The sequence below is a fragment of the Neophocaena asiaeorientalis genome, unplaced genomic scaffold (assembly GCF_003031525.2).
Source record: "Neophocaena asiaeorientalis asiaeorientalis breed wild unplaced genomic scaffold, Neophocaena_asiaeorientalis_V1.1 scaffold91, whole genome shotgun sequence".
In the NCBI taxonomy this organism is placed as follows: domain Eukaryota; kingdom Metazoa; phylum Chordata; class Mammalia; order Artiodactyla; family Phocoenidae; genus Neophocaena; species Neophocaena asiaeorientalis.
In genome coordinates, this window is record NW_020173198.1 from 4430907 (window position 1) to 4575085 (window position 144179).

Sequence of the window (144179 nt, forward strand, 5' to 3'; positions counted from 1 at the left end):
TATATATATATATATATATATATATAAAATTGAATATTATTCAGCCATAAAAAAGAATGAAATATTGCCATTTGTAGGAACATGGATGCATGTAGAGTTTATCATACTGAGTGAAGTAAGTCAGACAGAGAAAGACAAATATTATATGATATCACTTATGTGATAAGTAGAATCTAAAAAAACAGTACAAATGAACTTATTTACAAAACAGAAACAGACTCACAGACATAGAAAACAAATTTACGGTTACCAAAGTGGAAATGGTGGGAAGGAATAAATTAGGAGTATGGGATTAACAGATACATACCACCAAATATAAAATAGACAAACAACAGGGTATATTGTATAGCACTGGGATCTATATTCAATATCTTATAATAACCTATAATGGAAAAGAATCTGAAAAATATACAAATATATAATAATCAGTTATATATATATATATATATATATATAAAACTGAATCACTTTGCATGAAACTAATACAATATTGTAAATCAACTACAGTTCAATTTAAAAAAATCATGAGTGAATATACGTAGGAAAGCTGAGATTCAGAGAGGTTAAGCAACGTACCCAAAGTCACAGAGAGTTATGAATGGAATTGATTGGAATCCATGACTGTCCAATTTAAGTAAAGCCATCAATCATGCAGAAATTGCTCATTCATACTGCTAAACTAGACTCACAGACAGCTAACCACTTATTTCACTTCAGCAATAACAGGTCATGTAAGAGTATGTGAGGTCAAGAGTATATACTTTTCTCTAAACAAATGTGAAATATCCAGAGGTTAAGAAAATTTCCTCGTTTTGATTATCTTTTGTGTGGTAGGCCTTTTTATCTTTTGAGGAAGAATATAAGGATGAAAAAGCATTCCCAGGTTTTTTTTCAGCCTAATTGAAATATTCTCTACATCAAATATGTTCAATGTAGTAGAAACTACAGATGTTATTGCTTTAATTTTATAACCCAATTATTCTTTTATTTCTAGTTGTCTTCAGGATAAATGAACTCTTATCAGCTATTCAAATAGGTAATTATCATAAAGCTAAATACCATACAAGCTCATAATCCATGTTAATTTATAGACTAAACTGGAGTAAAATCATGCTCTGGAGTTACAGGAAAGGAATTCCAGATTTTTATTATTTCTCAACATTTTATCCCAGAACACCCAAATGAAATTTAACAAGGAGATGATTTCTTTTTGTGAAGAAAAGGATCTAGAATTGTTTGTTTGTTTCACTGTAGCAAAATGAATGCTAAACTTGAGGCAAAAGATAATGAATTTGGATACAAGATCTATAAGGTCAAGTCATGTGGATTAATCTCCAAAATTTACAAGCAGCTCATGCAGCTCAAAAGAACATAATTGTATTCATCTGCATCCCCTCAGGGCAGGGCCATGGTTAAGGGGATGAAAGTGAGACACTCACATCAGTGCAAAATTTAAGGGCGTCCCCCAAAACTCAGTAATGAAGACAAATATTATTTTAATGCAACTTTTTTTAAAAAAATCAAAATTAGTGCAAAAAATCCACAATGAACAAATACCAAATCTTTCAGCAAAGATAGGATTAGTACTCAGAGAGGTCATTATTAGTCAGAATAGGCTTATTTATGTTGCAGTTTTTTTTTTAAAGCATAATTCCCAGATCTCAGAGGCTAATGAAAAAAAATGTTGAGTTATTGTTTCTATTACAAATCTGGTGAAGGTCCACATGGGCTTTTCTGCCCATAGTTACACAGGGACTCATGCCAGGCAGGCAGTCTCTATAATCGCTGCAACAGAAAAAGAGAGATCTGGAGGGCCATTATATGAGTCAGTTTAGGTTCGGTAATGCTGCAGTAACAAGTGGCCGTGAAATCTCAATGGCTTCCAGCAACAAAGATTGAATTCTGGCTCACAACATGTCCTTCATGAATCAGCTGCTGCACATATTTTTCACTCCAGGTCCAAGGCTGAGGAAGCAACACTTATCTAGGACATACCACTCTCATGGCAGAGGGAAGAGATAGAAGGGAAGAATTCTAAGGTGACTATAAAACTCCTGCTCACAATGGCACACCTCACTTCTCAAATTTCATGGCCAAGGAAAGTTATATGGTCTATCAGGTATCAATAGAGCGGAGAAGTATAATCCTCTCCCAGAGGAAGAAAGAGAAAATATTGTGAATATAATGCTATGTTGCACAGTCCACCATTCTTTTCATGGATATTCACCTCTCTTCCTTCTACATATACACACACTCCTTAAAGGAGTCTACCTGAAAGTCCCATTCAATCATGGCATTAGGCACAAAGCGCAAGATCTCTACATCTTGATCCCTAAACTTATGAACTAAAAAGAAAAGTTTTTTGCTCTACATACTATCATGAGAAAGGGTAGAATAACATCATTAATTACCTATTGCTGCATTATACATCAGAGACAAATAATAATAGTCCCTGTTATACCCTAACTGAATCCCAAATTCAAATGCTTATGAGCATAATAAATTTGTTTTTGTTTTATTCGTATAAGTTTTGAAGTGGTTTGTAATAGAACAATAAATGATCAGATCATAAATTGGTACTTAGAATGGGGTGTTGTCATTAAAAAAAAAACAAAACACTAAGATATGTGATATTGTCTTTTGGACTGAGTTGTAGACAAGAACTCAAAGAGCCTCAAGGAGTCTTAGTGAACTTGACTCCTTGAAGTCAAGTAAAGACCTTGTTATTAGAGATTGGAGTGAAGAGGATATATATCCTTCTTAATGGTGAAAAGTTTGGAAACACTGTTGCCTGAGGTAATGTGGAAAACAGATTCCCAGGAAGAATGTTAAAGCTGCCAGTTGATTTTGTTTACCTACATATAAAAAACTATAAATGGAAAGAGATAAACTCTTTAGTTTTCAATTTCAATAATAATTTAGAGGTAATATAAGGGAGTCAGAACCTGTAGGTTCAACAAAACTATTTCTCTTTCCCAGTCTCTCAGGGCAGCAAAAAGATCTCAATACAGGAAATGGCCTCAAGGTAAAGATCATCTCAAGCATGAGACGAAGATCTTTTGTTAATACTAAAGAAATATTTATGGGCATGACTTGCAGACTCTCAACTAGACAAAAAGGCTTCTAAACATCTTTAAGGTGTTGTTTCACAGCACTCTGACTCTAACATGAAGTCAGAGACAGCCTGCCACGAAGAGATCTGTGAGTGTTGTTTTTGTCTAATGGAGTGAAGCCTAGTACTATTTATAGGAAACTCACATAATATTTAAGATAATTAAATTTGTGGAAGCACTGGCAACTTATAAAAGGGATGGAAATAGCATAAAATTATGAGTCTCCAACTTTCTACAGGAAGAAGGCTGAGACGGGTACTCAGCTGCATACCTGATTGATTTCCTATGGAATGGAATGTTCTTAGACTGTATAACCAAGGGCCATGGAAAATGATTACTGGGCAGTAAAACTGGGGCCTAAATCAAGGAACCAACAACATATTCCTGGCTGTATTTCAGAATTGCTTTAGACTAACAACTGCTGTGTGCACCCTATTTCCCCCTTTTTAGTGTCTGTTTTGTCTTTTTATTGCATGTTAGGTGTATTTAGGAGATAATAACTTAGTTTTTTAATTCAAAGTTCTTCAGGTCAAGAGGAGTCATACTCAAGAGACCAAACCCAAAGAGCCTCATCTATACCAGGACCTGATTTAGATGATAATATCCTGGAATTTGAATCAATGCCATGAAGGGGTGAGACTTGGGTAGTCTTAGAAGAGAATGCATGTGTTTTTCATGTGAGAGGAATGCATCTGTGGCCAGAGAGAAAGATGAAAGATAACCACAAATTCTCTGACACCCACCCACATCCATTTCCTCCTCTTTTAAATATAAGCTTGTCTGTGAATTCTTTGATCACCAGAATATAGAAGTGACACTGTACTATATGTAATAAATTTATGGATTCAGCTAAGGAGATTCCCAGGAAGAATGTTGAAACTGCCTGTTGATTTTGTTTAGCTACATATAATAAAGTGCAAATGGAAAGAAATGAGCTTAAAAATGTACTCTTTAGTTTTGATTTCAATAACAATTTGGAGGGAATATAAAGGAGCCAGGACCCACAGGTTCAAAAACAAAACTATTTCTCATTCTGACTCTCAAGACAGCAGAAAGATCTCAATACAAGAAATGGCCTCCGGGTAAAGACCATCTCAAGGATGAAACTGAGATCCTAGGCAGAGCCTAGTTCAGAGCCTAAACTTTAAGAGGACCTGCAGTCTTTGCCTTGGTCTCTTGCAATTATGGTTGAGTTATGCTTTAGAAGGAAAAGATGCCAATATCTTAGTGATTTGTTCCTTACTCCTATTTCAAGTTCGCTGTGAGTTGAATGCAATTCTGGCCCACATCTTCTTCATTATAGGTCACAGGATGAATAAAGTGCCTCTACCTGGACCAAAACAATTTCATGGCAGAGGGAAACAATAAAATGGAGTAACCATATATTGGCTCTTGCAGCTTCTCCTTGGACATGTCACATCTCACATCTGCTCACAGCCTGTTGACAAAAAGCAATCACATGGCTCAAACCAAACTGCAAGAAAGCTTGGAAATGTGAAGGAGTTCACAAATATTTGGTAAACGTCTTTGTCATAGAGGGAATATTATCAAATTATAGAAATCCCTCTTGCTCTGAGGGCTACTTAAATGGTCAGTAGTGTTTTGTGTCTCAAGTCAGAAGATTCAACACAAGTCAACACCAAACTTCCTGTCTTTCTGAAGCATGGGATCCCAGTAGGATTTTAATCTAATTCTGAAAAATTTTTAAAAATATGGCCAGAGCTGCACTCTGAAAATTGTAGAGTAGTTCAAACTGCTTAAGCTAGTATCTTCCATGGAAATCTTGCGGAAGAAAATTAATGACTGTGCTGAAATCAAAATGTTTCCTGGAAGTCCCCTAGGAGTGCTTTTTTAGGTTGGAAGTAGGGAGACTAGTTAGGAGGCTGTTACAGTAAATGTAGGCCAAAAATAATGAGCTCTTGGCCAATGTAAGGAAGTTGGAGGTGGAACAGGGGATACATCCAAAGATATTATAGAGATAGAATAAAAGAATTTCAGGAACAAATGGTTGTGGGTGGGAAATCCAAAAAGTCAGAAACTAGGGTGCATCAAATATTTGAAAAATAAAAAATTAAAGTCCCAAAGTAAAATATGGATGAAAATTATTGCCTTTCATTTCATAAACAGGAAATCCAGGAAAAAATTAAAAGTTGAGAAATTTGACTACAGAAGCTTTAAAAATGCCTGCACTCTTCCAATACATGTACACACAAGATCAAAGGAAAACAAAGTACAAAGTGGGGAAAAAATGTTGCAACTCAGATAATAGAGTGCATGTTCTAATATGTAAAGATTGCTTACAAATCAATGATAAAATATAAACTCCCAAATCAAAAATGGCCAAAAGGCATGAAGAGGCAACTCACAAAATAAGAAATACAAATCACTGATAAATATGTGATGTTCATTTTCATTGGTGATCAAATAAATTCAAAGTTTAAAATGTAACATGAATTTTTCCACCAGATTGTAAATATTGAAATTATTTACAAAATCTAATGGTGATAATAATTTTGGGGACGAAACATTTCACAATCACTCTTAAAGAAAGTGCAAACTAATATATTTTTTTTGGAGGGAAATATGACAATATGTAAATAATTTTGAATGAAAATATCTTTTGACCATCAATGTAACTTAAAGACTTTAAGGGGAGAAGATAATTGTGCAAGTATTTTTTAAAAGTATGTTCATTGAGGGAATGAACCTATTGGAAAACTTAATATCCATTAGTAAAAAGAACTTGTTAAGTAAATTGTGGTATGTTTATCAAAGTAAAATACAGCCCTTGTAGATTTACATTTATCGACCTGGAAAGTTGGCTAAATTATATTGTTTAATAAAACACAAAGCTACAGCATTGTATTGTGTGATCATAAATTATAAAATTATATGTTTACAATCAAACCAGCTTATTCAAATAGAGTTTTCCATAGGGTGTTAGGGAATCCCACAGCCTCTAAGAACAGAATTGCAACCAGAGTCAGCAACACATATTGTTATAACTCTCTCTCTCAGTCTCTCTACCATCCTTCTCTGTGTCAACTGAAAACAAAAACAAAACAAAAGTGAGAGTTGTGAGTTGAGTTTTATTTGGAGCAAAATGAGGACTAGAGCCCAGGAGACAGTATTTCAGATATCTCTGAGAAACTGCTCCGAAGAGGTAGGGGGGAAGGTCAGTGTATATGTGATTTTGGTGAAGGTGGGTACATGCAGTCAAACACACATTTTTGCAGAAGGCTGCTGCCAGTCTCGTAAAGGTTACTACTAGTCACAAGGAGCAGATGTCACCATTAATGATTTTAGTGCTTATATAGACATGAGGAGATGCAAGAATTGGGCTCATAAGATGTTCTCCAGATAATATTTATCTGAAGACCTGTTCTGCCAGTTTTTCCCAGAGCATAGAGAGCCTCATCCCTGATCTCCACCCTGAACTCCTTTCAGGGGGATATTGAAGGTCAGCACTGCAGGAGCTCATGATTTAATCCTTGTAGAGGTAGATGGCAAGCGACAATTTTTAGTTGGCATCTACATATAGGTGTTGTTCTTAAGTCACAGTCTACCCTCCCCTTTCAGTTTCCACTTCATATGGCAGAAACGGGTCACCAATATCATATCCTAAATGTGCATTTCTTTTTAAAAAAAAATAAATAAATTTATTTATTTATTTATGGCTGCGTTGGGTCTTTGTTGCTGCGCGTGGGCTTTCTCTAGTTGCGGCAAGCGGGGTCTACTCTTTGTTGCGGTGAGCGGGCTTCTCATTGAGGTGGCTTCTCTTGTTGCAGAGCACGGGCTCTAGGCGCGCGGGCTTCAGTAGTTGTGGCACATAGGCTCAGTAGTTGTGGCTCACAGGCCCTAGAGCACAGGCTCAGTAGTTGTGGCTCATGGGCTTAGTTGCTCTGCGGCATGTGGGATCTTCCTGGACCAGGGCTCGAACCCGTGTCCCCTGAATTGGCAGGCAGGTTCTTAACCACTGTGCCACCAGGGAAGCCCTAAATGTGCATTTCTTTAATTCAACCAAGCAGCCAAACTAGACTGGGACAGTCTGGCCTCAACTCCAAGTCCTCAGGGATCTACTCTGATTGACTCAATCCAGGAAACGCTGGTTTAAGCAACTGTTAACTGGATAACAATGTCATATTTCATAAAACTGTTCTCCCTGTGGTAACCAAGAGTGAGACTGAGGTGGTGTTGCCTCTTTCACCCAACCTGGGTTATAGTCTAATAAGTGGGTTTTGGAGGTAAAATAAAAACCGTCCATCTTTCCTGGGCTTCTCCCTAACATCCCCCAATCTAGCACAATCAGTACTACTACCACTTTTCTAATGTTCACATTGTATTTATAATATAGTAAAGAATCTATTACCTACCATTCAGCAAGGTATATTTGATCTTAATTTGCTTCAGAAAAGATTTTCCTATAAGAAACTCACTACTGGGCCAACTAACTGTGGACAAGTGTTGAGTTTTTCTAACTGAATACAAAATAACTGTTCCTCTGGTAATCATGGTTGGAGGAGCTGCCTCCAAAATTGAAAACAACTCCAAAACATCAAGGAAGAGAGAATTGTTTAGACACAATTTTGAATCTACTTCAGAGAGAAAGAGAGATTGGGATGAGAAAGGATGGCCATCTAATATTAACCTTAGTTTTATCTTGGGGTAATTTTATCCAATCAACTTTGTACTATTCTGCGTTGCTTTAATGTTTCAATAATTACGTGTCAATTTTAAAATCAGAAAAATAATTTCATAATGATAAAAATTTCCAGAGGATTGGGATTGGGCTAAGAGAACTAAAAGGAAATACCTGGGGTGGGGGTGGGGGGCTGGGGAGGAGGAAAGAGTCAATTAAGAAAGCTAAGAAAAGATTTTCAATAAAGAAGTAGTCAGTTTCAAATGCTATAGAGAGGTCAACTGAAAAAAAGGATAAATAGTTTCCCATTACATTTAGCAATTAGGAATTCTTTGGTCACCTTGGAAAGTCTTAGTTCAGTGACTGGGGAAGGGGTCAAAATATGGCAGCTGAGGAGTTACTGAGAAGAGAGGAAGGCTTGATAACAAATTTGAGCAGTGGATGACTGTTAAGTAGTATACATAGTTAGGCGCTGCCTCTGGGTGAAAGGTATGAAGAAGATAATAGACCCTAGATGGTCCTTGACCAATGGAATGAGCACTTGGAGTTTGGGTCTATAAGTCAGACCTCAATTTGTAGAAAAGATAAAAATTTGGGGAATTAAGATGATATTTCTGAGGAGAGTAAATTTCAGTTTAAGTGCAGCCGAACAGAGTCCACGAGTAATTTTCTCCTTCAAGTAACATACTTAGAAAAAGTCAGAGTCCCAAGGAAGCCAATGTCTGCCCCTCTCCACTGAGTTCCAGACTTACACAGAACAAATACATTGGATGTCTACAGGTATTTCGCAATGAACATATCAAAATGAACTCATTATCTTAAGAAAGTACTCACCTTCTTGCATTCTGATATTGGATTAATAGCCTCACCATCCACCTAATTTTCAAAGTTAGAAATTTCATGGTAATCTTCAATTTCTTCCACACCTAGATGGCCACCAAATGTCCTTGATTTCAATTACTAAATTGCTATCAAATTTTGTCTTATTTTCTGCCCTCTGCCATCTCTGGATATTAGTTCTGGGTCTCATCTTTTCTTATGTGACCAATAAAATGTTTTCACAGTTGGTCTGCAACGTCGACCTTTTCATTTCATTCTCCGTGTGTGTACCCAGAGTCATTCTTACAAAAACCTAAGATCACTTAAGATCTGTTAATTTCTATTCATCACCATTTGAACTACTTTACAAACATTATCACCACTCTTTCTTACACACCTTATACTCTAACTCCATGCAACTACCTTAGTAAGGTTGTGGCTGGGTCCTAGGATATAAAAGTCTATCTTCTTGGAATTCTTTCACCTTCTCTTTACCTGGAAAACTACTTCTCATTAAATGGAGAGTAAGAATGTCATTTATTCTGTGAAGCTTTGAGCTTCTCAGGGGAAAACATGGTGTCTTTTTTTATATTTGCATCACTCATGACTTGCATAGTACCTGGAAACCAGTAAGAGATAAAAAATTGAATGTTTTTGCTCCACTTTGAGCCCTTGAAGCACAGTCAAAACAGCAACCACTGAATAAGCTTCAGCCAGCTCATTTAAAAAGTCACGAACAGGAGACAATGTTTCTCTTAACTCCTAACCCCTTTCCTTTTAAAACCATTTGATCATTAAGTTAGGTATCACTTAAATAAGAGGGTATTTTACAGGCACTCCACCAGGGGTGGAACACAACGACAAACAATATACATTTCTTGCTCTAGAGGAACTTAGAATCTAGTGTGATTCTCAACTGTTTGTGCTTACTCTCATTTCTTTGCTTCTGAACTCCTTGCTAAATATAGCAACTTACTAACAAATGCCTCACCTTATATTTTGGACATTAATCTACAGGATGGCATTTGGCTTCTCGACCTCCTCTGGTTTGGGAATATTCTATAATCTCTAAGAACTTTCTATTTTAATCCTGGGACGCTATGGGAACACAAATGCAGCTCTAACCCTTGACTGGTGTTGAGGAGGGAGAAAAATGGTTTCTCCCTAACCATCTTAGGTTCTCTGGCTGGGACCATATAAATTAGACTGGGAAAAGGCAGATCAACAAGAGAAAAAGAAAAGAGGTTTACTAGCATGTTCATTGTTGGGAGCACCCAGTGATGAATAACACGAAAGGGTGGCTGGAATTTGGGCTTATATACTGTTTTAAGCTAAACAAGGAAAAGGGGTTTGGGGCTTCTGAGAGGAAGAGGAAAGAGATGAGAAGGTGATCAGGGAAAGCATGGTAAACAAGGCTTGTTTGGTAAACCTTACCTTGGATACGGGCTACCACAGGTGGCTTCTTCTCCTTCTCTATCCTGCTCCTCCCATTCTCTTATCAGATTTTCCTAGCATTCCTTCTTAATGAATCACTTCCACCTAAATCCTGGTCTCAGGTACTGCTTCTGTGGAGCCCAGCCTAAGACATCCTGCAAAGTCATCCATGATATCGTCCTTGTCTCATTCTCCAACTTCACCTCTTGCCAACAAATGCTGCGTCCTAAATGCAGCAGCAACATTAGAATGATGCTTGAGATTATCTGTACATGGCATGTGATCTTTCTATGCCCTTCCTCAGAGTCTTAGTCATCTTTTAATCGCTCTCACTTGCTACCATTAGATATTTGTTGAATGAATGAATGAATGAGTGCGTACATCTTAAAGTACTCTCTGTCCTTCATTGGCTATTGCAGGATAGGTAGAGGAAAGGACATGAGGCTTTGTTCTGTCACTTTGGGCAAGTTGGAGAATTTCACCATGCCCTCCAAACTCTGGGAAAGGAAAATAAGAAAATCTATTCATTCAACAAATATTTATTAAAAGTTTATTGTGTGCCTGTACTTTCCTGAGCACTGGAGAGGTAACAGTGAAACAAAGAGACTAAAAGTTACCTTCAGAGGTTTACATTCTAGAGGAGGAAATAGTAACAGCTAAAAAGAATTGGGGGTTACCATGTCCCAGGCACTGTCATATGGCTATAGATACAGATAGATAGATGATAGATAGGTAGATATCTGTATCTATATATCTCACTTCATTTAATTCTTACACAACACTTAAAGAATCTAACTTTCTTGAATTCTGACACATTAGGTAATTCTCATTATTATTTTCCTTTTGCATATAAGAAGAATAATACACAGAGAGTAAATAATAGACCTGGAGTTCAATCCCAAGTAGTAGTACTAAAGAAAATACTATGTATGACACAGTAAAAACTGTAAGGCAGACTTTTTTCAGGGGACTACTGCAATGAGGGTTTGTAGAGGGGAGAGAGATGGGGCTTAATTCTGAATACAACAAAGATAAGTAGATTTATAGCCAAGGATCAGGGCAGGAGTCAGTGGATGAAAAATTATTAAAAAGGAACTTCAGGGCTAGGGAAATTTTGGCTAAACTGACTTCATAGGATTTTTGCTGAAGGCAGGCCAGAGTGATAAGATATGAAGAGTTGAGGATGAGGAATGTGATCAGATATCAAGGGTGGGGGATTTTTTTCACTAAATTGACCCAGCAGGATTCTTGCTAAAACTGGGCTAAATGGGCCCAGGACAGAGCCCAAGGGCAAGGTCCAATCAGAAAGAGGACTCAGAAATAGCTTGACATGAGTTAGGTCAAAGGGAGAGTCTTTCAGAAGCATTTCAGAACCCATTATTCTTGTCTACTCTGCTCAGGGAGTGTAAGTGAAACTGAGAAGGACCCTGTGGGGCTCCTGGGCACGGGAGCCTTTCTGTTTAGCCTCCATGACCTTCCCTGAGTTCCAAAGGGCAGGTCCAAACAGTTGCTAATCAGAGGAGGAGGAGCAGTCAAGAAACAACAGTGCAGCCTCGGGGCAGGTCCTGGTTCACCTCAAGGGATACACAATATCTTTGAGCTCTTTACAGAACTAAAACCCCCAACAAGTGGAAGATGTCAGCATTCTTCATTCCAGAGAAGACCACCTGAGGCCAGATTAAAGAAACCAGAGAAGCTCATCAAGAGATCACCTGAGACCAGATTAAAGGAGTACAGGCCCTGCACACACCCTAATCCTATCAACAACCCCACCCTTGAACCATTGCTATAAAACTCCTCACCAACCTCCCCTGGGTTGGGACAAACAGTTTTTCAGGACAGGAGCCCGCTGTGTCTCCACTTTGCCTGGCAAAGCAATAAAGCTATTCTTTTCTTCTTCACCCCAAACTCTGTCTCTGAGATTCAATTTGGTCCCAGTGCACAGAGGCTGAGCTTTTGGCATCAGAAGAGCATGAAAAATGCCTTGACGTGGCAATACTAGTTGCAAACCTGTCTGCCTATCTGGTTTCCCTTGTCCTACAACGTGTCTCCTTCAAAATTCTGAAAACGGAAAATAATGAAACTCTGCTGATATCTAGTTTACCTAGATTAAAACTGCCACTTTGAGCAGGAATCACCCAAGAGGCAATGCAGTGAAGAGGTTGAAGTGAGAGTCAGGACTCAGGCTGAGCCAGAACCTGTACTGTAGTGGGGTCCATGTCCTCATCTCTATGATACCATGCTGAGAAATGTGGTTCTAAGGTTCTTTCCTCTAGTCCCTTGATAGCAACCTTAATGGTCTAGCTCTTAAGATCCCATCACCTTTACAGCATGTAATCTTGCATTATTTTTATCAGCCTACATACCTCATCTCCCCTGCTTGACAATAAGCCCTGTGTACAATGAATGCTCCCTTACACACCATGATATGCCATATAAACCATGCCATCCTGGGCATGTCTTACCATAGGGAATGAGTCTCTATATCCAGGGAATTCCCTTGCAAAGGCTCCTTCAAGACCACAGAGGGAATGAATAAAAGAGTCAAGATTTAGATGCAGGCCTACCCCATCCCAAGGCTGGTACTTTCAATACACACCCAGTGACTCAGGAAAGAGCAATTGCTTAAATAGAATTCTTCTGGCTCAGTGTATCATTCCTGAAAGCCTACTTCAAATATTTCTCCATCAGCCACACACACACACTCACTCACAAGTTCAACACATTTACTTTTCAGAACACCCCAGACGGTATATCTCACATTGTTATCTATCCTCCTGTGAGCAAACTAGGTTCCTGACCCAGATTCTCAGCTTGAAAACACCATGGGGATATACTACAGAGAAGTTAAAAAACAACAACAACAACAAGATTTTACCAATATTGATACTTTTTCTTTAGACTCATGGGAATTCATTGCATTGTTCCTAGCATGCCTTTATGTTTTAAACTACTAAATAATTATTTTTTTAAAAAAAGAACAGGGAGGCATTTTTCCCCACGGATATCAGTTTCATTGAGGATTCATGTAGTTTCAACTTCCCAGTGATACCCTAGTTCCCACAAGTCTATAAGAGTTGGGGTCCCAGCAGGAAATATAACATGCTCAGAAGGGGTAAATGAGGAGAATTTACAGAAGCAACCACGTAGAAAATAGTGGGCAGAGATAAGGGAAATTAATGAGGGTGATGTGGCACCTTAAGACTAGTATTAGTGGAGTTTGGGTCTCTGGAGCACAAGCCACTCATTCTCCTTACTTGGCCCCCACAATAAACCCTTCTATGCTATTTAAAAAAAAAAAAGACTAGTATTAGCAAGAAGCCATTAGCACCTTGAGTGTGAAAGAGTAAGTGGGGGAGTGTGTAGGGAGACCTAGTGAGCCATGGAGAGACCTCCAGAGAGAAGCCCAACCTCTAACCATCTGTAGCCTGAGCAGGGTGGGGAGGGGTAGATAACTCTCTCATTCCACCTTCCCATCTCTTGCTGGTGCTTCCCATTGGCCTTACACAACCAGGAGGCTAGGTGATGCAGATTCCAGGGCACAGGGCAGGGTGAAGATTGGAGAGAGATCTGGAGAGGCAAAGTGAGACTCTAGCTCAGAAGCCAACCTCTTTTGCCTGGTGCCCAGCTCTTCAGAAGTCAGATGTCAGAAAAGGGACAGTCGAGGCTGAATGCAGAGTATGATATGTCTGCTATTCTGGGTGTGAACAAGCATCCATTTGTTTAAAATAGGAAATCTCCTCTTCAGTAACTAATGGTTGGATGGATACATTAGCTATGCTTTCCATAAAGGGGAAAAGTCAATCAACAAGGTATAGAAGAGAAAGAAGTGAATCAAATGCTATAATTAGGAAGCATAACCGAAACAGTTGTGCATTTAACATCTGAAAATTCAAATATGTTGCTGGGGTGGCCAAAGGGGAAAAGAGAACTTAAGTAATGTAGGAAATTCTGTCCACCACACACTGCATAAGCTAGATTTCATTGTGGAATACTGAATTAAAGTCCTCCGAAAAATCTAGTAACTTAGTAACTTTTGTTTCTGTATATAAAAAATCTTAAATGCTTAATAATGCCCTTAGAAGGTCACAAATAAGTAGCCCTTGATCATACAAAGAAATAAAAATCTAACTAATTATTTGCCATTCAGTCATAAGAACCAAGGGTAGGACTTTAATATTGGATGGGTTTGAACTCCTCTAGAACACTCTTGGGGTTAACTAGTGAACTCTGATCTCAAAACCAGCATAGATTATGTTGTGCTATAGTAACAGATATCCCCCAAACTTCAGGGGCTTAAACAAATAAGGGTTTATTTCGCTTTTTCCAGCTTTATTGAGGTATAACTGACTAATAAAAGGTATATATATTTAAGGGGCGTAACATGATGATTTAATATACGTATACATTGTGAAATGATTACTATAATCATAGTCAAGTTAAGTAACACATCCATCACCTCACATAATTACCTTGTTTTTGTTTGTTAAGAACACTTAAGATCTACTCTCTTAGCAAATTTCAAGTATACAATACAGTACTGTTAACTATAGTCACCATGCTGTACATTATACACTCAGAAGTTACGTGTCTTGTAACTGAAAGTTTGTAGCTTTGACCAACATCTCCTTATTTTCCCCCTCCCCCAGCCCCTGGCAACCACCGTTCTACTCTCTGGTTCTATGAGTTCAACTTTTTTAGACTCCACATATAAGTGAGATCATACAGTATTTGTTTTCTGTGTCTGGTTTATTACACTGAATATAATGTCTTCCAGGTTCATCCATGTTGTTGCAAATGGCAGCATTTCCTTCTTTTCTCTGACTGGGTAATATTCCACTGTATAAGTATACCACATTTTCTTTTTCTATTCATCCATCAGTGGACATTTAGGGCTTATTTCTCACTCAGCCAGCTGGGGGCTCTTCTCTCTGTCATCTTGTCTTCTCTCTTCTCTCTAGGACCCAGGATGATGGAGCTCCCACAATACCAAACATGTCAGGCTGTGGTTATAGAAAGGAGGGTCTCACAATGTTAATCAAATGTTTGCACTAAGAGTGACATATGACTCTACAACTCATATCTCACTGGCCAGAATTAGTCACATGGCTCCACTCAGTGGGGCTAAGAATAGCAGTTGTCATGCATCCAGAAGGTGGAGAGCCAGAAATATTTGATGTTTAGAATTAATGGCTATCATATCAATATAATGCCCTTTCCTGTATCCTGAGAATGGCAGTTGGGACCTGGGATTCTGAACAGAGTGGAAAGTTGGGATCTTCAGACTACGTGGTCACAGAGAGAATTAAGCAGTTAAGTCACTGAACCTGTGCCCATGTCATCAGGACAGTATCTTTTAGAAGACTGAAAATGTGGCCGGTGGTGTCACTTGCCAGTGTTTCAGTGCTTTAGAGACACAGTTAACATTTTTTTTTACCATGAAACCCCATAGAAATGTATGTGACATATATACACGTATCTATATACTTCATACATGTACTACTATGCTAACACATTATGTACATTACTAAACGCAGAAAGACGTTTAAAGGATGAGAAAAACAAATATATGCTCTATTATGTTTCCCACCAAATACATCATCTCACACCCTCCCTGGGATATTTGGACCCCACTTTGGAGACCCTCTCCTTTACAGAAGTGAGATGTTTAAGCCGCATTCTTAAGGGTGGGAGACTAACAAGACTAATTTTATGTATATGTTTACATAAAATTATCTGTAATCCCAGCTATAACCTCAAAGTTATAACTGTTAATATCTTGGTACATTTCCTCTTTCTCTGTATAGCTACCCAGATATGGAAGTTTTTTTGTTGTTTGTTTGTTTGTTTTGCAGTACGCGGGCCTCTCACTGTTGTGGCCTCTCCCGTTGCGGAGCACAGGCTCCGGACGCGCAGGCTCAGTGGCCATGGCTCACGGGCCCAGCCGCTCCGCGGCATGTGGGATCTTCCCGGACCGGGGCGCGAACCCGTGTCCCCTGCATCGGCAGGCGGACTCTCAACCACTGCGCCACCTGGGAAGCCCGGGAAGTATTTTTAAAACAGAAATTATAATGAACAAACTGCTTTGTAATCTCCTTTCCTCACGAACACACTGTGAACAATATACTGCATATTCTTCTACATCATTTTTATCACTTTTTTCACTTTGTTTTAGCAGTAATATATGTTCATTGTGGAATCATATTAAATGTGTATAAGCAAAGAGAAAAAAAATTACCCATTTTCCGTTATCCAGACATAACCATTTTTAATACTTTGCTGTTGTGGGGATTTTTTGTCCGGTTTCTTTTCAATACACTCAGAGTCTTCCATTAATGGGATCACATTATGCGTCCTTTTCTGTACACTGTTTTATCATTTTGTATTTATTGTATATACTCTTTCGTGAAATGAAATACTCTCCTACAACACAACTGGAAGGACTCTGCATGGCAATGTTTCCAAAACTGATGTTCTCTCAACATTATTCTAAAAGATTCTAACAGGTACATTGAGGAAAATAAATGTTCGGAAAATACTGCCTATTTGAATTGTTATAATACACAATTAAAGTCTCTGAAAATCCTACAGCTAAAGAAGAATATTTAACTTTGTTTAACATGGTGTTTCTAAAATTTATTCAAGCATGACTCACTTTTTTGAGGCACTTCAAATAACATCCTTCAGAGCAGTGCCGATTACTCTGTAATTATATTCCAGTTCTGCTTTCTTAAACTTACAGGTTGTCACAATTATTAACCACAAATACCTGCATTGTAATGAATATTCTTGTTCCTATATCTCATGCCCTTCATGTATTTTAATATACGTTTAATAAAGCAGAATTGTCAATTCAAAGCTATGGAGATTTTGGAAGCATCTCTTCCGACAAATCACTTTCCGGAAATGCTGAACTTATTTATACTCCCATTGTAAGGACATAAGAATACCCATTTCCGGGCTTCCCTGGTGGCGCAGTGGTTGAGAGTCCACCTGACGATGCAGGGGACACGGATTCGTGCCCCGGTCCGGGAGGATCCCACATGCCGTGCAGGCAGCTAGGCCCGTGAGCCATGGCCGCTGAGCCTGCACGTCTGGAGCCTGTGCTCCGCAACGGGAGAGGCCACAGCAGTGATAGGCCCGCGTAATGCAAAAAAAAGAATACCCATTTCCATTCAACCATGTCAGCACTGGACATTATCACTAAAAAAGTAAGTAAATACATACATAATTGGTCTTCCTATTTCCAAAGCAATTAATGTTTATTGTAGAAAAATTTTTTTAATTAATATAAGAAAAGAGAGAGTGAAATCACCTATAATCCCACAACTCAAATATAATCACTATCAACATGGGAGGCAATATATAACTATGGGTGTTTTGTTTTAAACAAACCTATAATTATGCAAACTCTATATCATGCTATTTTACAGTTAACATTATGTCTATAAAATGTTATTTCATTGTTTAAATTTGTAGTTGTTTTAATATCAGCAAAGCTGAGTGGTTTTTCATATGTTTATTATCTCTTGGTTTCTTTTAGATAATGGTTTTTTAAAATTAATTAATTAATTAATTTAGGGCTGCATCGGGTCTTCATTGCTGCACGTGGGCTTTCTCTAGTTGCAGCGAGCGGGGTCTACTCTTCGTTGTGGTGAGTGGGCTTCTCATTGCAGTGGCTTCTCTTGTTGCAGAGCGTGGGCTCTAGGCACGCAGGCTTCAGTAATTGTGGCACGTGGGCTCAGTAGTTGTGGCTCACAGGCTCTAGAGCGCAGGCTCAGTAGTTGTGGTGCATGGGCTTAGTTGCTCCATGGCATGTGGGATCTTCCTGGACCAGGGCTTGAATCCATGTCCCGTGGATTGGCAGGCAGATTCTTAACCATTGCACCACCGGGGAAGTCCACAGATAATTGTTTATTCACATCTTATGCTCATATTTCTGTTAAAGTCTTTGTGTTTTTCTTATTGTTTTTGGGTTGCTGCTTATATATATATTTAGTAACTACTATTTTTCATGTATGTTGTAAATATTTTCCCCACATTACTGTTTAGTTTTCAATTTTACATATGTAGCTTTTTCACAAGGAAATTTCTGGTTATTATGAAGTTAAATCTATAAAAGTTCTTTTCTTTAGACATTGGTCATGTAAAGATTGGAAATCCCTTCAGTTCTTCAAGAAAGTATTATTTTCAGAAAATCTGAATAGACCCATCACTACTACAGAGATTAAAACAGTAATCAAAAGGTTTCCTCCCCAGAAAAGTTCAGAGCCAGATGGCTTCACGGGTGAATTCTACCAAACATTCAAAGACGATTTAATACTTATCTTTTGCAAACTATTCCAAAAATTTGAAGAAAAGGGAACACTTCCTAATTCATTTTATAAGGCCAACATCACACTGATGCCAAAACCAGACAAAGACAAGTACAAAAAAAAAAAAATTACAGGCCAATATCTCTGATGAACACAGATGAAAAATCCTCAGCAAAGTATTAGCAAACCAAATTCAATGGTATATCAAAATGATACACCATACACCATGATCAAGTTACTCCAGGGATGCAAGGATGATTAAACATCTGGAAATCTATCAATGTGATATACCACATTAACATAGGAAAAAAATATGGTCATCTCAATAGATGCAGAAAAAGCATTTGACAAAATTCAACACCCATTTATGATTAAAAAACTCTCAATAAAATGGGTATAGAAGGGACGTACCTCAATATAATAAAGGCCATATATGAAAACCCACAGCTAACATCACACTCAATGGTGAAAAATTGAAAGCTATCTTCCTAAGATCAGGAACAAGACAAGTATGCCCACTCTCACCACTCCTATTCCACAAAGTATTGGAAGTCCTAGCCAGAGCAATTAGACAAGAAAAAGAAATAAAAGACATCCAAACAGGAAAGGACGAAGTAAAACTGTCACTAATTGCAGATGATATGATTTCATCTGTAGAAAACTCCAAAGACTGCACCAAAAAAACCTATTAGAAATAATAAATGAATACAATAAAGTTGCAGGGTACAAAATCAATATACAAAAATCTGTTGCATTTCTATACACTACCAACAATGAGCTAGCAGAAAGAAATTAAGAAAACAATCCATTTACAATCACAAAAAAAGAATAAAATACCTAGGAATAAATTTAACCAAGGAGATGAAAGACCTGTACACTGAAAGCTATAAGACATTGTTGAAAGAAACTGAAGAAGACACAAATAAATGGAAAGATATTCTGAGCTCATTGATTGTAAGAATCAACATTATCAGAATGTTCTTATTAACTAAAGCAATCTACAGGTTCAGTGCAATCCCTATCAAAATCCCAAGGGCATTTTTCATAGAAATAGAACAGAAAGTTCTAAAATGTATATGGAACCACAAAAGATCCTGAATAACCAAAACAATCCTGAGGAAAAAGAACAAAGTTGGAGTATCACACTCCCTGGTTTCAAACTATACTACAAAGCCATAGTAATCAAAATATGATGGTATTGGCAGGAAAACAGACATATAGATCAACGGAACAGAACTGAGAGCCCAGAAATTAACCCACACATATATGGACAATTAATTTACTACAAAGGAACAAAGAACACACCATGGAGAAAAATTAGTCTCTTCCATAAATGGTGTTGGGAAACCTGAACAGCCACGTGCAAAAAAAAAAAAAAAAAGGGTAGCCAGACCACTATCTCACACCTTTAATGGATTAAAGACTTGAATGTAAGACCTGAAACCATAAAGCTCCTACAAGAAAGCACAGGCAGTATGCTCTTTGACATTGGTTTTAGCAATACCTTTCTATATATGTATCCTCAGGCAAGGGAAATGAAAGTAAACAAATGGGATTACATCAAACTAAAAAACTTCTTCACAGCAAAGGAAACCATCAACAAAACAAAAATATAACCTACTGAATAAGAAAAGATATTTGCAAATGATATATCTGATTAAAAGTTAATATCCAAAATATATAAAGAACACATACAACTCAACAACAAAAAAACAAACAACCTGACTAAAAAATGGGCAGAGAAGCTGAACAGATATTTTTCCAAAGAAGACATACAGGTGGGCAACATGCCCATGAAAAGATGTTCAACACCACTAATTATAGGAACATGCAAATTGAAACCACAGCAAGCTATCACCTCACACCTATCAGAATGGCTATTATCAAAGAGACAAGAAATAATAAGTGTTGACAAGGATGTGGAGAAAAGCGTACCCTCCTACACTGTTGGTGGGAATGTAAACTGGCACAGCCACTATGGAACACGGTATGGAGATTCCTCGAAAAATTAAGAAGAGAGCTACCATATGACCCAGCTATCCTACTTCTGAGTATTTATCCAAAGGATACAAAACTACTCATCCAAAGAGAAATCTGTACCCTCACATTCATCAAGACATTATTCACAATTGCCAAGATACGGGAAAACCTCAACAACATGTGAATGGATAAAGAGGATGCCATATATATATATATATATATGCATATATATATACATGTGTATATATATATACATATATATATACATATACACACACACACACACACATATATATATATACACAATGAAATACTACTCAGCCATAAGAAAGATGAAATCTTGCCATTTGTGACAATATGGATGGACCTTGAGGGTATTATGCTAAGTGAAATAAGTCAGATAAAGACAAATACCGCATGATTCCACTCATATAAGAAATATAAAAAATCTAATAAACAAACAAACAAAATCAAAATATATGAACAAACCAAACACGTAGATACATAGAACAGAGTAGTGGTTACCAGATGGGAAGGGGTTGGGGGGAGGGAGAAATGGGTAAAGGGGATCAACTACATGGTTACGTACAGAAAACAAATTTTTAGTGGCGAGCATGTTGTACCATATACAGAAGTAGAAATACAATGATGTACACATGTAACTTATATTACTTATATATAACTTATAAATCAGTGTAACAGAAATTAATTAATTAATAAAAGTTACCAACTAAAAAAAGATTATATTATTTTCTTCCAGTATTGATGGTTTTACACCTTTGATCCAGCAGGTGCGCCAGATCCAGGAAGACGGGTTTTATGCATCCTTTAATTTATATTCAAACCTTGCCCACATGATTTAAGTTATCATGCTGTGCACAAACATCTCTCAAATTCCAGCCCAGTTCTTTACCTTTTGTGGTCACCAGAATGTTAAAAGTATACTATGTCTTCCTCCTTACCATCTTTGCAAATCTAAATATCCTGCTGACTGTGGCATGTTCTTTTTGCCAGCAAGTTCTGTCCATTTAACTCTATTGATTCAAACTATTTTACTTCTAATAATGAAAGAGTAGGTACAAAATATTCTCAAGTACATATACCCATTTAAAAAATCTCTCATCAAATATCTTTTCATCTTCCTGTTATTCAGTCTAATACATTTCCTTACTCTTGAAACAGATTTGTGCTGATCGATATTACCCATCAAACGGCCTCCAATATAATAAAGACAGCGCTTGTACGAAACTTTCAGCAGGGGAAACGGTGAGATCAGCTTTAAGCTTTAATGAATTTGACTACATAAAAATTACAAACTTCTGCTAGCAAAAAAAAAAAAACAATTAAAATAAATATTTAATATCACTAATAATCAAAAAAGTTTGCACTAAAATAATAATGAGAAACATTTTTCACCTATAACATTAGGAAAGATTAAAGAATGATAACCGCCTGTGTTTGCAAGGGCACAATCAAATATGAGGTTGCCACAGTGGTTGGGAATATAAAAGCTTATACCAAATTTCTGGAAGCCAAGCTGGCAGTACCCATCAAGAGTTTTTAAAGGTCATTTGCCTTAGTATTTCTATTTCTAGAAAACTGACCTCAAGAAATGATCACACATATGCAAAGCAATTTTTGCACAAGGGTGTTCATTGCTAAATCATTTGTGATATCAACAACTTTAGTGCACAGTTTGGAGTTGGTTAATTACATTTTGATGCATCCACATTCTGGAATACTATGTAGCTATTAAAAATCATGTTGCAAAAGAAAAATTAATGACATGGAAAAGTGTGCAATACACTGCTGGGTTAGCAATGGTGGTGTGAGAGCAGTGGAAGCGAGGAGCTGATGCCAGGAAAGGCACAAAGTGATAGATGCCTTTCATGAGCTTGCCTGGGCCAGTTCAGAGGTAGGCTGGAGGGAACAGTATGATATGAGGAAATGGTTTGGGAGTCTGGAACTATAGGGGTGAGTTGGCTATGGTCAGTGTCCGCATAAAAGGGACAGGGACAGAGAGAAGCAAGGGAAACTTCAGTGATCTTTTTCTTAAATTCTCCATCAACTTCTGAAAAGTCTTCCTATGGTCTGGACATTTTTCACATTATAAGCATCTCCTCCTCAAGCTAGAAGCCTCCAGAACTAACCCTCCCAGACTCCCTTCCAACCATGGCACAGTGATGTGACCTGGGATCTGCCAATCATACAAGCCCCTGTGGGATTTTAGTTTGGATGAGAGCAATCTGAGGGACAGATACTGCCTGGAAGTCATCTTCTGATGAGAATATCTAGGGATGCTTTGAAGAATAGGAGACAGCCTCATGATGTGGATGAACTTCATTCCTAGCTGTGTACTCTCCAACCTTGACTCAAGCCTTTTGAAGATTCTGTGAAGGAGCTACCCGATATCCTATTTTAAAAATTCCTTTTCACTAGCTGAAGTGAGTTCAGTTGTTTGTAATCAAGCACAACTAACTCAGACCCTACTATTGTTGCAGTGCCCACTATGTGCTCAGTGTATTAAATACATGTATCTCATTTAGTCCTCTTCTACCATCCCAGCTCCTCAGTCAGTAAGTGGCAAAGCGGAGAATGTATCCCCAGATCTGCAAGAACCTCAAACCCATTCTCTAGCCGTGAGCAAGATTTCACTCCTCTGTAACCCTCTGTGTTCTAACTATAGAATGAGCAGTTTGGGATAGAAAGATCTCTGAATTTACTTCCATTTAAAGTAAGTATCAATAGATAGTTCTTTGTCCTGGAGGATTTTGCCCCATTGCTACAGGGAATTCAAGAAATCCCTGTTGGGTGTCTGACGTGGTGGCCATCTTTCCACCATCCTAAGAAGAAGCTGGTGAAATGAGATTAATCCAGAGCCTGCCAGTGACCCAGGGGCTTGAACCTCAAGGCCCATCAGTATTGCCCAGCACTGGATACGCTCTGGAGTTACTCTCGATAGCCGTAAACTCACATTCCCAGGAGACTGTTTCCCACCCTGACAGCCCTCAGGTCACCAGAAGCACTGCCCTCATAAACACTTTTCCAGATAGGCTTCCAAGGGCTTTGACAGAGAAGCTGAAGCAGTGGATTCCAATGAACAAAGTATAGGACTAGCACTGGGGAAACTGGCTGTTTTCCCAGCCATGTTACTAGCCGGTGGCCCTATACAAGCCATGGGACAGTTCTCATCCTGTTTCCTCCCCTGAAAAATTAAGGACTGTGGTCCAGACAAAATGAGATAATGCTAGTAGAAGTTCTTTGAAAAATGAAAAGCAATGTACAAATGTGAGGGGCTATTATTAATTTAGAGAGGAATCGAAGAATCTAAAACTGTCTTGCATTTGAATAGTGCTTCTTATTTTGCAACACGCTTTTCTCATTTTGTCCTCATAGCCACCATATGAGAAAGTAGGGCAGTTATTATTATCTCCATTTTACAGATGAGGAAACAGAAGGAAAAGTGGCAGTGCCAGCGCTGGAGGCCAGGCATCCTGATTTCCAAACCCAGATTCATTCTTGCATATTTGCAGGTAATTTTCTCCTATCCACCATGCAGGTGACACAGAATAGACATTAGAGTACACCGGTCAGTAATGGGGTTGGAAAATTGTCAGCAAGATCTGAACCAACAGAAGAATGTTTGGCCTACATTACTCATTTTGGACTAACAAGTGAGCTTTCTATGAAAAAATGTAGATTTCTGGGGTTTCTCCATTGCAAAGGAGGACAGGTTAAAAACCAGAATTAGACAAATATTAAATGCTGAAAGAGACTCAGCATACCTTTTATAGAATGTGCACCCCACGCCTGTCATCTTCTTTCTTCCATCCTAGAACTCAAGAGTCAGCATCAACAGTGTGACCTCCACAGTCTGTACCAGCATTAGGCTGTCCCTGGAGCCATCCCACAGAAAATTAATGTCTAAGTAGGAAGCTCAGGTTGCAGACTCACAGGCAAGTTTGATTTTATTATCACCACTGGAACAATTATGAAGAGGACATTTCAGGTGCTTTGGGTTTTACAGAGCACTTCTGCACCCACTGGAGTTTCCAAATAAGCCTGTACGGTAGATTGATTCCATTCTTAGAAGTGACTTAACCAAAGAACATGCAGCTAAGGAAGTTTTATAATTTGAGTTGTGAGCAAACCCAATTGTCCTCTTATGTAACTGTGGTCATTGGATTCTTGTCCAGCATACTCCCTTGAGGGTTGGCCATTTGATTGGCTTAACCTCACAAATGTGTATAACAGTTCCAAGCCTGAAGAGGCACCATGTGTTTCCATTGTCCTCTTTCACTCATGTGACCTACTCCAAGAAGAGTGTGCCCTAAGAAGTGGCTAATCCAAAAAGAATGAGGAGACACATGGAGGGGCCCTGAACCCAACGTGAAAGCTGATGCTCACAGCATGGAGTCCAACACAGCAAAGTCAAAGAGCAGCCAAGCCATGGATGAATCAGCATGAAATAAATGCTGGGGGTTCAAGGCTTCCACACTATTGGATAGTTTGTAATGCAAAATATTGCTGCAATGGTTGACTGGCACAGTTGCCTTTACTAGAAGAAGTGATTATAAATTATAGGGTCCATGAGGATTAAAAAAAGGATTCTTGATTCTTCATGGGCGGCAGGTAAGAACTTCTTTCTCTACACATAAAGCAAGAAGAGTTCCATTTCTTTATCTTAAAGCAAACTCATTACAGCTCCAAGTTTACAAGTGCTAAAGTGATGACATGACCAATATCACTCAGTCCTAGACTCCCTCCCCACTATATGGTCTCATATAAAATTCCTAAGCATATGTATCACCAGCCAAGTGGAGGAGAGGCCAAGGAGGTCCCCAGTTTTGCCCTTGCTCTTTCACTGCTCTGGAACCCCACCGACATCATTACTGTTGCAGCCAAGTTCAGAAATCACAGTGGTGAAATGGAAGACTTCACTTTTTACTGATTGGTGTCATCCAAGATTTGACTGGGTCAGGCTAAATGGAAAGTCCTTAGATGCTATTGAGTCTGACCGTAAGAAGAGTTGGATGATCTATATAGTTTAAAAAATTTACAGTGAGTCTCAATGATCTCAGAAATACAAAGACATCTCTAGGTTTCTCCATTCATTCAAGACTTCTTTGATGTCTCTCAAAAATGCTTATATTTGTGCTTGGTTAGGTCCTGCACGTTTCTTATTAAGTGTATTACTAGGTTACTTACAGAGGTTCCTCATTGCCAAGGATAAATGCCAAGTTCCTTTGCGCGCCTAGAAATGGTCTTCATTTTCTGACACCTACCTACCTTAGTAGGCTAATTTCTCACTCTTCCTGGTGGCCACGTTATGTTTCATTCATGGCGAATGACATGAATATGCTATCCCATTTCCTTGCTTTATGCTTTTATAGATACCTTCCTCTTTGCTTAGGATATTCATCTGGCATCACCTGCTTATACTTTAAGGTCTACTTCTAAAAGCACCTGCTCTTTAGTAAGGCAAGGACTCAGGTGAGGCAAGACATGTACCCAGGATACAAAATTTAGAGGCACTCAAGGTCATGTCAGTGCCTCCTTAAATTCTGTGCCGTCTATCATTGTTCATTTTAACAGCCCTCACAATCCTAAACTCACACTTCACTCTGGCCAACATAGTACCAATCATCCTTTTAGTATTTGCAGCCTGTGAAGCAGCTATCGGACTGGCCCTACTAGTTATAATCTCCAATACATATGGTACCGACTACGTACAAAACCTTAACCTCCTTCAATGCTAAAATTTATTATCCCTACCATTATACTAATACCTTTAACTTGATTATCAAAAAGTAACTTTATTTGAATCAATACCACAACTCACAGCTTATTAATCAGCTTTACAAGCCTACTCCTACTCAACCAATTTAACGACAATAGCGTCAAGTACTCCTTGACATTTTTCTCTGACTCCCTTTCTACACCACTCTTAATATTAACAATGTGACTTCTCCCACTGATACTAATAGCAAGCCAATCACATCTCCTAAAAGAACCACTTACCCGAAAACAACTCTACATTACAATACTAATTATACTACAAACCCTTTTAATCATAACCTTCACTGCTATAGAATTAATCATGTTTTACATCACATTTGAAGCTACACTAATTCCTACCCTCATCATCATCACCCGTTGAGGCAACCAAACAGAACGACTCAACGCAGGACTCTATTTCTTATTCTACACACTCATAGGATCCCTCCCCCTACTAGTAGCACTAACATATTTACAAAATACACTAGGTTCTCTTAACTTCCTATTATTACAATACTGAGCCCAACCACTACCTACTTCCTGGTCTAACACTCTCATATGACTAGCTTGCATAATAGCTTTCCTAGTAAAAATACCTCTATACGGTCTACATCTCTGATTACCGAAAGCACATGGAGAAGCCCCCATTGCAGGTTCAATAGTACTTGCAGCCGTATTATTAAAACTCGGAGGCTATGGCATACTACGAATCACATCAATCCTCACCCCCGTAACAGAACATATAGCCTACCCCTTCCTTGTACTATCCCTATGAGGAATAATTATAACCAGCTCTATTTGTTTACGCCAAACAGACCTAAAGTCATTAATCGCATACTCCTCAGTTAGCCACATAGCACTCGTCATCGCAGCCGTCCTCGTCCAAACTCCTTGAAGCTACATAGGAGCCACCGCTCTAATAATTGCCCACGGTCTTACATCCTCTATATTATTCTGTCTAGCAAATTCAAATTACGAACGAATTCATAGCCGAACCATAATCCTAGCACGAGGCCTACAAATCTTTCTCCCACTAATAGCCACCTGATGACTACTAGCATGCCTAGCAAACCTCGCCCTACTCCCTACCATCAACCTGATTGGAGAACTACTCGTAATCATATCAACCTTCTCATGATCAAACCTCACCATCATCCTCATGGGAACAAACATCGTAATCACAGCCCTCTACTCCTTATATATATTAATCATAACACGACGCGGCAAGTATACCCACCATATTAGCAACCTTACCCCTTCTTTTACACGAGAACACACCTTAATAGCCCTACACATCATCCCTCTACTACTCCTGTCACTAAACCCTAAAATCATTCTAGGCCCCCTTTATTGTAAGTATAGTTTAAAAAGAACATTAGTCCGTGAAGCTAAAAACAGAAGACAAAACTTCTTACTTACCGAAAAAGTACTGCAAGAACTGCTAATTCATGCCCCCCACACCTAATAATGTGGCTTTTTCAAACTTTTAAAGGATAGTAGTTATCCATTGGTCTTAGGAACCAAAAACTTGGTGCAACTCCAAATAAAAGTAATGAACTTATTCACCTCCTCCACCTTACTCACACTACTTATATTGGTCACCCCCGTTATAGCATCTGGTACAAATCTCTACAAAAACAACAAATACCAACATTATGTAAAAAATATAACCCTATCTGCCTTCATTACCAGCCTAATCCCCATAACAATGTTCATCCACACAAATCAAGAAATACTCACCTCAAACTGACACTGAATCACCACCCAGACCCTGAAACGAACCCTCACCTCAAACTGACACTGAATCACCACCCAGACCCTGAAACGAACCCTCACCTCAAACTGACACTGAATTACCACCCATACCCTGAAACGAACCCTCAGCTTTAAACTGACACTGAATCACCACCCATACCCTTAAACGAACCCTCAGCTTTAAACTGACACTGAATTACCACCCATACCCTTAAACGAACCCTCAGCTTTAAACTGACACTGAATTACCACCCATACCCTTAAACGAACCCTCAGCTTTAAACTGACACTGAATTACCACCCATACCCTTAAACGAACCCTCAGCTTTAAACTGACACTGAATTACCACCCATACCCTTAAACGAACCCTCAGCTTTAAACTGACACTGAATTACCACCCATACCCTTAAACGAACCCTCAGCTTTAAAATAGACTACTTCTCACTTATATTTATACCCGTAGCATTTCATTACATGGTCAATCATAGAGTTTTCAATCTGATATATGCACTCTGATCCTAACATCAACCAATGCTTCAAATATTTACTTATTTTCCTCATTACCATACTCATCCTAGTCACAGCTAACAACCTCTTCCAATTATTTATCGGATGGGAAGGGGTGGGAATCATATCTTTCTTATTAATTGGCTGATGATTCGGACGGACAGACACCAATACAGCCGCCCTTCAAGCAATCCTATATAACCGTATCGGGGATATCGGATTCCTCCTATCTATAGCCTGATTCCTATCTAACATGAACTCATGAGACCTACAACAAATCTTTATACTCAACCAAAACCCCTCCAACCTCCCCCTCATAGGACTTACACTAGCCGCAGCTGGAAAATCAGCCCAATTTGGATTACACCCCTGACTACCCTCAGCAATAGAAGGTCCCACTCCAGTCTCAGCCCTACTCCACTCAAGCACAACAGTCGGAGCAGGGATCTTCCTACTTACCTGTTTCTACCCTCTAGTAGAGAATAATAAACTCATTCAAACAATAATACTTTCTCTAGGCGCCCTTACCACTCTATTTACAGCTATTTGCGCCCTAACCCAAAATGATATTAAAAAAACTATTGCTTTCTCCACCTCCAGTCAACTCGGTCTAATAATAGTAACCATGGGCCTCAACCAACCTCACCTAGCATTCCTGCATATCTGCACACACGCCTTCTTTAAAGCTATATTATTTCTATGCTCCGGCTCCATCATCCACAATCTAAATAACAAACAAGACATTCGAAAAATAGGAGGACTATACAAAATCCTTCCCTTTACTACAACCGCCCTTATCACTGGCTGCTTCGCACTAACAGGAATACCATTCCTCACAGGATTCTACTCTAAAGACCTCATCATCGAAGCCGCCACTTCGTCTTATACCAACGCCTGAGCCCTACTACTAACACTAATCGCCACCTCCCTAACAGCTATTTACAGCACTCGCATTATTTTCTTTACTCTACTAGAACAACCTCGCTTCTCTCCTCTTATAAGCATTAATGAAACTAACCCCATGCTGATTAATCCTATCAAACGCCTACTGATCGGGAGCATCTTCGCCAGATTCATCCTCTCTAACGATATACCCCCAATAACTACCCCTTTAATAACTACACCTTTACACCTGAAACTAACAGCCCTTATAGTAACAATCTTAGGCTTCATTCTCGCATTCGAAATTAATACCTATTCAAAAAACCTAAAATACCCACACCCATCAAATTCCACCAACTTCTCCACCCTGCTAGGTTACTTCCCCACTATCATACATCGCCTACCCCCTCACTTGGTCTTAACAATAAGCCAAAAACTCGCAACTTCCCTACTAGATCTAACCTGAACAGAAACTATCCTGACAAAATCTATAGCCTCTATTCAACTAAAGGCCTCCCTACTAACTTCAAACCAGAAAGGTCTCATCAAATTATACTTCTTATCCTTCCTCATCACCATAATCCTTACCATACTATTATTTAATTACCCCAAGTAATCTCCATAATAACTACAACACCAATAAATAACGATCACCCAGTAACAATAACCAATCAGGTACCATAACTATATAAAGCAGCAATCCCTATAGCTTCCTCACTAAAAAACCCGGAATCTCCCGTATCATAAATAACTCAATCCCCTAATCCATTAAACTCAAACACAAAACTCACTTTTTCACCTCCTAAAACATACAGCACCACTAAAAACTCTACCATCAAACCTAAAAGAAACCCCCCTAACACAACTTTGTTAGAAACCCAAACTTCAGGATACTGCTCAGTAGCTATAGCTGTTGTATAACCAAATACAACTAATATTCCCCCTAAATAAATCAAAAATACTATTAAACCTAAAAACGAACCCCCAAAACTAAAAACAATTCCACACCCTATAGCACCACCCACAATCAACCCTAAACCCCCATAAATAGGTGAAGGCTTCGAAGAAACCCCTACAAGACTAATTACAAAAATAACGCTTATAATAAAAACAACATAGATTGTCATTATTCTCACATGGACTCCAACCACGACCAATGACATGAAAAATCATCGTTGTAATTCAACTACAAGAACCTTAATGACCAACATCCGAAAAACACACCCACTAATAAAAATTCTCAACAACGCATTTATCGACCTTCCCACCCCATCCAACATTTCCTCGTGATGGAACTTTGGCTCCCTACTAGGTCTCTGCCTAATCATACAAATCTTAACAGGCTTGTTCCTAGCAATACATTACACACCGGACACCTCAACTGCTTTTTCATCAGTCGCACATATCTGTTGAGACGTTAACTACGGCTGAATCATCCGATACCTACACGCAAATGGAGCCTCTATATTCTTCATTGGCCTCTACATCCACATCGGACGTGGCCTATACTACGGTTCCTACATGTTCCAAGAAACATGAAATGTCGGCGTACTTCTGCTACTAATAGTTATAGCTACCACATTTGTAGGCTATGTCTTACCCTGAGGACAAATATTCTGAGGTGCAACCGTTATCACTGACCTCCTATCAGCAATCCCTTACATCGGCAACACCTTAGTGGAATGAATCTGAGGTGGATTCTCCGTAGACAAGGCAACACTAACACGTTTCTTCGCCTTCCACTTTATCCTCCCATTTGTCATCACAGCATTAGTAGCTGTCCACTTGTTATTCCTCCACAAAACGGGATCCAACAATCCCACAGGAATCCCATCTAATATAGATATAATCCCATTCCACCCTTACTACACAATCAAAGATATCTTAGGCGCTCTACTATTAATCCTGACCTTACTGGCACTAACCCTATTCACGCCCCACCTCTTAGGAGACCCTGATAACTACACCCCAGCAAACCCACTAAGCACCCCAGCACACATCAAGCCAGAATGATATTTCCTGTTTGCATACGCAATCCTACGATCAATTCCTAATAAACTAGGAGGAGTACTAGCACTACTACCTTCCATCCTCATCTTAGTATTTATTCCAATGCTTCAAACATCCAAACAACGAAGTATAATATTCTGACCCTTTAGCCAACTCTTATTTTGAACTTTAATTGCAGACCTCCTAACCCTAACATGAATCGGAGGCCAACCTGTAGAACACCCATATATTATTGTTGGCCAATTAGCATCTATTTTATATTTTCTCCTGATCCTAGTGCTAATGCCAACAGTCAGCCTTATTGAGAATAAACTCCTAAAATGAAGAGTCTTTGTAGTATAATAAAATACCTCGGTCTTGTAAACCGGAAAAGGAGAATCTCACTCCTCCCTAAGACTCAAGGAAGAAACATTTAAACCTCACCACCAACACCCAAAGCTGGAATTCTTCATAAACTACTCCTTGAAAAAGTTTATTGTATGATCACTAAAACACTACAGTACTATGTCAGTATTAAAAACAACCTGTTTCAAAACATTTTACTGTAAATATTACATATACATATATACATACATGTTAATATCTTAGTCTCTCCTTATAAATATCCATATGTACATGCTATGTATTATCGTGCATTCATTTATTTTCCATATGGCATGTTAAAGCCCGTATTAAATCTTATTAATCTTACAAATTACATAATAGGTATGCTCTTACATATTATATGTCCCCTAACAATTTTATCTCCATTATATCCTATGGCCGCTCCATTAGATCACGAGCTTAATCACCATGCCGCGTGAAACCAGCAACCCGCTTGGCAGGGATCCCTCTTCTCGCACCGGGCCCATATCCCGTGGGGGTAGCTAACGGTGATCTTTATAAGACATCTGGTTCTTACTTCAGGACCATTTTAACTTAAAATCGCCCACTCGTTCCTCTTAAGACATCTCGATGGACTAATGACTAATCAGCCCATGCTCACACATAACTGAGATTTCATACATTTGGTATTTTTTATTTTTGCGGGGAGGCCTGCACCGACTCAGCTATGGCCTTCAAAGGCCCTGTCACAGTCAGGTAAATTGTAGCTGGACCTGTGTGTATTTTTGATTGGACTAGCACAACCAACATGTGCAGTTAAATTAATGGTCACAGGACATACTACTCCACTATTCCCCCCGGACTCAAAAAACCCTATCTCGTAGAGGTCCAAACCCCCCTTACCCCCCACGAAACTGATCGTCTGCTATCCTACGTCTGCTATCCTACTCACCCTGCTCTTTGATGTCTTCCCTATTACACTCCACCCCTTCCCCCAAGAACAGCTCCTTTATGCAAACTCTGTACCTTTCCATGTTACAGCATTTTCCACACAGGACTGCATTTTCTTAGGACAGAGACCATGCCCTCTCATCTTTGTTGCACTAGCACCATGCCTGGTATAGCATATTTGATGAATAATAATAAAATAATAGCCATTATATATGAGCATTTATTTTGTGCCAGGCATGGTTCTATAATAAGTGTTTTAGTTGAGTTGCAACTAAACCCCTCACAAAGCCCTATATAGATATTATTATCCCAATTTTATAGATGAACAGACTAAAAGAAGTTAAATGCTTTGCCACATCACACAATGTGAAGTGGTAATAGCTGGGATTTGAACCCAGGTCCTTCTGATGCCAGACCCTGTATGCATAATAGAAAAAAAATATTGACTCATCACTACATTACACTGAATAAGAATCAAGGAGGAAAAGAGCACTTTGGTTATGTTATTCAAGATCTAAGATAATCACTGCAAAGGGCAGTGAGGCTTGTGAGATGGGGTGACTCTTTGGCAAACTGTCCTCCTGGTGAACAAAGTCCTAAAATGCTGACTTCTTCCCCAATCCCCAAAGGCACCAATATTGGTGGGAGAGATGATCCTAAGTGCTGGTCCCAATCTAGAAATTTAAAAACAAAAATACCGAGTAACGTCTTGGATGGCACTGAGCAAGGGCAATTATTGCCCAGAGGGATTTGAACCCTACTGATAATCCAGCCAGAAAATTCGGCCTCATTGGCACTGGATCCCTTGCCAGTCAGAAGTTATAGAGATACTGTGACTCCTCTGTCAGTGCAAATCCATCAGCCCTGAGTGGTGAGCACTGCAGCCGGTGTGTTGCTGTTTCATGTTCTGCAGTGTTACTTCCCACACCAGACAGCTACCTTGCATTTCTATGTTCTCTGCTAATTACAGTGTGTAACTAAAAAAACAGGTAGCTATTTCCTAGGCAGAAATATATTCTTCACCACTCTACCCATGGGAAATTGACACCAAACTAGGGGTCCCAAACTCAAATGTTTGTAACAAATGAGTGAACTTGGCCTATTAGGGACTAGGGCAAACTATAGCCCACATGCTGTATTGATCATGCGTTTGGTGTGTTTTTTTTCCTGTATTTCTGATGCTTTGACATCTTGGGCCTTGCTGACCCTGGAGACACTGCCCCTCCCTGGGCTAGTCAATTCCCAAAGATAGTAGAGGATTTGCCCAATAGCCTTTCATATGCAAACCAACCAATCCAGAACTCATACCTCCAAACCATCTCCTTTATAAGGCTCTTACAGTCTGAACCACTATTCCCCTGCTCTAATCACCCCAGGACCAGATACTAGACAACTAGGGACAACTCACATGCCCCAGAGCCCACTGAAAGTATTCATAATGGCCAGTCCTATACCTGCTTACCCTGCCTTGCCTCGCCTTTGCCTGCAGATACCATGATAAGGTTCTTGCCCATATTTTCTTCCCACTTCCTCTGCCTCCTGACCAACCTGTGTGCTTCCCCATGTGCCCCTGCCCAGTGGCATGGCAGGGAGTGCCCCCTTACTCCATGCATAGCAAACTATCTTTTCAATGACAGTTGTCTCCTAATCAGTTGGTCTCACCATATCTGAATAATAATAAACCAAACATACATTTTAAAACACATGCCCCAAAGACACCTTCAAGATGGCAGAGGAGTAAGACGTGGAGATCACCTTCCTCCCCACAAATACATCAGAAATACACCTACGTGTGGAACAACTCCTACAGAACACCTGCTGAATGCTGGCAGAACACCTCAGACTTCCCAAAAGGCAAGGAACTCCCCACATCCCTGGGTAGTGCAAAAGAAAAAAGAAAAAACAGAGACAGAAGAATAGGGATGGGACCTGCACCAGTGGAAGGGAGCTGTGAAGGAGGAAAGGTTTCCACACGCTAGGAAGCCCCTTCATTGGTGGAGACTGGGTGGGTGAGCAGGGGGGAAGCTTCAGAGCCATGGAGGAGAGCACAGCAACAGGGGTGCAGAGGGCAAAGCGGAGAGATTCCCGCACAGAGGATCAGGGCCGACCGGCACTCACCAGTCCGAGAGGCTTATCTGCTCACCCGCCGGGGTGGGCGGGTCTGGGAGCTGAGGCTCCGGCTTCGGAGGTCAGACCCCAGGGAGAGGACTGGGGTTGGCTGCGTGAATACAGCCTGAAGGGAGTTAGTGTGCCACAGCTAGCCAGGAGAGAGTCCGGGAAATGTCTGGAACTGCCTAAGAGGCAAGAGACCATTGTTTCGGGGTGCACGAGGAGAGGGGATTCAGAGCACCGCCTAAACAGGCTCCAGCGACGGGCACAAGCCACGGCTATCAGCGCGGACACCAGAGATGGGCATGAAACCTTAAGGCTGCTGCTGCAGCCGCCAAGAAGTCTGTGTGCAAGCACAGGTCACTATGCACACCTCCCCTCTGGGGATCCTGTGCAGCCTGCCACTGCCAGGGTCCCGTGATCCAGGGACAACTTCCCCAAGAGAACACACGGCGCGCCTCAGGCGGGTGCAACGTCACGCTGGCCTCTGCCACCGCAGGCTCGCCCCGTATTCCGTACCCCTCCCTCCCACCAGCCTGAGTGACCCAGAGCCCCTGAAGCAGCTGCTCCTTTAACCCCATCCTGTCTGAGCAAAGAACAGACGCCCTCAGGCGACCTACACGCAGAGGCAGGGCCAAATCCAAAGCTGAACCCCGGGAGCTGTGCGAACAAAGAAGAGAAAGTGAAATCTCTCCCAGCAGCCTCAGGAGCAGCAGATTAAATCTCCACAATCAACTTGATGTACCTGTGTCTGTGGAATACCTGAATAGACAACAAATCATCCCAAAATTGAGGTGGTGGACTTTGGGAGCAACTGTAGACTTGGAGTTTGCTTTTTGCAACTAATTTGTTTCTGGTTTTATGTTTATGTTAGTTTAGTATTTCGAGTTTATTATCACTGATAGATTTGTTTATTGATTTGGTTGCTCTCTTCCTCCTTGTTTTTACATATACATTTTTTCCTTTTTCTCTTTTTGTGAGTGTGTGTGTATGCTTCTTTGTGTAATTCTGTCTGTATAACTTTGCTTTTACCATTTGTCCTAGGTTTCTGTCTGTCCATTTTTGGGGGTATGGGGTTGTTCTTTCTTCTTTTTTTAAATTACTTTTTAATTTTTAATAATAATACTTTATTTTAATAACTTTATTTTATTTTATTTTTTCTTTCTTTCTTTGTTTTTTTCTCCCATTTCTTCTGAGTTGTGTGATTGACAGGGTCTTGGTGCTCCGGCCGGGTGTCAGGCCTGATCCTCGGAGGTGGGAGAGCTGAGTTCAGGATATTGGATAACCAGAGTCCTCCTGGCCCTACATAATATCAGTCAGAGAGAGCTCTCCCACAGACCTCTGTCTCAATGCTAATACCCAGCTCCACTCAACCACCAACAAGCTGCAGCGCTAGATACCCCAAGCCAAACAACTAGCAAGACAGGAACACAACTCCACCCATTAGCAGAGAGTCTGCTTAAAATCATAATAAGCTCACAGATACCCCGCAAAAAAAACACCAGACATGGTCCTGCCCACCAGAAAGACAAGATCCAGCCTCATCCACCAGAACACAGGCACCAGTCCCCTCCACCAGGAAGCCTACACAAGACACTGAACCAACCTTACCCACTGGGGGCAGACACCAAAAACAACAGGAACTATGAACCTGCAGCCTACGAAAAGGAGACCCCAAGCACAGTAAGTTAAGCAAAATGAGAAGACTGAGAAACACACAGCAGATGAAGGAGCAAGGTAAAAACCCACCAGATGAAACAAATGAAGAGGAACAAGGCAATCTCCCTGAAAAAGAATTCAGAGTAATGAGAGTAATGATGACCCAAAATCTTGGAAACAGAATGGAGAAAATACAAGAAACGCTTCATAAGGACCTAGAAGAACTAAAGAGCAAACAAACAGTGATGAACAACACAATAAATGAAATTAAAAATTCTCTAGAAGGAATCAATAGCAGAATAACTGAGGCAAAAGAACGCATAAGTGACTTGGAAGATAAAATAGTGGAAATAACTACCATAGAGCAGAATAAAGAAAAAAGAATGAAAAGAATTAAGGACAGTCTCAGGGACCTCTGGGACAACATTAAACACACCAACATTCGAATTATAAGGGTCTCAGAAGAAGAAGAGAAAAAGAAAGGGATTGAGAAAAATATTTAAAGAGATTATAGTTGAAAACTTCCCTAATATGGGAAAGGAAATAATCAATCAAGTCCAGGAAGCACAGAGAGTCCCATACAGGATAAATCCAAGGAGAAATACACCAAGACAAACGTTAATCAAACCATCAAAACTTAAATACAAAGAAAAACTATTAAAAGCAGCAAGGGAAAAGCAACAAATAACATAGAAGGGAATCCCCATAAGGTTAACAGCTGATTTCTCAGCAGAAACTCTACAAGCCAAAAGTGAGTGGCAGGACATAAAGTGATGAAAAGGAGAAACCTACAACCAAGATTATTCTACCCAGCAAGGATCTCATTCAGATTCGATGGGGAAATCAAAACCTTTACAGACAAGCAAAAGCTAAGAGAATTCAGCACCAGCAAATGAGCTTTACAAAGAATGCTAAAGGAACTTCCCTAGGCAAGAAACACAAGAGAAGGAAAAGACCTACAATAATAAACCCAAAACAATTAAGAAAATGGTAATAGGAACATACATACCTTAAATGTAAATGGATTTAATGCTCCAACCAAAAGACATAGACTGGCTGAAAGGATATGTAAACAAGACCCATAGATATGCTGCCTACAAGAGACCCACTTCAGACCTAGGGACACATACAGACTGAAAGTGAGGGAATGGAAAAAGATATTCCATGCAAATGGATATCAGAAGAAAGCTGGAGTAGCAATTCTCATATCAGACAAAATAGACTTTAAAATAAAGACTATTACAAGAGACAAAGAAGGACACTACATAATGATCAAGGGATCAATCCAAGAAGAAGATATAACAATTGTAAATATTTATGCACCCAACATAGGAGCACCTCAATACATAAGGAAAATGTTAAGAGCCATAAGAGGGGAAATTGACAGTAACACAATAATAGTACAGGACTTTAACGCACCACTTTCACCAATGCACAGATCATCCAAAATGAAAATAAATAAGGAAACACAAGCTTTAAATGACACATTAAACAAGATGGATTTAACTGATATTTATAGGACTTTCCATCCAAAAACAATAGAATACACTTTCATCTCAAATGCTCATGGAACATTCTCCAGGATAGATCATATCTTGGGTCACAATCAAGCTTAGATAAATTTAAGAAAATTGATATCGTATCAAGTATCTTCCGACTACAACGCTATGAGACTAGATATCAATTACAGGAAAAAATCTAAAAACTAAAAACACATGGAGGCTAAACAAGAAACTACAAAATAACCAAGAGATCACTGAAGAAATCAAAGAGGAAATAAAAAAATTACCTAGAAACAAATGACAATGAAAACAGGGTGACCCAAAACCTATGGGATGCAGCAAAAGCAGTTCTAAGAGGGAAGTTTATAGCAATACAATCCTACCTTAAGAAACAAGAAAAATCTCAAATAAACAACCTAACCTTACACCTAAAGCAACTAGAGAAGGAAGAAGGACAACAACAAAAACCCAAAGTTAGCAGAAAGAAAGAAATCATAAAGATCAGATCAGAAATAAATGAAAAAGAAATGAAGGAAACGATAGCAAAGCTCAATAAAGCTAAAAGCTGGTTCTTTGAGAAGATAAACAAAATTGATAAACCATTAGCCAGACTCATCAAGAAAAAAAGGTAGGGCTTCCCTGTGGCGCAGTGGTTGAGAGTCTGCCTGCCGATGCAGGGGACACGGGTTCGTGCCCCGGTCTGGGAAGATCCCACATGCCGCGGAGTGGCTGGGCCCGTGAGCCATGGCCGCTGAGCCTGTGCATCCGGAGCTTGTGTTCCGCAATGGGAGAGGCCGCAACACTGAGAGTCCCGCATACCGAAAAAAAAAAAAAGAAAAAAGGGAGAAGACTCATATCAGAATTAGAAATGAGGGCTTCCCTGGTGGCGCAGTGGTTGAAAGTCCGCCTGCCGATGCAGGGGACACGGGTTCGTGTCCCGGTCCGGGAAGATCGCACATGCCACGGAGCGGCTGGGCCCGTGAACCATGGCCTCTAAAAAAAAAAAAAAAAGAATTAGAAATGAAAAAGGAGAAGTAAAAACTGACACTGTAGAAATCCAAAGGATCATGAAAGATTACTACAAGCAACTATATGCTGATAAAATGGACAGCTTGGAAGAAATGGACAAATTCTTAGAAAAACACAACCTTCTGAGACTGAACCAGGAAGAAATCGAAAATATAAACAGACCAATCACAAGCACTGAAATTGAGACGGTGATTAAAAATCTTCCAACAAACAAAAGCCCAGGACCGGATGGCTTCACAGGCAAACTCTATCAAACATTTAGAGAACAGCATGAGAAAAACCATATGATCATCTCAATAGATGCAGAAAAAGCTTTCAACAAAATTCAACACCCATTTATGATAAATGCTCTCTGGAAAGTAGGCACAGAGGGAACTTACCTCAACATAATAAAGGCCATATATGACAAACCCACAGCCAACATCGTCCTCAGTGGTTGAAAACTGAAACCATTTCCACTAAGATCAGGAACAAGACAAGGTTACCCACTCTCACCACTCTTTTTCAACATAGTTTTGGAAGTTTTAGCCACAGCAACCAGAGAAGAAAAAGAAATAAAAGGAATCCAAATCCGAAAGGAAGAAAAGTGTCCATCAACAGATGAATGGATAAAGAAGATGTGGCACATATATACAATGGAATATTACTCAGCCATAAAAATAATCGAAATTGAGCTATTTGTAGTGAGGTGGCTGGACCTGGAGACTGTCATACAGAGTGAAGTAAGTCAGAAAAAGAAAAACAAATACTGCATGCTAACACATATATATGGAATCTAAAAAAAAAAGGTTCTGAAGAACCTATGAGCAGGACAGGAATAAAGACACAGACATTGAGAATGGACTTGAGGACGGGGGAGGGGGAAGGGTAAGCTGGGACAAAGTGAGAGAGTGGCATGGACATATAGACACTACCAAATGTAAAATAGATAGCTAGTGGGAAGCAGCCACATAGCACAGGGAGATCAGCTTGGTGCTTTGTGACTGCCTAGAGGGGTGGGATAAGGAGAGTGGGAGGGAGACTCAAGAGGAATGGGATATGGGGATATATGTATATGTATAGCTGATTCACTTTGCTATTCAACAGAAACTAACACAACATTGTAAAGAAATTGTACTCCAATCATGATGTTAAAATAAATAAATAAATAAATAAAACACAGTAATGTGACTCTATATTGCCAATGGAATAAGGACAAAAAGATTGACAATAAAAAATATCTTAAATAGTTTTCAGTAATAGCATTATTGGGTGATAATGTTGGTATTGCTATTTCAAGATAACAATAAATTAGATAAGTGAGTATTTACATCAGTGTCACTGAGAACTGAGATTTTGGGCTTGGTTGAAAGGAGATACATACATGAAATTGATGAGGTCATACAAAATCCCCATAGGCCTGATTGTAAATTGGATATAAACTCGTGATATATTTTATCTTTAAAAATACTTTAAAAATATCTTTTAAAATGTCCTAGCTCTGTCCACTGATGAGTTCTAGAAATAATGAGCAACTCGTGTTGCATAAAATGCAAGCATTTTTGCATTTTGGGTGAACAATACAAAGGCTTTCTGAAACTCTTATGAAAGTTTATAGGTTTATAATACTCTCTTTTTTTAGTTATTGTTCTTTTATTTTACATCATTTGTTCATATTCATTATACATTTTCCCTTTTAATCAGCTTTGTTTGTTAGGACCTGGATTTTATCACCAAACATGGTAACTGTTTTTCTTGAGTTCTACATCTTTCCACTTGAATGCTTCTAAAATATGCCTGTCCAATCTTATGCTGGAAGGCTGATAGAAATAGCTCATCTCTTCTCAGTTACTAGGGTTTTGTTTTTTTTTTCTTATGCTTAAAGGATTTTTTCTTCATCCTTCATGTCCAATAATTTCACCAGAATGTATGTTGGTCATTTGGTATCAGTGCTTCCCTATTCATGTTGTGTCCTTCTAATTTTCAAATGCAGATTCTCCTTTATTCAGAAAAGTTTTTTTTCTACAATATTGTTGGTTTTTTGTTTCATATGTTACGTTCTCTTTAGTCAGAGCTGCCAATTATACATATATTGCAGCTTCTTAGCCCTCCAGCCCTTTTTAACTCTTTGTTCTTTTTATTCAATTTTACATACCTTCTCAAACCTATGTTCCTTACTATATTTTCAGGAATGCTAACTCTTCTTGTTGATGTTTCTACCATGACTTTTATTTACTTTATGGTTTTATTTTTCTCCTCCACTTTTTCTTTAAGTTCTTCTAAGTTACTTTTCTTCCTCTCGTCTTAATATGTCTTCTTTGAGCCATTGTATCTGTTACTTGATTTTCTTTAATTTCTTTGACTTCATAGAGAAGTGTTTGTATAAATTTTCCCTGAACTGTTACACAATTTTTCTAAGCTTTATTTCACATTTGCCTTTTATTTTATTTTCTAAATTTTCTTTATCTTTTAATGAAAGTCACTTTTTCTAGAGAAACTGTGAGATAAAGGATGGTTTGGAGGACAGGCTGGGAGAGTGGGCTGGGACAGCTGGCCACTCAGAATTGTGTTCTTTAGCCTCCCTTCCCTTCTATCAACATTTTTTTCCTCCTTTAGGTGGTATCTCTGCATATGGGTGTTGGGGGAGATTGTCCTAATTAGCTTGTAGTGATGTGCTGTATCTTCCAAGTTTCTATCTTATGATTTAATGTTAATTTTTCTTCTGTCTCCTTCTATCTCTCCTCTGCTCTTGTTATTATCATACACCTTCACAGTTCCTAAATCACCCCCCACCACTGTGCGGTATTTGAATGGCCTCATGGATGATTCCATAACCCACCCATACTCCCTGTCTTTGCAGAAAACAATGTCTGACACTTTTCTTTGGAGAAGTCTGCATGCCAACTGAAATTTGTGGAGGTACATCTTCTCTAGCTATACACCCTTGATTTGGCCCAATTTAACTATATTTTGTGGATAGTCTTCATATGTTGTAATTTGGAGCTGCAAATCTTTGCTAGTTTTATTGAATACAAAATTTTATTTATTGCTTTTTCTTTATTTTTTGTTTTCAGTCAGTTTCAGAGAAGAGTTCCAATCCATAAAAGGTTTGGAGAATCAAGACGTATTTTAGAACGATCACTTTGGCTTGAGCAAGAAACACTGTAGAAGATGAGGAAGCAGGAAGGATGTGGGGAGCAGGAGGTTGCTCAAGACTGGAAACGGGAAAACCATGGAGAAAGCTAATGAATTCATACAAAAGAGAGATGATGAGGTCTGCGAAAGGTCATGGGTTGAGAGATAAGAAGTAGGCAGGAAAGATGTAGGGCTTGAGAGTCATCAGCTTACTGATGATAATTTAAGTGATAAAATTGGATGGAAGCCTGGCAAAGTTTTGTAGAAGAGAAGTGAGCTAAGACAGAACTCCTTGGAATCTTACTCCTTGGAGTAAAAAGTGAAAGAGGATCCTATAAAAGAAAATAAGAAGTAGATACTAGAGAAGTAAGTGGAAAATAGAGAAAGCACTATTGCAAAGGCAAAGAGTATTTCCAATCAGGTTGAGAGTTCATATAAGATAAGGTCTCAAAGGTTGACTTTGAATTTAGCCACATGAAAGTCATTGATAGCTCTGGTGAGAGCAGTGGCAGTGGTGGACGTGGAAACCTCATATCAGGGGACTGAGGTGTGAATGGAAGGTTTCAAGGTAGGGTTAGTAAATACAGAAAACTCTTAAAGAAGTTTGCTAGTAAACAGAAAGATAAATATAGAATACAGGGTCAGCTTAAGGGAAACTTCTTACATAAGGACATTAGCACCAGAGCTTTAGGGTACCTCTAGAGCAACAATAATTTCCATTTATACAGAAGTTTAGCTCAAAGGGGCTTTTGCATACATAATCTCATTTCAAATTCACCTCACTGAATCACCTCAATTATGCTGGTGAGGTAAGTAAGGCTGAGAGAGATAACAATGAACTGCCTTCCCAAAAGGCACAAGAAAGAAAACAATTAAAGCATCACTTTACTTCACTCAGTATGACAATCTCTAGGTCCATCCATGTTGCTGAAAATGGCATTATTTCATTCATTTTTATGGCTGAATCGTACAAAGACAAATATCATATGATATCCCTTATATGCAGAATATAAAATAATGGTACAAATGAACTTATTTACAAAACAGAAATAGAGTCACAGATGTAGAAAACAAACATGGTTACCAAGGGGGAAAGGGGGGGGAGGGATAAATTGGGAGATTGGGATGGACATATACACACTACTATATATAAAATAGATAACTAAGGAACTACTGTATAGCACAGGGAACCCTTCTCAATAATCTGTAATGACCTATATGGGAAAAGAATCTAAAAAAGAGTGGATATATTTCTATATATAAATATATGTATATATAAACTATATATGTAATATAAATTATTACATATGTTTATATGTGTGTATATATATACATATGTATATAAAATTCACTTTGCTGTACAGCAGAAACTAATACAACACTGTAAATCAATGATACTCCAATAAAAAATGTTTCTTTTTTTTTTAAAAAAGCATCATTTTGACTACATCTTAGGCACAATCCCACATCTCAAGTCCTGGATCCATCTAAGTTTCAGCATCCTTGCAAGGAGCAAAATAGAGCCAACATTTTACCTGAGCCCAAACCCACCATACAAATCGTTTGATTGAAATCCTTGCTTTCATGTTCAATGGAATAAAAATTGCAGAGTCCAGTTGGCTTCCCATTAACTTCCCCATAATATTTTCTCTGCCCAGGTATTTCCACACAAGGCTGATACTAGTTAATTACCTGAATTAAATATTCCACAGCCTAAAAGATTTCCTGTACGACACAATTTACAAATATTCATTCTGCAGAAGGGAAGGTGCAAGAGAACGTTGGTTTCCAGTGGCTGCCTTCGTAGCAAAGTATTGAGTAGTAAGCCTCTGAGGCAGCCTCAGTGCCCGAGTAAAATGTTTTTGGAGCCTCAAATCCCTTATGTAAAAGCAGTTTCTCCAGTGCACAACCATTTTTGCTGGGCCACTAAATAACTTCTGCCTGCCCATATCAGGGACAGTCTTAAGGTGATATGATGGATGTCAAGTAAATAATCAATCAATACACTGGTTTTGGTCTCCATCTATCAGTTGGGCATTGTGTGGACTAATTAGATGATAAAATGTGATAAATGTGTATTAAACTCAGCCTCTCCCTGGAAGCTCCCAGGGGTCCTTTCCCATATTCTAGCTGACCTTTTAGAGCTCAGCTTCATTGTATGTGAATGCAATTAAATCAATTTGTCAGATATTTGCATTAGTCTGGCTTGTTCAGAATTCAATTATTCAGTGTCACTTTACTGTCCTTCGGAGGCTTGTTCACTGGCTCATTTTCAAGTGCTGGATAAAGGCAGAAAGGGCTAGTCTTGTCAGGATGCAAGCCTGTGAATGCCTTCCCTCAGAGATTGTTCTGAGATCCAACTTTGCCAGATCCCTTCTCCTCCCAGGTCTCAGGAAAGATAATGATTGGGCTCTCAACATAGCTGAACTTTAATTCTGACTCTGCCACTCACTGGAAAGGTGACTTAAGTTATTTAACCTGTGTGAGCCTCAGTTTCCTCATGCACCAAATGGAATCGCTTTACTTTGGGTTTCCTCCAAAGTAGACCCTGAGAGTCGTATTTGAGCGCAAGTAGTTCATTTGAGAGGTGACAGCAGCAAGCACTGTAAAGCAGTGGGGCAATGAGACAGGGATGGGAAGAAGCAAATAGGAGGTACATTAGTGAGCAAGTTATCACTGTGGGCAACTGGTGCTCAGTCCTTCTGGGGACCTCTGGCAGATGGAGCAGAACATTCAGCAGAGTTGTCCCACCCGAGAGGCAAGGAGCTTGGGCATATCTCCACCAACTGCTGTGCTTTATTGATTGAGAGCTGCTCCAGGGTGTTAACTCTCTGGCACTTCAAGCCTCCCTTAAACATCACTGGCCGAGCATCTTCCTGAGAACAGAGAAAGCCCTCAAGCAGAGAGTCAGAGATGTTTTCAGTAAGAAGCCTTGTGGGCACAGGAGTACTGTGGCTCACCAAGGGCATCCACTACAGCGATACGCCACAGTGTGAAGTCAAAAAGTGGTAGTGCATGTCAAGCCCTTAGTTCTAAGACTGACAGAGTAAAGCACTTGATAGTAATAAATCATTTCTGGAAATATGAAAATGTAGGAAAATTGCTTTCTTCAACACAGGTATTGGACTGTGATTCTAAGTGTATGGCAAGGGAAAGCCACTATTCTATATGCCTTCCTGGGAGGAGTAGATGGTGAAATCATGGAAGGCTTTATTGGAGGAGGTGACATTTGAATTGGGTTTTTATGGATGAGTATGTATTGATGGAGTTCAGGACAGGCCGCTTTGACACATGGATTATTTCAAGCTGAAGACAATGAAGACCAAATAGACTCAGGAAGAGCTTTCTTACCGCCCCCTTAACTGCCTAAAAGAACTTAAATAGAGGGCCTGTACCAGGAGACAGCTGATACCAAAGATAATTTTTATATCAAAAAGACTTATCTGCATAGCCTGGCAAATATTTGTTTACCAAACATCTACTCTTTTCATCTTCCTGTGTTTTGCCTTCCTTGCCTTTGAAACGCCAGACCCCTATCCCCTTCTCCTTAGCTCAAGGTGGTATATAAGCCTCAATTACCTGATTGCTGCAGAGCCTTTCATGTCTTTGCGGGGCTCCTGTATAAATGAAATTAAATTTGCTTTTCTCCAGTTCATCTGTCTTATGTCAATTTAATTATCAGACCAGCCAAAGAACCTAGAAGGGAAGAAGGGAAGCTTTTTTCTCTCCAACAGTGTTCACCAGGCATGCACGGGGAGTAAAGATATTCTAAGCAGAAGGAATGGCATATGCAATGCCACAGAGATGTGACAAATTATATGTTTGGTGACCTTCTTATAGTTTAAAATGGCTAAAGTATAGGAAGAGGAGGAGCTTTATGTCATGATGCCAGAATTCAAGTCACAAGAGAAAGTTTAAATTATGCAAGGGCATTATAGTATTATATTATCCTATAAGCAACAGAGAGTCATTGGATCTGTTCAATAAAACCTGTAATAGACTCTTGGGTGACACACAAAGAAACTCATTTATAATAGAAATAAATAGGTTAATGAGCATGGGTTCAAAAGATCTTCTGCACAGGAATGAGAAAAAATGTAATATTTTATGTGAAAAGTACTTCAGGGTTTTCTATGAGCCAGCATGTTACGTGACTTCAAAGGGGAAAAAAAAAACTAATTCAAACTTAGATTGCATTCATAGAAATAATGCAGGATCCAGATAGAATCACACTTGTTCTGCACTATCTGAGAAGCTCAGGAAGTAGCTGTCCGATTTGAAATGACATCTTTTTAAAGACACTTTGGTTACACTGCAGCAAGCCCAGGGAAAAGTGAGCAGAACGTTAGAGCCTAAAAATCACGTGAGATGTAGAATGGCTGAAAGAACAGAGCGGGCTAGCTGCAGAAGGTAGATGCATAGAACATTCGTGAACTGGCTTTTGATGTGAGGAAGAGATTACATTTACTCTGTGCGGTCCCAGAGCCTGAAAATTCAAACCCCAGTGAAATGTATTTCAAGTCAATGGAAATAAACAAAGCCAACCAACACTAGGATGACCAGCCCTGGGTGGGAGAAAGTTCTCTATTCTGAGGAGTGGTCAGTGGTAAATGAGATGAATACATGTGAAAGATGTTTAAAGAAGGTGCTAGTTCTTGGAATGGAACCAACCTCTAAAACCCCTCTCCAACTAAGACTCTATGATTCTGTGGCAGGGGTCCTCTCCAGGTATCCCCTGCAGGAGGCACACAACAAAAGGGGGCATTTTGCAGGGCACACCACAAACATCATTCCCAATTGGTAAAAAACAAAAGACAGTATCTCTGTGTGGTCAGCTGCAAGGCTGGGTTAAGGTGAACAAGAAAAAAATCAGGAGTTTCTTTTGATGTACAAAGTACAGAATAGGCATGGGATACCAGCTATGACCCAGGCACATATAATAACATTACACTACTACTAGTGGTAGCACTAGTAACAATAGTAGTAGTACCAGTAGTCGTAGTATTAGTCGTAGTGCCCAAAACGTACTGAGTGTTTATATGTTCTTATTTAATTCTCACAAAAGATCTCTCAGATTAATCACTTTACTAGATGATTCTTTCACTACGAACAGTATTCTGTGACCTTTGGTGGGGTCATATAAGACTCCTTTTGGAGAAAGAAAAAGAAGTACTTCCCATTTAGGGTTTGGTCTAAAATCAAGTCTTCTCTTTGGACAACAGAAGGCATTTTCTATGAAACATCATAAAACATCCCTCTGGAAACCATAATTCAGGTAATCATAGTTGAATCCCTTCTGCTAACAGATGTGTAGGATTTTAAGCATCACTTTAGATCCTCCTGTTAGAGCATTCTGCTCCCTTAGCTCGGACACTCGTAGTCATCATTCTCCTGAATTGTAATACCAGACGACTGAGCCACTTCGACCTCATGCTTTGCCCATTTGGCTGATCTTCTGGATTAAACCCCACCCCCAAAACTGGATGCATCTAGTGCCAGTCCCAACTCCTCTTTCCCACTGGACCATCTATCTGCAATTCTGATGAATCCGCAGATGCTGCACCTTTCTGCTGAGGATCAGGAAACGTCCCAACACATTCTTTTTACAAAGCTGATCTGCATTTTCACGCAATGACTTCAGCGTTTCCAGGGTAAGCTCCTGTGTGTAGCCTCCACCCATGTATATCTAACTGTTGCCCCAGCATGCTCACTGATTTCTATTTGTTATTCCACAACTGAAGATGAGCCAAAGGCAAGTGTGTCTTCATCAAGGTTCTTTTTGCTATCTCAAACCAAGAAAAGGGAAATGAAAATAATGCAGGAGCATGACTTGGAACTGAAGGCTGGAGAGTACAGCCAAACCTCCCAACAAGGGACTGAAAACGGGAGCTGGAAAGTGGTCAGAAACTCTACAGTCTCTCTCTCTCTCTCTCTCTCCCTCTCTCTTTCCCTCACCCTCATCCTCCTCTCATACCCCTCGTTCCCTACCTTCCTCCTTTTCTCCCTTCCTCACACCCTTTCTGAGGCCAGATGGGCTTTCATCTCTGCTTCCACGTGTCCACTTTATTCCCACTAGCAGACTAGCTTTGGCTGACTTGGAGAGCAAATGGCCAAATGCAGCTGCTCCGCAGCTCCCAAATTTGCATATTCTTGTTTCAAAATGACCAGCAAAAAATAAATCACGTGTCTAAATCCAATTCCAAGTTCTTGGGAGGAAGAATATCACTGGGCCATTGAACATCACTGCTGCATTTAAGACCAGGAGTCCACGCCTGGTTCAATGCAGCCACAGGGCAGGAATACATGTTTCAAAAGCGGCTCCCAGATTCCATCCCTGTGGGGTGGGTGCTGAGGCTCTTCAGGAAGAGGGCATACGGGATGGGATGGGCTTTAGTCCCCTGACTTTATACCTCACAAACAGTCTTGGAAAATTCCCTTCCACTTTGGCTAATACTCTGAGATCTCCTTAATTTATTGGCAAATCTTATTTTAATCTCTTCTACCAGGCATTTCTCTGACTCATGGAGGGAAAACAGACCTGTAAATTAAGTTCCTAATAGCAAATACTTTCCTAATAGTAGATTTTCATGCTAGTAGGATGGATGGAGAAGCAGAGAGGTTAGGAGAATTCACGGAAGAGAGCTCAGGAAAGGTACCATTGTAGTCCTAGAAATTAGGTTGGTTGGTTTACTTTAATTAAAGATTATGGAAGTAAGCTAGTTTCCATCAAGAAAGATTGAGTCAGTCAGGAACCCAGATATATGTGCAAGCCTTAAAAGAGGCAGGATAGAAAAGATACTTTTCAATGAGATATCAAATTCCAATTTCTCAAGTGGGCTAGAGTCTTCAGAAATACAGAATGAGCCTAACATAAAAACTTTAAGTATACCTCTTCCTTCAGACAGGTGAATTTTGAATTTATTAAAAAAAAATTTTTTTTCACAGTGGACAGACGGTGAAATCTTTATTATGTATGTTTGGGAAATGCCCAGGTGTAAGGCTGCTTATTGATGGAAAGGTGAAATAGTGAAGGAGTTAAGAACAGAATTAGACAAATCTAGGTTCCAACCCCACAATTTAGTTGTACTAACTTTTTTGAACCTCAGGTGTCATCATTTATGAAATGGGGATGAATAATAAAATTCTTACCTCGAAAGTAATATTGTAAAGATTGAGATTCTGAGTATAAAGTACATAGCTGGTGTATAGTTAGTGCTTAATGAATGATGCCTTTTAATTCTATTGTTGTCGTTATAGCTATTTATTATTTGGAGGAAACCACTGTGCTGTACAGAAGGACAAAACATAGCCAACAATACTGTGCTTGCTTTGATCTGTGCCTTCTGCAGGCCTTTCTGAACCCCTTTCTCCCCATCCTTACATTTAAATCTCAAGATCTAGGACCTGAAGCCTAATCTCTCATTGCTGCCCCAGTAACTGTCTACAAGACAAATTAACCATATTGGCCCTAAGACTGATCTTTCAGCGACTCTCCAAACTCCTTGCATCGAGATTCTACCTACTTCTCTAAACTCACTTCCTTTCTTCTTCACAGTTTATACTCTAGCAATAATGCAATGTTTAATGGTATCTTGATCACAGTATGTTCTTTCATGATTTTATACCTTCACACATGCCATTCACTACACTTGAGCGATGAGTGGCAACTGACATGGGAATAATCAACCAAGTATCAAAATATACATACAGCTCTAATAATTAAGACAACTTGATATTAGTGAAAAAAAATCAGTAAAATTCAACTGTGTCTCAAACAGATCCATGTATATATAGGAATTCAGTTTGGGTTAAAGATGACACTTTATACTCAATTCCCGGTATTGGGACAATGGCATATGCTCTTTAGAAGAAGAAGTTAAAGTATCATCACACACACACACACACACTATATAAATATAGATCCCAGAAAAATAAAAGTACAGCATGAAAAATAAGGCTATTCAGATACTAGATGAAAATGTAATCGTGGAATCCAGAATGACTTTCTAGGCAAAACATAAAGCCCAAAGCCCATAAGGAAAGATTTACTGTTTTGACTAAATAAAAATTAAAAACTTCTCAAAGTCAAAGGAGAATATAAACAAAATTTTTTTAAAAGACAAGCGAGAGCCTTAGAAAACAACTACAATAAAAATAATTGTAACAGAGAAATCAGAAGAGATAGGGAGCTGGAATATGAAAGGTTCGAACAAATCACTAAGAGACAAACAATCCATGTGAAAAATGGGCAAAGGAGTTAAGAGAAGAAAAGAATACATTCTGTCAAAAATATGTGAATATTTTACCAGTGAAATGCAAATTAAAATTTCAAGGTACCAGTCTTTGCCCATCAAATTGAAAAAATTTTAAAGATTAATAATAACCAGTGTTGGTAAAGGCTATAGAAACAAATCTTCATATACTGTTATCCAGAGGGTAAATTGGCACAATATAATTATAGGGCAATTTGGCAGTCCCTATCAAAATTTGAATTATACACATTCTTTGACCCAGAAATTCCATTTCTGGGAACAATCTTAGAGATATTTTATGACATATGAACAAAGATGTGCATATAAAATGTTGCCTCTAGCTTGGTTTGTAATAGCAAAACAATTAGAATAATTGAAGTGTCCACCACTAGGGGAATATTTAACATAGTCATGGGGATTTCAAATATGAGTTGGCTGTTGTCCTGGCTGTCAGTCTCCTAATTGCTCCTGTTTCCTAGTATCACCTGCCATCCCCTGATATCTGACAGCCACAACCCCAAGTCCAAGCTGGATTCTCGTCCTACTCTACAAATAGGTCCTCATAGGTAAAGTGCTCTGCACAGTATCTGGTACACAGTTAGAGCTCAACCAGTAGTAGCAATATGCTGTGTTATTATTATTTTGTAAACTAAGTAGCCACTGAAAAAGAAGGAAGTACATCTATGAGAACTGAAATGAAAAGACCTTTTGAGACTTTAAAAAAAATCCAAGTGCAAAAAATAAAAAAATGCGTAGACCTCCACTTCTGGCTAAAATGGAATGCCAGGGACCAGATTTATTCTCCTACCTAAAACAACCAAAAAATGGACATAATATATGAAGCAACAGTCTGTAAGACACTGACCACCAAGCAGTGCAGAGCAGTGAACCTAAGAGACATGAAGCAAAAGAGGTAAGAATTTGTGGGATGCCACTAAAGCAGAACTTAGAGTTACTAATATTCTAATATTTTTTCCAATCTTCTCAGGTCATTGACAATATAATACACAAAACTATAATAACGATTATGCTGACTCAAAAAAATGCACAACCTTAGAGTTGAGAATTATGTTTTATTCAGCAGACAAAACTGAAGACTTAAGCCTGGGCATCTCAGACAGCTCTGAGAAACCGCTTCCAAAGAGGTCAGGGAGGAGCCAGTATACTATAGGAATTTTTCAACAAAGACTAGGTAGTCAGAACATCAAAAGACTACTGCTAATTAAGGGAAAACAGATATCTCATTAAGGAATTTAGTGCTTTTCTATGGGAAGATGCAAGAGTCTGGGCTCACTGAAATCATTCCTTTGATATGCACCTCAGCTATCTGGAGCCAATATCCCTGTGCTTTCCCATCCTGAGTCTCCTCAGGGTGCACCATTAGGGGTTGGCTGCAGTGGCTGAGGGCTTGAAGTTGGACATCCTGTTTCTATCCTGAGTTCCCTCAGGGCTCACCATTGGGGCAGTTGTAATGTGATGGCTTGATGGCTGCAACATTCTTTGCTCACTGATATGGCAGGCAATTTTTAAATTCACAATTATAAAGAAAAACAGAAATAATGATTTTAACTAATACGTTGTACAGACTGAATAGGCATTCTCTCGTTTGATCTACATAACCCATGAGGTAGGTACTGTGAGTACAGATTAGGAAAGTGAAACTCTAAGCAGTTAAGTGACTAGCCCAATGCTACACAGCTAGGAAGAGGCAGAGCCAGGATTTGAACCAACTGCCTCTACATAGATCCAAAGGAAAAGTTGCTTTGTGGGGACAGCATAAAGATGGAGAGACAGATTCTGTAAATCAGGCACGCAAGCTGGGGGCAGGTCCAGAAGGGTCAGTTGAGGCCTGTACCCGAAATTTTAGTAGGCATGGATCTAAATAACAAGTAGAACAGCCCTGGAAACAAGAGTGAGTTGATATTGAGCCAATGGTCTTGTGAGATAAAATTTTATTCAACATTTCATGGGCAAAGCTGACCTCAGAGTATGAGCAAAAATAAGCCAACAAGAAGCAACTGGAATTGTTGATTGGATTAGAAGATAGGAGGAAGAGGATAGTAAGAGGCTAGGATGGCAGCACTTGTGGTGAGAAGAGGGTGGTGAAGTGGGATGGCATTGTGATAAAAGCCCAGCATCCTGACAACTAGCCCCATAGTTAATGTAAGCAAGCCCTGAGGAGGCCACCTAGCTGATCTGTAGGTGGAATTGTGAATCATTGTTTGGAAATGGAATGCAAGCCATAGAGATTGACAAGGTCACCAAGAAAGGTCACAAGAACATAAGAATGTCATTTTCCCCATCCCTACGTATACCTGAATTCTATCCATAGATCCCTTGAGGGTCCATGGGTCCCAGCTTACAAACCCTGCTTTAGCTGCATAGTAATGCAGAACCCCTCCAAGGCATTATTTCCAAGATCACACCATTGAAATAAACCTATTCTTGGAGTTCTCTGAGGGCAAAGTGAGGGCATAGGGTCTCATTCATCCTTGGATCACTGGTACCCAACCATTCTCTAGCACATATAGGGGCATAATAAGCGTACCAGATATATATGCATCATTCAAGTTGCTAACGGGATATGAACAGGGTACCAGAACTTGGGCTTTATGCAGGGTATCAGCAACTGGAGACCACTAGAGAAATGTCAAAATCTGCATTATGGGAAAACAGAAAAGGCAGGGGGCAGGGGGAGCTCTAAAGCCTAAATGAATACAGAAAACACAGTCTGAGACGATGGAGGACAGAGTCACTCAGGATAATCCTCCGCTTACCTCTCCTTGAGAAAACTCAGGGCCCCTTCCTCGTGCGCAAGCCTTCATGTGACTTAAACACAAACTTTTCCACCACAACTGGTGTCTGAGGAAGCAGGGGGTCTTTCCCGTTAAAAAGTCCCCATTGGCATCCACTGGGAGATACAACTCTGATTTAATCCTCAGCAAGAGTGACTTGCATTTCCCATCCTGCTGGCAGGAGGTCAGATGTCCCTCCCTCTCCCAGGGCACTCCAACTCAAAGGTCTTGAAAGTGCCTTGTTTGCTCCGAGATGAGATTCCCCCCCACCCCCATGCACTGGAAGCCACAGCTCCTTAAACTTCATGCAAATTACACCTGTCAGTAAAGAGGCTGCATAAAAAGTGTGTTGTTTCCCTTTCCCAGGGAGAAAGTACATTCTTTCCACACTTCAGTGGCCCTGGGCCTAGAAGGCACACTTCTTCATGGTGCCCTCTGTGTGGGGAGCACTGAAGTGGTAATTACATTAGAAAGTGGTTTTTCCATGTATTTGGCTGCAGAAAAATAACACGCTGCTTCTCTTTCCATGTGTCTCATGGAATTATGTAAATAGACCCAAAGCAAACAAGTTTAAATGATTATAAAATGGATTTCTAAGTGATATCTGTTACCAGACAAGAATACTAAAAAACTCTGCTCTTTCTCAGCCACCAATTTGAAAGGATAAAATATTTAGGACTTCCCTGGTGGCGCAGTGGTGGAGAGTCCGCCTGCCGATGCAGGGGACACGGGTTCGTGCCCCGGTCCGGGAAGATCCCACATGCCGCGGAGCGGCTGGGCCCGTGAGCCATGGCCGCTGAGCCTGCGCGTCCGGAGCCTGTGCTCCGCAACGGAAGAGGCCACAACAGTGAGAGGCCCGCGTACCGCAAAAAAAAAAAAAAAAATTTAGTAAAGGATGCTTCTTGGATGGATGATGTTTTCTGCGTGAGGGACTTCTGGGGCTTTGCTGACTTGATCATCAGGGACAAAGTCCTCTCCCAAGGATGTATGAGTGATACCTTCCCAGGGCTCTGACCACCTTTCACAAAACAATTGAAGGAAGAAAGTTGATCTGGAGAATGTGTAAGGGACTCGCCAAATGGAAGAATGGTTCTCAAACTTGAGCACACATAAAATCACTTGGAAGGCTATTAATATAGGATTCCTGATTCAGTGAGTCTGGGTTGGAGCCCAGAAATTTTCAGGTTCCCAGGTGATGTTGATGCTGGTGGTCAATAGCCTGCACCTTAGGTCCCGCCAGCTTAGAGGAAACAAGGGCAGATTGCAGTGCAACATTGGCAAGGCTCTTGCTACACTGCTCTTGAGGATGACCTCTCCCCGACTAATGGGCTTGTGAAAACTGGGGCCCTGCCTCCCTCGACACAGGCTCTCCAATCTGTATATCTTATCTCACCAAACAGTGATTACTCTAAAGGAGGGCTTGTGGCCCATCAGAGCCCACATGGATGCTGGAAAAGGGATACTCTTTCCTTCCTTCCATGATCTTAGGTACTAAGGACTGTGCAATTCTGAAGCTACACATGTCAATTTTATAGCCAATTGGAAAGGGACTAAAGTTGGAAGAATCCAGAAAAAAAGCAAAGGAGAAGGAAGGGAGGGAGAGAAGGACAGGAAAATATCTGAAAGTGTTGTCTAAACCCCTGGATCCAGCCATGCCTGAAAAACTAGTAGACCCAAAGGACTTTGCTGGTGAATCCAGAAACCCCTTTTTTTGGACTTAAACCAGTTTGAGCTGGTGCTTCTATAGCTTTCAAAGGAAAGTTTCCTCACGAATATGGGTTCCTCTCAATGACTATAGAAACATAAACTTGGGGAGTCTGCCAAGGACCCCAACATTGAGTGAAAAGAGGCCATGGATCCTGACTCAGGTGCCTGTAATCACATGAATAACATGACCCTCCAAGTCCAGCCTTGTTCATCCCATCTCATGTAGCACACAAGTCTGCCATGCTCATGCCTCTCAGCCTTTGAGTTTTTAAATGAGTCTCCTTCTATTAGACAAACAATAAATGCTGGAGATGGTGTGGAGAAAATGGAATCCTCTTGCACTGTTGGCAGGAATGTAAATTGATATAGCCACTAGGGAGAACAGTATGGAGGTTCCTTAAAAAACTAAAAATAGAACTACCATATGATCTAGCAATTCCACTACTGGGCATATACCCTGAGGAAAACATAATTCAAAAAGACAAATGTACCCCAATGTTTATTGCAGCACTATTTACAATAGCCAGGACATGGAAGCAACCTAAGTGTCCATTGACAGATGAATGGATAAAGAAGATCTGCTACATATATACAATGGAATATTACTCAGCCATAAAAAAAAATGAAATTGGCTCACTTGTAGAGATGTGGATGAACCTAGAGTCTGCCATACAGAGTGAAGTAAGCCAGAAAGAGAAAAACAAATATCGTATATTAACGCATGTATGTAGAATCTAGAAAAATGGTACAGGTGAATCTAGTTCCAGGGCAGGAATAGAGATGTAGATGTAGAGAACGGATGTGTGGACATAGAGGGGGAAGGGGAGGGTGGGATGAATTGGGAGATTAGGTTTGACATAAATACACTACCATGTGTAAAATAGATAGCTAGTGGGAACCTGTGGTATAGCACAGGGAGCTCAGCTCGGTGCTCTGTAATGACCTAGATGGGTGGGATGGGGGGGGGAAGGGAGGCCCAAGAGGGAGGGGATATAGGTATACATATAGCTGATTCACTTCATTGTACAGCAGAAAGTAACACAACACTGTAAAGCAATTATACTGCAATAAACACACACACACATATGACTCTCCTTTAGGGTGTGGGGAAAAAGGAACTCTCCCATACTGTTAGTGGGAATGTAAATTGGTACAGCCACTATGGAGAACAGTATGGAGGTGCTTTAAAAAACTAAACATAGATCTGCATATGATCTACCATATGATCCTGCAATCCCACTCCTATGCATATATCCAGAGAAAACTATAATTCAAAAAGATACATGCACCCCAATGTTCATAGCAGCACTATTTACAATAGTCAAGACATGGAGCAACCTGAATGTCTATCGAGAGATGAGTAGATAAAGAAGATGTGGTATATATGTACAATGGAATATTACTCAGCCATAAAAAGGATGAAATTTTGTCATTTGCAGCAACATGGATGGACCTAGAGATTATCATACTAAGTGAAGTAAACTAGACAAAGACAAATGTCATATGATATTGCTTATATGTGAAATTTAAAAAGAAAGATACAAATGAAGTTATCTACAAAACAGAAATAGACCCACAGACATAGAAAACAAATTTATGGTTCCCAAAGGCAAAAAGGGGATGGATAATTAGGAGGTTGAGATTAATATATATACACTATTATACATGAAATAGATAACCAACAAGGACCTACTGTATAACACAGGGAACTATACTCAGTATTTTGTAATAACCTATAAGGGAAAAGAACCTAAAAATAAATATATATATGTATATGTACATGTATATGTATGTATGTATACATATATATATTTATATATCTCAATCACTTTGCTGTACACCTGAAAATAAATTATTCTCCGTTAAAAGGGTACCCTTATTTGTCTAGTTGATGATCCCATTTTCTCTCTAGGCCAGTCCTCTAACACAATGCCTTAATTTTTCAGATGATCAGAAGTGAGATTCTAGGGTACCATTGTCCTGTTCTCTGAGGAATATGGCACCTCACCTATCCAGATAGATCTGACTTACCATCTTCTGCAGAAACCAATGTTTTCTATAGTACTCACCTTAGGAGGAATGCACTGAATTACTTTTTAATGCCAGAACATCCTCCCAGATAAAACACTTCTGATTTTACCTGCACCTGCCAACTCTATATCAAATTTCCAACATCAGTATGAGAGTACCATTATGCTTCTGATACCCTAGGTCACTGTTTTTGGAAAAGTTCCACATGCTGCTTGTTATTACTTACATTACATTGCTTATCCTGCTGTGACTCTCCACATAGTAGCCTCTTCTTCTCTGTCTCTCCTACTTGCACTCCTTCTGTGTAATTTCTCTTTGTCTTTCCCCTAAAATACTATTACATCATAATCAGTGTCACTTCCCCTTCTCAAACTCCTTCCATCCTGTCCTGATCTTTCTGCCACAGTCAACTGCTTTATCAGTTATTTTAACCAGATCAACCCCACTCCACCCTTTATAGCCTTGTTCTCAGTCAGGTTCATAATGCACACCCTGTGTATCAATTTTCTTAGCCTTTAAGATACTCCCAGGCCAATGTGTAGTGCTTAAATGTGTGGGCTCTGAAGCCAAACTCCCAGGGGTCAGCACCCAGCTCTACCACTTATTTATCACTTAATTTCTCCGGGTTTCAGTTTCTTCATCTGTACAACAGGTATTATGATAATAATAGTAAATTCTTTGTAGGTTTGTTGTAAGCATGAAATGACAATGTAAACAAAGCATTCAACACAGTTCCAAGCATGTAGGAAGCATTCCATATAAGTATTAGTCACTAGCATTAATATAGGTATGTAAGGACGATCTCACTTTCCTAATCAATTAGGCAGAAAGCATTGCTCAATTATATTTCACACACTGTTGTAATTTTTTTTTTAATTCTAAAAGCATTCGTTTATTCGTTCATTTTTTTTTACATCTTTATTGGAGTATAATTGCTTTACAATTGTGTGTTAGTTTCTGTTTTATAACAAAGTGAATCAGTTATACATATACATATGTTCCCATATCTCTTCCTTCTTGCATCTCCCTCCCTCCCACCCTCCCTATCCCACCACTCTAGGTGGTCACAAAGCACCGAGCTGATCTCCCTGTGCTATGCAGCTGCTTCCTGTAATGTTTAATCTAATACTAGAGGGTTGAGATTTCAACCTGTCCATTCTTTTAACTCGGGTATGTAACCCTATGCCTGATACATTGTAGGTGGTCAATAAATATATTAAATGAATGAATCAATAATAATAACTACCATTTAATGAGAACCTACTCTGTACCAAGCACTTCACATATTTTATGTAATCATTAAAACAACCCAGCGTCACTTTCTCATTTTAAAGATGAAGAAAATTGAGTTTCAGAAAGGTTAATAATTTGCCCAAATACAAAGAACTAACAAAACGGGGGAGCAGTTCCCATTATACCAGCTTTTCCAACCTCTTTTTGACACATGGACTCCTCTCATAAATAAACATACTACTGTAAACACTTAGGGATTTTTAATTATTTCAGCATTTATAAATAAGTGAGTTCTTTTTTTAAAAAAAATTCCATTACAAGACTATATTATTAAATAGTATGCTATAAAGCTCATGCTACAATCTTCATAACATTAAGACAAATTTTGACTTGTCCCCATTTAACATGTGATGTAAAGCTGGCAGATTTACTTTAAATTATTTATGAAAGGAAAAAAATGAGTCGGTTTCAGGACAGAATTTTACTATGTTGCAAGGCATCAACAAAAGACAAACTCCTTTTATGAACTGAGGTTTGGAATTCTAAATTTTATGTTGACTTTTTAAAAACATATAATTGTTGTTCTAAATGATAAGCTACAAGAAAAGGTTTCTGGCTGATGTTTGCAAGCACTTCTCTCCAACTAACACATTGCAGGTGTGGAGAGTCATTATTCTCAATAAATGAAAAGCCAAATTGTATATAATTGTCACTATATTTTCTGTTTATAACTTCAGTTTTGAAGGATATTTTGGTGCACCATATCAGCTGAATATAACTTGCAAACCTGGTGAAGGTCAGTCTGAAGTAAATTTGCGGATTTACTATCGTATCTTTATTCCTGGTTAACTTGCTGCATTTCAATATCACCCTGCTGTATACTCTCTACTGTCAAATAATGGTGTATGCTACATAATCTATTGTTGGAACGCAAAGAGTCAAACTGTCTCAAAGTGACCCCGAAGCTCACCCTGGATTGCTTGGTCAAAGATAACTGGGATGGACCAGGTTCCCCCCTTCTCCTGGTGGGAGGGGTAGCACCATGGGACTAATGGTGTCTTCCCAACCCTGGAAGAAAGTACTATAACTTCACATGGGCCCCAATGACTCCAAGTGCTGAGAGCTGGCATTGCCAGACAAACTCTGGCAGCACCTCATAGTCTGTTAATTCCCCCACTGACATGTCAAAATGGAAAGCAGTAAAGGAATAGATCTCTCTGCTAGAACATAAACTCACATGGCACATCTAGAACTCTCTAGCCCCACACACCTACCTCTCCACAGGCTGAGGAGAGGATGGTGGTCCCTGACTTCTCTTCTCTTGCTGTTTCCTTCCTTTGACAAAACCCATCCCCTTACCTATGCTGAGTGACTGAAATTCATCTTGAACCCTAGAGCCAGTGTTGACAACCGATGAACCTGAAAGGGCATGGTGATGGCTAAGCATAAAAACAGCTCCAGACTGTATAATAGTCAGTCCCTATGTCAGTTAGCAGTATTCAGCTGAGTTGTCGAGTCATGAGCCTACCCTACTGCTCCACCATGCTCCATTCGTGTTCCCTCAATATGAATTTGGAGGCTCCTGTAACTCTTCTATTTTTTTAAAATTAATTTTTATTGGAGATTGGTTGCTTTACAATGTTGTGTTAGCCTCCACTGCATAACAAAATGACTCAGCCATACACATACAGACATCCCCTCCCTTTTGAACTTCCCTCCATTTAGGTTACCACAGTGCATTAGGTAGAGTTCCCTGTGCTATACAGTATATTCCCATCAGCTGTCTATTTTATACATAATGTAACTCTTCTATTTTTAAAGGAAAAATATTTAAAGGATTATTTTATTTAATCATTTTTAAAAATAGAAAATTAAAACAGATACCATTACTGCCTTTAATGAAGTTCAAACATGCTCACCCCAGAACACAAGAGCCACCATCTGGAAGACACTAATCTACAACATGGGCTCATTTAAATCAATGGATGGTGAATCATAGAAAAGACAAAGAGTTATTCTTTTTAACTGGAAACAAAGTATAGTTATTTTGAAAGGAAATTCAAAACCCCTAAGTCAAATTTAGTCCTCATTGATCTTCTGTAAAAGTCTTAAGTGTTTAGAAGACAGGAAGATAGGTCAAGACCTGGAGCTGTTTATATGCCTAAGACTAAGGTTTGGCCCAATTCAATAAGACATGAAACATATATTGACATAAACATTAGAAAGGAGTTAACAAAAATACAATTATTTATTTACATTCCTATAAAGGCTAAAGAGCATTACAATTAATTTTTTTAAATTTGTTTTAGGTTCCACTTGTTTTGAAGACTTTTTTTAGAAAAGCAGTTTTAGGTTTATAGCAAAATCCTTAAGCCCTCTACTCACACACACGCATAGCCTTTCCCATTATCAACATCCCCCAACAAGTGTAGTACATTTTTCACAATTGACAAACATAAATTAATACATAATAATTACACAAAGCCCATCATTTACGTTAGGGTTCATTCTTAGTGTTGTACATTCTGTGGGTTTGGACATATATAATGACAGGTATCTATCATTATAATATCAGAGAGAGTATTTTCACTGCCCCCAAATCCTTTATTCTCTGTCTGTTCATCCTCTCTTTGCTCGCAACCCCTGGCAACCACTGATTTGTTTTACTGTCTTCATAATTTTGCCCTTTCCAGAATATGATATAGATGGAATCGTATAGTACATAGCCTTTTCAGATTGACTTCTTTCATTTAGTAATATGTATTTAAGGTTTTTCTATATCTTTTCATGGCCTGATAGCTCATTTGATTTTATCATTGAATACTGTTTCATTGTCTGAATGTACTATAGTTTATTTATCCATTCACTCACTAAAGTATATCTTGGTTGCTTTCAAAGCTTGGCAATTATGAATAAACCTTCTATAAACATCCGTATGCAGGTTTTTGTGTGGATATACATTTTCAGCTTCTTTGGGTAAGTACCAAGGAGTGCAGTTGCTGGGTCACATGGTAAGAGTATGTTTAGTTTTGTAAGAAACTGCCAAAGTGGCTGCACCATTTTGTTTTCTCACCAGCAATGAATGAGAGTTCCTATTGCTCCATATCCTCACCAAACTTTAGTGTTGTCAGTATTCTGGATTTTGGTTATTTTAATAAGTGTGTAATGGTATTTCATTTTTTTAAATTTGCATTTCCCTGGTGACTTAGGAAATGGAGCATCTTTTCATATGCTTATTTGCCATCTACATGTTAATTATTTTTTAATAAACAAAATGTATGTAATTAATTTTTAAATGAACAAAAAGGACAGATGCAAAGTAAATATATAAAAATAAATCATATTACCACACACCACTAGAAAAATACAAGGAAAAAAGAAATTTGATTCAAAAAGAACTTCAACCAAATAAAAACAAACATATGAATAAATTTTATCCCCTCCAAAAGTGCTACATATAAAACCCTATTCCTAGTTACGCATAAATAAGCCTTACTAAGTGTAGCTATGGATCATATCCCTGGATAAGAAAGCTAAAATATTGTAAAAATATAAATTTCTAACAAATTAATGCATAGAGAAAAATCTAATGATTATCCATACAGTTCTTACAACTACAGGTACTTTCATTATTCTTGTTTTTCAAGAGAAAGAACTGATGCTTAGAGATGTTAAGCAACTGACTAAAGTTAAACAGCCAGTTAGTAAGAGGGACGGATTGAGTCTGACACTAAAGCCCTTAAGAAATCTGCCATATTGCCTTCCAAACCCAAGTAACATCCCAAAGAGTTTTCTCTCTTAGTGAAGAATGTCATAAAAATGTTAAAAGTTAATCTTGGAGAATATTTTAAAAAGAAATCTAGGGCTTCCCTGGTGGCACAGTGGTTGAGGGTCCGCCTGCCGATGCAGGGGACACGGATTCGTGCCCCAGTCCGGGAGGATCCCACATGCCGCGGAGCGGCTGGGCCCGTGAGCCATGGCCGCTGAGCCTGCGCGTCCTGAGCCTGTGCTCCGCAACGGGAGAGGCCACCGTGGTGAGGGGCCCGCGTACCGCAAAAACAAACAAACAAAAGAAATCTAACATAGATCAACAACCAGTTCTACCAGATAATTAAAATATATTACAGGACTACAATAATTAAATAGTATAGTACGAATGGAAGCATGAATCGAAGAGAGGCCCAGTTACTGCCAGGACCTAACTGAGAGTCAGGCGGTAGACCTGCAGCAGGGGGGCTATCCAAGCTGTGGTAGGAGAAAGGCCACCAGAAGAATTCATTATGCAGATGGCCTGGGGAGGGTGGATCAGGCAAAAAACAGTGGACAGAAATAGGTTCAGCAGGAGAATTAAGGTTCTTGCCCCAGTGGATATCTGAAGGTATGGCTGAAGTAGCAGGAGCTAAAGCCAGTGGGAGAGTCAGTGAGTGAGCTGGGTTGAAAGATGAAGATGAATATGCTCTGAGAGCCACAAAAGAATGGGAAAAGGCCAATATGCTTTCATGGAGGCAATACAAGCCAGACAGGGGTGCTCCATGGGGACTCACTTTTATCTCTAGGGCCTGTGACTCTAAAGGGAAACAGCTTAGTTTCCAATAACCACAAGTAATTGAGGTCCATCAAGGCCTATCACAGGATGAAAATGAAGTGTCATGAATGTCTCATATTTAGACTTTTGACTTTCTCTCCAAATGAGGTTAATAGATACAGACACAGAAATAGGCGATGTTGACCTAAAACAAATAGAATGCCAGATATTTCTCTAGCAAAGATGGGTCTATTCGGGATCCACAGAGAATTGCAATTCAGGATCTGCAACTCTGGTGAGCCACATGCAAGTCCCCACACAGCGAGGGAAGGAGAATTCTTATAGATGGGAAAAGGAAGTTGGGAGGGCTATAGTAAACAAAGAATCCATGGCATTTCATTGGCTGAGTCCTTGCCAGGAAAGAAGAGGAGTCTTTCTTCTTCCTATTGGGCTCTGCTATCGTCACAGGGTGTGAGAGCTCCCCATGCTGGTCTCCCGACTTTATTTAATTGAGGTTTCTGTTTATTCATTTTTTACAGTGAATATGATGGAATGAAAAAATGTTTATCTTAGAATTTTAAACTTGTGCTGAATTTCTTCCATGTGCTCCTCTAGATCTTCTTTTCCCTTTTCCATCTCATCTTGACTACAGAAGGCTAAGCTGTATAGACCTCATTACAATTACCCCTGCCCAAGGCTGGGACTAGGGTGAGGGGAGTGAGGAGCTGAGGGTGCAAAATTTATGGAAACCCTCGCTCTCAGGGCTGAGCAAGTGCTCCAGGCCCAACCCTGCACTGGCACAACCCTGAGAGTGAGGGCATCCTTAAATGTTGATCCCTTGATGCCTCATTTGCCTCACCCTCATCCCAGCTTTAGAAGTGAGTTCTGCCAGTGAGGAGTCCTGGAAGAAGTCAGAGAGAGGATGGAAAGTGAGGTCACATCATTTATCACCTGGGTTCTGCCCTCTGAGGTCACCTTAGGCCAGCTGTCGCACTGACAAGTCAGCACTGCAGCCACAGACATTTGCTCTCCACAGCTCTGCCTCCTTCCACATGTTCCTAGGATGGTAGAGGTGGAAAGTCAACTGAAACTAGCCCAGATGTCAGCACTGTCTTTGGTGGTCCCCCTACATCCACACATCTATTAATAATCCCTTTGTAAATAAGCTCTGCTTGAATAATCTTATTCTGAGTATGTCATTTTCCTGTTGAGACTCTAACACATATCCCTCACTCTAGCTCTGCTCTTATAGTGTACTATGAATTGATATTTTATGAACCTTGTAATTATCTTGTGAATAACCCAATGATATTGCATTGTACCTTTTTACATTAAAAGCATTAATTATGTAGGTGGAAATATTTCTTTTTTTTTTGCTGTACGAGGACCTCTAACTGTTGTGGCCTCTCCCGTTGCGGAGCACAGGCTCTAGACGCGCAGGCTCAGCGGCCATGGCTCATGCGCCTAGCTGCTCTGCAGCATGTGGGATCTTCCCGGACCAGGGCACGAACCCATGTCCCCTGCATTGGCAGGCAGACTCTCAACCACTGCACCACCAGGGAAGCCCCGGAAATATTTCTTTTTAAATGCCTCATTTTTTGCATAACTGTCTTGGCCTCAAAAAATAAAAGTTGTCCTGGACTTTCTTAATTCCGACGAGACCCTGATATCCACAAAAAACTTTATCCAACAACAGTGATGCATCATGATTCAGAAAATGGGCTTTGGGGTTAGATGCAAATCCCAGGTCACCTCCTTCCTAGCTGAGCGACCTTGGGCCAGTCACTTTCTCTAGCAGCCATGGAGGCTCCAGCTTGTCCTTCCAAATTTGGATTTTCCCTCTGATAATATTTCCTAAGTATCTGAGCCCAGCTCCTGTATTACACCATAGCCCCAGTTGGGACAGCACCCCACTACTGCCACATGACACTAATTCTTGTCTCTTTAAACTGAAGTTCTCAGTTCCCGGGAAAATCATGCACACTATCAGCTTCCATATCCCTTAGCTTGCCCATTTCCGTGCCAACTGACAGCAAACTGGATACACCTGAGGGGAGCAAAGTTGGCGACTGACTCCATCGGGGCAGGATGTCTGAAACAACAAAATGTGAGTTATTTTTGAAATGTTTCCTTTGCAGGCCCTCCCACTCACTGTAATATCTGGCTGAGATGTGAGTGGCTGATTCCAGCAGGTATCAGTAACAGATGGAGCCAGCTAATTATGTCTCTTACATGTGAGTAGAGATAAAGCCATTAATTGCTAATTGTACACGTCTCCTGTTTCCTCACTGCAGGGAACTGGGGCAGAGGCCACTTCCCAAACCAAACACAAACATGGCCTGTGCCTGTGGCTGAAGAAAAGAGTGGAAAGCAGTTGGAGAACAACCTCCCCAAGATTGCCAGCCCTTCTGTAGGCTGGCAATGAATGAGCAGAGTCTTAAAATGAGAAGATGCCATTTGCAGGTTCCAGCTCCCCATGCCCTGAGCCAATGAGGACCCAAATAATAAAGGTTCAGCTAATGAAAGCTCAGCATGGAGGTGGCAACCGGCTGCTTCCCCACCAGTAAGTGACATCTGGTAATTGTAGCCAGTGTGCTTTGGAGGGAACTTAGCTCCCAAGAACCCATGTAGTACTGAGGTCTCTAGACACCAGCTTGCATGCACCCCGACTGGATGCTGAAAAGTGCTGCCATCTAGAATCTTCCTCCATCTTCTCAGCCTCAAGACCATATCCGGTGGTGGTCACAGGATTTTCGTCTGCCCATCGTCTCAGGGAGTCATCCCTGCCCCATTCTCAGTAGATGTGAGTTGGAGCAGTGGCCGGATCATACATCTCAGTGTGACAGAATACTCCATTCTAGACACAGTGATTGGCCCAGGAACGGTCATGTGACATGAGTTTGGCCAATCAGAGGCACTCCCAAGGCTTCAGCTGAAATTCTTGAGAAGAAATGGTCTCTGGAATTGCTATCCTTGGAGATACTGCAAGCCATTAGTGGCCCCAACTTTTTTTTCACCATGGGTGTAGTATATGCTGTTGATGCCCTGCACCATATTCCCTTGGCCCACTGGAGTTTACCCATGGCGTGATAGGCTGTTTTCAACCTCAAGAATCTGCATCTTTCTTCTTCTCTGCCTGAAGGCTTTTGCTGGCACCCCAGGACCTGTCTCTGCAAACTCGAAGTGTGAAAGAGTTGATACAACCTTCTGCCAATGAGGAACGGAAAATAGATGATAAATGCCCTCATGTCCCTGCCTCTGGTAGGACGATCCTGAGCATACCCCACATGGTCTCTAAGAAAATCCCAGCAGGACTTGCCCACAGTGGTCACCTGCTCACTTGTGCCCCTTTTATTACCTTTTCTCCTGTCCCTGTTTCACCTTCCCCATTTCCTCACTTGTGCTTCCTGAGATCACTTCCTGTGTTAGTTCCGGCCTTGGAGAAGCAGGTGCCAAGATGAGATTAGCAATGCGCAAGCTTTATTGGGAGAAACATTTGTGAAGGCAAAAGGGGAGGAGCTGGAGAAGGTGGGTCTCTACTGCGAAGGAGAGAAGGAAGGAAGGGTAATCAGACAGGAAGTGGCATGGCTACAGCACAACTCCAGGACAAGGTCAGCCAGGCCAAAGGGGGTTTCTCAAGTCAAAGCAACCTGTCAGAGGAGACCCACATCTACCAGGAATGGGCCTGTCTTGGTGACCTCACTGTGCTCAGTCCCTCAATGGGAGCAGCCCGTGGGAAGCATGGCTTTCACATGAATATGATGGTGGATCCATGATGGTGGGCAGTGGGGTCATCAGTCAATTATGCTTCCTGCAGCATAAGATCTGAGTGGTGCATTTTCATGGTCACCACATCTCCCAAATGAATTACCTGCACCAGAGTCAGCTTTTGGTGGTAGGGGAACCCAAACTAGGATGAGAAGAATGCTTGAGAATAAACCATCTATAGAAGAAAACAGAGCCAAAGGCCATAATTTGAGTACGTGAATCCAGCCATTCCTGATGTGAGTGAGATAACACTTTGAATGTTACTGTTAAATACATCATTATATTTTCCTTTTTTTGCTTGTGGTTTTTGCCTTTGTAGCTGATGTTTAAGCTAATTAGTGTTGGGTTCCTGTCAGTTGCAACCAAAAGGATACTGACAGACATGTGGGTATCAATTATGACTAGTGTTGGTCTGAAATTCATTTTGCTTCCCTTGGACTTGGTGAGACAACCATTGTGAAGATTTGCTTCCCCAAGCCTTTTCTATGGCAAGCCTTGACTCGCTCCCTTCTCCCTGCCCAGAACATGATGACAGAGGTAGAACCAAAACCCCTCAGATTTGATATCCACTTCAGCCCCTCTTCTTGCGCTGGGCCTGCCCAGAGCTCCGTGCTTGGGTGCAGTAAATGCTGGTTAAATTGACTGAAATTACTTAAATGTGACTTACCATAAATTGTTACTGACCCTGCACATGTGGGCTACTGGCAAAGCTGCTAATTAATCCAACAATAATTTGGAGGTGATCAAGCTTCATTAACGTGGGTTCTGGCCTCATTTTCAGAAGCATGGTTAGACTGACAACTGTAGCCCAGCAGCTGGAGCAGATACTTCTAGCCAGTGAATTGTGATGCTTCATGGAAACTCCACTCCCTGGGAATTTAGAAGGATCAGTTTGTCCCCCTTTCCAACCAGACTTCTCTAATCACAAAGAAAAAGTCTGTGCCAAGTTTTCTGTTTCTCTCAGCAGCTTGCTCACCTGAGTTCTCCCCACCCAGCCTCTTCTGCAATTTCACAGAAAAAGGGAGGCCTTAAGACCTGTGTTTTCGCTCTTTACCACCAACTGCAGAACCTGAAGGCAAAGGGTCCTGTGCAAAAGACAAATACCCTTTGGACACAAAACTGAATCATTTACAGTTCAAAATAAGTGATCTTTTTCTTTCAAAGATAGAGATGAATCTAAATAAAGAGTATAGGCATTTTAAAACTATTCTTACAACTTTTCTATAAGATTAAAATAAATAAAAATTTTTAAATACTGAAAAAAAGTGAGTTGCTTTAAATTTGTTAAATGGGAATGGTACAAATTTGGAGAGCCATTGCTCTATCTTGTAGAAGGTCCTTATCTGGGCATGTGACTAGTACTTTTCCTTAATTCCTGTCACTGCTAGTGATTTTCTCCTATTTTTTAAATATTTTGTTGGCCATTTCAATTATAAGAGCTATCTTGAACGGCAGTTCTCACAAGGAACAGTGAGTGGAATTTTGTTTCTTATCCAGACTAGAATCTGGGACCCATTCTTATCTGCAGGCACGCGGATCATATGAAGACTTTCATTCTAAGAACTTCTTGATCTGCTCTTGGCTTCCTGCTGCCGCTGAACAGAATGACTTTGTCTCTTTATTTTGAAGTATTTGCCACTAATAGGCCACTTATTAAGGAATAAACATCTTTGCCCAGCAGGACTTATTCTGAGCCTCTGAATGACCAAGCATTTCCTGATGGTTCAAGTTGAAGCTCGGCCAACCTCCCCAAGAATTCTATGACAGTTCACCTCTCAAGTGGCTTTTCTTGTCTCTTCCCCTAAAGTGATTTTACAGAATTTACCGTAATTTTGGAATGTCAGATGTATTATTTGGACTGAAAATCACAAACATATAGGTAGTGAATGCTGTTTTTTCACGAGAACACATTACCTTAGGTGGGCAAAGAGAGGAAGGGTCTTCCTACCTTCCACACATTCATCCATTTGTTGGAACAAACACTTATTAAGTACCTGCACTGTGACAAAAATTGTGCAGGGCACGTAGGATAGAAAGAATTATAATCTCCATCCGTGATTCACATCTACCAGGTCAGAATTTCCTACAAAGGGTTACAGGTGTCCTGAAGTTTAATCCCCTTAGCAATCAGGGCAGCTAGGAAGGTCTTAAGGTGGGATAAGCCTTTCAGCTGGGTCATCTCAAAAGCAAGCAGCCTCATCCATTTATCCCCAAGTACCATACAAATCAGATCATTTTCCATGTGTACCATGACACAGTAAAGATTAAGAAATACTGGAAGAGTAGGAGAATTAGAGAGATAATGACAACTTTCTTTTTTTCCCCAGTTTTATTGAAAAATAATTGACATACATGACAATAAGTTTAAGGCATACAGCACAATGGTTTGATTTACCTATATTGCGAAATGATTATCACAATAAGTTCAGCTAACATCTACCTTCTCATAGAGATACAATAAAAAGAAAAGAAGTAAGGAAAGGAAAAAAAATTTTTTCTCCATTGCTGAGAACTCTTAGTGTTCTTTTAACAACTTTCCCATATCTTACACAGCAGTGTTAGCTAAATTCCTCATGTCGTACATTACATCCTTACTACTTATTTATTTTATTACTCGAAGTTTGTACATTTTGACCACCTTCACCTATTTTTTTCCACTCTTGACCCCCTGTCTCTGGCAACCACCAATCTGTTTGCTGTATATATGAGTTCAGGTTTGTGGAGTTTTTTTTTTTAAGACTCCACATATAAGTGAGATCATATGGTATTTATCTTTCTCTATCTGACTTATTTCACTTAGCATAATACCTTCAAGGTCTATCCATAATGAATAATGAAAACTTTTATGAGTGCTTGCTCTACACTCATTGCTGTTCTAAGTACTTTACACATATTACCTCCTGTTCTCCTTATAACAACCCTATAAGTTATATACTGTTATTCTCATTTTTCAGACAAGGAAGCTGAGACTTGTCTGAAAAGTCTCAGACAAGTTACCAACTCGGGAAAGGTTAAGCAACTTTCCCAAGTTTACACAGCTAATAAATGACAGCCAGGAATCAAAGCCAGACTTTCTGGTTCTAGACTTATGCCCCTTATCACTACACTGTACTGCTTCTCTAAGTTATAATCACAATAGGTGATGGTAAATTTTGTAACTTACACATGCCTAAAATGGGATGGGTACACAGAGGGCCTAACCATCTCCTCCTGGGAGAACTGAAGACTTCACCATAACAGCCTAAATACTGGCTGACAGGATACAACCCCGAACAACATTTACTGGACTTCAAAACAAGACTTTGGAAAACAAAGAATTAAAAGCTTTTTCTCCAATTAAGCATTACTATGACATAATCGTAATGTAAATCACACTAAGTGAAATGTAAATAACAGCAGGACAACAATGCCAGGAGCTACCAAATCAAAATGTCAACACAAGCCTTTCTTGAATAAAAGCTTATAATTGTTGTATTCAAACCGTGTGCTTGTTTCCGTTCTCATGTGGTATGTGTGTGTTGTTGACCTTTGGTGTGAAGTTTTGTCTGCATTTGATTTTTGATTTCTAGGACATGATTTGATTGATTTTGTATTGACCTATTCTCAAGAGCTTATCAGAAATTTTAGTCAGGATTTGGCAAATTGAAAGATTAAGGAAGATTCTGCCTCAGTTTCTTACTGAACTAGTCTACTCTTCACTGCCACTTACAATAATTTCCTAATATGAACAAGTTGCTCATTTGCTTAAAACTCTCCTGTAGTCCCACACCATACACAGGGAAAGTCCAAGCTCAATTCTTTATTCCAATGGGGAAAGAACTAACGTGAGGCCTGGTGCTTTTTCCAGCCTCGTTTGCTGTCATCTCTGCTGAAAAGTCCTAGTCTTCGGCCACAAAGCATTCTCATCCTTCTCCAACATCACAGGCTACATTCTTACAAGTTTCTACAACTTTTTATATGTTATATACTCTGCTCAGTGTCTTTCCCCTACAGATACAGTTGAATAACACCTATCGCCTATTCATACATCAATACAAAGCTCTAAAGATGTCTTTCATGATCCTTGCACTCAAAGCTTTGAGTAAGTTTCTATTAAATATTTCTCTGTGCTTCCTTGCACAGTTTAACTATATGTATCTGTATTTCTATTTCTATTTAGATAGATGATAGGTCTGTATAGACCGAGATCTAGATACATATATATCTCTAGATATAGATAAAAAGATAGATAGATAGGGACAATCTTTAGGACATTGTATCCACATGATTATGAATTCTTCCTGGAAAGAGCCTCCCATAAACCCACCATCTCTTAGCACAGGGATTGATATAGAGAACCCATCAATGATTGCTGAATTAACATTTCTAAGAAAATGCAAACACAACAGGAAGAAAACATTACTCTCAAATTTAAAAAAAAGGGAGGCTTGAGACCTGAGCATTGCAGGGAGGAGGGGAACAAAAACATAAAACTAAGATTGAAGAATTTCCTAAAAGCACAAACAGTGAGCTGTCCAGTTGAAAGAGCTTGTGAAAGGCAGAGAGAGGAAGACTTACTTTACTAACCTTAATGCAAGCCTTGGGCAGAATAAGGAAAATTGCTTGGATGCCAGGGAAAAGATGCAATCTTAGTAACAAAGTGAAAGAAGTTTGGTTTTGAAACAAGGGATCCAGAGTGAAAGAAAAGTTAAAATATTTGTAAGGATAAAAGCATATGTTACATTATACACTAGTCAACAGGCCACGCAGCCTCTGAGGAAATCTCTGGAGTGAGGCTTTTGAAGTTCTCTCTGAAGAGGCAGAGTGTGTACATCTACGGGTTGATATGCAGTCTCTCTCCCCAACAAAACTGAAAACTCTCCTCTATCACGGTACATATTTGTCCTTTCTGTATCCAGCAAAACCTTTTTCTGCTGAGCTTAAAAAAAATAAAAAGAACGAAAAGAAAGAAAGGGAAAAAAAATAGGAAAGAGAAATCCTATTTAACCAGCTTGCAGAGGTTATCTCCTGATAATTGAGCTTGGAACAAGGCAAGCTGCCTTCTCTTTGCCAAGGTCATGGGTGACTCTTGGTGTGATATCAGGCAAGGGGCAGGAGTGCAATGCAGGGTAAGTGGCTTTCCTGAATCATGGCTGCTTCAGAGCCATTTTAAAGAGAATGCTTTCCTTGTGGAATGCTTAATAATCTTCCGAACCAAGAGGATGACAGCTAAGATTACAAACTCAAAAAAGAATCCAAGAAAAACCAGCCTGCTCCAGCCCTGGTGATTCTGTAGCCATTAATCGCAGAGATACCACCTGGGGACGGCTAGTGCTTGACACAACTAAAAGAGAAAACCAGGCCCTAGAGTCCTTTACTGGAGGGATGGATGCATATAAATGAGGCAGATCTGTGGTAAAACTGCGGAAGAATCGCTCAATGATCTGGTACCTTCCATGCTGCCAACTCCTCTCCCCCAGCCCCCCATTCACAGGTGGGTTATCATGAAAAGAAGGAATATAATGTTCTTTCAATGTTTACAAAAGCCCTAGGGACTTTTATATATTTTATTTCATTTCATTCTCACAATAACCCTGTCAGATAGGCATGGTTACCTTCATTTTCTAGTTGAGAAAATTAAGTCTCAGAAAGGTTATCGTCTCAAGGCAGTGTAAATAGGAAGGCGAGGGGCTGGTTTGAACACAGACTTCTTCATTCAAGAAATATTCCTTCTCTATTTATGTTATACTGTCTAGATTCTGGGTTAGATAATAGGGATACAAAAGCCAAAAAGATACCTTTTTTTTTTTTTTTTTTTTTTGGGAGATAGCATTTTTAAGCCTTGGGGAACTTAATAGTCTGGAAGAGAAACAGGCATATGAAGAATTACACTGCAGTGCAGTAGACTGAGTTAAAATTGAGGCTCAGTACTAAGTACAGAAAATGAGCCTATCTTCTGGGGGTGGGATCCTGAAACGATGCCAAAGTGAGATGCCGCCTCCACCTCACCGTTAAGTTCTACCCTAAATCTTGGATCTTTCCGTCAAGAATATGCAAATACAGAAGAGAATGAGAGGAGTACAGTTTCAGAATGACCATGCCCACCTGATCAAATGTATGGATACTAACGACAACCATAACATCCACTCTTCTTTGAAGGTGGGGGAACACGGGCAAAACCAGGACTGGGGTAGACTTACCATCTCCTAGAGTAGCCCAAAAATGGAAGTGAAAAAAGTTCTATTGTTTGGGACATGAGAAGTTTAGGATAGCTAATATGTTGGGAAATGTGAAAATTAAGAAATGGTGTCACAGGACAAAGTTTCAGCAGTAAAGTACTACCAGGGTATCCTTCCTTGTTTCCTGTGGCAGGTCTGCAAACTCTTTCTTCCTGGGGAATAATGACCTCAAACATGTCCCCTGCTACCTGTGAAAGCAACACTGCAAGCCTCTCTCGTTCAAGGGCTTTTCCCAATAATTAAGGGAAAGAGTGGGAGATGAACAGGTTGGAGCTGAGCACTCCCCCACCAGCTGAACCTCAACTCCAGCTGAATCTGGCCCAGCTACTATGACCTCCGTGCCTGGTTTACTTGCTGTCCTTTCTCCCATTAAATATGTCTCCCCAACCCAGGCTGGAGCTGCATGGATTCTGGGGTGAAGTGATCATTTCCCAACACTATCACTTATGGGCTGTGTGACCACAGAAACATTAAGTCTCTTTGAGCCTATGTGTCCTCATTTATAAAAGGGAATTGTTTCAGTTAGCCTTTTTTGCATCCTTAATAAAAAAGCAGAGTGGCTTAAAACAACAACAACAACCATATCCTAACTCATAGTTATAGGTTGGTAATTGGGGTTAAACTCAGCTGGGCAATTCTAGTCTTACAGGAGCTTACTCATGCATCTGGGTTCACCTGCCAGCTGTTTGAAATTGGCTGGCTGTCAGGCAGGACAAGCAGGGGCCACAGGGCTATAAATGTCTCATCATCCAGCAGCCTGGCCTGGGCTTGTTCATATGGCAGCTCAGGTTTCCAAGAGGAGCAAAAAGACAAGTCCCGAGGCACAATCACTTCTCGGATCTCTGCTTGCCCCCAGTCTGTTAGTGATCGTTGATGAAAACAGTCACATGACCAAACCCAGAGTCAGTGTGAAAGTGTGCTACCCAAGGGCATGAATATGGGGCAAATATACAAACGTCATGAGACCTAAACCCATTGGGGCCACCTCTGAAATCAATCTACTACCAGGATAATTACAGGATATATGTAAGGAATAAATAACACAATGCAAGACAAAAAAATTAGGCATAGTTTCTGGGACATAGTAAAGGCTCAATGAATGCTGTCTATCATTGCTGTTGTCCTTGGGGCTGGGGTGGTGAGAAATATTGCTCAAGTTTCCATAAAGGAGAGAGGATTTCCATTCCGTGCTACAAAAGGAAACAGATTTAGAGGAATAGTTTCCTTCCCTAACATCCCCACTCCTTCCCAAGAAAGGAGGAGTGATTTATCTAGTTGGTGAGCTTCATTTCTCTGATGGGTGGTTCTCAATGTCATGGTCTGAAAAGGGAATCATAAACCCTGCTTGTCTCATAGATTTACTGAAATGACGTATGTAAGCACAATTCATCAAGTGTCAATCATGATACAAAGTGAGGTGTTAATACATCCAGGCAGCATGGCATAATAATTCCAGCTACCATTTGTTGAGTGCTTACTTTGTTCAGGAATTTTACAGGCATTATTTTATTTTATTTTCCTGATCATCTTGACTAAAATACCTCTTTCTGAAACCTAAGTGCATATTACTAAGTGAAAGAAGCCAGTCTGAAAAGGCTACATACTATGTGATTCCCAACCATATTACATTCTGGAAAACGCAAAACTATGGAGACAGTGAAAAGATCAGTGGTCGCCAGGGGTTAAAGGAGAGGGCATGATGAATAGTAGGAGCCCAGAGGGTTTTTAGGGCAGGGAAACTACTCTATGAGATACTGTAATTGTGAATGCATGTCCTTATACATTGTCAACACCCTTAGAATGTGCAACACCGAGAGTGAACCCTAATGTAAACCACGGACTTTGTGTGATCATGATGGGCTCATCAGTGGTAACAAATGTCCCACTCTTGAGGGGGATGTTGGTGGCAGGGGAGGCTGTGCATGTGTTGGGGTGGGGGCTATGGGAACTCTCTGTGCATTCCGTTCAATTTTGCTGTGAACATAAAACTGCTCAAAAAAAATCTATTAAAAAAATAAAATTTCTAAAAAAGACATTTTGGCACAATCAACTTTAGATGATAGTAAGGAATCATTGTTAATTTTCAGCTGCACATTAGAGATGGGTGAGATTTCAATATGGAGACATGGAGAAAGGACTTGTGGCAGATTAAGCAGAATGATCAAGAGCAGGGAAGAAGGAAAAGGAGGGTAACATTCAGAAGGTATCTTGATGTTCACTTCATCTTTAATCTTGAGAACTGCTGCAGTTTCAAATACTTTACTTCATTGTTCTTATACACCATTTCAGAAATCATAGTATTTGGCAACCAAATCCTACTTTCTGAATGATTTCTCAAACCTAGAAGAGACTAAAAATTCTTTATCAGTTCATAAAAGATAAAATAAAGTATGTATTCCTTTTATATATGAAGAGTAACTTGTCCAAGGTCACACAGCAGGCAAATGGTTGAGCCAAGCTTCAAATTAATTTTGCCACCACTACCACACACGCACACAGACACACACACACACGCACACGCACACGCACACACGCACGCACACGCACACTATTTGGCAATGTCTGGAGACATTTGGTTATCACAACTGGCTGGAGGTTAGTGCTACTGCCATCTAGTGGATGGAGGCCAGAGATGCTGCTTAACACCCTACAATGCACAGGAGGGCTGCCACAGGGAAGAATTATCTGACCCAACATGTCAGTACAGAAGAGGTCAACAAACTCTGCTCTCATGAGTATTAGAGATGGAGTCTAGTATGATGGTGAAGTTAGTAGACTCCTTGACTACACTGCTTGACTCCACTTACTATTGTGTGACACTGGGCAAGACATTTAACAGCCCCACGCTTCAGTCCCTCACCTCTAGAACAGGGTTCACAATAGTTCTCACCTTATAGGACTATTGTGAAGGTGAAATAAGTTACTACATGTATTTGGGAGAGTTCTTGGCACTTAGCAAAAGCTCAGTAAATATTCACCATTGATGTATTAAGAAGTCGTGTGCATTGTTCTCTCTCTCTCCAGCCCATCTCTGTGTAAACCTTCCCAGCCCTGCTCATACTTCATGCTCCTGATGACTGAGCACTCTGAAGTCAGACAGCTTGGGTTTCCTGGTCTGAATCCTGACTGCTAATTTGATGGCTTAGATAATGGGATTCTAAGTGATCAAGATCAGATGAGGTGCATTTTCTCATTTAATACTTCATTTAATAAATACTTCATTTAATACTCTCATTTAATAAAATTGGTACTATTTCTCAAATGAAGCTTTGGAGGGTTCATTCATTTGCCCAAAGTCCCAGCCAATAAGTGGATAGTCAGGATTCAAACCAGACTCCAAAGCTGGTACCTGCCACCTCTTAAGGAGCTGTCACTGAAAGGTTTCAGTGCCATGACTAGTGGACTTAGAGAGTCAAACCCTGCCTCTCCATTTATGGAGAGAGTGAATTTGCAGGCAGAAGTCAAATGCTGGCACTGCCACATAGTAGTGGTGGGAGCTTGAGAAAATAACATAATGTCTCTGAGCTGTCATATATAAAAAGATCTCAGCTTTGTTGATTGCTGATATCAAAGAGTATTTAAAGACATTGAGGAGATTTCAGGAAGTGGATACCTCCTTAGAATGACTTGGGAAATCCGTATATGAAGCTAGACTTTGTGGCTTTGAGTAATGCACAAATGGTCATTTAGCAATCCTTGGAATTCCTCCATATCTAGTCTGACCTTGCCCAGTTATGGGGGTTCACGGAGCAGGGTTGATGGCCAGGTATGTATCTGCAAAATGCTATATGACTACCCATGGACCATTCAACTGTGTCTGGGTCATAGCACACAAACGTGAGAGGAGAGAAAAGGTCATTTAATCAGATTATTGTACTCTCAGCTTCACCAGTTCAATAATTTTCTCAGCATTCTCAAGAAACTCATATTCCCCAGCTTTCTCTCAGCACTGAACCTTTTCGGTAGCTCTGACCTCTTAGCTGTTTCTTGGAGGCTGCAGGTTAACCTCACTTACTCCTCCCATCTTCCCTGGGAGCCTCTAAATTCTCCTTGATTCTCTAGAACTGTGCTGACATAGATGAAGCACTGCTCGCAAAGCCAGAATTTCTATGCATGAATGAGCCCTGATGGGGTAACTCTGGAAAAATGACTAAAATTCTCTGAGCAATGGTTTCCTCATTCATAAAATGGAAATTAATAATATCAATGTCAAGAGCAACTGGAGAATAAAATTGGTTTAGTTCCTATTAAAATGCTTTATAATGTGTATAATGTATAATGCGCTATGATTATTTCTTATGTAGGTATTGCTTTTGCTGTCATTTATTAAGCCTCTCTGATGTACCATGAACTGATAAAGAATTTACATGTATTACCTTCATCTATTTCTCACAACCTAGGACATAGGACCCATTGTTGGCCCCATTTTAGGGCTAAAGAAAGCAAGGATGGAAGAGGCTGAATAATTTCCCCAAACCAGTAAATGGCAGAACCAGTATTTGAAACTGGTCTATCGTAGTTCAAGTCTATGCTCTTACACTATGTTATAGTCTCTGACTCCAAAACAGAAAAGAGGGTGAAAAACAAGGAGGGAACCAAAGTTATTGGCATTGAGACAACCGTTCTTTCTATCAGGCTTTATGAAAATGATACATGGTGAAGTAGACAGTTAACGTGTGCAGTCCATTAAGTTGTAAACTATTTATAATCTTCACAACAGCTTTATAAGGTAAACATCTCTTTTTGACAGCTGGGAAATCAAGGCTCAGGGGTTTAAGAGATGTGCGTACACTTTGACCAACTTCATTCATTTTCCCCACACTCCCTTGCCCCTGGCAACCACCAATCTGCTCTGTTCCTATGAGTTCAGGGTTTTAGATTCCACATATAAATGAGATTATGTAGTTTTGTGTTTCCCTCTCTGACTTGTTTCACTTATCATAATGCCCTCAAGGTTCATCCATGTACTTGCAACTGGCAGGATTTCCTTCTTTTATATGGTTAGGTAAAATTCTATCGTGTATATATATCACATTTTCTTTATCCATTCGTATGTTGATGAACACTTAGATAGTTTCCACGTCTTGACTATTGTGAATAATGCTGCAATGAACATGGAGATGCAGATATCTCTTTGAGATGGGATTTACTTCCTTTGGATATATACTCAGAAGTGGGTTTGCTAAATAACATGGCAGTTCTATTTTTAATTTTTTGCGGAACCTCTATACTGTTTTCCATAGTGGCTGCACCAATTTACATTCCCACCAACAGTGCACAAGAGTTCCCTTTTCTCCACGTTCTTCCCAGCACTTACCTCTTTTCTTTTTGATAATAGCCATTCTACAGAATGAGGGGTGATATCCCATTGTGGTTTTTTGTTTGTTTGTTTTTATTTTTGGCTGCATTGGGTCTTCGTTGCTACACGCGGGCTTTCTCTAGTTGCAGCGAGCGGGGGTTACTCTTCGTTGCGGTGCACGGGCTTCTCATTGTGGTGGCTTCTCTTGTTGTGGAGCATGGGCTCTAGGTGCATGGGCTTCAGCAGTTGTAGCACGTAGGCTCAGTAGCTGTGGCTCCAGGGCTCTAGAGCACAGGCTCAGTAGCTGTGGCGCACGGGCTTAGTTGCTCCGCGGCATGTGGGATCTTCCCGGCCCAGGGCTCGAACCCCTGTCCCCTGCATTGGCAGGTGCATTCTTAACCACTGCGCCACCAGGGAAGCCCCCCGTTGTGTTTGGATTTGCATTTCCCTATTGATTACTGTTGTTGAGCACCTTTTACATACCTGTTGGCTATTGGAATATCTTCTTTACAAAAATGTCTATTTAGGTTTTTGGCCCATTTTTTAGCTATGCCTAACTTTTAAAAAAATTTTTATTGGAGTACAGTTGATTTACAATGTTGTGTTAGTTTCAGGTGTACAGCAAAGTAATCCATTACGCATATACCCACTCATTTTTACTTTTTTTTTTGCGATACGCAGGCCTCTCACTGCTGTGGCCTCTCCCGCTGTGGAGCACAGGCTCTGTACGCACAGGCTCAGCGGCCATGGCTCACGGGCCCAGCCGCTCCGAGTCATGTGGGATCTTCCCGGACCTGGGCACGAACCTGTGTCCCCTGCATCGGCAGGCGGACTCTCAACCACTGCGCCACCAGGGAAGCCCCCCACTCTTTTTTAGATTCTTTTCCCATATAGGCCATTACAGAGTATTGAGTAGAGTTCCCTGTGCTATACAGTAGATCCTTATTAGTTATCTATTTTATGTATAGTAATGTGTCTATGTCAATCTCAATCTCCCAATTTGTCCCTGGTAACCATAAGTTTGTTTTCTGTACATCTGTAACTCTATTTCTGTTTTGTAGGTAAGTTCATTTGTACCCTTTTTTTAGATTCCACATATAAGCAGTAGCGTATATTTGTCTTTCTCTGTCTGACTTGCTTCACCCAGCATGTCAATCTCTAGATCCATCCATGTTGCTGCAAATGGCATTATTTCATTCTTTGTTATGGCTGAGTAACATTCCATTGTATATATGTACCACATCCTCTTTATCCATTCCTCTGTTGATGGACATTTAGGTTTCTTCCATGTCCTGGTTATTGTAAATAGTGCTGCAATGAACATTGGGGTGCATGTATTTTTTTGAATTATGGTTTTCTCTGGATATATGCTCAGGAGTGGGTTTGCTGGATCATAGGGTAGCTCATTTTTGGTCTTTTAAGGAACCTCTGTACTGTTCCCCATAGTGGCTGTACCAATTTACATTCCCACCAACAGTGTAGGAGGGTTCCCTTTTCGCCACACCCTCTCCAGCATTTATTGTTTGTAGATTTTTGATGATGGCCATTCTGACTGTTGTAAGGTGATACCTCTCTGCAGTTTTGATTTGCATTTCTCTAATAATTAGTGATGTTGAGCATCTTTTCATGTGCTTTTTTGGCCATCTGTATGTCTTCTTTGGAGAAATGTCTATTTAGACCTTCTGCCCATTTTTTGATTGGGTCTTCAGTTAGATAATATGTGGTTTTGGTATTAAGTTGCATGAGTTTTTATATATTTTGGATATTAACCCCTTATCATATAGATGGTTTGAGAATGTTTTCTCCCATTCCATAGATCGTCTTTTCATTTGGTTGATTGTTTCTTTTGCTGTGCAGACCTTTTTAGTTTGATGTAGTCACACTTGTTTATTTTTGCCTATATTGCTTGTTCTTTTGCTGTCATATCCATAAAATCATGGCCAAGACCAATGTCAAGGGTGTTTTCCTCTCTGTTATCTTCTGGGAGTTTTATGGTTTCAGGTCTTGCATTTAAGTCTTTAATCTATTTTGGGTTAATTTTTATGAATGGTGTAAGATACAGGCCCAATTTCATTCTTTTGCATGTGAATATCCAGTTTTCCCAACACCATTTATTGAAGAGACTACCTTCTCACCACTGAGTATTTTTGCCCCCTTGTCAAATATTATCTGACCATATATGCATGAGTTTATTTCTGTGTTCTTCATTCTGTTCCACTGGTCCATGTGTCTGTCTACATGCAAGTACCATACTGTTTTGATTACTATAGCTTTGTAATATAGTTTGAAATCAGACCGTGAGATTCCTCCAGCTTTGTTCTTCTTTCTCAGGATTGCTTTGGCTATTCAGAGCCTTTTGTGGTTTCATACAAAAGTTAGGAATTTTTTTCTATTTCTATAAAATATACCATTGGAATCTTGATAGGAATTGCGTTGAATCTATAGATGGCTTCAGGTAGTACAAGTATTTTGACAATGTTAATTCTTCCAATCCATGAGCATGGGATATCTTTCCATCTATTTGTGTCTTCTTTAATTTCTTTCATCGATGTCTTATTGTTTTCAGTGTACAGATCTTTCGCTTGCTTAGTTAAACCTATTCATAATTATTTTATTGTTTTTGATGCTATTGTAAGTGGGATTATTTTCTTTACTTCTATTTCAGATAATTCATTGTTAGTGTATAAAAACACAACTGATTTCTGTATACTGATTTTTTATCCTGCAACTTTAATTAACTTGTTTATTAGTTCTAAGAGTTTTTTGGTGGAGTCTTTAGGATTTTCTGTATATAAGATCATATTATCAGAAAATAACAACAATTTTACTTCTTCCTTTCCTATGTGGATTTTTTAAATTTCTTTTTCTTGCCTAATTGCTCTATCTGGGACTTCCAGCACTATATTAAATAAGAGTAGTAAGAATGGGCAACCTTGTTTTGTTCAGAACCTTAAAGGAAAAGTTTTCAACCTTTCACCATTGAGTATGATATTAGCTCTGGGCTTGTCATATATGGCCTTTATTATATTGAGGTATGTTCTTTCTATACACAATTAACTACATGCTTTTTATCAAGAATCACTGTTGAATTTTGTCAAATGCTTTTCCTGCATCTCTTGAGATGATTATACAAATTTTATGCTTCATTCTATTAATGTGATATATCATATGTATTGATTTGCATATATTGAGCCATCCTTTCATCCCAGGGATAAATCCCACTTGATCATGGTGTATGATCATTTTAATGTGCTGTTGAATTTGGTTTGACAGTATTTTGAAGATTTTTGCATCTATATTCATCAGGGATATTGGCCTATAGATTTCTTTTCTTGTAGTAACCTTATCTGGCTTTGGTGTCAGGGTAACACTGGTCTCATAAAATGAGTTTAGAAGTGTTCCCTCCTCTTCAATTCTTTGGAAGAGTTTGAGAAGGAGTTATGCCAATTCTTTTAATGTTTGGTAGAATTCATCAGTGAAACCACTGGTTCCTGGGCTTTTCTTTGTTGAAAGGTTTTTGATTACTGATTCAATCTCCTTACACATTACTGGTCTGTTCAGGTTTTCCACTGCTTCCTGATTCAGTCTTGGTAGGTTGTATGTTTCTAGGAATTTATCCGTTTCTTCTAGGATGTCCAATTTGTTGGTCTATAGTTGTTCATAGCAGACTCTTATGACCCTTTGTATTTCTGTGATATCAGTTATAATGTCTCTTCTTTCATTTGTAATTCTATTTATTGGGTCCTCTCTGTCTCGTCTTTCTGTCTGTCTGTCTCTCTTTTTTGTTAGTCCAGGTAAGGTTTGTCAATTTTGTTCATCTTTTCAAAGAACCAACTCATAGTTTTGTTAATCTCTTCTACTGTTCTCCTATTTTCTAGTTTATTTATTTTTGTTCTAATCTTTATTAGTTCCTTCTTTCTGTTAGCTTTTGGTTTAGTGTATTCTTCTTTTTCTAGTTCCCTGGGTTGTAAAGTTGTAATTGGGCAAGTCTGCAGGCTGGGGTCCACAGTCACTCCTGGTTGTGTTAGGGGACCAAAACTGACCAAAACTGCCTGCCCTGACCAGGCCCAATAGTAACCACTTGCACGAACTATCTTACAAGAGGAGGTCCTCGTAAGGAACACAGAACTAACAAGCTACCACCAACCGGAAGAATACGGGAAAGGTAAAAAGGAGAGAGGAGACACCAGTTCATATGTCCTACCAACCTCCCATAATCCTTCTCACTGGAATCCACCTTGTCTGAGAGATGCATGCACCACCAGGAAGGACCCTAAGTCAGAATAATTGGCCAGAAACAACCTGGAAACTAACCGCATTACCATAAAACCTGAGACTGCGAGCCACATGGCAGAGCAGTTCTCCTGGGTTCCCTTACCCTGCTGCTCTCCACCCAGGCGCCCCTTCCCAATAAAGTCTCTTGCCTTGTCAGCATGTGTGTCTCCTCAGACTGTTCATTTCTGAGTGTTAGACAAGAGCTCAGTCTTGGGCACTAGAAGGGGTCCCCCCTTCCTGCAACAGTTGGTTGGGGGCTCCCCCTTCCTGCAGCAGTTGGATGGGGGCTCCAATAGGATGGTGTCACTGGCTCGACACTGTGTTCAGGCAGGGCTGCAGGCAGAGTTTTGCAGTCAGACAAGACCACAGGCTGTGTTCTGCAATCAGGCAGGGCAACAAACCATGCCTCAAAGTTAGGCAGGACCGTAACCTGGGCTTCATGACCAGGTAGGTAGGCAGTTGGCTGTGCTCCACTGTTGTACAAAGTGACTGGCTGGGATCTCTGGTTCGGAGGGTCCTCTAGCTGTATACTGCATTTGGCCAGGACTAGAGACTCTGTTCTGTGGTCAGGCAGTGTTGCTGTTCAGGCTTCCTCACTGGGATTGGATCAGGTCACTGGCTGGGCTCCCTGTGTGGGCAAGGCTGCAGTCTGTGTTCAGCAATCAGGCAGAATTATAGGCTGAGCTTCACTGTGGGGCAGGGCTGTAGACTGAGCCGTGCAACTGAGTAGTACTGTAGGCTGGGATCCAAGTTTTCCCAGAATCACTCTTCAGGGTCCCTGGTTATACAGGACTAGAGACTATACCTGGGCAGGGCTTCTGTCATGGATTTCTGCCCAAGCATGGCTGTAGGGTGCTATCTGAGTTATCTATGGCTGCCTGGGTTATCTGGCTGGGCTTCCTGGTTGGGTGGGGCTGGAAGCTAGACTGAGCAGTTGGGCAAGGCTTCAAATTTGCTTCCTTGTCAGGGTGGAGCCATAGGAGGGCTCCACAGCCAGTATAGCTCATTGGCTGGGGACCCAAATCAGATAGAACTGCCAAATGAGCTCACTGGCCAGAAACGGTCACCAGCTTGGTTCTGCAGATGAGCAGAGCTACTGTTCGGGACCTCTGCTCAGGCTTTGCTGCAAGCACGAATATGGTCCACCAAGTTCTGAACACTGGCTTCTATAAGTCTTGTCTCCCTTCTCTGTTTCTGTCTGATCCCTGGTAGTTAAACCCTGCAGATTTCCCTGTGATCCCCATGAGGCAAGACCCAAGTGGGCCACCTGAGAAGTGCCCCACAATGCTGAGGGAGCTGGATGTCCACTGTGGACTCTCTTCTTCCCAGTGGAGAATTCCTAGGCCCAGAGGGACCCTTTCGGTGTTGCATTGTGCTGGCCTGGGAGAGGAGCAGTGTGGTCAGAGTGTAGCCACTCCTCTTACTTTCAGCTCCTTCTGTATCTCTATGATCTAGGAGTCCTTCAGACACACCTCCACTTCTAGGATTTTCACAGTGGTATCTTGTGTATGGATCTTCTTGTGAAAGGGACTGAAGTCAAGAACTGACCTATATTGCCATCTTGATGAAGTCACTTACACATTGTGTTTAAATATATTATTTCAGTAAACCTATGGGACAACTGGGATTACTGCCCTCTTTTTCAGATGATGACATCGAGATAGTGGAGAATAATAACACTTGCTCAAATCACATAAAAGTAGTAAGTAAAGGACTGGATATGCAAGCCAGCATTGAATACAACATACACAACCTCTTAATTCATTTATTTATTCAACGTCTATTGAGTTATCCCTCAGGTTTGAAAGTGAAAGTTGAGTTCAATTTTCTTCTCACTTAGGGTCACCTTTTCCAGTCAGAAAATTGAATTTCTTATGGGTGATTGAAGAGACCTCTCAAAGAAGCAAGAATACAATTTATTCATTTTAGATTATTAAGCACCTGCTGTATGCTGAGAAATATGCTATTATACATGCCATGGTACAAGTGCTATGAGGGAAAAAATGAGTCACCATTCCAACCTAGAGGGATCAGGAAAACATCCATGGAAAATGATATCTGAGTTGCAATGTGAATGATAAGTAGATATTAACCAGGTAGTAGTTTTCAGGCAAAGGAAAGCATGTGCAACAGAGAAGCGTGGTGTGTAGAAGAAGTGGAAAGAATCCCTGGAATGCCAGATTACAGAGAGGAATGCAGAAAGTCAAGCGAGAGATGAAAGGGAGGGGAAGAATATTGCAGATTTGCTGCATAAGTTATGCCAAGGATTTCTGACTTTATTTGAAATGCCTGAAGAGTCATTCAGAGATTTTTAACACTGAGGTCACCAAATCAGTAACTGAGGTTACTGATTGACTTACTGATAATTTAGGAATATCACTGTGGCTGGCCTGAGGATGGCTAGACTAGAGTAGGGGAAAGACTAGAAATAGTAAGACCAGTTAGCGTTATTTTCCACAATCCAGGTGAGAGCTGGTGGTGGCCGGTAAGTGGCAGTGACCATGACAAAAAAAATGGATGGATTCCTGAGATATTTAGGAGAGAGCATTAACAGTGCTTAGCAAATTAATGAGTTAAACTGCTCATATTCTCATCTCTGCTACTGTGTCAATAGTTGCATTGGGCAAATGGGTAGAGCTCAGCCCTGCCAGATCTGAATTTGGAGAGCTACCAGAAGATAGGTGTTGGGGTTAGTTCTGAGGATCCTTCAAAAAGGTGAGTTTTGACTGTTGAGCATCTTTCCCATAAACATACTGACAAGACTCCTAGAAAAGGGGCCAGCGGAAAAAGTGTATAATGGGGATCAAGGTATCCTTGGGGATGACAGTTGACATATCAGCACTGTTGTAGCAGTGGGGCCAGCACTGGCCCACAGCAAACTCTTTGAGTCTGGTATTGGCTAAATTGGATGTCTGACAGCTTCAAACTCAGAAGCAGAGCCTGCATCTCAAACAGAAGAGGGGGAATTGTCTAAATGCTTCAATTTTTGTAATTGAAGCAATTGCACATCATTTTACATGCCAGCTTGCTGACAGGATAACCAATTTGAACTGAGTGTGGGAATTCAATTATATATCTTCTGTTTGCATCTTTGAAAGAAAACCACCTGACTGGCCTGTCAAACATCCAGCATGTTTGCCTGTTGGAAATTGTTATCTCTTCCTGACACAGGAAATGTCTCTGCAGAAGAGAAACCTATTATATTTTACAAAGCTAGCATAACCCTATCACAAAACTTGACAAAGAAAGCATAGAAAAAGAAAACCACAGACCAATTTTATCTATGAATATAAATGCAAAATTCCTAAATAAAATACAAGCATATGAAATATGGCAGTGTAACACTAGAGGCTTTTCCATTAAAAATTGAAACAAGGCAGTATGTCCACTATGACCTTAATTATTTAACATTACTCTGAAATGTCTGGCCAATGCAATAAGACAAGAAACATAAATAAATAAAGTATATAATTTTTGAAAAGGAAGTAGCAACATTTCTCATTATTTTCATATATCTACCTAGAAAATCCAAGCAAATGAACTGAAAAAAAATCTTAGCATTCATAAGAGTTAATTAATTCCTCATCTAGGCATTTAATCTGAAGAAATAGTCAGAGAGCAGAGCTTTATAATAGAGTCTCCTTCCAGCATTATTTTTATAAGGGCATGATCAAATATATTATTTTAGATCCAGGTGATGAAATATGCAACCACTGAAACTTATCCTTTGAAGAATATTTAATAACAGGGGGAAATGCTCACACATCATGAGAATAAGAATAAAATACAAGTCTAAATACAATGTGATTCCTCTTTTGTAAAATAAGTAAATATGTATATATACATATTTGCATAGAAAATATACTGGAAGGATGGAATATAGAAATGGTATTACAGTTATCACTGGGTAGGAGTTTTTCAAATTTTATAGAATTTACATGAATCAGTCTCACAAATTACACTATATATATACTATAAAATACACTATTACAAAATTAGGGGATTAGGTCAGATGATGTCAAAGATCCCTGCCAATCTGTTTCTGGTATAAATATGACAATTTTCTATGAAAATTTGACACTTTAAAATGGAAAAGGATCTGTGATCTTATTATCCCCTGTCAATCTGTGTCAAGCTGTCACACAATAACAGCAACTAACTTCTCTCAGAGATTCTGGAGAGCTGGCCTTCCTGGACACAGACTCTAACCTTCAACCTTATTATCCACAAAGACTTTTCTTTCCTAGCCCAAGCTGGAGCCCAATTTGTTACCCAACTCATTGTTTGCCATATTTGCTGTCTTCCCTGGGCCCCTCTCACCAACACTTATCAAAACCACATAGCATGACCCCATCTGAGATGAGCTTTCCAGGTTGGCTTATCCTCCAGCATCACTATATAGAGAATCACTTAGATTCCCAGCTCAGGACCCTCCCCTGGGACATCCACCAAATGTAGGGTTCTATATTTACATGGGACCTCCTTTGATAGATTCCTTATCTGAATTTTTCTTTGTAGTGGACCACAGCAGACCCAACATAGACATCAACCTAGCCAACCAATACTAGGGCTTTAGTCCAAAAGATCTACTCTAGTAGAAATATTTTACCTACTGAAGGTGGCCTGGAGTGGGAAGCCCTTGGGTATTTACTGAGCCCAGTAACTTTAGAGAAAACTGAGAGTCAAATCTAGAGATAGTAGCTGTGAATGTCCCATCCACAGAATAACAGCAAAACCATCAAGGATATGGAAGAGTCAGAAATTATGCAGAGAAGCCAGGACACAGCTACAAAGTCTTTGCGAGAGCCAAGACTCAACTTCAGTCATTAGCTGTGGACATGTTGTGATGGATTGAAACAAAAGACATCGGAACACAAACTCAAATGCCCTTAGAGTCCTGGCAGTAATCTAAAAGAGTGAAGCAGGCCAGCTGGAGAATACATGCCTCATTCAAAGAGGGGCAGCCACTGTGTGGGAATGTTGACCCATTGCTACCCAATCTGTTCATTTTTTTTTTTAAATAAAAGCCTCCAAATTTCTGTGTGAAATGCTTAACTTTTTAATTGTTGCCAACTAATGTTCTGAACGTTATATAAGTCAAACAAAACACATTTGCAGGCTTGATCAGGTCAAAGGAGCACAATTCATGATTTCTGACTAAAAGGTACAAAGTTGGAAGGGGGTTAGGACTTGATTTTTATAACATTGGCTTATCTTCAACGTTCCCCAACTAAGAAGCTTTCCTTTATAGGAGTGTGAGAAAGGAGGAATTATGCTTTCATTTGCTCCGAATAATGATCTATCGTGCTCCGGGTTGTTGCAAGGTGGAAACTGTCACCCACACAGCCTGAGCCCCACCTATTCCCCCTGTACCTAGACATCTGGTCAGTTCCCAAGGATTGAATATGCATGCCTAGGGAAACCAATTTTGAGGGACTTAGAGGTACAACAGTAGTGACTACAGAAATCGGAATGCTATCACGCTTCTAATAGGGTCTGACCCATTGATAGCTTCTATGATCTGTTTCTACCCACAGAATATTTCTGAAACTAACAGTGTGGGGTTTTTTTTCCCACACCAACAACCAATTTTCCAACTCTCGAGACACCAGCTGGGTGTCCTAGAATTTAATTCAACTGTGACACTAACCACCTGGAATTAGCATCAGTTAAGGGCCCACAAGTTAAGGGCTCAGCCTCAAAGACTGCCCCCACTTCAGATGCTAGTTGCACCAGGACTTTTGATGAACTGGGTATAAATTCAGGGAGTTCTCCCAACCCCATCTTCAGGTTAAATAATTTTCTAAAACAGCTCCCAGAACTCAGGAAAGCACTTTTCTTACATTTACTACTTTATTACAAAGGATACAGCTGTAGAGCCAAATGAACAGAGTACACAGAGCAAGGTCTGGAAGGGTCCTGAGAGCAGGATCTTCTGTCCCATGAAGTTGAGGTGCACCACCTTCTCAGCACTTAGGCGCATTCTAACTAACTCTGAAGCTCTCTGAACCCCATAGTTTAGAATTTTTTAATGGAGGTTTCACTACATAGGCATGATTGATTAGATGATTGGCCATTGGTGATTAACTCAATCTCCAGCCCCCTCCCCTCCCTGGAGGTTTTCTAACCATGCTTTGGTCTTTCTGGCCACTAGCCCCCAATCCTGAAGCTATTTAGGAACCCCAGCCACCAGTCATCTGATTAGCATACAAAAGGACACTCTTATCACAATGGAGACTCCAAGGGTCTTAGAAGCTCTTGAGTCAGAAAGACCAAATATTTATAATAAAACATGCTCCTATCATCCCCTATCACTTGGAGGGTTTTAGGAGCTCTGTACCAGGAACTGGGGACAAAAACCAAATAGATGTTTCTTATTACATCACAATATCACTAGAGCTAATCTGTTGGACTAGCTCTAATTGATCATTGTCTATTAATATGGATCTCCAGAGAGTGTAAACTGATCCAAGTTAGAGAGACAGATGGTTGGATGTCCTCATTGAGAACTGTGGGTTTGTCAACTTTTAAAATTCCCTGCCTAACCCAAGGTTTCAAATGTGCATTGCCCAGTGCTTGCTCCATAATTTATTTCAGAGACCTTCTGATCTTTTCTTGGAAGCTTAAGAAGTACAAAGCATATATCTCTATGTTGTTGGCATGGGTAACCTAAAAAAATACATATTTCACCTGACAACATTTCCTCCAAAAAAGGAAACAAAAGTCAGGATATGATCAAAGAAATCATCAATTTCTCCAAAACTAAAGGACTTGAATTTCCAGATTAAAATACCCTTCTGGTGCCCAGCACAAGGAATGAAGACTCACATCAAAGCATATTTTGATGGCATTTCAGAATAACAGATAAAGAGAAGATCCTTCCAGGAGGAAAACTAGGTTGTATATTAAGATATGAAAATTACAATGACATCTGGAACCCAGAACACCCTAGAGAAATACTTTTAAAGCCTGAGGAGAAATAATTTCTAACCTACAATTTCTAGCTAAACTAGAAATTTATTTGTGAAAGTAAAGTCAGTTTTAAATATTCAGGATCTCAAAAAAATTTACCTTCATTTCACATATTCTCAGAAGCTACTAAAGAAAATACACCAAGGAAAAAGAAGACGTAAAACTCACGAAAAAGGTGACGCAACAGAAGACATCAAGGAAGTTTCCAGAATGGTGATGAAGATTCAGGATAACATCCGTACAGATGGCCTAAGGAGTGACAATCAAAACCAGAGTAGGAGGATGGAAAGTTCCAGGGGTCACAAACACACAAGAGTCTGGAAGCTTATCTAACACAGTTGATGACACTAAGTGAGTTTTGAGAATTTGCTGAATAATTTGGAAAGAAAAACTAAGCAAATAAATCAAAAAAGAGGCAACTATTAACTCCTGGAAAAATAAAAAGTAAGGAACTATAATCACAGGACCACCTTATGGTCCATCAGAAAACAGTATTTTCATAATCATAATAATGTAAAAACTATTTAACATAAAATTTTGATATAACCATATTGAGAGAGTGAGGGAAGGGGAAGAGGAAGGCAATAAGGCAGGGATTGGAGTGGTGTAAGAAAGCTAAATTCTCATGTCCCATAGTGGAAAGCCAAAGCTTATTTTTTTTAATTAAGATTCTTTAAAAATCAAGAAATGGCAGCTTAAGTGCATAATTTACAAATATGAAGGTACAAATTAGAAGACCTGAGAGTTTAAAGTAATTGCCTCTCATAAACTAGTCTCAAAGGAGGTAAAACTGAGCAGTAACTGCAGTTCTTTGTTAAAATACATGACTTTTTAAATTATGCATGTGTATTGCATTGATAAAAAATTTTAAATTAAGTTTTAAAAGATATTTAAAAAAGGAATATAGTCCTTCTTACATTATGATTTTCAATTATTACCTAAAACCATCTCTACTGGTAGCAAATATCCCACAGTTTATTCCAACACTTGTCAAGACCCCTGAAGTCCTAGGTCTATCACTAACCTTCCTGCCTTTCTGCCTTTCACTGACATGCTCATAATAAACAGCTTCCTTCTAAAACTATCCCTCCTTCATCTGGGAAGGAATTAAGGGAGGGATGTTGGAAGAGAAATGCAAAATAGGACCATCTAGGCAAGATAACAAGAATGCTGATTTAACTTTAAAAACAGCCAAGCCCAGGGATGTGTATAAAACTGTGGCAGAGATTGCTAGTTGCCAAAAAGTATCCATTCTTCCCTCCTTTAGCAATAGAACTTGATTTTTTTTTTTTTTTTTTTTTTTTTTGAAGCCGCTCCGCGGCATGTGGGATCCTCCCGGACCGGGGCACGAACCCGTGTCCCCTGCATCGGCAGGCGGACTCTCAACCACTGCGCCACCAGGGAAGCCCTGATTTTTTTAAGTTAATTAATTTTTTTACTGAAGTATAGTTGATTTACAATGTTGTGTTAATTTCTGCTGTACAGCAGAGTGGCTCAGTTATACACATATATACATTCTTTTTCATATTCTTTTCCATTATGATTTATCCCAGGATATTGAATATAGTTCCCTGTGCTATACAGTAGGACCTTGTTATTTATCCATTTTATATGTAATAGTTTGCATCTTCTAATCCCAAATTCCTAATCCCTCCCTCCCCCACTCTCCCTCCCCCTTTGTGACCACAAGTCTGTTCTCTATGTCTGTGAGTCTGTTTGTTTTGTAGATAGGTTTATTTGTGCCATATTTTAGATTCCCTATATAAGTTATATCATATGGTGTATGTCTTTCTCTTTCTGACTTACTTCACTTAGTATGTGTATGATCAGGCCACTTTGCTCTCTTGCTCTCTGTACATCCTGTGCCGAACCAGTGCCTGCTTCACCTATATCTTATGCAGCTAGAGATTGTTCTTATCAAAGGGGCAGTGAGGGATGTGCCCCTCTGCTGGTTTCCCTGGTAACTAATGAGCCCACCTGACATTAACGACTCCTATAACTGGCAATCTCCCCACACCCCGCCAGGAGTGAAGTCTGCCACCATATCCTGCTTGCAGTGCCTGCACTGGGATGTCCCTCCAGGACCTTGCATCATACGCATAAGACACCCCAACCATTAAATCACTGATGTCTCTGTTGCTGACTCCAGGCTCTTTCTTCAGTCTTGAAGCTAGGCAGCACAGGCCTTGTAGGCCTGTGGGGTACAGCCCACCAGTATGATAATCTCTAGTTGCAACCATGTTCCTACAAATGGCATTATTTCACAGAACTCTGTTTTGAGTGGCAATGCATTCTTTTTTTTTTTTTTTAGCTGCGTTGGGTCTTAGTTGCAGCACGTGGGGTCTTCTTTGAGGTGTATGGACTCTTTCATTGCGGTACACGGGCTCCTCTCTAGTTGTGGCGTGCAGGGTTTTTTCTCTCTCTAGTTGTGGCGTGCAGTCTCCAGGGCGCATGAGCTCTGTAATTGTGGCGCGCAGGTTCCAGAGTGCACGGGCTCTGTAGTTTGTGGCACGCAGGCTCTCTCGTTGAGGTGCGTGAGCTCAGTAGCTGTGGCCATGGGCTTAGTTCCCACGTGGCATGCGGGATCTTAGTTCCCTGACCAGGGATGGAACGCACATCTCCTGCATTGTAAGGTGGATTCTTTACTGCTGGACCACCAGGGAAGTCCCGGCAATGCATTCTTAAAGGACTACTTTGCCCCACCTCCCTTGAGGCTAGATGTGACCATATGATTGCATTCTAGTCAATGAAATGTAAATGGAAGTGTGGGTTGGATTTCCAGGAAGGCTGCTTAGAGGAAGATGACTCAGATGGGCCATCCACCCATTTGTCTTCCTTTTTCTCCTTCTTCCTGGCTAGTGATGATTAGAGCTCCAGCAGGCATCTTTGACCATGAGATGCCCTTGATAATAAAAGCCACACACTGGAATGGCTTATATGTACCAGACAGATAAAAGGAGCTGGATCAATAATGAAGATGCCTCTCCAGACTTGAGTGTTGGCCTCCTGACTTCTTTTACATGGGAGAGAAATTAACTTCTCTTTTTAAATCAGTTTTAATTTTAGTTTCCTGATACATGCAGCCAAACCTAATCTTAACTGATACAGAAATTATATAAAGCGTATGTTTAATTCTGCTATAAATATCTCCAAAGGGACTGTATTCCTTTAAAAATTGTATTTCTAAATAAATCTTTCTGGGAGACTTCTAATATGTGAACTCAAGCTGGCTGCTAAGGAAAACTATCACAGAAATATACAATGTATCAACAATCTCTTCTGTGAACACTAAGCTCATTGGAAAAGGTGATTGAAGTAGGGGAAAAAAACTGAGGCAAGTAAATAAAGCAGGGGGAAAATTCTCTTCCCATGTGTAAAAGAGAGGAAATAAGCTTTTGACATTGTAGGGAAGAAGAAATGCTGTGTTCTGCATAAGCAGGGGCTCCTGTAGTTTTCTTTCTCCTGGAAGCTTTGATCTTAAGGTCTCTGAAAAGAGATTAGAGAAGGAAAGACAGATAGTGAAGGTGTCAAGAATCTGTTGACTGAGCAAGGAAGTTTCAGGCAGTTAGAGAGGGAAATCTCACTACTGTGCTCAAAGCTGTGAAGACCTGAGAAGAAGAAGAAGAAAAAGAAAAAAACCAAACATCTGGGAAGGGAGCCGATGAAGGCTATTGGGAGCCTTTGGTAACTATATTGCCTGTTTGATGGAAATCTGAGTTAGTCCTGGGAGGCCTGGACACCAAGTAAGGATTCATAGTGAATTATAATGCTAGCTTCTCCGTCAGGATTGCCCTATTACTCAGATCAAATGAACATAGCTCACTATCATCACCTAGTGGAAATATACCTAAATTACAGGAACAAAACTGGTGGAGAGGTTTAATTTACAGAGTACATTTCTTTCACTGCTCTCAGTTAATGTGCTGTGTTCAACATGGCAACCAAGTTCAGCTATTGCCTATCCAGATAACAATATTCATTTTGTTTAAAGTTATGTTTATTGTTGTTATATGTATGACACAATTACAGCTTACAAAGGGCTTTTGTACACATTATCTTATGCAATTAGCACAGCATACCTGTAAAGTTATCAGGAAGGTAAGACGCAGAAGGTTAAATGATAAGCTAAAAATCTCACTTAAAAGGATACATCTTGTGTTTTTAACTTTGGACATATAATTTAGTGCTCACTCCCACTAGTTGATACTGAGTCAGAACTAAATATGGAGGATTGTGATTTTATGTTTCATTGATCAAGAATTAGCTTTCCTCCAAAGTGATGTGTAGAGATGAACCAGGAGAGAAAATAAACCCCATCAGAGGTGACTTCCTTGGGATGTTAGTGATAATAAAGCATAGGCTTCATTACTGACAGGTTAGGTTTGTCTGAGAAAAGCAAAAGTCATATTTCTGTCTGCTGTTCCTCTGCTGGAGCAAGTCCACAATACTGGTTAAATCCTCAGTCTATCCTTTTCTTTGGTCATTTAGTTTAAGAATATTATTTTTATAAAAATGAGAACTATCTTGTCCATCACTGCTCACAGAAGAACTGCTGAAATTTCTAGTCATTTCAAAATCATGTCTACTTTTTCAACCCTCATCCAAGTCAAATGTATCATGAATTCTGGCAGCTGGAAGCAATCTCAGAAGGACTGACCATCAGGATTTGATTCAGAGCTAGTTACATATGTCAGCACCATAGTTTATAAAGTATCTTCATGTGCTCTATGTACTTTATTTATTTATTTTTTGCTGTACGCGGGCCCCTCACTGCTGCGGCCTCTCCCGCCGCGGAGCACAGGCTCCAGACGCGCAGGCCCAGTGGCCACGGCTCACGGGCCCAGCCGCCCTGCAGCACGCGGGATCCTCCTGGACTGCGACACAAACCCACGCCCCCCGCATCGGCAGGCGGACTCCCAACCACTGCGCCACCAGGGAAGCCTGCTCTATGTACTTTGAGCCTTAAAATAATCCAGCATCACAGCCATTAACATTATCCTCAATCTGTATCTAAGAAAACCAAAACTGAGAGGGTTAATTGTCTTAAAACAGAAAGTAATGGAGCTGGAAATTAAACCCAGGTGGATTTTTTACCCCAAACTGCAAGCTTATTCTATAACACTATATTGAATTAAAATGTCTAACTAGTCTCTGTATAAAATCAGTTAGAGCAGATTGATTAACCACAATGAAGAAGAGACAGAATACTTTTTATTTACTCACGTTATATAAACTATATCAGAGATTTAAAAAATGAATCCTTAAAGGCTTGAATCACCACAAAATACATAGAATTACTATTCTTACTATATAAAGAGCTTTTAAAAATCAAGAAAATATTCTAATTCTGTAATATAAAAAAGCAAAGATCATGAATAGGTAATTTGTGTAAGAAAAATATAAATAAATATGAATATTCAACAGCACTGATCATCAAAGACATTTTAGGGACATGTAGTCATCTTTCACCTTTAGAGTCTAACTACTAACTGAGGAATTGGCCAAGGTCTATAAAACCAGCAGGTACTCAGCATGGGAAGGTGTAAATCCTCCCATAAACTATCAGTGGGAGTGTAAACTGACACACTGATTCTGGAAGTATGAAATATTCTGGAAATATGTGGTAATATGGGTCAAAAGAGTCCAAAAACGTTCATACCAAGGAACTTGGGATTAATATGAGCAGCCCTAATCAAACTTCTCAGTAAATTTTGAAAACTCCCAGTACACCACAAACTAGGATTGACAATTAAGTTACTATCATTGTAAGGGAAAACTAGCCAATAAGTATTAGACCCACAAATCTGGATTTAAAATCACAGTGGCGGACCAACTGTCCTAAGCTGACAACAGAGTCTCCAAGCTGTAACTGACAATTAAATGTGGACATTTGGAAAGAATGGGAAGACTGCTGGCACACAGTTGAGAAGACAAAGCACTTAGTTGTCTCATTAAATCCTATTAGGAAAGGGTTACATCTGGAAAATACTTAGACAATCTTTACCATGAAGATTCTAAAAATATAAATATTAAAATGGATGGGGGTGAAAGTCCATTCTTAGCACATTTATACATGTTCTACACCTTATGATCATGAATTGCATACTGGCTAGTTTATTAGAAGTTCCCTAAGACATCATGATTTCAAAGGTTGTTGTCTTCTTCCAAATGTAACCCCCAATCCTGAGACTATACATAGGTCTACCTTGGGAAATTTTTTTGTTGTAATGTTTATTATGTGAAAAGTTTATTCACCCAGAAGTTGCAATGTAGTATCAGCATTATAATAATAGACTCACTCTCTATGACCTCATTGACTTTACTTGTAACATCATTTGTTTTAAGTGGCTTAACGTGACTTACGAATCAGAAAACATCAAGACATATGTGTTTACTTCCTTCCACAGACCTAGTGGAGGGGAGGGAGGGAATTCTAGCGGTTTTATTTCTAGAAAAGTCAGGTAAATTTAAGTTTTATCCATATATTATAAGAGGTATGGAAGATTTCTGAGAAGGATTTACTGCCATTATCAGAAGAAATTTTGGAGAATGGCCACCAACTTTTAAGTGGCCAGGAAGGCAGGACTATGGCTACACAAACACCTCAAGTGTAGTCAGTCATTCAGGGTATAGGCTGTCAAAGCACAAGTAACTCACCAATCTTTGCAAATGTAAAGCTGAAGCCAATCACACACTTGTGTTTCACATATGGCATTGACACCTAAGTTCAAACCACTGTATTATAACCAAGGTAAGCTTCAACTTCCTCAGGAGACACTCTTATAACCAAAGGAATAAAGTTCTGTCCCACTGTGGAATTTGCTTTGGGGTGTCCTAGGTATTCCTTACCAAAATACCTCAACGTTTACATGGTTACATTAGAAGTCCCTAGGTAAATCTAATATGATGCTGCTCACCACCTTAACCAAAATTTATTAGTTCACATCTGAGTACTTGACCCAACTGTGTCAATCAGAATATTTCCTCTTGGAAATTGGAAATAGGATTAAGACTCCCATCTCTGATGACTGCTCTCTAAATGGAGAAGACCTACTGGCAGTGATTATTTCCAATCCTATGTGTGTTGTCTGCTGTTGTGTAAAATATTAACCCAAAACTTAGTTTCTAGGAATCAAGAATTCAGAAGGGGCTTAGCTGTATGGTTCTGGCTCAGAGTGTCTCCCGAGGTTACAGTCAGGATGTCGACTGGACCTGCAGCATCTGAAGGTTTGACTGGGGCTGAAGAATCCACTTCCAAGATGACTCACTCACATGCATGTTGGTGGGAGGCCTCAGTTCCTTACCACATGGACCTCTCCACAGGGCTATTGACATGACATGAAATGACATGATGTCCTCAGAACAAGTGATCCAGGAGAGAGAGCAGCGAGGAAGACACAATACCTTTTTGGTCCTAGCCTTAGCAGTTACAAACGGTCATTCTGCCACATTCTGTTCATTCAAAGCAAGCCACAAAGTCCAGCCCACACACAAGGGGAGGGGGATTAGGGTCCACCTTTTGAGGAAAGAATTGTGAAAGAATTGGAGGGCATATCTTCAAAACCCCCACAAAAGTATATATGCAGAGAGAAACAGAAGTGAGTAAATGAGAGAGAAGTCCACCGGGTTTCTGGACTATAGCTCATTTCTGAGACCGGCTGTACTTGGGTTTTATAAAACACCACTGTTTTTTTGTGGTTTTTTGCGGTACGCGGACCTCTCACTGTTGTGGCCTCTCCCGTTGCGGGGCACAGGCTCCGGATGCGCAGGCTCAGCGGCCATGGCTCACGGGCCCAGCCGCTCCGCAGCATGTGGGATCCTCCCGGACCGAGGCACGAACCCGTGTCCCCTGCATCGGCAGGCAGACTCTCAACCACTGCGCCACCAGGGAAGCCCACCACTGTATTTTTAAAGACAGGTTTTCTTCCTTAAGTTATCTTGAGTTAGTTTTAATTACTTTTCAACCAACACAATCATAACCACTACATGGACTGCTCCAATTAAAAACTTTGATTCTTCTGATGATTCTGCTTCAGCTACTTTGCTCACTCACCCAGAGACCTGGGCACGGATTTTTCACAATGGAAAACCCCAAAGTCTTTTATCACTCTCCTAGATGATCCCACCTACCAAAAACTGAAATAACTATGGGTGCCCTTCTCCCAGTCCTGCCCCTGCCCTGTTCTGAATGCTGCCTAGTACTATAAGAAGAGAGAGAAGATAAAACAAGAAACCAGAATGGAAGATTCTCCAGAGCATGTTTGGTCTGGACAGTAAATATATGGGATTTCTGTTTTTTTTTAAATTTGTATTGGAGTACAGTTGATTTACAATGTTGTATTAGTTTCAGGTGTATGGCAAAGTGAATTATCCACTCCTTTTTAGATTCTTTTCCCATATAGGTCATTACAGAGTAATGAGAAGAGTTCCCTCTTCTATACAGTAGGTCCTTATTAGTTATCTATTTTATACATAGTAGTGTGTATATGTCCATCCCAATCTCCCAATTTATCCCTGTCCCCTTTTCCCCCCTGTAACCAACAGTTTGTTTTTTACATCTGTGACTCTATTTCTGTTAAGTTCATTTGTACCAGTTTTTTGGATTCCACATATAAGTGATACATATGATATTTGTCTTTCTCTGTCTGACTTACTTCACTCAGTATGACAATCTCTAGGTCCATCCATGTTGCTGCAAATGGCATTATTTCATTCTTCTTTATGGCTGAGTAATATTCCATTGAGTATACAGGATTTCTGAGAGGGACATCTGCCTGAAAGTTTGAGTTCAAAGTCAACTGCTACTGAAGCCAACAAAAAAATTAATGTCTAATGAATGACCTTAGTCTTTTGCGAAGTTTCTCTCTTTACCCAGCCTCAACTATCTGGACAATACTTCATAAAATACATTGCCCAGGAAAAGAAGGGAGTCTCCAAAATCTCCAACCAGAAAAAAATGATTTAAAAAATAGCAGTATGGGCTTCCCTGGTGGCGCAGTGGTTGAGAGTCCGCCATATATAACTGATATAAGAGCAAACCCTCCCCTATTACTTACCTGTCAAGGGGTTATAGGCCCTGTGGTGACAGATGAAGTAAATTGGAGATTAAGGCTTTGTTAGTGCTTGTTTTGTACTGCCCAAGGCAGAGAGATGTTTCTGGTGGGTGCCAGGATTTTGGTGACTGGGGAGGTCCAGTACAGGATGGATTGGGAAAAACATCACACTCTTTCAAAGTGATTGAGAAATATTTCTCAAGACGGAAGGAAAGAAAAGGAACCAATATTCATAGATACCCTCTGTTGTGGTTGGCACTTTGCTAAGTACTTTTATAATTGCCCACAGACTTAGAGTGTGTATTCATAGTAGATCCTGGGGAGCACAACCAAGATGTCTTCAAAGCCAGTCAGCCCAGCTGGGAATACAGGCTACTGGAGGCTCACAGCTGTACCTCTTACTAGAAACTGCCCGAGGTTATAGGGAACTACATCACCCAACGTTATACACCATCCCAGGGGATGACATTTGGCTGATGATTGTTTGGATCAAGCGTTCAAAGGCTCAGCACCTCTCTCTCAATTTGGGACTCTGAAGGCTGTCCCAGCTCAAGTTCTCGTCCGAGTTCCAGAGGCCTCAGTTGCTACCATATTGTAGGTCAGCTTACCCCTCTGCCCACTTTCTTAAAAGTGTATCTCCCCAGTAAACTTCTGCTTGCAACTTTCCATCTCAGAGTTTTCTTCCAAGGATCCAACCTAAAGCAGTACTATTATCTCCATTATCCAGATGACAAAGCTGAACTTCAGAGAGTTTTATTGACATGACTGTGGTCTTATAGCTAATGCTGGAGCTCTCATTTGACCTGAGACTGTCTTATTCTAAAGTCATATTGTGGGCTTCCCTGGTGGCGCAGTGGTTGGGAATCCGCCTGCCAATGGAGGGGACATGGGTTCGAGCCCTGGTCTGGGAAGATCCCACGTGCCACGGAGCAACTAAGTCCGTGTGCCACAACTACTGAGCCTGCGCTCTAGAGTCCATGAGCCACAACTACTGAGCCCACGTGCCACAACTACTGAAGTCCATGCACCTAGAGCCCATGCTCCGCAACAAGAGAAGGCACTGCAATGAGGAGCCCGCGTGCCCACTTGCCGCAACTACAGGAAGCCCGCGCGCAGCAACGAAGACCCAATGCAGCCAAAGATAAATAAATAAAATAAATTCTACACATATATCATTGTAACAATATATAAAAAAATAATAATAAAGTCATATTGTTCCCAGATGGAATTTCTACCAATCATACATTTAATATCTTTTTCCGTTTTTCAACTACTTTAGTGCCTGGAAGGGCATCCTAAAGATTTTACCTGAAAATTCTTACCATTTGCAACGGTTTGCCTACCTCATTGCAATAGTTAGTACAAATTTGGTTTGTGTATTAGTCTTAGTGTGTCTAGACAATGTGAGCCTGTCTCTAACGGAATCCCATTTTAGGGGAATGGATAAAGCAGTTTGTCACTTTGAGGTCTTGCTTGAGAATTTGCCCACCACTACTGTAGCTGCCCCAGCTTTCTATGTCATTTTGCTTAATACACTATATGTTCTGCAGCTTTTCCAGCAAGACCAAAGCAAACCTCTGTGTTCTCAATTGCAGTAAGTTATCTCTGGGTACCTTAGGTAAACTAAGAAGGAGCAGCTCCAAAGCCAAAGAGGGAGACGTGTGAAGAGGAATGTCCAGCTTCAAATTCTGCCAGCCCAGCCCATCAAGGTTGTAGGCAATGGGGATCAGGTCTAGTGGTGTCTGGGGAGCCATAGACACAAGGAGAGTTGCATCTCCAGACTTTGAATTTCTAATGCAGTGACCAGCAGTGATTTATTAGACTGACCTCATGGATCTATATCAGACAAATCTCACTTTCACATTAGGATCAACAATCCCAGGAATTGCTTAATATTAGAGAAAAGTATATACTTTTTATGGCTGCCTTTGTGAATCTCATACAACCAATGACAGAAAAATAGTTAAGTTTTCTGTAATAGAAGATGGAAAGAGATTCTCTGGTCTAATCTCCATTTTAAAGTCTCTTGATTCTTTTGGTTTATTTTTATTTTTAAATTACAAAAACTAATATGGCAATGGCCAATTGTATAATAAAGCAGAAGAATATAAACTAATAAGTAAAAGTTCTCTTTTAATTCTTTTCCAAAGCCACTCCTCCAAGATATTACCACCAGTAACAGTTTGAAGTATGGTCTTCCAGGCTTTTTTCCATGCTTTTTCAAACGTGCATATGTATATTACATACAAAAGTGGACATATATACCTACACACACACACACACACACACACACACACACACACACATAGTTGTAACATAAATATGATTATGTTATACAAATTGTTCAGTATCTTCTGTTATTTAAAACAATGCAGTAGACTTTCTCATGTAATTAATGTAATCCAATATCACATAATTATTAACAACAATAATAATACTGGTGAGAAGTATACTGTGAATAGACACTGTTTTAAGCACTTTCCATCTATTAACACATTTACCCTCATGTTTGGTTTATAGATGAGAAAACTGGGGACCCTAGAGATGTTATTAAACTTGCCTAAGGGCACATAGTCAGTGAGTGAAAGAGTTGGGATTTGAATCCAGGCAGTTTGCCTCCAGAACACTGTTCTTATCATTGAGTCAGGGACATCTCTCTAATCAATCACATCAGGGAATTGTGAGAAGATGCCCTGTGTGCTCCTAAGGCAGGGGAGCTACTCACCGCAAAGCCTATCACCAAAGCCTGAGATTCCTAGATGCCCATTTCATAGAACTGGAAGCCTGAATGGATACCAGTTTCCTCTCAGTAGAGTTGGCATGCCACACATTGCAACAGGAAAGGTCCATGAGACTGAGTCTCAGAAATAAAAGCTGAGAAAAAATCCTAGTGCCTCTATTTATTGTAGTCTTTAAAGACAAGCAAACACAAAAAAATTGGATGTTACTTTGGATTTTATTATGATTTGGAGAAGAAATGGAGTACAAGAAATTTTTAAGATTGAGAACAGTGGGCATTTAGCAAATGGTGGGTGGATGATGGATGGATGATGGATGGATGATGGATGGATGGATGGAGGGTTGTTTGGATGGATGGAGGAATGAAAAAATGGACACATGAAAGAAACAAAGAGCAGCTGAAGAAGCTGGCTTGGGTCCTAGAAATGAGCCTGAGTCTTAACCCTTGAAAGGGTTGTCCCTGGCCCACGTCCAGAATTCTGTTCCAGCAACCCTCGTGTATTTCTGATTTGGGAATTTGGTTTTGGTCCCACACAGGTTTCCTGACCACTGAGTCTCAAAGTCATTTTTCTTCCAGCCAGTTCCCTTTTCTATCTTTCTCTTCTTTCCCACTAAACTTCCTTCTGGTTTTCTTCTATTTCTTCAATCTTCCTTTATTACTTTTGTTCGATTTTCTTGTTTTCATTTAAAGTGTAGTATTTACTCAATATAACCAGTGAAATAATGCAAAAGATATATAAATGAGTGTCTCTTAATGCTCCCTTTCTATTCCTGCCTTTCTGAGATAACCAACATCAACAGCCTGGTGTACATTTTTCCACCTCTACTCACACTCATAAAAACATACACAAACATATACTCACATGTAGAAAAGGTCATTGAGGTATTCGAGTTCCAAAAATAGAATCATATTATACACCTTGCTTTACAACTCTTTTCTCCCTAAATATATCACAAAGACCCCTCCAGGTCAGGAGACCTAGATATAACTTATTTTTGTTGTTGTTGTTAAACTTGTTTTTTTAATAAATTACTACACAGTAAAATTGACCTTTAGGTGAGTATACGTTCTGTGAATTTTAGCACATCTATGCATTCATATAACCACGGCCACAGTAAGGATATACAACATTTCCATCACCTCGGAAAGTTCCCTCATACTCCTTAGTAGCCACGTCCTCCTCCCACCCCTAATCCCTCGCAACCACTACTCTGTTTGCCAACATTACAGTTTATGGGAGGTCTTTGCATATTAGGAATATTAATACTTTTTCTGTCACATGTGTTATAAAAAAAAAATTCCCCAGTCTATAGTTTGGCCTTTGATTTTGTTTTGTTCTTTTGCCATATGTTTGGTTTTGTTTTTAATGTAGTCAATGGGTCTATCTTTTTCTTTGTGGGTTCTGGGTTTACAGTCTTGTTTGGTTGGAAAGTCATCCTCTATCCAAGTTTTTTTAAACGTTTTACACATTGTTCTCCCAATATTTATTTTCCTTAACATGTACAAACACCTTAAGAGTTAACTATTATCATTTCCATTCCTCTCTTACAGATGAGGGGCCTGGGGCTTGGAGGGATGACATCACCTGCCCAAAGATGCCCATAAAGGAAGGTGCAAAGCAGTGATTTGGACCCCAGTGGTCCCACACAGAGGCCAGGGGCTTAACCTCCAAGCTTACCCCCTCCTTTATCATCTCCAAGTCAGAGGCCAAACTGTCCTTAGGGAGTGTTGTCCTTGATCTTCTACACAGACTGAGAAAACAAATCTTTACAAATAAGTGACAAAGCAAAAGTGGTGGGAATAAGAGCCCACTGCTGCTCAGGGATGCACCCAGCATCTCTGATGTCAAAACCACAGCTTTGGAAGGTAACAGTGAGTATAGGAACTATGCAAGGCCGGTGGGGAGAGAAAGGGTAGCTATTTGCTTTGGAGTTTGGGGGAAACCATGTATATAGTGGAAACAGCACAAAGTTTAGAATCAGACAAACCTGGGAGAATGCCTCTTACTAGCCTGAGTGAGCCAGGTCAGGTTACTTAATCTTTCTGAGCTCTAGCTCTCTCACCTATAAAATGACAATAATAGTATCTGTCTCTCAGAGATGTTATGATCTTCAAAGAGATATTTGTCATGAGGCCTGGCATATAGTAGGTGATTATAAAATGTACTTTTCCCTGCCCTCTAATGCAAACACTGAGCCAAGCCCCAGAGAGGGCAGCCAATCTTGCCAACTACAATTTTCACAAGGATAAGGAAGCAGAGTTGTGTATCCAAAAAGCACAGGGACCAGTAGACCAAATAGGCATACATCCTTTAGGCATAATATTACCTAATATTTACATAGTGCTTGCCATGTGCCCGGTACTTTGTCAACTCATTTAATCTTTGTGACAACCCTATAACCTAGGTACTATTATTATTCACACTTACAGTTAAAGGAACTGAGTCACAGAGAGGTTAGTTAACTTGCTCAAGATCATATAGTCAGTAAATGGAAGAGCTGGGATTTGAACACAGGGAGTCTGGTTCCAGCATCCATACTCTAGCCAATGTGCCATGCTATGTACAGTATTCTATATTACATCATACTACACCACACCATACCACACCATACCATACGATACCATATGTCTATCCAAAAGCAATACCAGAGACGCGTGATTAGCTAAGGATGATAAATTGAGCGAATTGGGGAAATGGGCTAGCTGACGTGTGAGCTGGGGAAATGGGCTAGCTGATGTGTGAGCTGGGGAAACGGGCTAGCTGACGTATGAGCTGGGGAAATGGGCTAGCTGACGTGTGAGCTGAGAATGAGAACTGGGTGTTGACGTCTTCAGTAAACTCGAGCAAAGATTATTCTGTGGCCTGCTATCCTGCTGAGAGTCTAAAGTGTGTCATTTCATTTCAAGCTATGTGAAAGACCGTCACTCCTTCTGACAGCTTCCTCTGGAGTAGACCCAGCATCTGTCAGGGTGTTTTGTAAGCAAGCTGCAGAAATCAGCTCTAGCTAATTTAATAAAAAGGGAATTTAGTAGAAGGATTTATGGAGAAGCTCAGAAAATTGAAGGAAAAACTGAATAACCAGAGAAAATGTGAATTGGAACCACTCTGCATGTCAAGGTATCAAGAACTAGTGACTAATCTCCTCTGGACCCCACCATGAAGATGAGTAGAGTCCAGACATTTCCCATCCCGTGACTCTTCTCAAGATTCCAGAAAGAGGGCATCTGATTGGGCCAGCCTGGGGCTTGTGCCCACCTGTGGCCAGAGGAGGAAGTGGTATTAAGAAGCTGCTGCTGATAGCCCACATCGTCTTGCTCACCTGAGCTTGCCTGTAATTTTCGTAGACAGTTGCCAGCCCAGTTAACAGCATCTCATCTCAAGATCCTGAATCTCTCTTCTACTCTCAAACAACAGAGAGAGAAGTTGGAAGATTCCACCCGCCCCCCATCCCTAGCCTCCAGGGGGATGGCTCTGAGGCATGTCTCAAGCAGGACTGGTCCTCATCACCCAAAGTGGTAATCCACTCATTAGCATATCCTGTACTGGTTTTTGTCCCTTTCCTATTCTCATTTTCCCCTCTTTCTTAAAAAGTGCTTCTAAAATCACCTTCCAGGGACTTACCCAGTGGCACAGTGGTTAAGAACCCGCCTGCCAATGCAGGGGACATGGGTTTGAGCCTTGGTCCGGGAAGATCCCACATGCCATGGAGCAACTAAGCCCGTGCGCCGCAACTACTGAGCCTGTGCTCTAGAGCCTATGAGCCACAACTATTGCGCCCGTGTGCCACAACTACTGAAGCCCACGTGCCTAGAGCCCATGCTCCGCCACAAGAGAAGCCGCAATGAGAAGCCCGTGCACCACAATGAAGAGCAGCCCCCGCTCGCCGCAACTAGAGAAAGCCCGCGCACAGCAACGAAGACCCAATGCAGACAAAAATAAAATGCATTTTAAAATAAAATAAAATCACCTTCCAAATAAAATCACCTTCCAAAGCACTTGAGTCCTTTACCTAGGGTCTGTTTTGGCAGAAACCCAAATTAAGACAAATATCTCATTTGACAGTCCCATGATATGGTTTACAGTGCAGGGAAAGTAGTTTTCCCCCCAAAAGCAGGGTGCTATCACCAAAAGAAAACATGTTGGACAGAAAAACGAAAGATTCCCAGCTCAAGCAGGTAGATCTTAGCTTTCTCTCTACGGAATCCCACTTTAGAATCATCACCCAAAGCTTTGTCTGCCCAACATAGTCAATGTGAATCAATTCCTCTTCAAAATCCTCAAGGCCAGAGCCAAGATACTCAGACAAAGGAAAGTCCTACTCAGACACTTTAATGCACAACGAGAAGGCCCTGGAGACCTGTAAATCAGGTAGCATTACTGTTGTCATGGACAATAAGTGGGAATGTATCTGTCCATCTCATCCTCTGTGATGAGTAGGTATAAAAGTGCTCCTTGTCACCATGCAGACCCTTAGATCATTCTGCAGCATGTCCTGGGTACTTAGTAGGCTGGTGATTTTTCAGCCTGATAGCCCTCACTGATGGCCACTCAAAGCACAGAATACACTTAAGAATTCATGACAATAAGAAAAAGGCCATAAAATCAGGACCCAAGGGAGCAAACTCTGAAACCCTTAGGAATTCAGCAGGAATCTGTCTTGGCTCCTGACTGATTATTCAACACATAGAAGCTGAGGCTGCTAATGAGACTCCTGAAGAAGCCTCAGACCTATTCCAGAAAGTATTCAGAGTGCCCACTACTCACCTGGATCATATATGGCCTTCAGTGTACAGAAATGTTAATGCCCCTTGCCCCAAAGAGCTCCATACAGACCTATAAACGAACAATTATGGCACCTGCAATATGCATTTACTCAATGAATATTTATTGAGTTATATTTATGTTATATTTATATTAATTTCTTGCTCACACACCTATGGGTAGTGGGCTTTGGCTGATCTAAGCTGAGTTCGATTCAGGTGTACTGAACTTGTCTCTCCTTTTTTCTGGGATGAGCTGGACTCTTAGGGCATTTTTATCCTGTAGTAATGCCAAGAATGCAAGAAGGCCAGTCCAAATACACATGTACCTTCCAACCCTGTGCCTGTATCATGTCCACTAACATCCCAGCGGTCAGAGTAACAAGGTCAAGAGACAGGAAAGTGCACCCCACCCATCATGAGGCCATGACAAATGGATGAATACTATTACAAGGGAGATGAAAAATAGAGGGCAGGACTTCCCTGGTGGTGAAGTGGTTAAGAATTCACCTGCCAAGGTAGGGGACATGGGTTTGATCCCTGGTCCGGGAAGACCCCACATGCCACAGAGCAACTAAGCCCGTGCGCCACAACTACTGAGCCTATGCTCTAGAGACCGAAAGCCACAACTACTGAAGCCCGTGTGCCACAACTATTGAAGCCTGCGCACCTAGAGCCCATGCTCCACAACAAGAGAAGCCACCACAATGAGAAGCCTGTGCACTGCAACGAAGAGTAGCCCCCACTCGCTGCAACTAGAGAAAGCCCACATGCGGCAACGAAGACCCAACGCAGCCAAAAATAATAAATAAAAAGAAAGAAAGAAAGAAAGAAAAATAGAGGGCCAATAATTCAATTCATTGCAGCCTGAATGACAAGAAACAGGCAGCCTCGTGACGATCAAAAGAAAGGAGCTCTGTATGGAACCATGCACATATAACAGAAAGAGGGAACAGCTAGGATAAGGGCTAGAGAAACACACCAGATGGGCACCTAATCCAGTTTACAGAGGTCTATGTGGGCTTTCATATCTCATAAAGGTTTCTCCTACACTCCCTACCCTAATAAAGACCTACGCTCAAAGAGAATGAGACTGAGGTATAGATGTCCAACTGCTGGACAAAGGAATCCAAGGGCTAATATTCTGTTTCTTTATTCTGAGACCACTGCCATACCTCGGATGACATTGGTGGCCATCAAAGAACAACTTCAAGCAAGGAAGAAAACAGTTTCAAGCAAGTGGCTGGAGCAGAAACCAGGCCACAAGAAATCAAGATTATAAGAACATGGTTCCTACCTAAAAAATGTGTAGATATTTACTCTGAAATTTACTAGAGATGAAAAATGAGAAAGAAAGAAGAGAGGGTAGAAGAATGTACCATTCCAACCTCAGGGCATTTGCACGTGCTTTTCCTTCTACCTGGAATGTTTTTCCACCAGATCTCCCAGAGCTGAATCCTCCTTATCATTCAGATCTCAATTCAACTGTCACCTCCTCAGAAAGACTTACCCTGACATCTCTCTCCCCATCTAAAACATCCCTGTCCCACCCCACATCACTCTCTAGCACAGACTATTTTCTTCATTGCATTTATTCATATCTGTATTTGTGTTTTAATTTTTGTTTGTTGACTTGCTTATTATCTGTCCTCCCCTCTAGAGTAGGTTTAAGTACTTTTGTTCTGTCTTGTTCACTGTGCCCCCACTGCCTTCAATGGTGCCAGGGACTTGGTAGGTGTTCAAAATAGTTGTTGAATAGATAAACTGATGGATGAATCAATGAATAACTGGAAATAGTGAAGAAGAGGAGAAAGTGGTAAGATAAAAGAGAATAATATAGAAAAACTGAGAAGTAATAGAAAAAAAAAGAATGTGGAAATATTGTGAAGAGCAAAGAAAGCAGGTAAGGAAAGAGGAAAAGAACTTCAGAAGGAAATTGCAGAGGGAACAAAAGAGTTAAAATCTGCAGCTGCTGTCCAGATGCTTGGTGTCTGAACAGGATGATCAAGGGGAATAGTGCTGAACAGGGTCTTGCATCTCATCTCATCCCTTTATCCATCAAAATCTGACCGGGGGGCTTCTCTGGTGGCGCCGTGGTTAAGAATCTGCCTGCCAAAGCAGGGGACACAGGTTTGAGCCTTGGTCTGGGAAGATTCCACATGCTGCAGAGCAACAAAGCCCGTGTGCCACAACTACTGAGCCTGCACTCTAGAGCCCGTGAGCCACAACTCCTGAGCCCACATGCTGCAACTACTGGAGCCCGCATGCCTAGAGCTTGTGCTCCGCAACAAGAGAAGCCACCGCAAGGAGAAGCCCCTGCTTGCCGCAACTAGAGAAAACCTGCATGCAGCAACGAAGACCCAACACAGCCAAAAACAAATAATTAATTAAAAAAAAAATCTGATCAGGAAGCATCGAGTTGGAAATTGCTACACATTTTGCATTCTTCCTCTGTGCTGAGAACTATTACAATAGCTCAGAACCAGCCCTACAGGAATAGAAACGTCAAAATTCAATCTGTTTCTTGTAAATAAATAATAACAAATCACCATGTTTGAATACACTCAGGAACTCCACTGTGCTGCAGTGCCACTCTGGATTAGTCTCTTGGTGACAGCCCGGGAGCTTGAGGCCCAGAAGGTCCTAACTTTGCCTAACTACCATCTCCCACTTTAATTCTGGCAAATTACTGCCTCCTCTCCATTTATTCTTTTTCTCTTTCTGAGATTCCTACTAGAATTCTAATTCTTAACTTTCCTCTTGTTTTCCAAAGATGTATCCCTCCCAAATGCTTTCTGGGACAGTTCACTGGCTGAATCCTTCAGTTCACTAATTTGTTCTCTAGCTATATTCATTCTGCTGCCTAATTTACCCATTGACAATGTATTTTCCATTTTTTACAATATATTTTTCATGCCCCAGATTCCAAATGGCTCTTCAAAACTTCTTATTCCCAGTTTATGGTCCTAAGATCTTTGCTTATTCCTATCAGGATATTGGTTTCCCTTATTTTTAAAAATTCTATCATTATTTCTGCTTCTTATGGCCTAGATTATGGAATTTGGTGTCTTGCTACATTTTCCTATGAACTCCTATTCCTTTGGAACTATCAGATACATTGGCTGTGATGAATAAAGGGAGGGAGTAGATGGGGTTGGTGGCAAAATCCTTGATCCTATTCTGTACTTCTCCTGGTAAACTGGGTTGTGGGGAGGATCTTTCAGGTCAGAGAGCCTGATGTAACAATTCCCTTTACTGGCCCTATCCCTATCCTCTTCTGGGAATGGACCAGATTCTAGGCTGCAGACAACACTGCTCTCCATTGGCTGCCACCCTCTGTTGGGATAATCTAGAGGTCAGGCAGCTCACCAGCCATCCTTGCCATCAGCTTACCACCCCCATGGAACTCCAGCCCTGTCTTGTTATTATTCCACCTGCCTCAGGCTAGCACTGGGCTGAAGCACTGTTTCCCTGCCTGCAATAGCAAAGAGGGGACCAACTCTGACATTCTCACCCTGCCTACCTACCATCTGTGGCACCTGGACCTCTCTGTACCTTTTCATACCGACACACTATCACTTTCACGCTCTCCAAATGATCCCATAGTTTTAGTTGCTTTCTAGGATCCATAAATCTCTCTCTTACTTCTGCAACATCTCCAGGATAAATTCAGGAAGGAGCCAGAAGTCTTTATCAATTCTCCATCTTGGCTAGTGTATTCTTAATTCATAGACTAACACACACACACACACACACACACACACACACACACACACACACCCCACACTCAATAAAGCATAATAGTTAGGACCTCTATAAGCATATTTGCAGGACAAATTCTCTTGAAACACTGCAACAATGAATAGACTTATCTTAAATTTTGATAGAAATTGTCCAAGTGCCTTCAAAACAGTGTACCAATTTGCACAGTCAATCTCAGTGCCAATTCCCCTGCAAAACTGTATACACTGGTGTTACCAAACATTTCAAGATTTGCAACAAAAATGTATAGAAAAAATGACATTGTTCTTTCAATGTGCTATACTTTAGTAATGAGAAAGATTGGGTGTTTTTCCATATGTATATTGTAGTATTTCTTACAACAGTTAGAAAGACGGCTTGACCTAAATATCATCTAAGTGATTTGTTAAATAATTTGTGGAATATTCAGCTTACAGAAAAAGAATAACAATGATGAATAAATATAAGGAAAAATACTCTAACTATAATTAAAGACATATGAATTAAAACAATAAATATGACACCATTATTTTTTAACTTCATACCACTGGGAAAGATCTAAAAATTTAATAATTCCCATGGTTGGCAAAGTCCCAGTACTGCTTCTGCTAGCACTAATTCAAATAAAAGTGATGAGTTCTGTCATATGCTTTTGCCCCAAATCTTGCCTTTCTACTTTTTAATCCCCTAAGCTACTGAAAAGGTAGCATTAAAAATCCCTTTCTACCACCTATTTTCTTACTTTCTCTGAACTCAACACTCATAGTCCCTTAACTCTGGACGAGAAACAAGATAAAGGGAGAAAGAAATCAACTAGAATTCCACTAGCCAAAGTTTAGTCCTCCAAGCATTTGACACACAAGGGATCATCTAGTGTCTTAATTTGGTTCCCTTGAAAGCAGTAATAGCTGAGGACTTGAGTACTTATTTGGAATGTAACCCCTGGAAGCAACAGTAAGGGGTGGTGAGAATGAGGCAGGAAAAGGGTAAACGTCACAATGGCGCAGTTCTGAGCTGGTTAATGCTGTGGGCAGCTGGGACTCAACCCCACTGGTGACCCTTTGAGGAACAGTACTGCACCTCAGGACTGTCCCTATGAAGGACAGGTGGCAGGGGTCTTTGTTCGCTCTCTCCCATCCCCTATCCTTTGAGGGTTACCTCAGGGTTTGTTAACTTCCCTGTTCTTCCAGGCTGTCATGTGGCTTCAGAAAAATACACTGAAGTGTGAAGGAGGAGATAAGATACTAGCAGAATATTGCCAGCATCCACGGGAATGGTCCTCCAGCACCAACACTGAAATTAGAGGTGAGCCAGGCGCATGGAGCAGATGCACAAAATACATCCACCCAGTCTTTACTCTGGCCCTCTTGTCTTGTGGCTATGATTAAGGAGAAGCCCATGTTCCTCTAGCTCTTAATAAGACCTTGCCTTTTCCAACACAGCTATTCCTAAGGTAGCTGAGAAAAACTTGGCTCAAGAAAAATACAAGTATCTCCAACCAAGACAAGAACCTTTGCTTGTTTCAGTTCCTGGAAAAGTCTTCTTGATCCCGTAGGATGAATCTCTTCTCTCCCTAACCCCAGGCCCTGAGTCTGAGGGCCCCAGCTGAAGTTCTGCTGAAACTACAAATATATGACCCAAATCTGTCAAAACCCCCTGTGTCTACAAAATAAGGTGCTGAAACTCAGGTTAAAGACCCCTGATGTTCATCCATACTAAAGTCTTCCAGTTGCTAAAACCTTCTGCCTCCAAGAGCTGACCTTGGTCTTTGGGGCCCCATCAATAGCATCTGTTACCACATTGCTCTTTTTCCTCAAGTGCTAGTCCTTGTGTGGAAATTTTTTTCATTTCTTTTTATGCTTTCTTATTTTTTTCCCCCTTGTGTGGGATTTTTAAGACTTCCCAGCCAACTCTCTCTCTGTTGAAAATTCAGGGACATCAGTCATGCCCTTTCCTCCTTATATGGATCCTAACCAATTTCAGGAAAAGATGCAAAGACCCAGAAGAGGATCAAGAGAAGAATGAGTTTTTAACTTAGCTGAGCTGGAGAGCATTACATGGCTCTCCTTACAAATCTGCACTTTGAGACCAGTATGATCCAGATTTACCCACCTAGTTAGTTACAGGCTGAGAAGTTGGCACAAACACAGGAGAGGCAGCCTGATCTTCAAAAGGAGAAAGACATTCAATAAAAATAAGTAAATAAATTTTGAAAAAGAATATGAAGAAAAGAAAGTGTTAGAAAAAAATGAGATATTACCCTCAAGATCCTTTGCTTCTCTACCTTTCTCACTTGAAGAACCGAGAAACGTGTGTTTCAGTGACTGCTAGAACGATCCAGCAGCTACAGTGAAGACTAAATATCACTCTTCTGAAATGTCAAATGCTTAAATATGTTTAATAATAAAATTCCAATGTTATTAAACCAAAAAAACAAAAGAAAGAGAAAGACATGCCAACCCTTGTTGTACCTGGGAGAAGGCAGGTCCAAAAGAGGAAGGAGGAGAGATAGAGAGAAGCAGGGAGAGACATAGAGAAGGAGAAAGAGGAGGGGGGAGAGATGGAAGGAGGAAAACCACGGACAGAGAGAAGGAAGGATGGAAGCATGCCCACTGGTACACAGAACAAGGAGGTAAGCCAAGTCTTGCCCAAGTACATAAGCTTCCTCCCCACACTTATTAAAAGGCAGAAGAGTTAAGAGAACTACCTTCCTCGCTGGGCCAAAGTGGGGAGTAGAGAAAATAGGACTGGCTGCTAATTTCTTTTAGACCTTGAACTTACACTAGTAGGGAGGTCTGCTACAGATGCTAAAGAGTATTACCAACATTAATTGAAGGTTTCACACATAGAGAAGATATTTGTGGAGTTCTGAAATACCAATAATCCCAGGTGTGAGGTCCCCAGTAACCTTTCTCCCACTGCACTCCTGCATTCATGGGAAATGATGCATGTTCCCTTTTGGAAAAACCTAAGCCTATCTGGACATCTCCAGGCATCTCTACCCACCCACCCCAACGCCGAGCACCAAAGGCTGCCTCTGAGAAACCATTATTTATTGCACGCCCATCCGTGGGGGAGATTTGTCACGGCTGCTGAAACACTTGCATTCTCTGCACATCTTCACTCCTCTGGGAACCCTGACCACAAAATGAGTTGATTTTAACTGTGTCTTGCAGGGAGTGCACCTATTTTTAGCAATTATCTTTGGAGTCACTGAAATAAAAGCTTCTGAAAATTAATGATTTTCACCAAGGTGTTGGCTTCTTTATATGCAGAGCTCAACTGCACAAGATTAAAGAAGAACCAGGCAGATGGTATTAAGCTAAGGGTGGTTTTTCCGAGAAGAGAATACAGAGAGGGAGATGGTACAGGATAAAGAAAAGAGCTATGGACGCAGAGTTAGGAAACCAGTCAAATCCTGTATGACCATAAGTAATTCACTCCCCTTCTCTGACTCTCAGTTGTCTTTTTTTAATGGAGAAATTATATGTGAAGGAAAAAAAATGAGTCTCCTTAAAAGGTGACCTCCAAATTCCTCTGAGAAGGGAACTGATCTATCTTTTCATAAGAACATATTTCAGTAGGTAGTTTGGCTTATAAAATGAGACATTCTAAACAAAACCAGGTTCATCTGGGGTAAGTAAAAAAGAGATAACTAAATTTTTAATAAGAAATGAACAGGAATTTAGCATCAAGTAAGCTAATGGGAAGAAGGGAGATATTCAAAGGAGAGAGGAAGGGATTTCAAGTAGGGTAGGGAACAGATGTTAGAAAATAAGAGATGACCAATAAAATGTGAGTGGAGGTGATGTTTGTCAGTTTCACAATGAAGCAGTGAAAAGCACATGCACAATTCTCTTTCACCCTCAGCACTGAGAAGACTTCCTGTTCCCTTTAGAACCTACCCAAAGGCAGAGCACCATTAGCTTGGGCCCCTGAGAGACCGCATGGAGCTGAGCCCTGCATGGCAACGATACAATGGCAAGCCATGGTAAGATGTAGAGGTTGGTTGTTTATGACAGTGTAACCTAGTTTCTTCTGGTTCTCCTTTCCTGCTTCTAGCATAAGTCCTCCTAAGAACTTCTAGAAAAAAATGGGTTTTCTACCATATATGGGGTTTAAATTGGTGCCAGTCCCATTCTACACTCTTCACTGCACCACTCTGTGTTTAGGGAGTAATGACTTCTGCAGATTGAATCCCCAGGTATCCCTTACCTGTTGGATAGAAGCAGCCAGTGGGAGGTGACAGCAAGAGCTCAGAGAGTGAGAGGAGACAGAGCAGGGGGGTATTTACACCTGGCCCCCTGCTAGGCTCTGGTTCAGCCCACCTACCACCACCACTCCTGGCTGGCTGGCCCCATCCCACATGTAGGGCTTTCAGGTTCCAGTAACACTGCTTCTCCCTTCATCCCTCCCCCACAGTGGTAATGGCTCCCCACTGTTGCTATTCCTGTGTGTTTCACCAACTCCTGTTGGCTCCTTCATCCTGCCCACACCTCTATAAAGAGAGGCTGTCATTCCTCTCCCCAGGGAACTCTGATGTTTACAAGGCCAACACCAATTTTATTTACACTTCAGAGGACGAGGTAAACCCAGTGTGCTGAAGGTTGTAGGAACACCCAGGCAGTTGACATCTGGCATACAAATAATGACTTCAAAAAATTGTATGAAAGCGACTAGAACGTAGGAAGCATGCTACACATATGGATCTGAATCAAAGAAATAAAGCTTTCATTTCAATGAGGCATCCTGGCACTTCACATCTGCCCATTGCACACTTACCTTGAAAGAGCTGACGGTCCTCAGGTGACTTAGGCTATAAATCGAGGAAACTGTCAGTACATCTTGAAACAAATCTCTTGTGGATTTTACCCTAGCTCTAACAGAGGCTCCTCAGGATGGGGTTGCAGGGAACTTGAGATGACTAAAGTCCTGGGATGTTCTTTTTACCTCCCCTATAAGGCCTCCTAAATGGAGAGGGCAGATGTCCATCAGGACCCCTCCCTCCCTGCCCCCTGCCCCACAGAGAATGTGAAAATCTGAGAGCTATTTTTTTTTTTTGGATAACTTATTGTTTTCCTAGATATCTCTTTTCTTAATTTTATTGGACTATGGTTGATTTACAATGTTGTGTTAGTTTTAGGTGTACAGTAAAGTGATTCAGTTATATATATATATACACATATTCATTCTTTTTCAGATTCTTTTCTCATATAGAGAAAAGAGTATTATCACAGAATATCACAGAGTATTAGGTAGAGTTTCCTGGGCTGTACTGAGAGCTTTCTTTTCTTTCCTCACTCAGACACTGAGGCACCTACATTACGAGCGGGAAACATGGAATAGGAGTGGAAAAGCCAAAACGCTGTGATTTGATATAAGCATAAATTAGATTCCAAGTCTTATTTGATAAGATAAGAGCAGACTTGAGGACCTAATCATTGTCAGTTTAACACAAGAATGGATGCCAAATATTAACATAGTTACTCAAAAATCGGTCCACAGGAAAATGGGAAACTGATGCTAATGGTAAGAGTGAGGTATGTCGGTACACGAAGCAACTCCAGAGCTCACCATTCAAACAGAATAAGATGTGAATGATGCCCCCTGGAGGTGTGCAGTGCAGGCACTCATTCATCCAGAGTCTAGAAGACAACTCAGCAAAGATGAATCCTTGCAGTTCTTGGAAAACCCGGTGGCTACCCCCATTCTTTCACAGACATTCCCCTGTTTGTTTTAAAGGCATGGTCCTCTGAGCCAGCTTGTGATAGGCTGGGTTCTCCTTCTGTGAAGTAGGGAAATCTAACAGGAGTTGCCATACCTTCAGATGGGCCATCAGGCTAGGACTGTTTAGCAGAGTTAACTCAATCCTGCTGCTCCTGATGTGGCCAGACAGAGGGAAAGTGGAAAGTATTATCCTTGCTGACATAAGTGAATTTCTGATGGAATTTACAAATACACAATCTAATGTTTGGAACAACCTAGAACTCTCTTTGAACCCAGGACTCAGATTATTAACTAGCTACTGAGCATCAAGAGATAGAATAACGTAATGATAGAATAACGTAAGGAGACAGAATAACATAATGTCTAAGGCCCAAGTGCTTGGGTGTCAATCACCAGTCTGTCACTTACTAGCTGGGTGATCACCTCACTTGGATGAATCACTTCACTCCCATGCCTCAGTCTCCCGTGACTATAAAGTAGGGAGGATATGAGTACCTCCTGAAGATTGTTGTGTATGTTAAATGAGTTAGTATGTCTGGTGCCTAAAATAATGCATAGCACATAGTAAGAACCACCTAAGTGTTTGTTATTCTTATCTCTGCATGGCCCACAGGCAACACAAACTCAAGTGTTCAAATGGAAATCATCATTTCCTTTCCCTTCAAAACACATAAAATTTCTTCTAGGCATACTGAGTTACTGATCTCATAAATAATTTCACTATTTCCACCGGGACCAAAATTCAACGTCTTAAGACTTCTCTGCCTTCTCCTCCTACCTCCCCACAACTGCTAACCAAATACAGCTAATTCTGTCTTTGATGCATCTTATAGCTGTTCTTCCCTCTCTGTAGCCTTCTACCATAGCCTCAGTTCAGACCTTGGACTGGACCACTGAAATGACTTCACCATTCATTTCCCTGTTTTCAGTTTCATCCTGAATCCTCATCTCCATCCCAAACCAATCCTTCACACCACCTCCGAAATCATCTCCCTAAAGCGCAGACCTGAGTGTGTGCGTTAGGCAGCTTAGGCTAGGCTATACTACCAAACCTAAGGGGCTTAACACAGTGAAGGTTTATTTCTCATTTACATAACAATCCAATGTGAGTTGTAGGGATCTTTTCAGGGACCCAGGCTGTTTCCATATTTTTAGCGATGCCATCTGCAGCTCATGGCCTGGTGGACAGCAGCATAGCCTCGACCAGTAGTTCTCAAACTTTGACCTCAGGATCCCTTTACAGTCTTAGAGAAATCTGTTTGTGTGTATTACAAGTAGCAAATTTTACCACATTAGAAATTAAAGTAGACTTTTTAAAATTTTTAATCTATTTGTTCACTTAAAAATAACTAATTCATTACATGGTAATATAATAAAATATCTTTATGAAGAATAAAACAATAAAACAAATAAATATATAGAATAGTTTGTTCCAAAACAAAACATTTAGCAAGAAGAGCGGTGTTGTTTTGCATATTTTTTGCAAATCTTTTTAACATATGACTTAATAGAAAAGAGCTGGATTCTCTTACCTGCTTTTGCATTCAGTCTTCTGTGATGTGTTGTTTTGGTTGAAGTAATACGGAAAATCCAGCCTCACACAGATGTGTAACTGAAAAGAGAATAGTATTGTAACAATGTTTTCAGATAATTATGGATATTCTTCTTTGAAACAATCCCCAAACTTGACAAGTGCTTATTTTCTTAAGCGTTATTTGCAATACAGACTGTGAAATCCTATCAACGAACTTTTCATATTCTGCTACATTAAAATACATTGGTAAATCATATAGTTTGATGGGTCTTTTACTTGCATGCTTTTGCAACATCGTGCATTGGTCATTTGGAAATTATTGGTTCACTGAGCTTTGCAGAACTTCCAAAAGGTGACGCATTTCATTATGCAACATTTTTTAAATTGCATCAGTTAATATCACCCATTTCATCAGAAATGTCTTTAAGAATTGGGAAGCTGTTGAGCTCATGGTGGGTGGCACATACACATTTTTTGAAACTCTAATTTTCTCCTGGAGGATGAACTTGAGCGTCTGCAATACTGTCAGTTGCCTTCCTTAAAGTTATAGACTCACTTCATTCATTCTCAGGAAATATCCATATCTGAATAACCATCATTTATCTGTCATTGTTCTTTCAAGTAAAAATGGTGTTACATTTAAAAAGCAGCTAGATCATTTTTTTAAAAACTGTACTTTCCAAATCAAAAATTTAGTAACTTGATAAGAAACTTCATCTAGGGGGGAAAAACATAAGCCTAAGAACAGCCCAAGAAAATCTCGTAATAGGAGAACAATGATAGAGGACCACACATCACAACAGATTGTGAAACCGCAAGACTAAAACAGTAAGACACTAGCCCAGGAGTAGGCCAATGGATTAATAGAACACAATTTGAGTGCCCAGAAATGGACAGATCAGAATTCAGTGTATGGTAAATATGGAATTTCTCATTGATGAAGGCAAGAGGGAGTTATTCAATAAAAGGTGCTTTGTACAATTTTCTATTCATTCAGGAAAAAATTAAGTTAAATTCCAACCTTAAACCAGACAGAAAAATCAATTGAAACAGTATTAGAATCTAAATAGAAAAAATAAACATTAAATGTACCATAACACATTTACTTATTACAACAGCTCTACAAGATAGCTATTTGATCCCCATTTTGAAGATGTAGAAACTCAGGCTCAGACAGATCAAACGGCTTACACAAGGTCACACAAGTCATATGCTGCAGTTCATAAGAGAATCATAGACACTTTTCCCTCCAAATGTCCCTATTAGGTGAATTCACTTTACATTTCTCTTTCAACCTAGCTCCTAACTTTTAGCAAATGATCTTCACCTTCAGCCCAGGACAGAGCCCAGGCAGAGAACCTAATGAGACCTTAAGTTCAAGAGAAAATTCAGGTAAAGACCTCCAGTTTCACACCTGGGTTCTACCCAGTGAGGGAGATGAACAGGTGCCATGGAGAAGAATGCTGGGGGGAATCTGAATCAGAACTAGTGGTCTTCTGGTGCTTTAACAGCATAGCTTGGTGATGTGGTAGAGACTGTTGTGCGGAAAGATGAGCAGGTACCTCCTAAAGACTGGGCGGGGGGTGGGGGTACTGCCTCCCAGCTCATTCCTTCTTTACAGAGAGTTTCTCCCATGGGGATGGAGGCTCAGTCATTGCATACTTCTCCCAACCATGGCCCAGGGCTGAGAGAGGAGCTCACAGATTACGGAAGGCAAGTGACACAGCATCCAGTACCCAATGTGCTCAGTGCTGTATTAGGGTCTTCATGGGGTGCTACAGAGGACAGAGGTGTGCACAACTGACTCTCCCCAGCCCTGACCTCTACTGCCTTCCAGCTACCTCTAGTCACACTTAGTTCTTCACATCCTCCCTCCCCTCACATCCTCTGTAACGTCCTCCAAGTCTAAGTCTACATCTCCCCCAATCTCCTTCAGACCTCACTATGTCCAAAATCCCTCCCAACTGCCTGTTTCTCTTAGTTCCCCTCCTAGTCCTGGATCACCTCCAAGCCCCTCTCTGTCTGCCCCCAGCACACACTGTGCCCCAGTCACTCCCCTGTGCTTCACATTCAAAACAGTACCCCCACCACCACGTCTCTTCCACCCTCTACCTAATTCACAGAAGAACCCCTTCAAGAAGGGCTCAGAAGGATATGTATGAGTTTTCCAGGCAGAAGAGCAGGAAACAGAATTCCAGGCAAAACTAACATGGAGAGAACAAGCAGACATCCTAGTGCTCTGTGAACAGTAAACATTCGGAGCAGCCTAAGTGAAGTGTCCACGGGCATGGATGCTTGCGAGGCGGACACCAACCAGACTGTGAAGGATCTAGTATTCTGTGTTAACAGAAGTTGAACTTCATCCAATAGGAAATGGATAGTCATTGAAAATGAGGTTCTGGAAGGCACCAGCCCTCTTTTCTACTGGATTTGTAAGATACAATGTAAATCCACACCAATGGCCTCTCGTCTTGAAAATGCTAAAGACAACAGGAGTCCATGACTCTCAGCTGCAGGTTATTTCAAGTGATTTGGGATATCAGGTTGGCATTGCCTAGTAGTCTATACTTTTGTAGTGAATCTGGAGAGCCCTACTGTCAAGCAGTGCCTTGCATGCTGCTCTCTGGATACTCTTGCTGGCTTCAGACCTTTCCTCCATGCTCCTCCCTAAGGCGAATGAGGACCTCAGCTCCTCTGCTCAGGATGACCTTACTCTCCATCACTGATCAACAGCAAACACTGCTCTCATATCCTGACATTTTGACCCCCATGGACATTTAAATTCTGACAAAGTTTTGAAAGCTTAGCAAACAGCATTCCCCTCTCTCAACCAATCTCCCTCTCAAACTCTCTTTTCCTCTCTCTCTCATTTGCTAGGTCTCACTTCCATCTATGTCTTTCTCTCTACATCTCTATTTCTATCTCTGTCTCTTTCGTCCTCCTCATACTCTGTTCCTCTCTCTCCTCTCTCTCTCTCTTTAATCTTTTTTTCTTTCATACACATGTGCACAGAACATTTTTCACAATTTCTTGTGAATAAGAAATAGAAAGCATCATTATTTTAATGCAGTTTGTGATGGGTTGATTTTTAAATTACTGGTATAAATAATCAATGCTAAATAAAACTGGTAACAGTGAAAACCACAAAACACAACTTGTTACTAACTACAAATTGACAGAAGAATCAAATTTTGTTTTTTAAAAAAATTAGATTTGTATATTTTGACCCAGGAAAAAAAATAGACTTAATAGAAATAAGGACTATTACACAAAGTAGAAGCCAGAATCAATAAAATTTGCTTGGATAATGCCTAATCAATACATCAAATTTTGTTTCAAATTTTAAATGGAAAATAACTGATCCAAATGAAAATAATTTTAGTAAGAGTTAACATTTTTGGAAATGGTTTAACTGCCATGGAGAAAATTGATCAAGGGATTAAATTGGCTTAATGGAATTTACTGCGGAAAACACTTTCTGAATGGAAAGTCCATCTGACTTGATATGATTCTAATTACAAGTCTTGGATTCAAAATGTTCTCAGGGTCAAAAGAGCAGGAACAAATGTTCCCAAAGTCAAAACAGAGGGGTCAAAATGGTGAGGTCAAAACATCCAGTGGAATAGCAACAGATGTAAGGGGACACCATGCCAGGCAACTTCATTTTGCCTCAAAACAGGGCTTTTGATCTTCTAAAAAAAAAATTAAATACAAGAACAAAAACTGTATGACTGAAGGCATAAGCCAGTCACACAGAAACACATGAGTTTCTTAGGCATCTGGAATATTAGCCAGAACAGAAAGTAACATGTGAGAATACGGAGAACAACATTTATAAAACGAGGATTATAGGAGAACTACTCATCGAGATGGTAGGATCAAGTAAGACAATCTCTAAAATACAGTCAACTTCAGACCTAGTAAGAGAGCAACAAACACTAGCTCTATGCCAGTAGGATCAGTAGCAGTCATAGTAGTCATAGCATTATTTGAGAAACTACACAAAAGATTTACATGTCAGTCATAAAACTAGGTTCAATCTGGAACAGAGCAGGACCCTGTGGTCCTTCCTTGCCATGTCCTCCACTTGCCTTTTGTCTGTAGAAAAACTTTAGCCAAAGAATAATTTTAATCAGAGAAGTGGGAAAATACAGAAGCAAAGGAAAGCAGTCAAACAGGACATAATAATAATAGCTCAGTCATTAACAAAGTCAAGGACCTTTAATTTCTCCTCAAGGGCTATAGGTAATATTCTGAGCCCTATCCCGTGAGCTGTCTTATAGAGACTGAAACCCCTACCAGGTGGAAGAAATTAACTACATGATGATCAGTCTGTAGCCATGACATAAGCTGCCACAGTTCCGAGAATTGGCCTGAAGTAAATGGGAACAAACCGACCTTAGGACTGAAGATTAACTGTGCTTAGAACAATCAAGATGACGCTGGTCAGACCACCGCAGGACCAATTTCAAGATGACTGTCAGAGCTGACTGCTGTTTCTGCATGGAGCCTCTTCCCTCCACCTCTATACCCCTGAAACTCCCCTTTAAAAGCTCTTAGCCACTGATAGTCAGTGGGGATTCGGCCTTTGGACATGAGGTCAGCCTTCCCACCCCACCCCACCCCACCCCCAGCTACTGGTCTCCAGAAGACAGCAAACTTTCCTTTCCACCAACCTCGCCTCTCAAGTGCTGGCTTTAGAGTGGCGAGCAGCAAGACCCCACTTTCGGTAACAGATTTAAAGAAACTTCTTATACTCCCTGCTCTCCTCCTGAAAACCACCTCTGACCATCCCCTGCTCCTCAGTTCCCAATGCCCGCCCTGGCGCACACAAACGCTCGTACACCCCGCCTCACAGAGCGTGCAGAGCTCTGCCCTGGTCCCTTTGCTCTGGCTGCTCTCCTTCCTGGAATGCCCTCTCTCTCATCCCCACCTGAAAAATATTCATGTGTCCTTCACAACCCAGATCAAAGGTCATTTCTTCTATGAATTTTCTATTGGCTCTTCCACTATGCACCAGAGCCTTTTATTCATATTTTATGGCCTCATATTTTAAAAAATTGTGTGGCTATTTCCCCCTTAAACTGAGTTCCTTGAGGATATTTTTCTCCTTGAGTCCTCGGCCCTTGGTACCCAGGAAATGTTTATTCGGGCCATATTTACTAATGACACTCAAATTCGGATAAATATTCCCTCTAGAGAGATTCATTAGTGTAATCTGGCCTATTTTGCAGAGAATTAGATTGCATTGCCTTTGAATAGGAACACTTCTGACTAGTAAGTGATGTTCTGATGAAATGTCAATTTAATGTTAAGAGAAAGCTTCCAGAACAATCCACAGAGCTGTGCAGATGCTCACCTGTGAAGATTTGTGACTGTTCTGTTTGCAAGAAGTTTTCCAAGTCAGCAGAGATCTCGTTACAGACAGAGTCAAGGGGATTCAGAGGCTATCCCCACACCCATAGCCACAGAAAACCTGGGAAATTAAACAACATTGACATCTAGAATGGTCTGATGTCCGGAGATACATACTATTCCAAATTACCATTGTGGCAAGATAATTTACTGAGATGTTAATGTGTTGAAGAATTACAAGAACAAGAGTGCATTTGTGCTTTGGAATCTGAACTTCTCCCTCTCTTAGTCTAAGAAGGTAGCCAGGCCTTTGTTTTGTCTTTCTTCAAAGTGTTTTCAGAGCAGAAAGTCAAAGTTCCTGAAAGACAACATCTCTCTCTGGCCTTTGTGAAAACCTAAGATCACCAGGAAGATGACAGTGGGCATCCTGGAGGAGGATGGGAGAATGGTGTGTGCCCAAGGATGGTGAGTAAGAGGAAAAGCTGAGAGGAGAGAGATTCCACCACAAAAAGAAAGAGATGGGATCCTTAGTAGTGGGATTATTAATCCACAGCCCCACAGAGCCTGAAAGACTTGGTAGGACTGTGTGTGTTACACTCAGCCAGGCTGGGCCTTGGACACACCCAGACTTTCAGCCCCAGTGAAGTTTTTCATGCCCAGGCACAGAATGGAGGCGGAACGTCCCAATTTCAAGGTGCCATATGGGTTTATTATTACAGGTAAAGAGTATGGACTAAGACTAGAAAGAACCTCCCCAAATACTTTACTCCACCTAAAACCCCATGCCCACAGGGCAAGTCACGAGAGTAAAGTGACTCTCAATAAAGAGAACAGAGATTTTCCCACCAGCTAAGCAGGTTGCTGGCTCAGCGTGGAACTTAATCAAATAAAGAGTGACATTTCTTGCATAACCTGGATGCTGGTTGTGAATTCATTATCTGCGTCATATGAATGCCTTGATGGAGAACATATCAGAGCGTGTGGCACCTGGCCTCTTACATTAGAGATACCATGAGGATGTGTTCTCCCTGACAAGACAACCCCCCTGAAACTCCTCAAGGGTTCTGCAAGCTTGTCTGTTTCCTCGTGGCCTGGAAGCTGTTGGGTCGATGTTGACTTCACCTGAGTGTGTTGCAGTGGGACCCACATCAAAATCTCAGTTTCACAACCAGCATAGAGATTTATGGAACTCGTTGGTGAGTGCTAATATTTAAAGTTCCAAAGCTCCTGAGCTTTTTTCACTTTTCATAAAGTTTTCATTTTTATAATATTTGGTCAATAAATATATATTTAATGCTTATTGTGGCTCAGGCACTGTGCTAGGCACAGAGGATGCAATGGGGCACAGCTATTCCTAAATAGTGACACATTCTATTGTATTCTCTGGGGACTGAGTTAACAACTGGTTCCCTGGGGATTGTACATCATGTGTTTACAGCAAGAAAGGAAAAGGAGGGAGCTCTGTCTTTTGGTTCAGATGTTTTAAGAACCTCGTATGTCTAGGGCAGTGACAGCGAGCTTCTCTGAGGTAGGTGACTTCTGAAACCATGGTGGAGAGTTGGAGGGAACACCTGTACCTATATCAGCACATGACATCACCACCCACCTGGTGCTCTGGCTTTCAAAGCTGTGACATATGATTAGAAGAATTCTGAGGGAGTTTTTAAAACATCGGTTTCCAAGCCCTACCCCAGACCAATTAACTCAAAATCTGGGGATTGGCCAGCCTTAAGTGTATTAAACAAGCTCCCAAGTGATTCCAAAGTACTAGTGTCTGGATCCCACACCCAGGGATTCTGATTTAATTCATTGGTATGTGGCCTGATTGGGCATTTTAAAAGCTCTCCTCTTGGGCTAAAAACGGTCCCTGGATTGACAATATCATCTGGGAACTTATTCAAAATGCAAATTCTCAAAACCCACCCAGAATCAGAAACTCTAGAGGTGGGGTACAGCAATCTGTGTTCTAACAAGCCTTCCGGGTGTTTCTGAAGCATGCTAGAGTTTGAGAACTACAGTAAGTCCCCTACCTATGAACCTTCAATTTGTGAAATTTCAAAGACGTGAACGTGCGTTCCATCAACATCAGGCGTGAGTGACATTGCAGCTTGCCCGCCATCTCCTATTGCTGACGATCCTTCAACTCTACCATCTCCCACCTCCTCTCCCTCCTCCAGTCAGTAACTCTTCTTGCCTGTTCACTCAACGCCAGCGCCTATATGGCAGGTGCTGTACTACACTGCTGTACTTTTCAAGGGACTGTACTGTAAGATTAAAAATGCTTTCTTTATTTTTTATGTATTATTTGTGTGAAAAGTATTATAAACCTATTACAGTACAGTACTATATAGCCAATAGTGTTAGTTGGGTACCTAGGCTAACTTTGTTGGACTTACGAACAAACTGGACTTATGAACGTGCTCTCAGAACAGACCTCGTTCGAATGTAGGGAACTTACTGTATTGCTAATAATTGCCCAAGCCAGAAACCTGGGAGTAATCCTCGTTTCTTCCCATTCACCCCCTCTCCACATTCAGCCGAGCCTGTCTATTCTGTTCAAAAATATATCTCAGATTCCACTCTTTATTGCCACTGTTCCGGTCCAGATGGTCATCATCTCCTGCCTGGGCTGCTGTGACAGCCTCTTCCAAAGCAGCGGTTCTCAACGCTGGCTGCACACTGACTCCTGGGGCCCACTCCCAACAGGCTCTGATTTTAAATAGCCTGGGGGTGGAGATGCAGCTGGGCATCAGTGTTCTTTAGAAACTACCCCCACCCCAGCAGAGGGTAACATGCAGCCCGAGTGGAGAACCACTGCCTGAAATGGTCTTCCCCTTCCACTCCTGCCTTTTTAGAAGGGCTACTGCCAAGGTCCAACCCCAGGGGGTACCATTCACAGTGCAGTCTACATAAAGGGTACCCACTGGGGTGATGCCAAGGGAAGCCCTGCCCTAGCACCTATTCTCCACTAAGCAGGAGGATCTTCTCAAAACATAAATCCTATCAGGTCTCTTCCCTGCTTAAACCCTTAAAGGTTTACCATGAAACCAGAAAAGAAAATCCAAAGTCTTTATCAAGGTCTAAATGCCCTGTACCATTTGGCCCCTATCTGTAACCTCATCTTCCCTCCAACACCATCCTCTCCCCAGACTGGCCTTAATCCGCTCCTCAGGCCCACAAAGCCTTTCTCTACTTAGATATCTTCATGCAGCTTGCTCCCTCTGTCCAGAATGTACTTTCTCCACTGGTCACATGGCTGACATTTTCTCATCCCTTGGGTCTCGGGTCTGGTCTCCTATTCAGAGTCACTATCTTTGGCCACACACACACCCTTTTTGCTCAATTATTCTTTATCTTGGTGTCACGGTTATTGTCTTTACAGCACTTATCATAACTTGTAATAGTTTCATCTGTCGGTTTAGATACTTGTTTCCTCTCTCTGTCTCTCTCTCCTCACCCAGCCCAGTCTAGATTGAAGAATCTGTGGAGTCAAGGATAATTTTTGTTTCATCCACCTAAGCACACTACCTGGCACATAGTATACAATAAAAATTTGTTGAAGGAATTAATTAATCATGGATCCAAGAAATGATAAGAAGTCCAAACAAGTTCCCTAAGTCTGGACCTCCACAGAGAACACATTTTAGAAATAAAGACAGCAGTGCAATGAACACCAAGGAGATTGGGCCAAGATTATGAAACTCTTCCATGGGGCTAGAATTCAGAATCAGGCCTCCAGACTTAGAGAGAAAACTGGGACCCTAAATGGCCTGAGCAGAAATTCAGGAAGAAGGACCAAGGTAAAATTCCAATCTTGCAAACTAAGGCTGGAGAAAATAAGACGTGATAGGTGGATATCGAATCCTACCGGTAGAAAAATAGCAGAAGAGAATAAGAAAGCACAGCAACCTACGGGACCACAGAAACATTGGTAGGTATTCCTAGGAACACGTCACAGTGGCCCAAGCGATGCCAAACTCCTCACAACAGGCATTGCATATGTCCCAGGATTGAGGAGTTTGCTAAGAACTGTATTCCCACAATTTCCCTTATGTACACATTGAACACCTTCTATATGCCAGGCACTGTAGTAGATGCTGGCTTAAGTGGAATGAGGAAAATAGACAATGCCCAAGCTTAGAGTCTAACAAGAAAGCTAGATAATAAATGAGGAAGTTGAGCAAAGCAAGCTCAACTTTTGTGGGGCTGGAAGCCTATATAATTTGGGGAGGAGGGAGCGCCCCCTAAAAAAAATACAAAATTACAAGTACAAAATTAGATGCAAAAGTAAATACCTATATACTTGTCAAACTCACAGAACTATACACCAAAAATATATATGTAAATTAAAAAATAAATTCTAGGGAGATTGGGATTGACATATATACACTATTGACGTTATGTATAAAATAGATAACTAATGAGAAGCTACTGTATAGCTCAGGGAACTCTACTCAGTGCTCTGTGGTGACCTAAATGGGAAGTAAATCCAAAAAATGGAGATATATGTGTACGTGTAGCTGATTCGCTTTGCTGTACAGTAGAAACTAACACAACATTGTAAAGCAACTATACTCCAATAACAATTAATTAAAAAAAATAAATTCTGAACAAAAGCAAAGATCAGTGTCTGGCAGGGAAACAAGCACTCAATAAATATTATATTGCATTACTGTCTCCAAAGCATAAAGTAAATATGTATTAAGAATGAGTAAAGAAATCACAACAAATTACAAATTAAAAAAAAACCTGGCATATACTGCAAACCACAAAATCCAGAAAAAATATTATAATATTTATATTTATTTCCCCAGGTATTTGACCTCAAACTTTTCAATTGCTTCTTTGTATGAAGACAATTTTGTAACATAATTTTCTTTGGAGAGACTAGCAGGATAATTTAGTATTTCTTCTAGGATGGTTGATTAAAATTAATTTTTTAATTAATTGTTTCTTTAAGCTTCACCATTTTTTACTGGTATGTTAAGTAAAATTTGAATATTTTTTGTCCTAAGTTGGAAGACCTCTATTCATTTGCTTTCATATGTGAGCTATAAGATTTGGAAGACTTAGCATAGGAACTATTTGGAAGACTCTATAGTCTTTTGAGAATTTGGAAGACTCTATAGTATAGAAGAGCTTTTGGCTGTGCACATTTCAAACTTGGCTTCTCATCCATTGCCCATGTAATTCTGGTGCCAGGTACTGAAGGGCACATTCCAAATATGGATTCAGTCTTGGCTCTGCACTGTCATGCCACATCACCCCATGAGTTGGCACAGTAGGCAGTAAAAGTATACCTGAAAGTCATTTTTATCATGGGATTGCTAGCAACAATTTAACCATGTGCATAAGTAACTGCAAGCTACATAAATATATCTCATTAACCATAAACTAAAATGCATCCCTGACTTAACTCCTACTTAGTTACGGAAAACTGCCTGCAGTTTCTTCAGTGCTACTCAGTGTGAAGGAAATGCAATGGAGAGAGCAAGTCACAGTGGAGAGAGACATGAGTCTTAATGGATTGCACTTAGAGTAGTTTACTTTTGCAAATTTTAAAAATGCCCATGCAAGTAAGGGGGCCTGAAGCTAGCAAGTACTGGGTCTGATGAAAATGGTTACTGTTGTTTTGTATGTTCAGCACCCTTACTTCCCTCTTTGGACAACAGGACCCTTCTTTCCAGATAACAAAACATTCTTCTGTGTGATTTGGAGTGAACATATGAGCTAGACAGGCTATCCAAGTATGGATTGCCAGTACCCCATTCCCCTGGTTACAAAGATTGGTACACGGATGGGCACTTGATATGAGAAAGATCAATTTGCATCTTCTCTGAAGTTTGACACATGGATCTGGGAGAAAGATGTACTTGCTGCCTCCATGACTGTGGGCTGTAAGTTTACTGTAAACTAGAACTACAGCGGTACAAAGTGCTAAAACCATGTTTTTTTAAAAAAAGGAAGGAAGGGAGAAAGGAGGGAAAGAGGGAGGAAGGAAGTAAAGAAAAAGAGGAGGAGGAAGAGGAGGGGGAAGGAGGAGGAGGAGGGGGAAGAGGCAGCAGTAGCAGCAATGGTAAGGAGAGATGAAAGGCAGACAAACTGCATGACAGATCTTCAGCTCCGGTATCCACCATGGCTCTATCCATGAGTGCTATATGGTCTTCTTAATTTCATGACTCAAGAAATTCCCTTTCTGCTTAAACAAGTTTGATTTGAGTACCTGCTCCTCGCAAGGGAAAAGGTCCTGACAAGTTCAGAGAATGTGTGGCAGGGGAAGTTAACCTAGTGCATGGAGTCAGGAGGGCGCTCCCTAAGAAAGTGACCTTTAAGCTGAAACTGGAAGGGATAGTGGGCAGTAACCTCCAAATCATTTTAATGTTTGAGTAACCCAAAGCTTCCTGCTTGGCTTCAAAGGAGAGGACAAGATCCTACAGATTTAATGAGATCTCTGCTCCCTTTGAGATGAAGAAATCCTGTAACAGTCCATGAGCTCTTCTCCTCCATACGTGAAGCTTTGCACAGGGGCGTTTCACTAGACCTGAGAAGTAGGAGAGAACATCCGTACCCTCCAAAGGTCAGGTGTATGGTTCAGCATGGCTTCTAAGCTTACTTGAGGCTCCAGCCTCCATCCTCAGTCACCAGGAAGTCTTGGTCCTGAAGCCGATATCAAGGACCAATACCAGGGATAAGGGGAGGGGGGATAAATTGGGAGATTGGGATTGACATATACACACTACTATACATAAAATAGATAACTAGTAAGAACCTGCTGCATAGCACAGGGAACTCTACCCAATACTCTGTAATGGCCTATATGGGAAAAGAATCTTAAAGTAAAAAAAAGAGTGGATATATGTATATGTATAACTGATTCATGTTGCTGTACACCTGAAACAAACACAACATTGTAAATCAACTATATTCCAATAAAAAAATTTTTTAAATAGAAAAAAAAACCAATTCAAGGAACATCACAGAGGACCATGAATTAATGGCCACTACCACAATAGCAGAAATAATAAAAATGATGTGTACTTTACAATGTTCCTATGCTATTCCCAGGGAGTGTTATACCAACTTATTCTTATTTTCCTAAAAGCTTAATAACCTTATATATAGCTCTTGTATATAATTTGTATATAGCTTTTGTATATAGATTTCTCCCCACAAAAAAGTGAAGAATTATACTTTCTCGTCATTTTTCCAGTGACCTCATTTAAATTTCTTATCCCCGTTTTAGTGATAAGAAAATGAAGGTGCAAAGAATACCAAAATTGAAAATATGAGAAAGTCCAACATGAGAGAGTCATTACCTGGCCTGGCATGGGGATCATTCAGAACCTGGAATCATTCTTGGTCACAATCACACTTAATAATATTATATTTTTTAAATAAACTTCAAAAATGTATAGGAGCTTACGGCTCAACATGGCAGGCAGAGTATCCCCAGTCCTCCCACATCCCATTCCTTCCAAAAGGTGTTGCAAGAAGGGGTGTACCAAAGAAATACACTTGGTAATGATTTAATTGAGAGAATGGAAAAGTTGAAGACTTGATAAAGGAACATCAAGTTTTTGGCAACAAGTAAAGGGACAATTAGAAACTCCAGGCTTTAAAAATTATAAGAAAGTCATGGTATAAATATCAAAGTAATTAAATGTGGCATGATTTTAAACAACTGATGTAACAATATAAAAACTTTTTAACCTTGATGCTTTTGTCATTCTTATTTGAATGGCCCAAGGGCTGTGACTTTAGACTGGCAGGGGAAAAAATGTAGTCCTAGCTCAATCCTTGGTCCAGGCATGAATGATAATTACATCATTGTAATAATGAGAATGCTGGTTTGTGTTTAGCTTTTAGCGTCAACCTATTGGCAAAGAACTTGACTGTGAAGGACAGAATGTAGCTGTTAACCATCTTGGTAATATGAAAATAACAGGGTAGCAGTCAGGGGAGGGGAGATAGAAGGGTAAGTTGAGCCAGAAGGAAAAAGGAAAGGAAACACTAATGTCCTCATCTTACAAAGAATGAAGGAAAATAACACTGACGAAATAAGAAATGGGAGGATAGAGAAGAGCATTTAAACTATATTATAGAAAGTTACAAAGGTAATTTTTAAGGAACTAAAAACAAATGGACCAATTATTGGGAAGAGAAAGACAGAAGGGAGAGTGTTTGTTACCTGAACTAAATCCTCATCTTTCATAGAAAAGAAGAAATAAAAACTGCCTGCAGTAGATAAACCAAAAAACAGAGATGTAAATGTATTATTTAGAGTTTTGGTGGCAAAAAACAGAAAGTTAGAAAGAAGTTGCCGCTGGAGAGAAGACTGCAGGTGGGGTGAAACTTTTTCTTTTTATCAGTAAGTGCTTCTGTATTATATGACTCATTACCATGTATGTCTATTCCTTTGATTAAGTTTTAAAAAAATTTAATAGATAAAATTCTGGAAGTGGATTCTCTGAATCAATGACAATGTTATGACAGTATCTTTTGATGGTGTTAAAAAAGAATGGCCCTCATTTAACAGTGCCTGGGGAGCAGTGGTATCCCTCACAATTTCAATTCTGTAAACATTTATTGAGTAAATAGATTCTCGGTGACAGGACTTCTGTTAAGCCATAGGGAGGATAAAAAGATGAATCAGACATGGTTCCTGCCTCCAGGAGCTTACAGGAAAGTAAAAGAAAAACATGAACACACAAGCTAAGGTAGAATATACTAAAGGCATATAGTTCCATCACAACACAGTGGGGGGTAGGGAGCAGAGAAGAAAGGGCTGGTTATGGGATTTAATACGAGGCAATATGGAAGTGTAGCCGGTGCTGTTAGCACCCCACCCATACCCTCTTAACTCTCTCCACCCCAGTGTGTACTGACAGCATCCCAGTGAAAACATCTGTAATTCTTCACATAAGGATGAAGAGTATCTAGACAGAAATACCATTATCTTGAGTGACTCTGGACCACAGCATCTCATGACCATTGGTAGGTTAGTAGAGAAATTCCCTGACCACAGGATTATGGTCCTTTTAAATAAAGTACCTCGTGAGTTGAGGCCTTGAAGAATGGGTAAAATTTGGGCCAGCAAAGCACACTGCAAACAGAAAGAGTAGAAGAAGCAGAGACAGGAATGGTAAACACAGCTTTGTTCCTCTAAGGAATTTCCCATGGCCTCTGAATTTCTTTTGAAGGATTCATCTATCACCCTTAAAATTATTGGGTTCATGTCTGTCTTCTTCAGTTGGGTAAGCCCGTGAAACTAAAAATTAAGTTATTTAGTAACTGCATCCCCAGTAATGCCCAACATCTATAAGATGTTCAACAAGTTGATGAAATGAGAAATCACAAAATGAGAAGAGGGAAGAGGAGAAACAGGATAGTAGCTTAGCGCACAAGCCTACCCTTTGCCCTGAATAGCTACCTCCCTTCCCGTAGAAACGGCAACTGGCATCTTATAAGAGGCCCCCTTGTTGCCGAAACACGACCTCTGTTTACTGGTGCTGAATAGAAGCATGGAGACAGAGTTTTGGGTGAAGGAGGAAAGAATAGCTTCATTGCTTTGCCAGGCAAAGGGGGCCACAGCAGGTTAGTGCCCTCAAGACTGTGCGCCCCACCCCGGAGCGGGTAGTGAGGAGTCTTATAGTGTTCAAGGAGCAGGGCGTGGTCAGCTCGTGGACATGCTTCTGATTGGTTGGGGGTGAGGTAATCGGGAGTCAGCATTATCAACCTTCTGGTTCCTACTGGTCTGGGGTCCACACCAACTGGTGTGGGCAGCATACAATTAACTTCTTCCACCTGGTTTGGGGTTTCAGTGTCTGCAAAACAGCTCAAAGGACATGGCTCTGAATATTATCTATAGTCCTTGAGGAGGAAGTAAAAGTCCTTGACTTTGTTTATGGCTATAGTATTATTAATTTGTCTTGTTTGACTTTTTTTCTTTCTATATTTTCTCACTTCTCTGATTAAATTTATTCTTTGACTAAAGTTTTTCTACAGACAAAAGGCAGGTGGGGGACATGGGTGGGGGTCTATTCTGGGAAGGCCTCCTAGGGTCCTGCTCAGTTACACCCGCCCCTGTGACCTTCTGCCTTTGGTCATTTCTCCATGCACCATCCTTCTCTCCCCACAACCTGTTCCTGTTTACACTAGACACTTTTCTTTATTTCCACCCATCTCTTCACATTTAATACCTCAGACTGTCTCTGGCTTCTGTGCTCACCTGTGATCTGGACTCAGATTTGCCCATCTGATCAAATAATATTGAGTTCTTATTGTATACCAGGCAGAAGGATATAATTTCTGTCCTCTCTGAACTTACATTCTCCTGTGGTAAGCAGATAATCATGCTTAAAAAATATTACAGACTGCGTTTGAGTGATATGAAGGAAATAGACAAGATGTTATGAGGTAGAATAATAGGAGATCTAAATTAGTCCTCTGTTGGGGGGACGGCACAAATGGGGAGTTATAAAAGACTTTTCTGAGGGAAGAGACATTTAAGCTGGGATCTGGAAGAAAACTAGCAGTTAGGTAAAGAGGGAAATGTTTGAGAGATAGGCTGGAGAACCAAATTATTAAACCATTCAGAGCCTTACAGACCATATTAAGTTTTGCTGTAGTAATAAATATCAATGGCTTATAACAGCAATCTATTTCCAACTCATGTTATATGTCCATTGTGGGTCTTGTCTTCATGTTGCCTTCATGCGTGATGGATCAGCCTTTATCTGGGCCAGTGCCAGCCTTATAAAAAAGGGAAGAGAGAGAAATAAAGAGCAATATATATAGCTCTTAAACCTTCAGCTTAGAAGTAACACATCACACTGACTGCCATTCCATTAGCAAAGCAAGTCACATGGCTACTTTTGTGTTCAATAAGGTGGGAATATATAATTCTCTTGCATGGGTTGGGGGTGAGGAGTCCCTTCAAGTCACATGACCAAGCCTAACATCAGAGAGGCAGGGAAGTAGAATCCTTTGCTAGGGAGGGACATCAACTATTTTGAACACAAATACAATTTCCTACATAGATTTTATCCCAAGAGCAATGGAAAGCCATTGAAGAGTCTTTAGCTGAAATAAGACTCATAATTTTTTTAAAACATCACTCAGCTACAGTACAAAGAATGACTTGAAGAGGGTCAAAAGTGGACGTTGGTTGGTTATTTTAGTGGTAAAGGTGGGAGAAAATGGTGGCTTGGACTAGGGTGAAGGCAGTGTAAATACAAAGTAGATATGAATTAGATTAAATTTTTATGAAATCGAATTTACAAGACCTGGTAATTTGTTGAGTTGGATAGTGAAGAAGAGAGACGAATAAAAAATGATGCCCAGATTTGACTGTCCCTACTTTCACATCATAGTTACTCACTCATTCCTAGCCACCCTCTTCTCTCACTAAATACTCCATATCCTGGCGTACCATTTTCCTCTCCATTCCAGATCCTGTCACTGTCCCAAGTGACTTCAGTATCAATTTGAGCAACACATCCACTACCTCTGCCTTTCAAATCCTCTACTTTCTCAGATCCATGGCCTTCTCCTCTACTTCTCTTTGTCCATCCTCTCCCATGACCACACCCTAGACCATGTAGCCGTCCAATGAGAAACGCCATGCTTCTGAAATACTAAATTCTAAGATTTCTCTTTGGTAACAGCTGATAATCATCCCAGCTCTCCTTTCTTTTTTCCTTCCTTTCTTTCTTTCTCCCCCCACCTTTCTCTCTCTTTCTTTCTTTTAATCCTCTGTATCAATGCCTGATTTTTTCACCTACCTGGGAAAATTCTAACCTGGGATCAATCCAACATTTGCCTCCCATGCATCTTCACTAGGCTGTGAACTTTGCTGGAAGAAATCACAGAACCACAAGGAATGGAATCTTTGCAAATGTTGATCTGAACACTCAACTGGACCCTTAATGCTGCTCTGAATATCTTCTAAGTTTCCTTTTTCTGTAGTTGTTTCAGATAGTCTCCTAAACTTTCCTACCCACCTCTTCTCTGCATACCCTTGGGATGAGACCTCACCTTCTACTTCCCAGAGAAAGTAGAAATTCTACACCATCTCTCTTCCCAGAACCCCTCAAAGGGAAACTTAAGGGTATGGCCAAGATGCAAATCACGTGAGTCCATCCACTGTCCAGCCAGGATGGCTCATCCATTGGCTAGCCAATAACCAACAGTTTGTAAGCCTGACTCAAAAAAGTATCCAATCAGAAATAAATGAAAAAGAAATGAAGGAAACGATAGCAAAGATCAATAAAAGTAAAAGCTGGTTCTTTGAGAAGATAAACAATATTGATAAATCATTAGCCACACTCATCAAGAAAAAAAAGGGCGAAGACTCAAAACAATAGAATTAGAAATGAAAAAGGAGAAGTAACAACTGACACTGCAGAAATACAAAGGATCATGAGAGATTACTACAAGCAACTATATGCCAATAAAATGGGCAACCTGGAAGAAATGGACAAATTCTTAGAAAAGCACAACCTTCCGAGACTGAACCAGGAAGAAATAGAAAATATGAACAGACCAATCACAAGCACTGAAATTGAAACTGTGATTAAAAATCTTCCAACAAACAAAAGCCCAGGAAGAACAAAAGAGCATTGCTCACCACCCAGTTCCACAAGGATTAAGTAACAACCCACTGCAGTCACCGACCAACAGTGCACCCTGAGAGGAATTCAGGATGAGGTACTCTGTGCTTTGGAGAAACAGGTCCTTAGTTAGATGTATATCTCAAGAAGAATTTCAATGACCCCCAGATTCTTGCATCTGCCCATATACAGAAAAGCACTAACATCATCAAACTGAGATATTTGTTCTTTCTGATTAGCACTAATCTTTTACCAAGATGTATGCTTGACTGCATGTATTTCCTAGCCAAAAAAAAAAAAAAAAAAATCATGTATAAACTAGCATCTCCTCCCCCTCTTCAGAGCAGTTCCTCAGAGCTGTCTCCCAGGCTATAGTCCTCAGTAAGACCCTGAATAAAACTTAATTTCACAGTTCTCATGTTGTGTGTTTTTCTTTAAGTCTCCACTACGACAGCAGAATTGAATAGTTGTGACAGAAACTGTATAGCTCAAAAATCTAAAATACTTGCCCAAGACCTGTTGTTTCACCATTGTATCCATATCACCAAGCTTGGCATGTAAGCTTTTGAAAAATTACTTGTCCATGTTAGTCTCTCTCATTCTGTCTCTCTCTCTCTCACTCATTCTCTCTCTCTCTCTCTCTCTCTCTCTTTCGTGCGCGTGCGCTCATTCTCTCTCTCTCTGTCTCTCTGTCTCATTCTCTCTCTTATAAACTAACTGCCAAGATTCTCTTTTGACTTGCCTTTTTGGTTCAATAGAATGGATTTAGCAAGTCTTGGAGACAATGCCCTTCACGAAATGTTTCACTAGTTCCAGAACACTTCATCAAAACAGGGCTCATTTTACTTTTCCACCAGTAAGCAGCTGCAAAGACTGCTGCCTCCCCAATAAGAAACTGTCCTCTGGGAGACTTGACATTCTCCATTTAATTACCAGAAACAGAGTCAGGTTATTTCCCCTGGGCGTTACCGTATCTCAGCCAGGAAAGTCAGTCACGCAAGAGGAGGACGGGGTGTGCGCCCTGCTACCAAGTCTGCCCACCTCCACCATCAAACAAAATAAAAGGAACCTTACTCTCAGTCTTCTTTTCCTCTCACATCATCTCATTCCGTGGCCCCCCAAAAAATGTTTCAGTTGATAACCTCAAAAGAATAAGTCCTTCCCAGCCTGTGGATAGATACCAAGAAAACTGCTACAATTTTAAAACAAGGTATTTTACCTACTTCAGCTCTTTGTAAAGTTTGTCAGAAATGCAAGGCCAGCATTCTTTAATTTGGAAGGAGACACAGAGCAGAGCCTCTGGGCCACTGGGAAAGAAACTGGTGAGAATCATGAGTTATACTCTTCCAAGGTCCTCTCCTTGGAGGTTCAAACAGCCCCTTTCATGGTGCAGCGTGATTTTATTTGTTAGTCTCCTTCAGCTGCTGGGGAGATCCCAGACCTAGTTCTCGGGATGCTCCCAGGTGATTATCCAACAACGGATTCACTCTGGCCCCTTAGGAATGTCAGTTCTTGGGCAGCATAATTCGATTTCTGCAAAACAGGACTAATTTTCTCATCTCTTGTCTGTTTTCATAGTGGTGCCCTGAGAGGAAAACTCAGTGAGACGGAGAATTAGATGATACTGCTACAGTCCATCAGATCTAGTCCCTTATCTCCAGGCTGTATCGCTCAAGGATCAAAGAATTTTAAGGCCATTGCTCATTTTCTAAAGGAGCACAGTGAGGAGAAGTCTTTTATGTGACTGCATTTCCAACAGCCTAGATGACACCTCCCTTTGTACAGCTAATAGGTTTGTCAAGTCTAGCATGTCGAGAACTCTTGGTTTCTTCTCATTGTCCCCAGACTCCCTCCTCCCCATGTAAATATACAGCTACACTGTCCACCTGCCTCAGGCCACAACCTGAGGATTGTCCTTGGTTCCTTTCTTTCATGGAAGCCCCACATCCAACCCATCAGTAACCTGATCACCTCTGCCTCCCAAATCCTTCCATTTCTCTCCATTCTCCACTGTTGTTCCCATAAACCAAGCCCCCCATCTCCATTCACCTGGAATACTTACTGCTACTACTACAAAATAATTTTTTTTAACTCATTGCTCTTTCTGTTTCTACCCTTGATCTGCTACAAAGTAGTTTCTATCAGCAGCCATAGTTATCTTCTGAAATATGAATACCATAAAGACTTTCCACTGCTTCAAGTTCTCTGATGGATTCTCCTTCACTTACAATGAAATCCAATCTCTTCCTTGGCCTATAAGGCTATAACCTCGTATACAGAGATCAGGGTTTTTATATAGAGATCAGGGTTTCTCAACCTTGGGGCTTTGGACATTGAGGGATGGATAATTCTTTTGGTGGGAGCTGTCCTGCACATTGTAAGAGGTTTAGCAGCATCTATGGCCTCCACCCACTGGATGCCAGTAGCATATCCACAACCCCAAATGGTGACCCTGCCTGTCAATCCAAACTCTCCAAACTCATCTAAAGCCAGCTCCCTGCCCTGGTTCACTATGCTCTAACCTCACTGTCCCACTTTCAGGCTTGTTACCAAATTTACATTTGCTGCTCCTCTGCCTAGAAGGTTCTTCTCCCAGATCTGCACATGGCTCCTTGCCATCACCCAGATCTCAGTTCAAATCATTATCTCCTTAGAAAGGTCTTCCCTAACATAAAGCAACCTAAAGCAGCCTACCCTTCACCCTCCACCTCGTATTCCCCTTCTCATTGTCCAGTTTATTTCCTTCATAGCACTTACTAGTACCTGAAATTATCATATTCATTTATTTGTTTTGTCTGTGGTCCTTTCCTAGACTATAAGCCATAAGAGACCTTGGTCCATCCTGCTTTCCTCTGAATCACCAGTGCCTAGCTAGAGACTGCATGTAGTATGTATTCAATAAACAGTTATTAACAAATGGCTCAATGAATGGATAAATAAGATTAGAACTCATGTCTGTAAGGGCTTTATACAGGATTCCTTCCAAGAGCCCAACACAGTTGGATTAAGAGAGAAATTATCTACCACAAGAAACTATCACTTGTTAAGAATACAGATTTCCTGAGTTCAAATCCCAGCTCTGCCATTCATCACCTGTGTGACCTCAGGCAAGTTGCTAAGCTCTCCAACCCTCAATTTTCTGGTCCATAAAATGGAAATAATAATGGTCTCTTCCTCATAGGACTGTTGCAGGTATTAAGTGAGATAATAAATATAAAATTCTGAATGGTAGTTTATAAACATAAAACTCTTAGTGGTATTTTATACTTAAATATAAAAACTCACAGAGTAAGTACTGTGTGTTTGTTGTTATTGTGGTATGGTGTTTCAAGAATTTTTCAGGGGATGATGACAACCACTGCAGGATACAAAATTCCAGTGCCTCGCCATCAATCTACTTTGAAAGAAGAAAAGCAGTCCCACAGAACTTTCTATCAGGGACTTTTTCCCTGAAGCTATTTCCCTCCAGTTAAAATAAATCTGACTTTATCTTGGGCCCCAGCAGAGAACTACTTACGTCTAGTAAATTTTAATAGCACAGAATAATATAATTGCCATCTCTTAGCATTCTCTTCTCCAGGGTAAATAATTATAATGCCTTCAATGCCTACTTGCTTTTCCCACTTTCTGATCTTTTACATTCATTGTTCTCAGTTTGGAAATGGATCCAAAAGAAGAAGAAGAGCTGCTGTTGTCATAGCAGCTGTAAAGTGATGGACAACCAAGTTCAAATGAAATAAGAAAAGTTGAGTTGTTTTTGTTGTTTTGCTTTTCATTTTTCTTTCTGATCGAAAACATTCCATTGTTTTGAAAAGGAGACACGTGGCTGACACTGTCATTCTTGTATATTGCCTCCTGATCTCCTCCCTCCTCAACCCTCAATGGAAAGGGAGAATTATCAAAGCAGGATGGGAGAAAGTGCTTGATGACACCTTATTTTATCATCACTTTTAAGGTTGTATTCATCCAACATAGTATGTAGCCTCTCTCCCTAGTTTCTCTCTTGGTTTGCATTACAGACAGTTGGGCACCTGCCTATTCCCCAGCTAAACCAATAAACTCCTAAACATCAGGAATGGTGTTTGTTCCTTATTTTTTTAAAAAAATCATTTTTAATTACACAAATAAAATAGCACTATACAATAACTTAAACAATCTATGTGCATACCCCCTACATGCCGCCACTAATTCGCTAATTCCACAGCATACACACACATACACACACACACACACACACACACAAATTTGTATTAACATAAACAGAACTATACCACATGCACTGTTCTCAAAGTTGCTTTATTTACATCATATGACACAGATATCAATATTATGGTCCCTGTCTCCTCTCATTTTTGTTATTATTTGCCTAGTATAACTTTTCCCAACCCTTTATTTTCAGATTTTATATATATATATTTTTGCCTTGGTTTATCTCTTATAAATAACATGTGAATAATGTTATTTTAACAAAGCTGAGCAGCAGTTTAATAGAATGATAAGAGCACAGCCTTAAGCATCAAAGAGCTTAGGTTTAAGCCTGGATTCTACACTTTAAGCAAATGGCAAAGTCTCTCTTAAGCTTCAGTTTTCTCATCTGTAACAGGAGAGTAAAAACAGAAGCCACCTTGCAGAATTTATCATTAGCATTTAATAAAATTATCTATTTAAAGTGCCTAGAACAATGCCTAAAACATGGTTACTACTCACTAAGTGGTAGCTATAGTTTCTACCTTTTTATAGAGAAGTTTAACTCATTCACATTTAATCTGAATACTAATACTTGAGTTTATCCTTGCCACATTTCATGTTTTTTATTGTTATACAGAGAAGGGCTCTGAATGATAAAATTTCTAAACACTTGTATAAATGAAAATGTCTTTATTTTTCCCATACTTGACTGGTTGTTTGACTGAATGGAGAATTTTAGGTGCAACGTAACTTTCTCTCAGAATTCTGAACTCTATCTTTCCCTAGGAACCAGTGCTGCTACTGAGAAGTCTGATACCCATCTAATTCTCTTTTCTTTCTTGGAAGTCTGTTTCTTCCCTCTGGAAGTTTCAAGAATGTTCTCCTTATCCTTGGGGGACTAGAGTTTACCTAATGTATCATAGTCAGTTTGTTTGTTTGTAACACTTCTCAGCACCCTGTGCGTCTGTCTTCAGCTCTAGGAAATTTTCTTCTATTGTTTAGTAATGATTCTCTCCCTCTTATTCTCTATTATCTTTTTTGGAACATTTGTCCAATTAATTTTGTGACGTACAGGTCTATCCTCCCTGCCAACATTTCAACTGGATGGTAAAATTGTAAAATATTAAATAAATAGTATTGAGCCTGCTGGCTAGCCTTTTGAATGAATAGTGCTACATCCTTAACTACTTCTTTACACTATAACAAATATCAAAAGGACAAAAAAGGGCTTCCCTGGTGGCGCAGTGGTTGAGAGTCCGCTTGCTGATGCATGGGACACGGGTTCGTGCCCCGGTCGGGGAAGATCCCACATGCCGCGGAGCGGCTGGGTCCGTGAGCCATGGCCGCTGAGCCTGCGCGTCCAGAGCCTGTGCTCCGCAACGGGAGAGGCCACAACAGTGAGAGGCCCGCGTACCGCAAAAAAAACTTAAGTTGAAAATTACTTTTAAAAAGATGAATTTTAAAATAAATTTGGAATGGGAAGTCTTTCCAACTGTGGCATAAAATCCAGAAGCCACAGAAGAAAAAATTAAATAAAGATAAATAAATTGACCTTATAAAAATTTTTAGGGACTTCTCTGGTGGTCCAGTGGTTAGGACTCCAAGCTTCCACTGCAGAGAGCACAGGTTCAAATCCTGGTCAGGGAATTAATATCCTGCATACTGTGTGGCAAAAAATAAATTAATTAAATTAAATTAAACTAATTTTAAATGTCAGCACAACAAAAAATACAAACCAGTATAGCTGGTTATCTGTTTTGTGAGGAAGGAAAATGGATCTGAGATTAAGATATACCTAGATCCCTGGGCAGTGGAGAATGACTTGGCCTGGATGGAGAGTGATTGATATATCAGGGACAAGGGGCTGGACATGGTGGAAGTGGGCATGAAGGGTGAATATATTCCTGTCCACTAAAGAGCATCCATCAGGGACAAAGCACTATAAAACTTGGAAGACAAAATGCTCAGCCAGTTGACAACAGTCAATGTCTATCATAAGCCACGCCAGTGATGGCACAATTGGTACATCCAGTAACCGGTCTACAGGAGGGCAAAAAGCTTCACCCCTGAACCCCCAGCTGAAGACAACTCTGAAAGTTCATCCAAGCTTCAAAACTACCTATAGGGTCAGCTAAGGTCTCTGCTGAGACTGCATCTTAGCTCAACTTCTCCCTCTGCCCAATCCTGCTTCCTCCCTTCCCTTCTATAATTGTTGATCCCAATAGGACACCCTGATAAACCTCTTACCCACAACTCTTTGTCTCAGAGTCTACTTCTTGGGGAACCCAACTTGCAGCATCCAAAACATCTGAGAATGCCTCTTCCCCATACACTGGCCAACAGTGGGATACATATGACTTTAATTCTTTCCGATTTGATAGGACAAAAGTAGTATCTCTTTGCTGTTTTAAATTGGAGGAAGGTAAACTCTTATGCTTTATCATCATTACGCATTGAAGTAACATCTTAGGAGGGCAACTTTAAAAAAATATAAAAGTTTGAAATTATATATACCCTTTTAACGAAGTGATTTTTAAAAATTTTTTCTATTTTGAGATACTTGTAAGGAATAATAATTTGTAATATTGTAACTATTAGTTGTAAGAATAATACACAGAAATCCCATGAAATCTTTATTCATTTTCCCTAATGATAACATTTTATAAAACTATGGTACAATATCACAACTGAGATATTGACAATGACACAATCCATTCAACTTATTCAGATTTCCCATTTTACTTGTACTCACGTGTGTGTGTGTTTGCATGTCTGTGTGTGTGTGTATTTAGTCCTATAAAATTTTATCACATTTGGGTTCATATATCCACCACCACAGTCAAGACACTATGCAGTTCCATCACCACAAGGATTATTCTCTTTGCCTTTTTTACGAATAAAAATAATATTTAATTTTTTTAGGTTTTATGATATTTGTAGTATTTGCCAGCTTTTTTTTCCCTTTGCCTTTTTATAACCACTCTCACCTCCCTCCCACCCTCTACCACCCTACCCCCATCCTATTCCTAACCCATGCTAATCACTAATCTGTCTGTAAAGGGAATGATACCGTATTTTAACCTTTTAGGATTGGCTATTTTCATGCAACATAATTCCCTAGCTTCATCCAAGATGTAGTGTGTACCAATAGTCTATTCTTTTGTACTGCTGAGGTGTGTTCCGTGGTTTGGAATGCAAAGCAAACCATAGTTTGCTTAACCATTGACCTGTTGAAGGACATCTAGGCTGTTTTTTATCTAGCAATTCAAGATCTGGAAATGTAATCCTCAAAGGCAAAGTGTGCACAATAGAAAAGAAATGGAAGAAACCCAAAGTTCATCAGTGAGGACCTGATTAAGCAAACTGCATTAGTTCACATAATGTACATGTGCCTTTATAGAGAGAGTCCATATATATAACTGAGTTATAGAAGAGCAAATCTAGTATTTCCTTATGTGCTTTTTTAAGTGTTACTAACAGCAAGAAAAGTGGAGAGAGCACAGTGTTTTCATGTTTCCATTAATACCATTCTGTAAATTCTATATTCCTAATATTTATCCTTCTCATATTGCATTGGCCAGGTTCTCACTAGAATTGTAATTATAAGTAGCTAAAGCAGGCATCCATGGGTTGCTTCTTACTTAATGACAATGTTCCTAAAGGTTCACCATTAAGTATAACATTAAAGAGTATGGATGCTCCTTACCTCTATTGCTAGTGTTTTTTGATCATGAATAAAACAGTTGCATTTAGCAAATGTCTTCCCAGTATCCAATGAATGATTTTCTCCTTTATTCAGTAAATACAGTAAGTTACATTGATAGTTACATTGATCTCCAAACTTGAATTTCTCAGATAAATCTTACTTGATCAAGATGTACTTTTTTAATACACCACTAGACTCAATTACCTAGTTTTTTTTTTTTAGAGTTTTTGCCTCTACATTCATAAGTGATATTAGCCTGTAATTATATTTTCTTGTCTTGATATCAGGAAAAATCTAGCCTTATAAAATAAGATTGGTGGGTTCCATATTTTTTCTATGTTCTGAAATGTAAGATGGCAGTGAGCTCTTCCCTGACACTCAGTAGAACTTGCCTATATAACTACAAAGGACTTGTGTCCGGGGTGACAGGGCAGGAGAGCAGGTTGGTAGGTGGGCCTCTAACTACCATTTCTATTTTTGTGGGTGTTTCTGTTGGTTTTCTTGGGCCAATTTTTGAGAATTTATATTTTTCTCGAAGATTTTTAGTCCATTCATCTAGGTTTTCAAGTGGTTATATAGTTGAATCATATCATCCATACATTTAGTATATGTGAATTCAACTATATGTGCTCCATTCAAATTTTTAAAATTTTTTTAAAGAAAAGAAAAAAGAAAAGTGGGAGCCTGACAGTTTAAATGATGTGGACAATTCCTCCGGTTATTCCGATTACAGAGGCTATGCCTCACCTGAGCAAGATGTGAATCTGCTGTTCATGCCATCAGTCTGTTTCTACATTTGAGCACCTCCCCAATCCCAGCGTGATTCTACAGTTTAAAGGTATTTTTCATATAAGTTGGCCACTAATGGAAGAAGTAGCAATGGGATTCAAAACTGAAGAAAAACATTAGATTTTTACAAAAGCATATCTGTCTCCAACATGAGCACAACTTACAAAAGAATGTCAATGGCAATTTTCGTTATATGCAGTTTTTGCCTCACCTTCTGACTTCGGCAAAGCTGCTATACAAAGTAGTCTCCTAATTTGAAAAATCTCCTCTGTATCCATCCTTTATCTCCTTCATCTTTCCCAACACCATGTGTGTCCTCTTTCTTTGCCTTGATCATACTTGCAGAAAGTTGGTGTGTTTTCATCAGCCTTTAAAAAAATCTGCTTTGGGTTTTATGGATCATCTCAACTTGTTGTTGTTTTTTTTTCCTGTTTCCTTTGTTTCTGCTTTTATTTTTATTAATTTGATCCATCTGTTTTATTTGGGTTTATTTTAGTTTTGTTTTCTTGCCCACTGCTGCTGGAGTGTAGTTTGAGATTTCAAAGGGAAATTTAGCAGTACTTTAAAACAAAAACTGTACATACAAGGGCTTCCCTGGTGGCGCAGTGGTTGAGAGTTTGCCTGCCGATGCAGGGGACACGGGTTCGTGCCCCGGTCCGGGAAGATCCCACATGCTGCGGAGTGGCTGGGCCCGTGAGCCATGGCTGCTGAGCCTGCGCGTCCGGAGCCTGCGCTCAGCAACGGGAGAGGCCACAACAGTGAGAGGCCCACATACCGCAAAAAACAAACAAACAAAACAAAAAAACAGTACATACTTTCTGACCCAGCAGTTTCACATCTTGGAATCCATCCTAGAGAAGGATTCACACAGTTGTCCAAAGAGGAAATATAAAATCTTTCTTTTCATGCTATTGTTTAAAACAAAAAAAGAATAAAAACCTAAAAGTATATCAATATGAATATAACTTACTAAACTAT